At 46.7% G+C, this 144,179-nt stretch overlaps 1 non-coding gene across 1 annotated transcript; it reads right to left on the bottom strand.

The window, feature by feature from the left end:
* Positions 1-123,863: 123,863 nt before the first annotated feature.
* trnag-ucc lies at positions 123,864-123,935 on the bottom strand. Its single transcript has one exon. It is a non-coding gene; the product is annotated as a tRNA-Gly (tRNA).
* Positions 123,936-144,179: the final 20,244 nt, after the last annotated feature.

Genomic DNA, 144,179 nt, shown 5'->3' with positions numbered 1-144,179 from the left:
GAATCAAGAGAATATAAGTGGTGTTGGGATGTACAGAATTCAGCACGGTAGCACGGTAGCACAATGGTTAGCATTGTGGCTTCACAGCAGCAGGGTCCCAGGTTCGATTCCCTGCTGGGTCACTGTCTGTGCGGAGTCTGCACGTTCTTCCCGTGTCTGCGTGGGTTTCCTCCGGGTGCTCCGGTTTCCTCCCACAGTCCAAAGACGTGCAGGTTAGGTGGATTGGCCATGATAAATTGCCCTTAGTACCCAAAAAAAGGTTGAGAGGGGTTATTGGGGTAAGGGGATAGGATTGAGGTGAGGGCTTAAGTGGGTCGGTGCAGACTCGATGGGCCAAATGGCCTCCTTCTGCACTGTATGTTCTATGTTCAATGCAATGGAAGGGGGTGGGTGCAGCATGCATAACCCGGGGCGGTGGAAAGATGCTTTCGGAAAAGGGGGTGATAAACTATCGCAGTAGATGGGGAGGGTCTGAGGAATGGAGAGAATGGGTGGTGAGGTGGAAAGAGAAGACACTTAGCACAGAGGTGGGAAGTCGGATAAAGGTATATGGTGAATATGGGGAAATGGATGGTAATAAAGGAAAGAGGGAAATTAGCAACAGATGGGAGCTGTGATTTAGACATGGGGATGAAGGAAGGTGTCTCCATGAATTGAAAGGGGCAGGAGAGCCAGCATGGGATTGGCAAAGAGTATATGGGGATGGGGAGGTGAGGTAGAGTACAAACATCACAGGGGAGAGTGGAAGAAGGATATTTTATGGGGAGATTTGGATTTGGATTTAGATTTATTGTCACGTACACCAAAGTACAGTTAAAGGTATTGTTCTGCATACAGTCCAGACAGATCACTCCATACATGAAAAACTAGGACATACGATAAATATACAATATAAATTCATAGACATGTTGGCATGGTTGTAATGTCATTGCTCCGGGGACATGGGTTCAAATCCCAATTTAAACTCAATTAATAAATCTGGAATTGAAAGTCAGTCTTAGTAATAGTCACCATAACAACTATCATCGATTGTTAAAAACCCATCTGGTTCACTAATACCCTTTAAGGGAAGGAAATCTGCCACCCTTACCGGATCTGGCCTACATATGATTCTAGATCCACGGCAATGTGGTTGACTCTTAATGAGGGCACTATGCAATGAACTAGCGAACCATTCAGTTGAAGGGCAAATAGGGATGGGCAACAAATGCTGCCAGTAATAGCTACATCCCCATGAAAGAATAAAGCCACACTAGGTCATGAGAAGAGTGCCAGGTTAAATTGGTGTGAGAGTGAGAGGAGGGGTTGGGAGATTCAGAATGAATTAGGAATGATGGAAAAGGGAAAGGCAACTTTCATCTTTTGACACCCAGGGCACAATTCAGTGGACTTAAAACTAAGACCTCTTTCAGTAGGTCAGACCAGGTAAGGATGGCAGATTTCCTTTCCTAAAGGACATTAATGAACCAAATGGGTTTTTATGACGGGTGTGTGTGGTCAGGTGATTTAGAATTTAGAATTTAGAACAGTACAGCACAGAACAGGCCCTTCGGCCCTCAATGTTGTGTCGAGCAATGATCACCCTACTCAAACTCACGTATCCACCCTATACCCGTAACCCAACAACTCCCCCTTAACCTAACTTTTTTTTTAGGACACTACGGGCAATTTAGCATGGCCAATCCACCTAACCCGCACATCTTTGGACTGTGGGAGGAAACCGGAGCACCCGGAGGAAACCCACGCACACACGGGGAGGATGTGCAGACTCCGCACAGACAGTGACCCAGCCGGGAACCGAACCTGGGACCCTGGAGCTGTGAAGCATTGATGCTAACCACTATGCTACCGTGCTGCCCTCAGATCCTCAGCATCTGATATTCAATGGCACTTTGTCCTTTATTTTGGCCTTGAGGAGGTTCTCACCACCATGGTTGCACTTAGAGACAGTTCCTGCTGATGAGCTGAGCTCACCAGCAGGAATGGCTGCTTGCAAATCGAGGCGCCATTTTGTTCGGCATCATCGATTTCCCCCATCCTCTTTCGCCCCCCCACCTCCCCCCCCTACTCACTGGACCCCCACCTCACCCTTCAAGCTTCCCGAGGCCCCTGGAAAACCCCTAACACCCCCACCTCCAATTGGTAAGGCCAACCCCTGGCAGTGCCAACCTGGCCCATGGGTATTCTGACACTGCCATGTGTACTACCAGGCTGGCAGTGCCATGATACCAGAGGGTGTACCAAGGTATCATCTTGCCCTGCCCTTGACCTCCGGGGATCTCCAATGACCAGCGAGAAAGCCCCCCCCTCCACTGCCAAGGTCCATTATGCCTGGTCCATGTTTGTGTGGACCAGTACTAAACCACACCCTGGCGAGGGCTCGCAGGTGCAACCGTTGAGCCCTGGGCACTGGGTGAATCCGGCGTCTGGGTATTTAAATGAGCCCAGCAAGGGGGGATCCAGATCGTGCCGGCCAGAGTGAGTCAGATGACTCACGATCAGCCCGCCGCCCGGCGCAGGGCCCAATTTGGGCCTCTCGACTTGCCCGATGCGCCCAGATCTGGGCCAGGCACAATGTGTTGCTGAATCACACCCGTCTATAGAACAGGAATGCTCCGAGTGAGGTTAGACAATCTGGGGGTTACTGGCTTTGGTTTGGGGCCCATTGTATGTGCCTGGTGAGCCAGATTGAATGGCTGTAAGTCTCATTTGAAACAGGTGGGAGCTTCATTAGGCTAATGAAAACTTAGCAATTTGTTACACGCAAGTGGGCAATGCTGGCAGAGCAATGTTCCTTGTCCCATCATTAGTTGTCTTAAGCGTATTAAGCAAGGCATGTAGCATGAGGACTGTTGTCACGAGGTTACGCCACTTTATTTTTGAAATATGATTATTCAGATTTCAACTAACTGGAAATTTTGGAATTTGAAATGAGACGGAGCATACTTAAAAAGGAAGGCCAACTTCCAAGATGAAGGTGTAAAACCAACACGTCACCCTCAGAGGAGTGTGAAAGGGTAGACGTCTCCTGTCATTCCAAGACCCATTGAAACTTGTTACTCATTTAAGGAAGACACATTAAAATGAAAAGTACTGGACATGGAAGAAAGGCTGCAATAGACTGATCCACCCAAAACCCCTTGTAAATACATAATGGCTGAAGTATACATAGCGAAGTGGCAACCACTGCAGAGATTGGAAGAAAGCTTTCAGCAGAGGAAACAGACTGAAAGCTGGGTTTTCTCTTCCCCCTCTCTCTCTTTCTCTCATTTGGAACACGTGTATTGCCTGGTTTGGGGCCAATGTTATTAGAAATTTACCAGCAAACCAAGATCTCATAAAAATTGCAAAGTCTTCCACATCTGACTACATCCAGACAACCAATAAAACCAAATTGGCTGCAAATTAGGAAATTCTATGCTTCAAGGACAATCAAAGGACATTTAACTGTAAATTCTTCAAACCCGAAATACCCTCAAGGACGCTAACTTACCTTGGGCGGAATTATCTGATAATGGGGCTGTGTCCCACACCTACAAGAAAATTGGCGCGAATCACTCTGGACATACCTGGAGAAAGTCCGGAGTGATTCTCCATTTTGTAAGGGACTTGCAGGGCCCCAGAGTAGTCCTCGCAGCTCCGGCTGCTGAAACGGGGCTCTGCACTTCCGGCCGGAGGTCTCCTGCTGTGGTGGCGGCCCCTCGCAACATGGCGGACCCACACAGCGAACCGGCCCCGGCAATATAGGCCCCCCCCCCCCCAAGATCGCATGCGCCGCCGATCGTGAGTGAACCACGCCGGCGGGAACATAGGCAGTTGCCAAAGGAGAATTGCCGCGGGGCCTCTTTAAATAGCCCCCGACCGGCACCGCGGGAGCAGCGTCGGACCCGATTGCGGGTCTGACGGCCATTCTCCGCCTCCTCGCCAAGTGCGATTGCGGCGCGGAAGCTCGGAGAATCGCGGCCCTTATCTCTGATATATGTGTATGAGTGTGTGTGTGAAAGTGAATATGTGTGTGTGTTCTTGTGGGTACCTGTGTGGGTGTGCATGTGTGTGGGTGTGTGTGTGCTTGTGGGTACGTGTTTGGGTGTGGGCCTATGTGGGTGCATATGTGTGTGTGTGTGTGGAGTGGTGTGTGTGTTTGTGGAGGAATGTGTGTTTATGTCTGGTGTGCGTGTCTGGGTCTATGTGGGTGCATATGTCTGTGTATGAAGGAGTGTGTGTGGAGGGATGTGTGTGCTTCTGGACGGTATGTGTTTCTGTGTGTTTGATGTGTGTGTTTGCGGAGGAGTGTTTGTGTGAGTTTTGTGTTGTGTGTGGAGGTTTTATGTGTGTGTGGGTGCGTGCGGGTGGAGATGTCTGTGTGTGTGTTGAGGTGGATGTGTGTGTGATGGTGTGTGTGTTATGGAGGTGTGTGTGGAGGTGTGGTGGTATGTGTGCGGAGGTGTGTGTATGTGGAGGTGCGTGTGCATCGATGTATGTGTGGAGATGCGTGGGGGTGTGGGGAGGTGTGTGTGGTGGTGTGTGTTTATGGAGGTGTGTGTGGAGGTGTGGCGGTGTGTGTACGGAGGTGTGTGTGTGGAGTTGTGGAGATTGTGTATGTGGAGGTTTGGGTGCGCGGAGGAATGTGTGTGTGTGGAGGTGTGTGTGTTTGTGTGTAGAGCTTTGTGTGTGTGTGTGTAGGTCTGGAGGTGTGTGTGGAGGTTTGGGTGTGTGTGGAGGTGTGTGTATTTATGGAGGTGTGTGTGGAGGCATGGCGGTGTGGTGGTGTGTGTGTGTTAGGTGTGGGTGTGGAGGTGTGTATGTCTGTGTGTGAGTGGAGGTATATGTGTGTGGGTGTGTGCGGAGGTGTGGATGTGTGTGTGTTTAGGTGAGTGTGTGCGTGGTGAGTGTGTGTGTGCGGAGGTGTGTGTGTCTGTGTGTGAGTGGAGGTATATGTGTGTGTGTGCGTGTGGAGGTGGGTGTGTGTGCGGAGGTGTGGATGTGTGTGTGCGTGGTGAGTGTGTGTGTGTGTGCGTGGTGAGGGTGTGTGTGCGTGTGTGTGGAGGTGTGTGTGTGCGTGTGGTGAGTGTGTTGTGGATGTGCTCTTCCTTTAACTCAAGAAAACTTTGTTTGATTGATTCCTTATTGCTCACCAGAAAAAAATTAATATATTTGGATTCAGAAAAGGCATATATATACTCGTGAAGAAAAAACAGAAACTTGTTCTGTGACCAAGCGAGGAGGCTGAATAGAGCGGATCCTGTTCCTCCATTCTCACCTGGCCAAAACACTACCTTTTCAGCAGCTTTCATTGTCATTGTCTTCTTTTTCTGCCATTAATTATTACATTCATGTTAGAAGGAACTGGATTGTGTTATACCTGTTATATTTAGCAGCAGTCCCAAACTGGAAATGGGTGTTTGGAATAACATATCCATTGGGCTTATTTTTGAGACATCCCAGGTTTCTGCTGTAAACAGGCACTGCCTTAGGGTCAACAATGGCTCAGTTGTTAGTGTCTTCAGAGTTACCAGGTTCTGGTTTAAAGACCCCTTCAGGGCTGAAGCCCAAAACTCAAGGGTAACATACCTGTGCAGTGCTGAGGGAGTGCTGCAGTATCTTTCAGATGAGACATTAAACCAAGGACCTACCCCCCACACCCCTCCCTGACCGCCACGATCACTTTGCAGTGAACAATCCCATGGCACTCTCTTAAAAACGAACAAGGGAGTTTCCTCCAGTGCCTTGGCCAATATTTATCCCTGAAACAATATCGCACCACACAAGTCATTATCACATTGCTGTTTGTGTGAGCTTGCTGTCTGCAAATTGACTCCTGTGTTTCCTAAATTGCAACAATGGCTACAATTCAAAAGTTTTTAATTGTTGTAAAGTGCTTTGGGGTGTCCCAAGATCATGAGAGGTGCTATATAAATGCAAGCCTTTTATTCATTTTCTCTCAGAAGTGATATTTAACGACACAGCCCACCCATACCTTAGAACTTTGACTTCATTGTACCTGAATTTCAGGTGGGCCTGTCTGAAGGTTCTTTGAGGGACGTTTGACGGATCAGTGTCCTGACCACCAATATTGGCTGGGGTCGAAGGTATAAGGTAGCTTTCCTCTGATAATAAACTGGGCGTGGAGGGGGAGTGGGAGGGGAGTCTCTTGCTTGTTTCCAGATTCCTCTGGGAAGTTGTGTTGCCCTGGGTGGGCCAGGTTCCAGGGCTGCTGGAGAGGGGTGGTGAGAGCTGGCAGAATCCACTGGGATGGCTGTGGGAGTTGGACAGAAAGGAGATTTGGCAACATTAGCCCCAGCACGAGTGCGCTGGGCGGAAATGACCACGCGAGAGCGAGATGGGGCAATTGGGGCTTCTGCTTGTAATGAGGCCGCGCCAGTGCCTCCATGAGCTGGCCACAGCAAGCTGCGGGCGTCTCAACTTTGAGAAGTTGAGGTTTGCAGTGATGGTTGAAGCTCTCTGCACGGCACTAATGGAGCACTTACTAGATGATCCCACAAATAAATCAAAGAAGGAATTAGCTGGAGTTACTCCAGCACCTTGCCTCAGGCTCGAGCTAATCCAAACCTGAGAGAAATTATTGCGGTTAAGCACTTAATGGCCAGAGTCAGTGTGATTATGGAAGCCTGCCCACAGCTAACTGATGACAGTGAGACACTTCTGCCTTGAAATGGAACTGGATCAGCAGCTGAGGGAATAATCCTTCTCACACATACACACACACACTCACAAAGGCAACATTAATTCACTGTGTAAATACTCCCTCCACTCACTTACAAGCTGTTTCTACACAAATCAATGAAAGTGCTGGAGGTTCACTTGCATTTTTTTTCAGTGTCTGAACCTGCACTTCGCTGATACACACTGTTAATCTTAATCCTGCTTTTTTTACAATCGACGTCCCATTTAACTCACTCCAACTACCAGACACGCATTTGTGGGAAAACGCAGCTCCTGCTAAGTGACCAAACTTTTTGTAACAGACCAGAGTTGACCACTTAAGAACCTGCATCACAACCTTGGCAGCAATCCTGCTTTTTGAACTGTTAACGTGGCTTGAGTTTGAAAGCACATTTTCACTGGTCCCAGTTTAAGCAGCCTGTAAGACATCCTCTGGTGTCAAATCCTTCTTTTCCTTCAACCACTCACCACACTCACCAAAGCTCCAATTGGCACAGAGTTTAAAAGCTGCTCCTGTATCTGGAGAGCCCCTTATGGGGCACTATTCCCAAATGTGGCAAAGGATACAACAGCCTTGCTCTCAACCTCTTTACCTCTTCTGTCCAACTTTCCTTTAATTGTTTCCCTTTTCTAATAAACAGCCTTTTGGATTAGGAATTCCACCGACTTCCCATCAGCCTTCTCAAATGGGACATATACCCAGTTCTTCTTCAAGTGGTGCTATCTCCCCACTATTGGGGCTGCACAATGGCGCAGTGGTTAGCACTGCTGCCTCACGGCGCCAAGGACCTGGGTTCGAACCTGGCCTCGGGTCACTGTCTGTGGTGTTTGCACATTCTCCCTGTGTCTGCATGGGTTTCACTCCCACAACGCAAAGATGTGCAGGGTAGGTGAATTAGCCATGCTAAATTGCCCCTTAATTGGAAACAAAATGAATTGGGTACTCTAAATTAAAAAAAACCTCCCCACTGTGAGGGCTGATATTTATCTCTCAACCAATACATATCAGTGATGTTCTCAGTTTCATGTTGTTTGTAGAAACTTGCTGTGGCCAAAATAGCTGCTGCATTTTCCGACAATATTGCAATGACTATACTTCGAAAACAATTCAATGGTTATAATATGCTTTCGAACAACGAACTGTACAGCACAGGAATAGGCCCTTTGACCCTTCAACCATGCGCCGATCATGATGCTGGCCTAAAGTAAAACCTTCTGCACTTCTGGTATCCGTATCCCTCTAGTCCCATCCTATTCATGTACTCATCAAGTTGACTCTTAAATTTCGCTATCGTATTTGCTTCCACCACCTCCCCCGGCAGCACGTTCCAGGCACCCTCGCACACCTCCCCTTGCACCTTAAACCTATGGTTGTCCTAAGATGATGAAAGGTGCTATTAGATGCACTTCTTTTCAATGACTGATGCGCGATCAATAACCACAGAAATGAAGGAGTAGTCCGAATCGAAGGCTTTAATCTACAAGACGTTTCCCCAGCAGCTTGAGTACAGAAAGAACGATGGGTGCTGGGAAACACGGGTTCTTATACTCCGCTTCATGGGCGGAGCTACCTTCGTCTTGACCAATGGGAAAGCAACACTTCGGCCAATGGGCAGCGAGCCTTCTCCACCAATAGCAGCTCACACTCCCAGGTACCGTAGTACCTCTAGTCATACTACCACAATGACCACTGGCTTTTATAATGTAACATACATATGAATTGGCCCTTGGGCCTGCTCTGCCTGTTCATTCAAGAAGACAATGGCTGAACAACTTCTGGTGTAGATGTAGGTGGAGGTCACATGTTGGGTGGCTGCCAGTAGAGTTCTAGTTTTTTGGCTCTGTCCCCCAGTTTGGCCCTTTCCCCCAGCAGGGGGGAAAACAAAAACAAGATGAATGTTTTTGCTGCCGTTTTAATTTTCATTCCAATGTTTATCGGTCTTCTTGCCAAAAGCGTTTTGTGTGGGGGCGGAACAGTTGATTTAGTTGTGTTTCTGGGCAGGTAATGCAGCGAGAATTCATAAAACGGTTCTTCAAAGAGGGCAACAGTCAGGGTGTTTGGCTCTGCCAAATCTGCTGTATTATTATTGGGCGGCGAATGCCGAGAAGGTGTGGGTGATGAAAATGAAGGATTTATTCCTGGAAGGGCAGTTTGCAGGCTTGGAGGAGTTGACGGAGACGTTTGGGATCGACGGAGAGAGGACTTTAGGTATGTACTGGTGTGGGATTTTGCAAGGAAGGTTTTCCCAATGTTTCCGGTGACACTACCCTCCTCTTGTTGGGGCTGGGGGGGGGGGGGGGGGGGGGGTCACCTTAACGATTTATGGGAGAATTCTGGAGGAGGCTATGGCATTGTTGGAGGGGGGGGGGTGCTGTCAGTGTTGGGGCTGGGGGGGGGGGGGGGGTCATCTCAGCGATTTATGGGAGACTTCTAGCGGAGTCTGTGGCATTGTTGGAGGGGGTCAAGGCCAAGTGGAAGAAAAGTTAGGGGTGGCGCCGGAGGAGGAGTTGTGGTGTGAGGAGTTGAGATGGGTGAATGCCTCAACTTTGTATGCAAGACTGGGGTTAATATAGTTAAAGGTGGTGCACAGGTTGCACCTGATGAGGTCAAGGGTGAGCCGGTTGTTTGAGGGGGTAGAGGATACTTGGGAGCGGTATGGGCGACATCCAGCCAACCATGTCCATATATTCTGGTCCCGCCCAAAGTTGGAGAAATTTTGGAGGTCTTTTTTCAGCACCAAGTCGGCGATTTTGCACTTGAACTTGGAGCCCAGTCCACTGGAGTCCATATTTGGGATGTCAGGCCTGTTGCAGCTGCAGACGAGTAGAGAGTGGATGTTTTAGCCTTCGCCTCTCTGATTGCTTGCAGGCGGGTCCTGATGGGGTGAAGGTCAGCTTTTCTGCCCTGTGCCTCATTGTGGCTGGGGGACTGATGGAGTCCCTGAATCTTGAGAAGGTGAAGTTCACCTTGAGGGGGGAACGGGTACGATTGATGAGTTCCATAAGAGGTGGGGATTATTTATTCTTCATTTTAAAGAATTTATTCCCGTCAACTGCTCAGGGAGGGGGGGGGGGAAGGGGCGTGTCCATGAGGGAACCTCCACCTTAAAAATATTCAAAGACTGCTTCCACTGCCTTTTGAGGAAGTGACTTAAGACTCTCAGAAAGAAACAAAATTTTCCCCATCTCTGTCTTAAATGGGTGACCTCATATATTGAAACAGTGACCCCTAGTTCTGGGTCCTCCCACAGGAGCAAATATCCACTCCACATCCACCCTGTCAATACCGATCAGGATCTTAAAGGTTTCAATCAAGTAACCTCCTACTCTTTCAAACTTAGCAGCAGATAAACAGCAGATAAAGCAGAAAAACAAGATGGCGTCCGAGCGAGGCGAGCTCTGCAAGCTCTCCCCAACAGATCCACTTTTTACTTAACTCATACTCGTTCTATTCTTTTAAAAATTAATTCTAAAGCTAACATTATTATCTTGTGTTGCCTTATTATGTATTTTCTTGAATTTTGTTTAATTCCCTTTTCTTCCCATGTACTTAATGATCTGTTGAGCTGCTTGCAGAAAAATACTTTTCACTGTACCTCGGTACACGTGACAATAAACAAATCCAATCCAATCCAATCCAATATAAGCCTAGCCTATCCAACTTCTCATAAAACAACCTGCTCATTCCAGGTATTAGTCTAGAAAACTTACTCTGAAATGCTTCCAATTGAACTGCTTGCAATGCATCTAAATCTAAATACAGGTTATCCACTGCTTCCCCTTTATCCACAATGCTATTTAGCTATTTAGTGGCCATGTCCCACCAGAATCGAGACGAGATGCGGCCTTTCCCAGGATTCCCAATGGATGTTATGCCTTGCAAGATCTAACAAGATCTCATGGGATGTTGTGATCCGGATCCCGTCCACAATGGACGGGACCCAGACTCGCAGAGGTAAGTGAGTTTAACGGCTCACTTAACTCTCCCTACGCCAGGTTGAACTGGCTTCCAGGATCTACCGGCCTTGCCGAGGAGACCCCAGCCGGGCGACGATTAGTACAGGTCCCCACAGGCGGGTACCAGATGTACCGGCACTTGACGGGTGGCTCCCAGGCAGACACAGACCCCCAGGTGGTTGAAATCTTGGAAGGGTGGCACACTGGCACTGCTGAAGCCACGCAAGCACATTTGGCACTGCCAGCCTGGTACCTTGGCATTGCCACCTGGGCACTCTGGCAGTGCCACACTTCCAGGATTCCCAGGTGGAACTGCCAGGCTGGCAGGGGCACTGTTAGGATGTCAGGTTGGCAGTGCCAAATATTTTGCTCGTGCTGGGAATTGGGACCGGGGTGCCCTGCTCATGTAACGTGGGGTGCGGGGGCAGGGCACCCCCCAAGAGGTGAGTTGGGGCATTGGGGTGTCCTAGGGTTGCCTTGGGTCGAGAGATCAGGGCGCCATTTGTATTGAGGAGCTCTGTTCATCAGAGCTCCTCAATGCAGGAAATGTAGCAAAGTGTGGTCTCGGCAGGGACAATCCCCTTCAAGCTCCGAGAAAAAAAGTGGCGTTAGATAGCAGGGTCGTTCCTGGCGCTACAATTGTCGCTCCCACTCAGAACAGACAGCCTCTACTCCCACTCAGAACAGACAGCCTCTACTCCCACTCAGAACAGACAGTCTCTACTCCCACTCAGAACAGACAGTCTCTACTCCCACTCAGAACAGACAGTCTCTACTCCCACTCAGAACAGACAGTCTCTACTCCCACTCAGAACAGACAGTCTCTACTCCCACTCAGAACAGACAGCCTCTACTCCCACTCAGAACAGACAGTCTCTACTCCCACTCAGAACAGACTCTGGGTTTTTTTCGGTTAGATCCCACCCCTTACTTCTTCAAAGAACAACAATAAATTGAATTAAAATAATTTGCCTATCACAAAATCTTCCTGATTACCTCGCATTTATCTAAGTGCCCTGCTACAACATCTTTAATAACGGCTTCTAACATTTTCCCTGTGACAGACGTTAACCTAAGTGGCTTGTAGTTTTCTGCTTTCTTTCTCCCTCCCTTTCTAAATACAGGAGATAGGTTTGCTATTTTCCAATCTAATGGATCCTTCCCCGAATCTGGGGGATTTTGGAAAATTAAACTAACCCATCAACTATTTCACTCGCCACTGATTTTAAGATCCGAGTCCACACCATGTCATCGTCTCCGGCAACGGCCTCGCCCGATGGAAATTTGCAAGCCGACATAGACGACATTATCATGCAGTACCACAGCGTATTCGATGGAATGGGCATGCTCTCGTACCGATATAAAATCCTGCTCAAGCCGAACGTCACCCCTGTAATTCATGCACCACGCCGGGTGCCGGTGCCCCTCAAGAATCGTCTGAAAAAGCAACTACAGGACGTCCGAGACCAGGGCATCATCTCGAAGGTCACAGTGCCAGCATATTGGGTCAGCTCCATGGTCTGCATAAAGAAGCCATCTTCGGAGCTCCGCATTTGGATTGATCCCGAGGATCTAAACCGCAACATCATGCAGGAGCATTACCGGATCCCGAAACGTGAAGAGTTGACCAGTGACATGGCTCATGCCAAATTCTTCCCTAAGCTGGAAGCCTCCCGGGGCTTTTGGCAAATACAGCTGGACGCGTCCAGTCGCAAGCTGTGCACGTTCAACACCCGTTTGGTTGCTACTGCTACAACCGCATGCCTTTCGGCATCACATCTGCCTCCGAAGTGTTTCACCGCATCATGGAGCAGATGATGGAGGGCATCGAGGGGGTGCGAGTATACGTGGATGACGTGATTATCTGGTCCACAACGCCCCCGGACACATCGCTCGCCTCAAGCAGGTCTTCCAGCGAATTAATGAACATGGTCTCCAGCTCAACAGGGCCAAGTGCTCATTTGGTCAATTGGATATTAAGTTTCTAGGTGACCACATCTCGCAGCAGGGTGTGCGGCCAGACGCAAACAAGGTCTTGGCGATCAACGCCATGAAGATCCCGGAGGACAAGAAGGCGGTCCTCCGCTTCCTCGGGACGGTCTACTTCCTCGGGAAATTCATTCCCAATATGGCATCCCACACCACGGCCCTCCACCATCTCGTCAAGAAGTCAACGAAATTCCAGTGGCTACCCACACATGAAGCGGAATGGCGTGAGCTGAAGGCAAAGCTCACCACAGCCCCAGTTCTAGCGTTCTTCGACCCAACCAAGGAAACCAGGATATCAACTGATGCAAGCCAGGACGGCATTGGGGCGGTGCTCCTCCAGCAAGATGACTCCTCGTCCTGGGCTCCAGTGGCATATGCCTCCAGGGCCATGACGCCCATTGAGCAACGGTATGCCCAGATCGAAAAGGAGTGTCTGGGTCTCCTGACAGGAATAGTCAAGTTTCATGACTACGTTTACAGCCTGCTGAAATTCACAGTGGAAACGGACCATAGGCCTCTAGTCCACATAATCCAGAAGGATTTAAATGACATGGCACCTCGGTTACAGCGAATTCTTCTTCGACTCCGCCGCTATGAATTCGAACTTGTCTACACGCCAGGCAAAGAGCTGATCATTGCAGATGCCCTATCCCCGTCCATCACCACACCGTGTGAACAAGGTGACTTCATCTGCCACATAGAAGCACAAGTGCAATTGTGTGCCACCAACCTCCCAGCCTCTGACAATTCGTGGGGAAACAGCCAAGGATCCTCTACTGCAGCATATGATGCAGCACCTTACCCATGGCTGGCAGAAGAGACAATGTCCCCAATTCTTTAACGTGAAAGACAAGCTGACGGTTATGGAGGGAATCCTTCTGAAACTCGACAGGATCGTTATTCCTCAGAGCATGCAGGCTATGGTGCTGGGTCAACTCCATGAGGGTCACCTTGGAGTCGAGAAATGCCGACGCAGAGCTTGGGAGGCGGTTTATTGGCCAGACATTAACCAGGACATTGCTAACACGGTCCTCAACTGCCCCACCTGTCAGAAGTTTCAACCGGCTCAACCCAAGGAAACACTGCAACAGCACATGATCATGACCTTTTCCACGCCAAGGGACATGACTACGTACTCCTGGTCGACTACGTCTCCAGTTACCCAGAAGTGGTGAAACTGTCCGACCTCACATCGAAGGCGGTCATCAAAGCCTGTAAAGAAACGTTCACCAGGCACGGGATACCGCTCACGATAATGAGCGACAATGGTCCATGCTTTTACAACCAGAATGGTCTGATTTTGCACAGTCCTGCAACTTCCGTCACGTTACTTCCAGTTCCCACTACCCAAAATCAAACGGGAAGGCCGAGAAAGGGGTCCATATTGTCAAGCGGTTGCTGTGCAAAGCTGCAGACTCAGGCACCGACTTCAACCTGGCAATGCTGGCATACAGGGCAACCCCACTGTCCACTGGGTTGTCTCCAGCGCAGATGCTCATGAATCGCACTCTGGGGACCACAGTTCCAGCCATCCATGTTCCAGACCTTGACCACCTCACGGTTTTACAAAAAATGCAGCAGTCCTGGGCCCAACAGAAGGCCACATATGATGCTCATGCCACGGATCTACCCGAGCTGGCTCCAGCCGATCATGTCCGCGTCCAGTTGCCTGAGGGCGGCTGGTCAGCCACAGCTGTTGTTGTCAAACAAGTTGCCCCAAGGTCTTTCCTTGTCCGCATGGCTGATGGCTCCCTGCTATGGCGCAACAGACGGGCATTGCGAAGAGTTCCACGCCCACCACCTGACCGCAGTGCTCCGCCGGCCATCATACTTCCTCCGGACATACCCTGCCACGAGGCCACCGATCTGCCAGCGATCCTGCCGGCCCACGCGGCCACCGCGATGGCAGCGATCCCGCCTATCCACGTGCAGGCGGCTCCTGATCCACCTCTGCGGCGATCGACAAGAACTCATCGCCCACCACAAAGACTGAGTCTGTAGACTGAACTTTTGTAAATTTTGTGACTGAAATCATCAATTTAACCTTTGTAAATATCGCTTTGTTTGCCATGTATCTTCGACACCTTCCCATGTATATACGTTTGTTCAATCACCGTTTGTATATAGTCAGGCATATATATATATCTATATATACGCATACATACCTCAGTATTTATTTAACCAAATAAAAAGGGGGAGATGTCATAATATCCACTCATGTATATAATGAGATGCAGACAGGCAGTGATTGACACATAGGATGACCAGTAAGCATACAACACAGTACAGCCAATCACCAGACGACACTACCACTATAAAGACAGGGAGCACTAGGTTTCCCGCGCTCTCGGGACTCAGCTACTGAGACAGAGTCCACGAGCTAGCAAGTGCAAACACCATGCGGTAGCTAGTAAATCTGGTGAGGCTACTACAAGGTCTCCAGTCAGATCAGTATAGTGTCGACCCACAGCTGAATATGTATCGAAGTTCTATAGTTGAATAAAACAGTGTTGGATCTTCTCCAGTCTTAGACGTCTGTTTCTAACCTCCCTGCATCGAGTGCAGTCCACATCGAACCAACCTGCCTAACACATCAAGTATTGGTGCCAGTGTCCCCCGAACTAGAACCCACTTCTCCCACACCAGTCTTTGAGCCACCCATTCATCTCTTTAACTTTATTGATCCCATGCCAATTTACACATGGCTCGGGTAATAATCCAAAGATTATTTCCACTGAGGTTCTGCTCTTTAATTTAGTATCTAGCTCCTCATACTGTGTATTCAGAACCATTTTTCCTAGTTCTACCCATGTCTTTGGTACCTCCACGACCCATGATGACTGAATCTTCACCCTCCCACTCACCAGTCCTGAGCAGATATCCTGAACCCTGGTACCAGGCAGTCAACATTGGTCGCTCTCGGCTGCAGAGAACAGTGCCTAACCCCTTGGCTATACTGCCCCCTAATGCCGCTTGAACAGGTTCTTGTGCCTTGGTTCCATGACCATCCACCCTGATGACCTTACTTTTGTCCACACAGGTTGCAAGCACCTTAAACCTGTTTGACAATTGCAAAATCTAAGGCTCCTCCACTGCTGTCTTCTTGGTCCCTTTACTTGCCTCACTCATGGTCACATCCTCCTGTGCCTCACCGCTGACCAAAGCAGATGACCATATTCTAAGTGTAATGACCATCTTGGGGTAGAAAGTGTCCAAGTATCTGTCCCCCACCTCTCTGATGTTTTGCAGTGTGTGCAGTTCAGTTTCCAGATCAATAATGCGGATTCAGAATTCCTCTAGCTGCTTACACATTCTGTAGATGCGTTTGTCTTGGGTTGCACTGGCGTCCAGGCACTCCCAAATTCCACAGCTGCAACGCAACATCTGTACTGCCATTGTTAGTTACGTAATTCAGTCAATTAAAATTAATTACTTTCTTAATTTAGAATAATTAAGGGTGCCACAGTGGCACAGTGGTTAGCTCGACTGCCTCACATCGGCAGGGTTCGATTCCGACCTCTGGTGACTATGTGGAGTTTCCACTTTCTCCCCCTGTCTGTGTGGTGCTCCGGTTTCCTCCCACAGTCCAAAGATGCGCAGGTTAGATGGATTGGTCATGCTAAATTGCCCCTTAGGGTTGGGTTGCAGGAATAGGGCAGGCGAGTGGGCCATGGTAGGGTGGCCTTACAAAGGGTCGGTGCAGACTCGATGGGCCGAATGCCCTCCTTCTGCACAGTAGGGATTCTATGATTCTATGAATTGCTATGTATGATACAATTTACTGTGCTTATTAAATGCTAGTGCCACCTACAACTAAGAGTTATATATTTCTTAATTACGATAACTGAGTTATCTATTTCTTAATTCCTAATTGCCTTACCAGTTACTCACAAACCAGCCCTCTGAACCGAAGTAAGAAAACAATAGAAAAAAAGTGGAACTGCTCCACCGACCTACGCATTCACCAAACTCACATCAGTTCACTCTGCTTACAATATGCATACCATTTGCAAAGCTGCACCTCAACCTCAATATTTATAATTTCTGGAGTTGGGACTGCAACAACTTATCATAGAATTTACAGTGCAGAAGGAGGCCATTCGGCCCATCGAGTCTGCACCGGCTCTTAGAAAGAGCACCCTACCCGAGGTCAACACCTCCACCCTATCCCCATAACCCAGCAACCTCACCCAACACTAAGGGCAATTTTGGACACTAAGGGCAATTTATCATGGCCAATCCACCTAACCTGCACATCTTTGGATTGTGGGAGGAAACCGGAGCACCTGGAAGAAACCCACGCACACACGGGGAGGATGTGCAGACTCCGCACAGACAGTGACCCAAGCCTGAATTGAACCTGGGACCCTGGAGCTGTGAAGCAATTGTGCTATCCACAATGCTACCGTGCTGCCCATACTTGATTGGCCTAGTTAGTCAATTAACTAATCAGCTTCTCTCGAGTAGAGCTTTTTTTTATCCCTGCATCAGGCTGGAAGAAACTTACTTTAATTTATTAACTTACTTTAGTTTATTAACTTCCTTTAAGTAAAATACCATTAAATGCGAACTGCAGACCAGGTTTTTAGAAAGATATCAATACTTCAAATTCCCCACTTACCAAACTCATTTTAACTCAATGTGCTTACAATCTGTACACCGTTTTGTTCCCCTCAGTTCTAGATGTGACATCCTACTCAATATTCTACTCTTTATCCTCTTTTTGTTGAAAACAGGCCTCCTTGCTCCACATCCTAGTCGAACTCAATTCTTCCTGGAGCAATCTAAGCTCAGTACTTAGAGCTCAGCCATGATTCGATTGATATGCGGAGTAGGCTCGAAGGCAGAATTGCCTACTTCTGCTCTTAATTCCTATGTTCCTATGAATACTGACTCTCATTTATCTCCATCTGCCCTCTCCGATGGATGCAAAAGATCCCAGGGCACCATTTCAACAAAGAGCAGATAAATTCTTCCCGGTGCCCTGGCTAATATTGTGCTCAGCCAACATCGCTGAAAAAAGCCAATTTATCTTGTCGTGATCTCATTGTTACTTGTGAGATCTTTCTGTGTGCACATTGGCTGCTGTGGTTCCTGCATTACAACAATAACCAGACTTCAAAACTACTTCATTGGCTGTAAAGTGCTTTGAGATGCCCCACGGTTAAATGCAAGTCTTTCATTTTAGGTCCCCCATTTTAATCTTAATCTTATCCCTGTGGGTTTCAGATTGGAGTTCTGGATTATTGCTGGATGATGAAGCACAAGTTATAACAATCATAGATTTCACACTGGGGTCAACATCCACTGACAATGATAAATGTACAGGGCGAGATCCTCGGTCCTCCAATAGCATGTCACTCAGCAGCATCGTTCGCTGACGACAGGGTTCTGTACTCCCACCGCTTGTCAATGGAATTTCCCAGTGAAGCCACCCCATGGCACCAGGAGACCCGTGCGTGGGGTTGCATTCCCGACAAGAGAATCCCAATGGCCGGAGAATTCTGGCCATATTCCAATATAATTAAGGGAAAAGCAGGTATTTCTCTGAATGACCTTTATTTCAGTTCTTCTTCAGAGGATTTGGAATGTTATTAATCATAGATTCATGGGCGGCACGTGGCGCAGTGATTAGCACTGCTGCCTATGGCATTGAAGATCTGGGTTCGATTGTAGCCCTGGGTCACTGTCTGTGTGGAGTTTGCACACTCTCCAAGTGTATGCGTGGGTTTCACCCCCACAATCCAAAGATGTGCAGGGTCGGTGGATTGGCCACGCTAAATTGCCCCTTAATTGGAAAAAAAATAATTGGGTACTCTAAACGTTTATTAAAAGGAAATTAATTATAGATTCATCCAGATTAGGAGGACATTCTGATCAGTACGTTGTTGCTGACTTGTTGGAAGAGCTGCCCAATTAGTCCAATGCATTCCCCAAAGCCATGCAAATCCAATAGCCTTTTAAAAGTTAGGAGATAATCTGTATCCATCACTGTTGAGGCTGAGTTTGCTACACAAAATAACTTATATTTTACGGTGACAGAATGTTCCACCCTACATGAAATGATCCAATGTTTTCAAGGATCTAGTTATGTTTAAAAATATCTCGGGGGATAAATTCCTGCTCCATCGATATCGCAAGAAGACATTCACGCTTCCTTTAATTATGCTGTGTTGTACTGAACAACATTCTGGACAACATTCAGGGTTGTGCTGATAAATGATGAGGAACATTCCTACCACACAAATGCTGGTCACAAGTGAGCCTCTAGACATCGCTCCTTTGGCATTACCATGGATAAAACCTGCACCATCAATATCCTGGGTGGGGGGGGGGGGGGGGGGGTTACCATCAGCTGAAACCTTAATTGGACCAGCCAGGCAAATAGAATGAATACAAGAGCAGGCAAGATTCTTTTAAATTCCTTCATGAGATGTGGGCATTGTTGGACCATCCCTAATTGTCCTTGAGAGGACGGTGGTGAGCCACCTTTTTGAATTGCTGCAGTCTGTGTGGTGTAGGTACACCCACAGTGCTGTTAGGGAGGGAGTCCCAGGATTTTGATCAGTGAAAATGAAGGAATGGTGATATATTTCCAAGTCTGGATGATGAGTGACTTGGAGGGGCACTTGCCGGTTATGGTGTTTGCATGCATCTGCTGCTTGTGTCCCTCTAAGTGGTAGAGGTTGGAAGGTGCTGTCAAAGCAGCTTAAGTGAGTTTCTGCAATGCATCTTGTAGATGTTACATGGCTGCCATTGTGTATTGGTGGTGGAGAAAGTGAATATTGAAGGTGATAGGGTGCCAGACAAGTGGGCTGCTTTGTTCTGGATGACTAATTATATTCTTTTGCAGGATGTGGATGTCACTGGCTTGTCCAGTTCAGTTTCTGGTCAATGGTAATCCCAGGATGTTGATAATAGTAGATTCAGCAAATGTAATGCCATTGAATATCAAGGGAAAATGGTTGGGTTCTCTCTTGTTAGAGATGGTCACCGCATGGCAATTGTGTGGTGCAAATGTTACTTGCCACTTATCAGCCCAAATCGGAATATTGTCCAGGTCCTGCTGTGTATGGACATGGACTGTTTCATTATCTGAGAAGTTGTGAAAGGTGCTGGACATTGCGCAATCATTCGTAAACATTCACAATTCTGACCTTTAGATGGAGGAAAGGTCATGAAGGTCATTGATGAAGCAGCTGAAGATGGTTGGGCCTAGTACACGTCCCTGAGGACCTCCTGCAGTGATGTCCCAGACTGAGATGACTGACTTCTAACAACCACAACCATCTTCCTTTGTGCTAAGCATTACTCCAGTAGAAAGTTTTCCCATCCTGATTCCCATTGATCCTTGTTTTGCTTGGGCTCATTGATGTCACACTCAGTTAAATGCTGCCTTGATGTCAAGGGCAGTCACTCTCACCTCACCTCTGGAGTTCAGCTCATTTGTCCGTGTTTGAACCAAGGCCGTAATGAGATCAGGAGCTGAGTGGCCCTGGCAGAACCCAAATGAGCGTCAGTGAGCAGGTTAGTGTTGAGTAAATGTGCTTGATCGCACTGTTGATGACACCTTCCATCACTTTGTTGATGATAGAGAGTATGCCAATTGGACGATAATTGGCAGGGTTGGATTTTCCCTGCTTTTTGTGAGCAGTTCATACTTGGGTAATTTTCCACATTGCTGGGTAGATGTCAGTGTTGTAGCTACACTGTGACAGCTTGGCTAGGGGCACAGATAGCCTGGAGCACAAGTCTTCATGACTACTTTTGAATCACCTTTATTTCTGTTCTTCCTCAGAGCCCGCTGGAATATTGTCAGAGCCCGTAACCTTTGCAGTATCCAATCATTTCAGCTAATTATTGACATCAGGTGGAGTTAATCGAATTGTCAAAAGACTGTCGATAATGGTGCAGGACAACCCTGGAGGAGGCTGAGATCCATTCAGTACTTCTGGCTGAAGATTGTTGCAAATGCTTCAGATTTGTCTTTTGCACTGATGTGCTGGGATCCCCCTTCATTGAGGGTGGGAATATTTGTGAAGGTTCCTCCTCCAGTTATTTGGTTACTAGGCAACCACCATTCATGCTGGATGTGGCAGGACTGCAGAGCTTAGAGCAGATCCTTTATCGCCACAAGGTCTGTGCGGTGGCCACTCCCACCGATACTGTCATGGACAATGCATCTGTGGCAAGCAGGCTGGTGAGGAAGTGGACAAGTAGGTTTTCCCTATTGTTGGTTCCCTCACCACCTGCTGCAGACCCAGTCTAGTCGCTACGTCCATGAGGACACGGCCAGCTCGGGTAGTAGTGGTGTTGCTGAGTCACTCATGATGGACCATGCAGTCCCCACCAGAGTACATTCTGTGTCCTTGCCAACTTCGGTGCTTTCTCCAAATGGTGTTAATCAGGGAGAAGCACTGATTAATCAGCTGAGGCAACTGAGGTCGGTGGTAATGGATGTTGAGCACTCCTCGGGCAACTCCCTTCTGACTATACAATTGTGTCACCACCACTGGTAGGTCTGCCCTGCCAGGGATGGTACATACCCAGGGATGGTGCTGGTGGTGTCTGAGACATTATCTCTAAGGTATAATTCCTTGAGTATGACTATGTCAGGCTGTTGCTTGACTCGTCTGTGAGACTGACCCAATTTTGGCACAAGCCCCTAAATGTTCGTAAGAAGGATTTTGTAGGGCACAGGACTAAATATAGATTGGTAGAAATGCAATGGCAAGTAACTGTCCCCACAGGCTGCCCATCTACAAGGCAATGGATAGTGAATCACCTCTGATTTGCGCTCCCAGCACCAGCGCATATCAGAGGCGATTCATCTCTAGCGGGACATTGACTTCCAAATGGAGAATTCCGGCCTATGTGTACCATCTACAAGATGCGTTGCAGCAATGTACCAAGGCTCCTTCAAAATCAATGACACCTCCACCTAGAAAACCAAGGGCAGCAAATAGGAGACCACCCACCCACAAGCTTCATTCAAAAACACACTACACCCTGATTTTAAATTATGTCGCTGTTCCTTCATTATTGCTGGGTCAAAATCCAGGAACTCATTTCCTGCACCACGTTGTCCATAACAGGTCAAGAAGGCCGTTCACCACCATCATGTGTTCATGGACAATTATCAGTGGGCAATAAATTTGGGCCTGACCATTGACACTCATATCACCTAATCAAAGTAAAGAAAACTGAATACGGTTGGTGCTGTGTTAAATAAATTGCCTGTTAGTTTATAGCTTAAGTTTCAGTCTGATAGTTATATCCTCAATCCATCTACTACATGCTGGAACCATCAATTCACTAGACACGTGCTTTAAGATATGAACAGTGGTTTTAATCTACTTACAACAGAGCCAGCCTGTTCCGCATTGAACTCTCGATGAACTGAACGACTGGCTCTGAGCATTGGTATTTATACAGCAGTCCAGGGGGAGGTGTCGTGGGTGGAGCCAAGGGTGGAGCCCTGTACAAACTCCTAAACATTCCCAGCGCTACTCCCCCTAGTGGTCGGGCAACGCAACTGCGCTTACAAATGCATGGTCTCATGTATATACAATACAGTGTGAATTACGGAGTTACATTCACCACATTCACCCCCTACAAAAAACATCAAGTCCGGCGGGGGTGGTGGTTCATAAATTGAGTCTGTCCGGTGGTCGGACTATCTGCTGCGATCTGCAGAGCACCGGGGTTGCAGCCTCTTGCAGTGGCTGGACGGGTGTTGTGGGTTGGGGTACGATGGCGGACTCCAGGGAAGATCTCGTCCGAGCTCCATACCCGTCTGGTTCGACTGGGCACTGAGGGCGCTGGGGGTTAGCCGGTGCGGGTAAGCGGAACAGGTGGAGCGAGCTAGTGGGCTCAGTGGGCTCGGGAGCGCGAGGGGGCGGCTGGGTTGCGCGGAACCGATGCAGCGAACTGGTGGGCTCGGGAGCCCGAGGGGGCGGCAGGATGGGGTGTAGGGTGAGGGGTGCATCTGTAGTGATAGAGGGGATGTTGGACCCGGCGGGTGCAAGGTCCCGGAGGGATACGGTGTCCTGACGGACGTCAGGGAACTCGACGAAGGCGTACTGGGGGTTGGAGTGGAGCAGGCGCACCTTCTCAACAAGGGGGCCGGTTTTGTACACCCTGACGTGTTTCCTCAGGAGTACAGGGCCCGGTGTCCTCAGCCATGCCGGAAGTGAGACCCCCGTGGAAAAACTGAAGAGCCTCTCGTGAGGGGTCTGAGTGGTCACTGTGCATAAGAGGGACCTGCTAGCGTGGAGCGCGTCTGGGAGTACTTCCTGCCAATTGGAGACTTGGAGATTCCTGGACCGGAGGGTCAGTAGGACGGTCTTCCAGACCGTTGCATTCTCCCTCTCCACCGGCCCGTTCCCCCTGGGGTTGTAGCTGGTAGTCCTGCTCGAGGCAATGCCTTTGTCGAGCAGGTACTGAGGCAGCTCGTCGCTCATGAAGGACGAACCCCGGTCGCTGTGCATGTAGCTGGGGAAACCAAACAGGGTGAAGATACTATGCAGGGCCCTAATGACTGTGTGGGAGGTCATATCGGGGCACGGGATAGCAAATGGGAAGCAGGAGAACTCATCTATGATGTTTAAGAAGTGAACGTTTACTGTTAGTTGAGGGGAGTGGCCCTTTGAAATTGATCGCGAGGCGTTCAAAGGGCCTAAACGCCTTGACCAGGTGGGCCCTGTCTGGTCTATAGAAGTGCGGTTTGCACTCCGCACAGATCGGGCAGTCTCTGGTGACGGCTTTTACCTCCTCAGTGGAGAAAGGCAGATTTTGGGCTTTGATGTAGTGGGCGAGCCGGGTGACCCCCGGGTGGCAGAGGTCGTTGTGGATGACTTTCAGGCGGTCGATCTGCACGCTGGCGCATGTCCCGCGGGGTAGGGCATCTGGGGGCTCGTTGAGCTTCCACGGTCGATACTTAATATCGTAGCTATAGGTGGAGAGTTCGATCCTCCACCGCAGGGTTTTATCGTTTTAATTTTGCCCCTTTGCGAGTTGTCAAACATAAAGGCAACCGTTCGTTGGTCGGTGATGAGGGTGAACCTCCTACCTGCGAGGTAGTGCCTCCAGTAACGAATAGCCTCCACAATGGCTTGTGCTTCTTTTTCGACTGCCGAGTGTCGGAGTTCCGAAGCGGAGAGGGTACGGGAGAAAAATGTAACCGGCCTTCCTGCCTGATTTAAGGTGGCTGCTAGAGCTACCTCTGAGGCGTTGCTCTCAACCTGAAATGGAGTGGATTCATCCACCGCCCGCATGGCCGCCTTGACGATGTCCTCCTTGATGCAGTTGAAGGCCTGGCGCGCCTCAGCTGACGGGAAATAGTGTGGCCTTAAAGAGTGGGCGGGCTTTGTCCGCATATTGAGGGACCCACTGGGCGTAGTAGGAAAAGAAACCCAAGCACCGTTTGAGGGCCTTGGGACAATGAGGGAGGGGGAGTTCTAAGAGTCCGTCCGGGTCTGGGCCCAGGACTCCGTTTTCCATGACACAGCTGAGGATGGCTAGTCTGGTTGTGCGGAAAACGCATTTCTCCTTGTTATAAGTGAGGTTTAATTTCTGAGCCGTCTGGAGAAAACGGTGGAGGTTGGCGTCGTGGTCCTGCTGGTCATAGCCGCAGGTGGTGACATTGTCCAAGCACGGAAACGTGGCCCGCAGCCCGTACTGGTCCACCATTTGGTCCATTGCTCATTGGAACACCGAAACCCCATTAGTGACGCCGAAGGGGACCCGGAGGAAATGGAAGAGGCGGCCATCAGCCTCGAATGCCGTGTAGTGACGGTCCTCCAGGCGGATTGGGAGCTGGTGGTATGCAGACTTCAGATCCACAGTGGAAAAGAGCCGATACTGGGCGATCTGATTTACCATGTCTGCAATCCTGGGGAGGGGATACGCGTCAAGGAGCGTAAATCTATTTATGGTCTGACTATAGTCGACAACCATACGGAATTTTTCCCCGGTCTTCACGACCACCACCTGAGCTCTCCAGGGACTGTTGCTGGCCTCTATAATCCCCTCACTGACAAGCCTTCGGACCTCCGATCTGATGAACACCCTATCCTGCAGGCTGTACTGCCTGCTGCGAGTGGCTACGGGTCTACAGTCCTGTGTGAGATTGGCAAAGAGAGGAAGGGGGAATTCGCAGCGTGGCGAGGCTGCAGATAATGAGTGGGGGCAGGGGCCCGCCGAAGCTGAGGGTGAGGCTCTTAAGGTTACATTGAAAATCTAGGCCTAATAAGAGTGGCGCACAGAGTTTGGGCAAGACGTAGAGTTGAAATTTTGCATAGCTAGCGCCTCGGATTGTGAGTGTCGCGGCGGTGCGCCCCTGGATCTGGACAGAGTGGGAGCCTGAAGCGAGAGAGATAGTTTGCCGCACGGGGAAAATGGGGAGCGAACAGCGTCTTACCAGATCTGGGTGTATGAAGCTCTCAGTACTCCCGGAGTCGAAAAGGCATGGCGTGCTGTACCCGTTGATTTGGACCTCTGTCATCGAGTTTCGCAGATGCTTCGGGCGTGATTGGTCCAGAGTGACTGCGCTGAGTGGCGGGTAGTCAGCGGCTCGATCAGCTGTGCTGGACTGCCCTCTGAGTTCGTAGTCGTCGAGGTGAGTTTCAAAGTTTGAAGGGGATTGGTCCCAAGATGGCCGCCCCATGAGTCGCACATGGCCGGCCGCATGGAGGTGGATTGCCAAGATGGCTGCCCCCATGAGTCGCACATGTCGGGTGGGGGCGGAATCGGCATACAGGCTGCAGCATTTCGGGGCCTGCGGGCCTGTGAATTCAGGGAACGAGTGCTTTGAGCCGTGGGAGGGTTAGAGGCTGGGGCTTTCTTCGCCAGACACACTCTGGCATAGTGTCCTTTTCGTCCGCAGCTGCTGCAGGTCGCGTTGCGGGCCGGGCAGTGCTGCCGCGAGTGCTGATTCTGGCCGCAAAAGTGGCAGGCTGGGGCAGCATTATGGCTGGGCGGCCGCCCGGCGCAGGCCTAGGGGAGTCGCTGGTCGGGGGCCCATGATGGGGTCGCGGGATCCGCGGGGAACAAGGTGAGGCTGCGGAAGGAGACCTCCATAGTGGTAGCAAGTTCAACAGTCGCTTCAAGATTTAGGGCCCCCTTTTCCAGCAGTCGCTGGCGCACGTAATTTGACCTAAGGCCCACAACAAAGGCATCGCGTACAGCAAGTTCTCTGTGTTCTGCCGCGGTAACCGCCTGGTAATTACAGTCACTAGATAAAGTTTTAAGCTCTCTCAGGAATTCTGCGAGCGATTCCGTAGGCCGCTGGCGGCGAGTAGTGAACACGTGTCGTGCATAGACTTCATTAACAGGCCTCACATACATTTTGTCGAGTAGCGCGAGGGATTCAGTATACGAACCGGCGCAGTTTAGTTGAGTAGAGATTCTGTGGCTCACCCTCGCGTGCAGTAGGCTCAGTTTCTGCTCCTCTGTTGTTTCGGCTGTGCTTGCTTCCGCCAGGTAGGCTTTAAAACACCGCAGCCAATGAGAAAAAATTTATTTTGCCTCTGCATCCTGCGGGTTGAGTTCCAGTCACTCAGGCTTGAGGGCTGATTCCATGATTGAGCCTGACTGTTTCTTAAGTAGATTAAATTGATGGAACCATCAATTCACTAGACACGTGCTTTAAGATATGAACAGTGGTTTTAATCTACTTACAACAGAGCCAGCCTGTTCCGCGTTGAACTCTCGATGAACTGAACGACTGGCTCTGAGCATTAGTATTTATACAGCAGTCCAGGGGGAGGAGTTGTGGGCGGAGCCAAGGGTGGAGCCCTGTACAAACTCCTAAGCATTCCCAGCGCTACTCCCCCTAGTGGTCGGGCAACGCAACTGCGCTTACAAATGCATGGTCTCATGTATATACAATACAGTGTGAATTACGGAGTTACATTCACCACACTACAGATGAAAGGAGACATGGAATAGATTCCAGTAAACTAGTGAACAGTGGTGAGTGTTAACTATTCAATCGCTGAGTCTCAATAACAAATTGGATCACTAATGAAATTCTTCAGAGCGGCCTACGGAATCGCTCGCAGAATTCCTGAGAGAGCTTAAAACGTTATCTGTAATGACTGTAATTACCAGGCGGTTACCGCGGCAGAACATAGAGAACTTGCTGTACACGATGCCTTTGTTGCGGGCCTTAGGTCAAATTACGTGCGCCAGCGACTGCTGGAAAAGGGGGCCCCCAATTGTGAGAGTAGTCAGTGCCACTGGCCACAGCACTTCCAGTAACTATGGTAGCTCAGGATGCAGAAACAATCCAGCCACTATCTGGAAGTCAGCGTTGAGCTACATGGCTTCTCTTCATCTTCATTAGCATCCCTCCATTCAGCCCATCGGGTCTGCATCGACCCTCAGAAAGAGCATCTTACCTGGCCCTGTTCCCCACCCTATCCCTGTGACCCCACCTAACCTTTGGACAATAAGAGGCAATTTTAGCATGGCCAATCCACCTAACCTGCACAACTTTGGTCTGTGGGAGGAAACCGGAGCACCCAGAGGAAACCCACACAGAAACGGGGAGAAAGTGCAAACTCCACACAGTCACCCAAGGCTAGAATCAAACCAGGGTCCCTGGTACTGTGAGGCAGCAGTGCTAACCACTCTGCCGCCGTGCCCACCCTGTGAAGAACAGGTAGAGAACTGGTCATGTAACCTCCCAGGACAACAGCCTGGAATTCCCAGAGTTGGCACTCCCAGTCTGTCATTGAGGAAGAGGTCTCTGGAGCCTCAGATGAATCACTGTGAACAGCCATTTGCACTATTTCTGACTGAAATTCACAGGTTTCCCACCGAAAATACATTGAGGAATCAAGACACTCACACGATTAAGGGCCACCGCCTTAAAATGTGACTTAGAGCATCGTGAACATCCAAACCTGAGTGTGTGCATCAATGTGAACAAATGTTTCATTCACTGATGCCATGTGGGCGTTGTTAACAGAGCAGCATTCATTGTCCTTGAGAAGGTGATGGTGAGTTGTCTTCTTGAACCATCACAGTCTGTGTTGTGTAGATACACCCACAGTGCTGTTAGGGTGTTCCAGAACTTGGACACCGTATGCACTGTTTATGTGTGTACATGCGGAAAGATTAGTATATACCTTTTGTATGGAGTATATATGTATGTGTCTATGTATTAGCTGACACACAGGTGTACATGTCTTTATATGGATAGGTATTTGTATTTTTGTGTGTGTGCAACTACGTGTTTGTGTATTTTGGTACATGGCATTTGTAATGATATGTATATAGGCATGTCACTGATGGATTAATTATTACACCTCAGTGTAATTCAAACACTAGAGGGCACCACCAGTTCTCAGTATAAATATCAGACCTCAGGGAATCCTGGGCCATTAGCTAAGGAGAGAGACTGATCACAGCACGAGGAGTAGTTTAGATTAGAGAGAGTTAACACAAGGATATCATTAGTGACTACTAGATCATTGCTTACTGCAAACAGATTCAATATTACTTTATTATTAGTTATAGCTCAGTAGTGTGTGTGAACTTCATTTAATTAATCATTATCCAATAAATTAGTTTTGATTCAATCTAAAGATTGATGGTTTCTTTGTCGTCAACTCAACAGACTTTTCTGGATAAAAAGGCAAAGAACAATGACATATTACCACCAAAGGTAATAGAACAGCATTTGCAGTACGCATTTACCTGTGTAACTGCTTTTTATGTGCACTTGTCATTGCAAATGTATGTACATATTTGTCTTTTGATGCCCAAGGAGATGGTTTTCATTCTAGAGTTGTGCCTGTAGGTAGTTCTGTGTTTGAACTTGCTAATGGCACCTAGCAGTGCTGTCTCCGGCCAAATCACAGAGACTCCTCAACATTCAGACAGCAGGATATGGAGAAGTATCCAGATTTACCACAACCTGGTACTGTGACGGCGGTTGCGAAGACGGTGCTGGGGTGGGGGCGAGCAGAAAGTGGAGAAGGAATGATGTCGCTTGTTACCAAACAATATGCACCTAATGGTTGGTACATGGAGCTGAAGATGAAAGGCAGAGAACTGTAGTCTGTGATTGTGCCTCTGGGTTTATTCGACACTCAGTCTGTCCACACAGCTTCATGTTGATACCTTTCCTCCAGCTGATAGCTCCAACTGACCTTTTAAACATATCCCTATTTGCCTTCAGGGCAATCATAGACCACAGCAGCCCAAACGCAAACACATAATCGGCTTGTAGATTCGACCCTTGTACCCACATTATCTCACTAATAAGCTGATCCAGATCTCACTTCTCAGCTCGCAAGGAATAGAAAAGGAGAGTGGTTAAGCGGCTGATTTCAGCTGGGAATCTAGTTCTGGCAGGAGAGTAACTCATTCTCTCTGATAGCCTGATTGTCCAGGAGATAGGGAAAGGAGTCCAAAATGAAACATTTGGGTATATTCTGTATATAATACGTGTCGGCTTTTGCCATATGAAGCATTCTTTGTTCCTTTTCAGCGCTGCTGGATCTGTACCACATGCTCAGAAAATTAGTTTTCCATTACACACATCCCAAGAAAGGATGATTTGCAATGATATATCACCTTTCATGACCTCAGGATACCCCCAAAGTGCTTCACAGTCAATAAAGCATTATTTTGAGGTGATTCACTGTTGTAATCTAGGAAATGTGACAGCTAATTTGTATGCAGCAATCTCCCACAAATAGAAATGTGATAATAGCTGAATCGTTCGCTTTTCTTTTCGCTAGTTTTGTTGGCTAAGGGATAAATAATGGCTTGGACCTGAGGAGAACTCCCCTGTAGTCAAAATGGTGATGATGAGCCATACAGATTAGAAGGGTTCCAAGGTTCAATCCCTGCTCAGTACTGAATTAGTTGGGGTAGAACAACCAGCTTCTCCCTGCCTGGGTACAGAGAAGACATCATAATGTGTTGTCCTTTAAAGTGTGTGATGAATGTAGAAATTGCAATAGATTATAGTTCATATTTGTGGCAGTAATATTATTTTAAAAACCCTTATTTTAAAATGCATACAGGCAGTGCGTCTACTAAAGCTGTAATTAACGTGTTGTAAAAGATGTGTATTATTGATTTTAATCACTTGTTTACAGTGAGATGGCTAATGGGATATTGTTTTGATTGCTGGAGATTCCTTGTGGAGTAGATAATTTGAGGGATTGTATTTAATCCTAGCTAAGCAGCAGATCGGACATCTAGTGGGATATAGATGATGTAGTTTATAGGAGGGGCCAGGTGTGTCTGTAGTTTGCAGTTTTGCCAAATGTGGCTAGGTTGAGCAGAAGAGATTGACAAGAAATAAGGATTTTCTGCTTTGACAAAGTGTCATTGGACTCGAAACATTCGCTCTTTTCTCTCCCTACAGAGGCTGCCAGAACTGCTGAGATTTTCCAGCATTTTCTCTTTTGTTTCAGATTCCAGCATTTGCAGTAATTTACTTTTATAGAAGGATTTTCTGGTTGTTTCTGGAAAGCTCTGCACAGATAAGCAAGTAAACTGTTTTGTTAACTTGATTTATAAATAGCATTTGAACTGTATTGGGTTGCTTAATTGTACTTAATGGCAGGTGTAGATAGTAAGCTAAGGTTTTTCCTTTTATTTAAGAACTGTTTAACTGTTAAATGTAAAGCACAGTAGCACAGTGGTTAGCACAGTTGTTTCACAGCTCCAGGGTCCCAGGTTCAATTCCTGGCTTCGGTCACTATCTGTGTGGAGTTTGCACATTCTCCCCCTGTCTGCGTGGGTTTCTTCCGGGTGCTCCGGTTTTCTCCCACAGTCCAAAGGTGGGCAGGTTAGGTGGATTGGCCATGATATATTGCCCTTCGTGACCAAAAAGGTTAGCTGGGATTACTGGGTTACGGGGTTAGGGTGCTCTTTCCAAGGGCTGATACAGACTCGATGGGCCGAATGGCCTCCTTCTGCACTGTAAATTCTATGATTCTATGAAAGCTATTTATTTGCTGTTAATGTGGTTAATTCTGTGTTTACATTAGTCTGCCTTAACATTTGGTCATCATTCCTGGGGTGAAGTATCCTTTCCTCCTTTCTCACAGTTTTATAAATTGAAAAATTATTTGGGGTCGTCGTCTGGTATCCTTTTTTTTTCTTTCTTTTTAAATATAAATTTAGAGTATGTAATTTTTTTTCCAATTAAGGAGCACTTTGGCGTGGCTAATTAACTTACCCTGCACATCTCTTTGGGTTGTGGGGGCGAGACTCACGCAGACACGGGGAGAATGTGCAAACTCCATATGGACAGTAACCCAGGGCCGGGATCGAACCTGGGTCCTCAGCGCCGTGAGGCAGCAGTGGTAACCACTGCACCACCGTGTTGCCCTATCATCTGGTATCCTAACAACAGTTGGGGTCCGGCCCAGTATCCAAACAAAATTGGATGCTCTTTATCAGGATCAAAAGTTTAATTTCTGAATTACAGACAGTAAGTATGAGGGGCTGGTGTTTTCCTTCAGGTGTTGATAGTGTTGTCAGTTTAAATAGGGAGTGGCTGGTAAAATGGTTCTTTCAGTGGCAAAGAGATTCCTGCATGCTAAGAGACCACTCTGGGCGGTTTACATAGGGTGATTAAAACAAAGCTTTTGGACTTTACCTGAAGGAGTGAGGAAGGTGAAGATAATTCAGTTGATAGCTCAGCATTTAAATTTGCAAGTCTGAATCATTGGAATTAGCTAACATTCAATTACAATTGAAACAGTTGCAACATAATTAAAAACTGAAAAGCAAAGGAAAAAGAGCACAGAGTGAGCAAAAGAAAAAGGATAGAGAGCGAGAGAGCGCAATAGCAGAAGGGAAGAACATGGAGAGAATGCCAATGGGGGAAGCAAAAGAAAAAGAGAGAGAATTTGAACTTCAGAAAATGGAACTGCAAAGAGATTGTAAACTTAAAAGGTTGCAGTTAGATGCAGATGTTGAGGTAAGTCTAGAGGAAGGAGTAATCCCTCTTAGTCAAAAGCTTAGTGGGGTTTGATAGGTGGATAAGAACATTAAAAATAAACCTAACGTATGAAGCTCTTCGGGAAATGGTTATTCTGGAGGAATTTAAAGATTCACTTCCCGCAGCAGTGAAATCTCTTGTGGGAAAGCAAAGGGTTAAAACTGCTAGACTGGCAGCTGATATGGCAGATGATTTTGAATTAGTTCATAAATCAAGGTTTGATATTCAACATCAATCTCAATTTGTGATGGGTAGAAGCTGGGGAAATGTGCCATCCACTGCTGGTCAAGGCAGATTAGGCCAATTTGGAGATATTAAAGAGATTTTGCCTCAAGTTAAAAAGGAAACTTATGAGGGTTGAAGAAAGATAAAAACTGAAATGTTTTCATTGTAATAAAGTCGGACACACGGAGTCACAGTGTTGGTGGCTTAAGAAAGATATTGGGAAGATAGACTTTTTAAAAGAGGATAAGCCAGTGGATTTTATTTAATTGGTTGGTTGATAAGAAGATGGCAGATATTTTTACAGATGTTATTGGTGAGGATAAAGTTTACTCGTGTACAAGGTGGCGAAGGTAAGGATGTTAGGATATTATTGAGAGATAAAGAGACATGTAGTTCAGAGACAGTGATAATATGTGGGACTACTGGTGAAGTGAGAAGCATCCCATTATGCAAGGTAAGGTTAGGGAGTCCGATGAAAAGTGGTGAAGTGGCGGTAGGAGTAATAGAGAAATTGGCCGGGATTGTCCGGTATCCTGCGGGCTACTCCGGCGTCGGGCCGCCCGGAAGTTGCAGAATCCTCTGCACCTTCGGGGGTGAGGCTGGCGCTGGAGTGGTTGGCGCCGTGCCAAACGGCGCCGAAGGGCCTCCGACAGTTGGCACATGTGCACGAGCGCCAACGTGTTCCCAGAACCGCTGGCATGACCCCTGCGCATGCACAGGGGGTTTCTTCTCTGCCGGCCATGGTGGAGCGTAACACAGGCCGGTGCGGAGGGAAAGAGTGCCCCCACGGCACAGGCCCGCCTGCAGATCGGTGGGCCCCGATCGCGGGCCAGGCCACCATGGGGGTCCCCCCCGGGGCCGGATCCCCCCCGCGTGCCCCCGAGGACTCCGCAGGCCACCCTCAGAGCCAGGTCCCGCCGGTACGGACCTGGTCTAGTCCACGCTGGCGGGACTGGTCGAAAACGGGTGGCCGCTCAGCCCATCGGGGACTGGAGAATCGCCGGGGTGCCACTGCCAATGACCCCCAACTGGCGCGTCGCGCTTCCCCCCCCCCCCCCCCCCCCCCGCCAAAAACCAGTGCCGGAAAATTCGGCAGCTGGCGTCGGCGGGGCGGGATTCACGCCGCCCCCCAGGTCGGCGGGGCGGGATTCACACCGCCCCCCAGCGATTCTCCGACCCGGCCGGGGGGGGGGTCGGAGAATCCCGCCATTATCTTTTTTGAGGGTACAGTTTATCCTGGGTAATGATATAGCCGAATTACAGGTAGGAGTGATGCCTACTGTGGTTGAAAAATCAATGGAAAAATCAATGGAAACTGCGGTGTTGTAGGAAAGCATATCCTGGAGTGTTTCCATGTTGTGTGGTAACAAGATCACACAGCCACAGGTTGAGACAAGAAGAGGGGAAATGAAGGAGCAAAGAGAGGGCAGTTGAAGTTCAGTTATCAGAAACAACCTTTGACCAGATGGTTGATAAAAAACCAGAGAAGGTGGAGGATGAAACGAATATCTTTAGTTCAGGAAAATTAATAGAATTACAACAGAAGGATTCAGATTCATGCCTTTGTTCAGAAATCATATACAGAAATAGAATTTCAGTGTATACTGGAGTGTTATTACATTAGAAATAATGCACTATTGAGTAGGTGGAAACCTTTACATATTAAGGCAGATGAGAAATGGGCAGAAGTTCATCAAGTTGTATTATCGGTGTGTTATAGAAAGAAGGTTTTGAAGGTAGCATAGGAGTTTCCAATAGGGGTCTTTTAGGAGTAAGGAAAACTCAAGTGAACATACAAAATAATTTTTATTGGCTTCGACTGCATAAGGATGTAGATGAATTTTGCCATACCTGCCAAACACGTCAGGTGATAGGAAAACCTCACCTGGTAATCAAACCACCACCATGAATACCCATTCTGGCATTTGAGGAACCTTTCACTTGTGTCCTCATTGATTATGTGGGACTCCTTTCGAAGATGTAAAGTTGTTTGGCCACGTTGTTGACCATGAAGGATGTAGATTTCCGGAGGTCACTCCATTACAAAATATGACAACTCAAGAGGGTTGTGGAGGAGTTAACTAATTTTTCTTTAAACCAGATTCAGACTACCAAAAGAAATCCAATCAGATCAGGGATCCAATATTATGTCAAAGTTATTCAGGGAAGTTATAGATGGCCTAGGAGTATAGTAATTGAAATCATTTATGTATCATCCAAAATCACAAGAAAGGTGACATCAAACTTTAAAGATCATGTTGAAGGCATATAATCAGGATTATCCAGAGGATTGGGATAAAGGAATTCCATTTGTACTACTTGTAATTAGGGATGAACCAAATGAATCAACTAAATTCAGTCTATTCAAATTGATTTTTGGTCATGAGGTAAGAGGACCACTTACATTGATTAAGGAGAAATTGGTGAGTCAGCGTTCGGAGACTACATTACAGGACTATGTGTCAAACGTTAGGGAGCGATTAAATAGGACTGGTGAGTTGGCTCGAAAGCGCCATGAGAAACACCATCTGGGCTGGCCAGCAGCGCTGTACAAAACTGCGCTACCTCCTCAGTGCGGCCAGGATGAGTAGGCAGCATTGTGCCCGTGGAACTAACCCCGTCCCACATACCCGTAAGCCAGCACCCCCACCACCCCACCTGGAGGGTGAGCGAACCCCCACTCTGCACCACATGTCAGCATCCATACCAGCCGCCATTGCTGGGTGCCCTGGCCACTAGCTACCCACCCCCTGGGCTGCATGCATCGGACTGTCTAACACTATCATATTCTGTCCCGTCCCCCCCTCCTCCCTGCACCGCTCCATCCCCACCAGGTGAAGGCCGTCCATAACTGCCGGGAGCAGGAGAAAACAGACGGGGTTCCGACGGACCTGCGGCTCCTCGCTGTGGCTGAGCACACGGCCTTGACGTGGTCAGTGGCATAGAGGAAAGGGAGGTTGCCGGGTTAGAGATTGGCTGCGTGTAAAGAAGTGAGACCCTGCTGAGTTGTGGTTCCCCGTGACACATGCATCAACTCCCACCCCCCCCGGCAACACTACCCACACCCTCACCCCACCACCCCTACTCGCCCCCCCGGCCATTAATCATGTGTCTTGTCTTCTGTCTTGCAGGAGCTGCCAGTGTTGGGGTGGATCCATCTTGCGCCCTCCACCCCCAGCCAGTACCACAGCCGGACCTCCCCCATGTGCCGAGCAATGATGAGGAGAGCAGTCCAGACGGGAGCCATATTCCTGTGACCCAAGACAGCTCGGAGCTCGAGTCCGAGGATGACACACATTTCCCATCACAGCTATCTCCAACACCCTCCACCATCGCAGAGACACTCACCTCGGCTGGCCCTTTAGTGAAGAGGCTCCAGGGTCAATCTCTAGTGTTCACCACAGAGCTGATCCGGTAAATCAGGTGGAGGTAGGAACACCTGAGGGGGAGGGGGGACGGGGAGTGGCGGTCGGAGGGCAGGCTGAGCCCTGGTACTAGCTGCCATCCAGATGGGTTTCAAGCTTCTGGACGGACAGTCCCATCGATTGTGGGGATGCTGTTGCAGAGCTGGGGACGACATGAGGGGTATCAGCAGGCGCAGTTGGAGGAGTACAAACATGTTCAGCGGCAAGAAGTGGTGCCGACCATGTGTGCCACCCGGGCCGGCACCACATGGGTGGCGTCCGCGGTGGAAGCCTTGGAGGTGAAGGTTTTGGTGATGGATCAGCATGTCCAAGGCCTGGTGAAACCTGTGCAGGTGCCAGCTGAAGCCCAGGCCAGGGCTGCCCTCTCACAGGCAGCTATATGTGAGAGCCGCCTGGAAATTGAGGCGGCCCTTCTGAGTGTGTCCAAGTCACAGTGGGCCATGGCTGGGAACATTGGCGGCATTGCCCACATTTTCCATCACAGCTGTCTCTAACACCCACCACCATCGCAGAGACACTCACCTCAGTTGGGCACTTTACGCATCACATCCTGTACAGCAGGTGGAGGTAGGAACAACTAAGGGGGGGGGGGTGCGGTCAGAGGGAATCCCCCACGGCTGCGGCGACTAGCAGAAAGGCCACCATTGCTGGTGGAATTCCAATATCCATTGTCTGCAGTGGTTAAATGGCCAACATGTTAGCATGGTGCGTAACCCTGTGCCCAACCAGGTCCAAATGGGCTTCATAGTGGCCCCGGTTGGCACCGTGCATCTGCGTGTTCCTCATGTTTCAGCTTTTTCCTTGCTCCCAGACTAAACTGCTCTGCTTTAAATATTTTCATAGAATCATAGTATCGCTACAGTACAGAAGGAGGCCATTCAGCCCATTGAATCTGCACTGATCCTCTGAAAGACCACCCTACCCTAGCCCAATCCTCCGCCCTACTCCTGCAACCTCACCTTAAGGGACAATTTAGAATGGCCAATCCACCTAACCTGCACATCTTTGGACTGTGGGAGGAAACCGGAGCACCCAGAGGAAACCCATGCAGACAAGGGGAGAATGTGCAAACTCCACACAGTCAACCGAAGTCAGAATCGAACCTGGTTCCCTGAAAAAAATGAAAATCGCTTATTGTCACGAGTAGGCTTCAAATGAAGTTACTGTGAAAAGTCCCTAGTCGCCACATTCCGGCGCCTGTTCGGGGAGGCTGTTACGGGAGTCGAACTGTGCTGCTGGCCTGCTTGCAAAGCCAATGATTTAGCCCTGTGCTAAACAGCCCCTGAGGCTGTGAGTCAGCAGTGCTAACCACTGTGGAATTGTGCTAATGATCCTACTGTCAGAGATCTGTGGACTCAGTGTCAGACAGATCAGACTTCAACTCCTCTCTTTCCAAAGCCTTCTCAAAACTGACTCTCTGCATTACTTGGCTTCACCCGGCAATGGTATAATCTCCCCAACCTGAAAAACAAGTTAACTATGTAGACTGAAAGTACATTAACTCCCCAGGGACTTCCCCGGTCAAACCTCAGTGCATTAACCCAGACTGAAAACCACATTCCTTTGGTCAATTTCACCTTCTGACCCCTAGATGTTCCCAGGCCTTTTCAAAACAAAATTCTTCTTTCAAAACATGACTACTGCAGTCAAACACACTTTAATCCCAGGCTTTTAACCCTTAAATTCTCCCAATATCTAAAAGCCAATATTCCTAAAATCCTCCATTAGTCACAACATTATACCATGGGCTGTGCTTTTCTCCAGTCCCACATGAACCCGTGTTCTGCCTTGCACCTTACATGACAGTGTCATGCAGACACTACAACAGGTTGCATTTACTTCATTGCCCTCCCGTGACATGTGTAGGTACAAGTTAAGATACAATCGGTCTAGGTTGTGATACCCTTCATCTATCAATGCTCCCTTCCTATTTAGCCATAATAGCTATTTAGGTAAGATGTCAGATGACTGTTGAACTTGACCTCAGAAACAGCCAGAGCTGATAGGCTAGGGTATGAAACCATCAGGGCTTCAAGGATACCATCAAATTGTCCCACTGACACTTGAGTGGCACATGTTGTGGTGTAATATTTGGCAACTTCTGTCTGGGGCAAGATTACCTTCAGCTTGGCGAGAGTGTATAGTCGGCGGGACTGGAAGATCCAGAAGACATGAACAGCTGGAAGATCTCACCCTAAATCTCCACACTCACACCCCTCTGCCATCCTGTTGAGGTGATTTATGAAAGAATCGATAGATTCCCCAAAAAGGTTTCATTTTTGAAAGAGGGGACACTGTTGGGATGGTGTTGATGACAGAATGTGCCCATTAAATAAGTCTTTGGTGGGCGGCACGGTAGTACAGTGGTTAGCACTGTTGCTTCACAGCACCAGGGTCCCAGGTTCGATACCCGACTTGGGTCACTGTCTGTGTGGAGTCTGCACATTCTCCCCGTGTCTGCGTGGGATTCCTCCGGGTGCTCCGGTTTCCTCCCACAAGTCCCGAAAGATGTGCTATTAGGTAATTTCGACATTCTGAATTCACCCTCTGTGTACCCGAACAGGATCCGGAGTGTGGCGAGTAGGGGATTTTCACAGTAACTTCATTGCAGTGTTAATGTAAGCCTACTTGTGACAAAAAAGATTATCATATTGTATTATATATATTATTATACGTATGTTAGCAGCAAGTTGTTAGTAACTACTTGCACCTATATACATATAGATAGTGAAGGCGTAGGTATGGAGCTATCTCCATCCTCCCTCTTAACATCTCTCCGGACAACACCACACTGTCCCTGGATCTAGGTCAAGCGCTTTCACGTGGCAACTCCATGTTGGGGTGGGTGGGGAGGGGGGGGGGGGGGGGGGGGGGGGGGGGGGAATAAAATTCTTCTTCCCAGCTCAACTTCAGAATACTTATCCCACCGTCTCAATGGCTTCTCCTCCTCCTTACCTGGGTCACTTCGCTGAAGCCTGTGCATCATATCCAAATAACTAGTGCGATTGCAGTTAATAGGGAGCCAAACAGCAGGCAATAAATAAAGAACCTTTGCATTTAGCTGTGAACTGGTTTCCTATTAAGTATCTATCGCCACAGGCGAATCTTTCTTCTTCCCAGACTTTTCTCGAGATTGCTCTGACAGGTCGAGGTTCTGTGGAGTGGTATCCGGGACAATTACAAGGTCTCCATTAAAGCATTTGTGGCGATGGTAACTGTTGATAAGGTTGAGAATAATGGCGAAGGAGGCAAGTTATAATGGGCTGTTGAATGGACGGAATGGAGTATCATTGCTGAGTGCCTCCTGACAGATGGTGCAGGTAATTCAAGGTATTTCCTCTATCTCCCTTTGCATTAAAAAATATTCTACAGTTGCATTTTCAAGGTATGATATTTTTATTTTGGGTTAATAAATGATATTGTGATTCTGGATTTCCAGAAAGGGAGAGAGAGAGGGAGAGAGAGAAGTGAAAGGAAGAATATGCCTGACTTTGTGTTCCAGGAACTTGAAGGACCTTGAACTACAGTTAGAGAGGGAAAGAAAATAATCAGATTTGAATGCAATTTTTCTCTCAGCCTGACCAACCCTCACTCAGTTGATCGAACCAGATTCAAGCCGATAGCACTTAACACATTCCGTGTGGCAAATTCTAAATCCCAACCTGATTTATTGCCCTCACTCCAGAACAAGGTGTTCCATTCATACGGCACCTTACGGGATATCAGGACATATCAAAGCACTTTATAGCCAGTCAAGTATTTTTGTGGGCGGTGTGGTGGCGAGTGGTTAGCACTGTTGCCTCATGGCGCTGCCGACCCCGGGTCAAAATCCGTGTGGAGTTTGCACGTACGCCCCGTGTCTGCATGGGTTTCGCCCCCACAACCCAAAGATGTGAAGGTTCGGTTGATTGGCCACACTAAATTGCCCCTAAATTGGAAAAATAATTGGGTACTCTAAATTTATTTATTTTAAAACATCAAGTAATTTTGAAGTGTAATAACTGCTGTAATGTGGCAACTAATTTGTGCACAGCAAGCTCCCACAAATAGCAATGTGATAAACAAACGGACCATCTTTTTTTTGCGTGGCGGCTGAGGCATGAATGTTGGCCAGGAGACTGGTCAGACATCCCCTGCTCTTCTTCATAATAGTGCGATGGAATCTTTTGCACTCAGCTGCGAGGGAAGACAGACAGGACTTTGTTTAATGTCACCGTCCTAATGATGATATCTCTGATAAGTGCACCAGTGTCAGAATACACAGGGAAAAAACACACACAACGAGCTGTGTCCAACCATTCTTTCCCTTTCTTTGGACAAAAGAACTGTAAATAGGGGCTGGTTTAGCTCACAAGGCTAAATCGCTGGCTTTTAAAGCAGACCAAGCAGGCCAGCAGCACGGTTCGATTCCCGTACCAGCCTCCCCGAATAGGTGCCGGAATGTGGCGATTAGGGGCTTTTCACAGTAACTTCATTGAAGCCTACTTGTGACAATAAGCGATTTTCATTTTCAAATATGGCACCAAGGTAGCAAACAGTCTGGTACATTTAGGGGAAGGGATGGAGCCGGTAGCGAGGGAATGCAATTTGGAGTGGGGACGAATGGAGTCAATTTCTGCTCATTCTGTTGTGGATGTCAAAAAAGCAGTCCAAAAATTCAGAGGAAGTGGAGGCGTCGACAGAGGCATCGGTGATGTAGAGCTGGGCGTAGTCAGGTGACATTGTGTTTTTTGGATGATGTCCCCAAAGAGCAACATGTAGCTGAGAAATAGGAGGGAGCTAAGGATAGATCCTTTGGGGACACCAGAGCTAATGGTCCAGGAAAATAGGTGACAAGCCATTGTAGGTGATTCTCTGACTGAACTCTGAAAGGTGCTGATGTTGTGACATTTAGTTTTGACATTCATTCCTTGATGTGGGCATTGCAGATAAGGCCAGCATTTATTACCCATCCCTAATTGTCCTTGAAAATGTTTCAGGATTTTGATCCAGTGAGATGAAGGAATGACAATGGCCTGAATGTTCAAGACACATCCCACCAACTCCAGCAGCCCCGGTGTGTTTTTGATTGAACACAGTTGGGACTTCAGCACTGCACTCGGGAGGGAGTCCCACCTTGGAGAGCTGCCGGCCATTCAGATTGCCTGGCTGCTCTCCAGTCCCTTCCAGCACAGCACTGCAGTGGCTGGAAGAGGCATTGCGGGGGCTGTCTGGCACTGAATCCCTGGAACTGTCTGGCATTGGGTATTGGGAATCAGAAGACAGGGTAAAGTGGCAGGGGTCCCAGGGCTAGATGGGTAGGGAAGGCCTGGGATTGGGGAGGGTAGCGGGGGGGGGAGGTAGGTAGTGGGAATTGCGAGAGAGGTGATCAGGTTTTGGTGGATAGGCCAGTGCAGGGAGGGAGGTCTCGAGATCAATGGACCTTAAGGAAAGGCTGCCCCCAATCTGATGGGTGCCCTCCATCCCATTTCCCAGCCAAGATCCAACTAACGTTATTTACGCACTCCCCCCACCCCATGAGCTATCTGCACACCAGTCTAAAAAATGCGGCTGTGCGGGAAACGGCCAATAAATGTTTTCAGCTGGGTGGGGGTAAGTTTAATAAGGTCCAGAAAGGGATGCACACAGAGCCAAACAGATTGAGTCAAAGGAAAATGATTTCATGCAACAGAACAAGAGTACAGAGTAGTTACTCCACTGCAGGAGCCAGTTCATGGCCCTCTGGTTTTATACAGGATGTAGAAGGGTGCACCCCCCCTCTCAGTGGGGCAGTGTGTATACCCCCATGGTCCTTTGGAAATATCAATCCTCCAGTCTCGTAAGTGTGTCATGACCTGCTGAAGGTTTCATTAGTGTCCCATGGCCTGCTCGACCCCAGGTTATGACAGTAAGCTATTTTAAAAGATTAGGACGCGGGATTCTCCATTGCCTGACGCCGATATCGTAATCGGCGATTGGGCGCAGAATTCAGTCCGACGCTCAAAACGGGCTGGCGCCGGTTTAACGCCAGTCAGCCATGCTCCACGGAAGTGGTGTAAGCGCATCGTGTGCCACATGCCGTTGGAACGGCATTGGCGTGTCATTGGAAGACCTTCCCATGATGCTGCGCCCCTGACGAGTTCCTGACCATGTGGATGACCTGTACTCTGAGCGATCGGGGATCCGGCGAGGCGGCTGCGCACAGTGTCCAGCTCCACCACATTCGGCCGGGATCCATGCTGCTGGCCCGGGAGGCTTCTGCAAGGGCTGGGGGGACTGGTGGGGGGGGCGGCCAAGGGCCTATGAGGGGGTCGTGGATGGCGGTTTGGGTCCACGCAACGGCCGACGCCATGTTGAACGGCGTGACCTCTGCAGGCCGTCGCCGCGCACTTGCACGGCCACGGACCCTGTCATTCTCCAGCCATTAGGTGCCGCTAAAACAGAGAATCCAGCCATGGAGTATCTTACAGTTAATAGGAGTATCAGCAGCTCAGGCCAAAACTAGTCATGAAGTGGCCGGATGGAGTCCTTAAGGGGGCAAGGTCAGGCTTCCCGCCTAAGACTCTGCCCACCCACCAGCAAAAAATCACTACCTGGTCAGGTCAGACAGAAATCCCAAGGGAATACATGCAAATTCAACTCCCGTGATTGACACTTGGGAGGCTGACAAGCTGCAGCCGCATAAACACATTACACTCCCCACACGCACTCATCCCAGCCAACATTATGGCAGTGGTTGCGCTGGAGCATGTCTATCCCACTGATGGGTAATCTAGGGCTAGATGGCACCTGGGGGTCGGGGGGGGGGGGGGGGTAGCCTGCAGGGACACCCATATGACCCGTGGCTCTAAGTTTAGTGGCCAGTCATCGGCATGCGCAGCTGCATGGCGGCCTTTCAAGCTACAGCAATGGTGTTCAATGCCCACCCGCCCCACAGCCCACCTCTTGGCCACCCCCCACTGTGGTGATATGCATCACTGTAAATACACAAGGGGTTAATGTAAATACACGCAGACTAGATAGACACTAGAGGGAGCACCAGAGACATGACACAGACATTCAACCAAAAGGTCAGTAAGATAGGACACGACCAATGGGCATTCACAATACACACAGAGGTGACACTACCATAGGAGGGCATTACACCAAGCCATATAAAAGGACACAGCACACATGATCTTCCTCTTTCCAGTGCAGACTCTCAGTGAGTACACAGGGTTAATTTGGAACACATCACACCCACCACGTGGATTGTAGCAGACTGGTTCGTCTGAGTAGCTATAACAGGATTAACAGGATAGTCGAATCCAAGTAGGAGAATTGTTAACAGTTTCATAAACATGTTAAAGCTATCTCCAAGTCTGAACCTTCCTTTGCCAGAGTGCACATCAAGCAAGCAGCTTATGCTACGTCAAGAGCATAACAAAACACCCACTACTCCCCCCAAGCCTAGCAGAAGCCCCCCGGCCAGTGGCACAACTGTCAGCGAACTATGGTGATGTTTACTACTTTCCGTACCCCCTCTCTCTCTCTCTCAGAAGCCAGAGTGCGGGTTTCACGGGTTTTAAAGCACAAGTGAACCTCGCCGTTGGGAATTCACCCCAATGGAGGCGGAGAATCACGGAAGCCCCGGAGAATACTGGGCCAGGCCCACTAATGATATTCCAACAGCGCCTACTGTACATGTGTATCAGAACACACTGACGCCGCTGTCGAGGCACCGAGAATTAAGATTTGGCATGAAACCAGCGCCAGTCAGGATTTCTGCGTCAAAACCGATTATCCGCCCAATTGCGTTTCGCGATTCCGCCGTTGGCCGACGGAGAATCCCACCCAGGATGTGTGAGGAATTGATGCTTTCCTTCACATGTTGATGCACTTGGCAGTTTAAATCGGGAGTGACAGGTAAAATGTATTTTTCAGTGGCTATGAGGTTCCATGGTGTTGATGGGGTCACTCTGGTTGATTTACAAAGGGTAGTTAGAACAAAGCTTTTGGATTCAGCGGTTAAGCTGCAGTTGACTTTACCTGAAGGGGGGAGGAAGGTGGAGATGTTACAAGCGATAGCTCACCATTTCAATTTCCAGAGACACATTCTAAATTATTGGGCTCAGTTAAAACTAAATTACATGTCAAACAGTTGCAACATGATAAAGAACTGAGACTGCTTGAATTGGAATTAAAGAAAAATGATAAGGAGAGCGAGGAAAAAAAGGAGTGCGCAACAAGGGCAGTGGTAAAAGGAAAATAAACAAATTCTCAAATGGCAATTGAAATGAGGAAATTTGAGGTGGAAATGGAAAGATTAGCAAGGGAAGTAAAGGATTAGAAGAGAGAGAGAGAGAACATGAACTTCAAAAGTTGGCGTCAAAGGTAGCAGTTGAGGAAAGTTTAGAGGGAGGAGTAACGCCTCTTCATCAAAAGCCTTGTGGGGTTTGTTTGAATATATTCAAGCACTGCCAAAGTTTGACGAGAAATTGTGGAAGCCCCGCTTTCCGGTGCGGCGCGTCCCCGCCAGCAGCCGGATTCTCCATTCCCGCAGCCGGCCAATGGGGTTTCATTTGCGGACGCCTCACGCTGTCGGGAAACCCACGCCGTGGATGCCCTGCCGGCAGACCGAAGGATGCCACTGATGGAGAATTCCACTATTTATTTGTGAGTGTTTACTCATGTCTAAAGGTGGAGTAGGCAAGGAGGTTTAAATCTTCAGGGACACATCAGCGAGTTAATCTTTAATGGTGAGAGATAAGGAGATATGGGGTGGAATTCTCCGCTCCCCACGCGGCCTGGGAGAATCATGGGAGGGCCCCCCGACATTTTTTACGCCCCCCTGCGATTCTCCCCCCCCCCCCCCCCCCGGGGGCTCGGAAAAATCAGCGCTAGCCGTTTTTCACGGCGAACGGCGATTCTCCGAGCCCGATGGGCCGAGCGGCCGGCCCTTCACGCCCGTTTCAACACGACAGCAACCACACCTGGTGGCTGCATTCGTGAAACAGGCACCAGATGCCCGTTTGGGGCATCTTGGGGCCTGATTGGGATGGGAGCACCACGACTGTGCTCGGGAGGGGACAGGCCCGCGATCGGTGCCCACCGATCATCGGGCTAGCGTCCAAAACGGACGCACTCTTTCCCCTCCGCCGCCCGGCAAGATCAAGCCGCCACGTCTTGCCGGGCAGTTGAGGAGAAAGACGGCCACCGCGCATACACGGGTTTGTGCCGTCTGCGCGATGAAGTCATCCGCGCATGCGCGGGTTGGAACCGGCAACCCGCGCATGCGCGGATGACTTCACAAATGCACCGGACGCGCGTCATTCTCGGCGCGACGAGGTCACTGCCGAGAAAGATGGAGGCCCGCTCCTAGCCCCCCGGGTGGGGGTGAATTAGGTGCGGGGAGCGGGCTTCGAGGCCGTCGTGAACCTCGGCCGAGTTCACGACGGCCTTCACAAATTCGGCCCCTGCAGAGAATTCCGCCCATGGAGTTCAAAAGGAGTATTGCCAGAAAAGGTGGGAAAATGTAGAAAAACTGGTACAGTGGATAGCATTCCATTATGTAAGGTGAGGTTAGAGAGTCTGGTGAAAAGCAAAGTGGTGGTAGGAGTAGTAGAGAAATTACATTTTTCAGGGGTACAGTTTATCCTGGGTAATGACATAGCCGGATCACAGGAGGGAGTGATGCCTACTGGGTCTCCTCAGCTGCCCGGCAAGACGTGGCGGCTTGATCTTGCCGGGCGGCGGAGGGGAAAGAGTGCGTCCGTTTTGGACGCTGGCCCGACGATCGGTGGGCACCGATCGCGGGCCTGTCCCCTCCCGAGCACAGTCGTGGTGCTCCCGTCCCAATCAGGCCCCAAGATGCCCCAAACGGGCATCTGGCGCCTGTTTCATGAATGCAGCGACCAGGTGTGGTTGCTGCCGTGTTGAAACGGGCGTGAAGGGCCGGCCGCTCGGCCCATCGGGCTCGGAGAATCGCCGTTTGCCGTGATGCCTAGGGGCTGGTTTAGCTCACTTGGCTAAATCGCTGGCTTTTAAAGCAGGCCAGCAGCACGGTTCGATTCCCGTACCAGCCTCCCCGGACAGGCGCCAGAATGTGGCGACTAGGGGATTTTCACAGTAACTTCATTGAAGCCTACTCGTGACAATAAACGATTTTCATTTTTTTTTTCATTTTTCATACTGTGGTTGAAAAGCCGGTGGAAAGTCAAACAACTGAGGTGTTGGAAGAGACATATCCTGGGGTGTTTTCAGATTATGCTGCAACAAGATCACAAAGCCACAGATTGAGACAGGAGGAAAAGAAATCAAGGAGCAAAGGTGGGGAGGTTGAGGTTCAGTCATCAGAAACAATCTTCGACCAGATGGTTGATAAAGAAGCTGGAGGGTGAAGCTGATATCTTTACTTCAGGAAAACTGGTCTTCACTGTCAGGATGCCAGGCCTATCTACACCTGTCACTAATTCCAATTCAACAATCCAATACAGTTCACATGCCACATCTAAGTAGAGTTAGGAAAACATGTTAACTGCTTAGCTGTGCAGAGATTTTTGGAGAGAGTTCCTTTCAAGAGCAGATCTAGAACACTTTTGCTCAACCTAACAGCATTTGGCAAATATGATGTTCAACGTAAAATCCTATTACAGACTGCAAAACTACAGACAGGTCTGTCTCCTACCATTAATTACATCATTTGTATCCCAGTAATATCCATGACCTGCTTAGCTAGGACTTAGTACAATCCCTCACAAATTAGAGTCATAGTGGTCTGCAACACAGAAAAGGACTTCGGCCCATCGCAGTTGCGCCAGTCACCTAAGTATTTAAATCCCATTTTCCAGCATTTGGCCATAGCCCTGCATGCTTTGGCATTGCTGATGCACATCTAAATACTCTGTATATGTTGTGTGGGTCTCTGCCTCCATCACCATTTCAGGCACTGAGTTTCACACTCCCACACATCTGCTTGTGAAAAGGTTTTTCCTCACATCCCCTCTCAACCTCCTGACCCTTACTGTAAATCTCTGTCCCCTGGTCATTGATCCCTCCACCAAGACAGAAAAGTTTCTTCCTGTCCACTCTCTATCTATGCCCCACATAATTTTATTCAACTCAATCATGACCCCCTCAGTCTCCTCTGCTCCAAGGAAACCAACCCCAGTCTATCAAATCTTTCTTCATAGCTAAAACTCTCCAGCCCAGGCAACATTCTGGTAAATCTCCTCTGCACCCTTTCCAGTGCTATCACATCCCTCCTCTCGTGTAGATTCCAGAACTGCACACAATACTCCAGCTGCAGTCCAACCAATGTTTTATATATTCCCAGCATAGCCTCCCTGCTCTTAAACTTTCTGCCTTGGCTAATAAAGGCAAATAGACTATATGCCGTCTTAGCCACTGTATCTACCTGTCCTGCTACTTTAAGGGATCAGGGGACATGCATAGCAAGGTCCCTCTGATCCTCGGTGCTTCCAAGGGTCCTGCCATTCATCATGTATTCCCTCACCTTATTTTTCCTGCCATGTGCCTCACCTCATACTTAACCAGATTGAATTCCATTTGCCACTGATCAGCCCATCTGACCAGCTTGTGTATAACCTCCTGTAATCTATCCTCCTCACTCGTTACCACCCACCAATTTTATTATCACCCGCGAACTTGATAATCAAGCCTCCTACATCCAAGTCTAAATCATTTCTATAAACCACAAATGGTAAAAATCCACTGCGGGACCCCGTTGGACATAGGTTTCCAGTCAGAAAAACACCCCTCAACCATCACCTCTGATTCCTGCCACTCAGCCAATTCGGGATCCAATTTGTCTCCGATGTGGGAACTTATCAAAAGCTGAAGTCCAAGTAGACTACGTCAAATGTATTGCCCTCATCTACACATCTGGTCACCTCTTCAAAAAATTCAATCAAGTTGCTCAGACATGACTTCCCCTTAACATAACCATGCTGACTGTTCTCGATTAATCCCTGCCACTCCAAATGCAAATTAATCCTATCTCTCAGAATTGCTTGCTATAGTTTCCCCATCACTGAGGTTAGACTGACTGGTTTGTAGTTTTCTGGTTTATCCCTCCCTCCCTTCTTGAATAATGGTACCACATTGGTTATCCTCCAGTCCTCTGGCACCTCTCCTGTTGCCAGAGAGGAATTGAAAATTATTGCCAGTACTCCTGCTATTTCCTCCTTTGCCTCACTCAATAGCCTGGGATACATTTCATCTGGCCCTGGAGATTTATCTACTTTTAAGCCTGCCCGACCACTCAGAAAATCCTCTCTGTCTATGTTAATTTATTTAATTTTACCATGATTCTTGTCCCTGATTTCTATATCCACACCGGCTCTCTCACTAGTAAGCACTGACACAAAGCATTGATTTAGAACCCTACTGAACAAGGACACCATTCTCAGACTGCTTCACTGTGATGCCAACTGCAAGGACACCATTCCCAGACTGCTTCACTGTGATACTGACTGCAAGGACACCATTCCCAAACCCCTTCACCATGACTCTGACTGTGAGGGCACCTTTCCCAGACTGCTTCACTGTGATGCTGACTGCAAGGACACCGTTCCCAAACCCCTTCACTGCGACTCTGACTGTGAGGGCACCTTTCCCAGACTGCTTCACTGTGATACTGACTGCAAGGACACCGTTCCCAAACCCCTTCACTGCGACTCTGACTGTGAGGGCACCTTTCCCAGACTGCTTCACTGTGATGGTGACTGCAAGGACACCGTTCCCAAACCCCTTCACCGCTACTCTGACTGTGAGGGCACCTTTCCCAGACTGCTTCACTCTGATGCTAACTGCAAGGACACCGTTCCCAAACCCCTTCACCACGACTCTGACTGTGAGGGCACCTTTCCCAGACTGCTTCACTGTGATGCTGACTGCAAGGACACCGTTCCCAAACCCCTTCACCGCTACTCTGACTGTGAGGGCACCTTTCCCAGACTGCTTCACTGTGATGCTGACTGCAAGGACACCGTTCCCAAACCCCTTCACCGTGACTCTGACTGTGAGGGCACCTTTCCCAGACTGCTTCACTCTGATGCTAACTGCAAGGACACCATTCTCAGACTGATACTGACTGCAAGGACACCGTTCCTGACTGCTTCACTGTGAGAACTCCATTCCCAGACTACTTCACTGCGATGCTGAATGATTGATTGATATTTATTGTCACATGTACCAAAGTACAGTGAAAAGTATTTTTTTGCAGCCAAGGGAACGTACACAGTACGTACGTAGTAGACAAAAGAATGATTGACAGAGTACATTGACAAATGGTACATAAACAAATTGGACTCCGTTTCTAGACTGCTTCACTGCTGACTGTGAGGACACCGTTCCTATCTACATTCCAAAGAACCATCCAAAATAAACCATATTCCATCAGCCATCTATCTGTAACCAAGTACGTTGTTGGAATGAATGATCACCCCACTTTTTTATGACACCTATTAGACCTTTAGCAGACATACTCCTGGTATGTATTTTAAACCAGGGTTTTTGATAACATTACTGCCACAAATATGAAATATATCAGTTTCTAACATTCATCACATCGCTCCTGGGCTGAAGTATCCTTTCCTCACAATTTTACAAGTAGAAAAATTGTTTGGGGTTCTTGTCCCGTATTCGAACAGAAGTTGGCACCTGGTCCTGTATCCTAACTGAATAGAGTGTCAGCCAAGAGGGCTGCTTTGAGCTGCATGTTGTTGCATGGAGCAAGGAGCTGTTGGGTGGGATTCTCCGAGCCCGCTCTGGGTTCACGGGGTCCAAGCCCATGATCAGGGGCATCCGATCTGCAGGCGGGCGTGATCTGGAGGGGGCCTATCTCCTTCCACGCGGCCTGCTGTAAAGTTCCCTGTTGCTCTGCGCCGGCACGGAGATGACAACCACATGCAGCTCTCCGTCGCCATGCTAGCTCCATGAACAGCAGTGAATTGCTGGGCCAGGAGGCCGTTGACACCACTCCGGTGTTTACGCCGGCGTCAACACGTGGCTGGTGAATCCCGGCCGTGATGTCTGACTTGTGCCTTTGCCTTGTTAGCTGTTTTCAGTCAGCGCATTCCTATTGTTCCGTGAGCAGAGAGATCCCCAAAGATCAGCTCGGATTTCCACCCCTGAGCTCTCTTCACCCACTCCTGTTTCAATGAGTGCCAGTCTGGATAACCTGACATCAGGGCCAAAGACAGTGCTGGCCTCTACCCTGCGGCACTCTCTGACCTCCTCCTGACACTCACGATCTAACACGTGAAGAACACACACTACTTAGAATAGAATCCCGACAGTGCCATTCGGCCCATCGGATCTGCACCAACCCTTTAAAAGAGCACGCCGCCTTGGCCCTTCTCTGCACTATCCCTGTAACCCCACCCGACCTTTGGACACTTAAGGGGCAATTTAGATTGGTCAATCCACCATACCAGCACATTTTTGGACTGTGGGAGGAAACCGGAGAACCCTGAGGGAACCCACGCAGACACGGAGAGAATGAGCAAACTCGACACAGTCACCCGAGGTCAGAATAAAACGTGGGTCCCTGGTGTTGTGAGAAAGCAGCGCTAACCACCATGCCACTATGCCGAATGTGGTACTGGAGGCTATCGGCACACATGAAACTGGAGCACACTGTAAGCTAGATCCGGAAGAAGGCGAAGGGAAAAACACACGTAAAAAGCCTTACCTGTTTTGAAAATTATCTCGGTCAAGAATGAAGATTAAATTTGTGGTGTGGAGGGTGGGGTTGTGTAGAGGAATCTCTAAGCCCACTATATCTCTCACTAGGTTCCTGTCTCCATCACATTGTTTTGTTTCAAAAGTGGAATTAAACTGACACTGTTAAACTGCATCTCTTCTCATGTATGAGTAAATCCCACACTGTTGTACGAGATGTCTGGGATTTGGCCTCTTGCCAAGACCAATGTCAATTCCTCCTCTGATTATAACCTTTTGTTTTCTTTCCCCCCTCTCTGCTGAAAGGAAATAATGGAACGTAGAATGAGAACAAGACGCGTGAGACAGCAGACACAGGCTAGGCCGCAGTTCTGTTGTCACACACATGCATAGGGTCAGAGGTCACCCTTGCCTCTTGTTAAATTATTCTGCAAGAGACATCTTTAGGCATTGAAATATAAAAGAAAATAAACCAGGCTGCACTGACCCAGGCTTTGGGCGGTTCTGCAACCTGCGTCTGAGCACACACAGTGGATATTGCAGAGCTGTTTAACCATGTAGGGCATCATAATCTAGCCTGACCCTCTTAACATTTGACACTTTTACTCGTCGACCTCCCAAATGTGTCACTGGACACCCGAGAGGGTGAGGAACTTCATTTTTCCAGAGCACTGAGGTACTGAGAACCTCAACAGCTGCCCCAAGTGAGATATGATACCTGAACGCGCACCACAGATCAAACTTGGTAATCATTCTGTATCAGTGACTTTACCCAGAAACGCAACCAGGAGTTCAACACCAATGAAGTGACGGGTGCCTGAGGGTAATGAAGAAAAGCACATTTGCACAGTGAAGCCAATACAGTGTGTTTTATATCTCAGCATTGGAGTGGCCACCACTATCATTCCCGATGCAAGACAACATAACACAGATTTCTGTCAGTCGGGAAAGTTAGTGGCCGTCTGGGTCAATTAGTCCTTGTCCATTCAACTGAGGTACTTAGAAAGAAGACAGTTAAGATTTGGGATTACACAGTGTACTTCAAAATGGCAGTAAAATCAAACAAACATCAAGGTCTAGTTTCCGATGGGTTTCCGATCACAATAATGAACACTCAACATCATGAGACATTGAACACTCACTTTCACTGGAATCCATAGCATCGCTTCAGTGTAGAAGGAGACTTTCTGCCCATCGAGTCTGCACTGACCCTCCGAAAGAGCACTCAATCTAGGCCCTCACCCATGCCCTATCCACATTATCCCATGCATTGATAGGGGCTAACCAACCTGCACATCTTTGTCTCTAAGGGGCAATTAAGCATGGCCAAACCACCGAAACTGCCATCAGAGATAATTGCATCAGTTGTCTGTGCAAGAAAACGGCAGTCTAAAATCATAGCCTGTATTGTTACCATCTCCTAAATAAAGCACTACGTTATGGTTGAACCTCCAAGGCCTACAGACTCACTCTTCAATCCAACACAACAATATCACTAGAAATTGAACATTCATCATCACTGGGTATTGTACACTCACTAACACTGGTCATGGAACACTATCACTGTATATTGAACACTCACCATCACTGGGCATTGAACACTCACCATCACTGGGCATTGAACACTCACCATCACTGGACAATGAACACTCACCATCACTGGATATTGAACACTCATTATCACTGGACATTAAACACTCACCATCACTGTATATTAAACACTCACCATCACTGGGCATTGAACACTCACCATCACTGGAGAATGAACACTCACCATCACTGGATATTGAACACTCACCATCACTGGACATTAAACACTCACCATCACTGGACATTAAACACTCACCATCACTGGACATTAAACACTCACTATCACTGGACATTAAACACTCACCATCACTGGACATTAAACACTCACCATCACTGGACATTAAACACTCACTATCACTGGACATTAAACACTCACCATCACTGGACATTGAACACTCACCATCACTGGACAATGAACACTCACCATCACTGGACATTAAACACTCACCATCACTGGACATTAAACACTCACTATCATTGAGTTTTCTTCTGGTTAGAAGGAGGGCTATTGCAGGTGATCAGCTGATTCCCCATCCTCCTCGCCCACCGATGTTCACATTGAACCTTTTTCCAGCCACGTTTCTCTGGACTGTAATCAAGTTGACTTCTGCACTCCTGATCCAAGGGAAAATGGGAGCCACATGGGACACAGGCCCCTGAAATTTGTCACCATTATTCAAGACTATCCCCCATACACCCCCCTCCACAACAAGTTAAAATGTGAATCTGGGACCTTCTAGCCAGTATGACTCAAGTATTGAACTGATGAACATTTAACACTAAACCTCTCAAATTGTTATGATTCACTCTTTCATCAATATGTTCAATGACATGCATTAACATTAAGAGTCACAGCACCACAGGCTGGCTTTATATGTATTTGTTTTCTTGTATTCAGTGTTCACAAGTTGATGAATAAATTCTACAATACTTTCGAAATTGATCTTTCACTGTTGGACCCGTGTTTGATATCAGCCCACATTGTTCATGGTCGTTTGCACAGACCCCCAGAACAATTGTCTCCAATTTGATATCAATTAATACTGTTACTGAAAAAAGACATAATATGGTCACACAATACTAAAAACGCATTACAGATGGAACAGTAAAGAGTAACAAGGCTGTAAGCTTTGAGGGAAGTATGGAAAAGTTTAAATAATATAATCCAGAATTAGGTTAGGAAGGAACCCCATCAAAGTATTTGAAATGGAAGAATAATGATAGATTATTGCATTAATATAAATCAGTGGAGATCAATTGCAATTCTGATCAAATTCATTTGAAACATGTAAAAGAGGAGCGAATGTACCCAAAGGGTAACAAATGTTTGGAATAATGTTCCAGACAAATGTCATGGGAAGGATGATCAGCTGGATGCCAAAGTAAAGTGTTGAGATGAGAGTGATGCACTTTGCTAAGAGAATTAGGGTAATGTTGGAGAGGTATCCATTGGAGAGTTTCGGTACCAGAAGATTGGATTGGATTGGGTTGGATTTGTTTATTGTCACGTGTACCGAGGTACAGTGAAAAGTATTTTTCTGCAAGCAGCTCAACAGATCATTCAGTACATGGAAGAAAAGGGAATTAAACAAAATTCAAGAAAATACATGAGAATACATAATAGGGCAACACAAGATATACAATGTAACTACATAAGCATTGGCATCAGTTGAAGCATACCGGGTGTAGTGTTAATGAGGTCAGTCAATAAGAGGGTCATTTAGGAGTCTGGTGACAGTGGGGAAGAAGCTGATTTTGAGTCTGTTCGTGCGCGTTCTCAGACTTCTGTATCTCCTGCCCGATGGAAGAAGTTGGAAAAGTGAGTAAGCCGGATGGGAGGGATCCTTGATTATGCTGCCTGCTTTCCCCCGGCAGCGGGAGGTGTAGATGGAGTCCATGGATGGGAGGCAGGTTTGTGTGATGGAGTGGGCGGTATTCACGACTCTCTGAAGTTCCTTGCGGTCCTGGGCCAAGCAGTTGCCATACCAGGCTGTGATGCAGCCCGATAGGATGCTTTCTATAGTGCATCTGTAAGAGTTGGTAAGGGTTAATGTGGACATGTTGAATTTCTAGAGTATCCTGAGGAAGTATAGGCGCTGTTGTGCTTTCTTGGTGATTGCGTCGACATGAGTGGACCAGGACAGATTTTTGGTGATGTGCACCCCTAGGAATTTGAAACTGCTAACCATCTCCACCTCGGCCCCGTTGATGCTGACAGGGGTGTGTACAGTACTTTGCTTCCTGAAGTCGATGACCAGCTCTTTAGTTTTGCTGGCATTGAGGGAGAGATTGTTGTCGTTACACCACTCCACTAGGTTCTCTATCTCCCTCCTGTATTCGGACTTGTCATTATTCGAGATCCGGCCCACTATGGTCGTATTGTCAGCAGACTTGTAGATGGAGTTGTAGACCAAGTTTTGCCACGCAGTCGTGTGTGTACAGGGAGTAGAGTAGGGGGCTAAGTACGCAGCCTTGCGGGGCACCGGTATTGAGGACTATTGTGGAGGAGGTGTTGGTGTTCATTCTTACTGATTGTGGTCTGTTGGTCAGAAAGTCAAGGATCCAGTTGCAGAGTGGAGAGGCAAGTCCTAGGTTTTGGAGCTTTGATATGAGCTTGGCTGGGATTGTGGTGTTGAAGGCGGAGCTGTAGTCAATGGGGCTTGATGAGAAAGTTAGGATACAGTGTGGGCTTCAATTGGAGTAGTCATAGAATCATAGAATTTACAGTGCAGAAGGAGGCCATTCTGCCCAGCGAGTCTGCACCGGCCCTCAGAAAGATCACCCTACGTAAGCCCACATCTCCACCCTATCCCCTCACGCCCACCCTATCCCCATAACCCCACCTAACCCAATCTTTTTTTTGGACACTAAGGGCAATTTAGCATAGCCAATCCACCTAACCTGCACATCTTTGGACTGTGGGAGGAAACCGGAGCACCCGGAGGAAACCCATGCAGACACGAGGAGAACGTGCAGACTCCGCACAGACAATGACCCAAGCCGGGAATCAAACCTGGGACCCTGGAGTTATGAAACAACTGTACTAACCACTGTGCTACCGTGCTACCCTAATGGTTGAGCTTTAGAAGATTTATGCCTATTGTTGAATAGATTTCACATGAGTCTTATGTGCTTAGCACTAAGGCATATTGTTGGGGCAAAGTGGAGGAAACTTTACTTTGCACCTAACTTTGCTATACTGGACCTCACTCATTGTGATGTGCTTAAAATTCACAAAAAAAAATGAAGTAAAAGAAGTACAAAAATGAGACATTTAATAACTCTCAACAAAGATTTAAAGAATGATTCTTTGAGAAGTATATCTCACCCAAAGCTGAATAAAGAAATTGAAAGAGACACTGTACTAATATGCAAGTATAAGTGGTAGATCAGAAGATCGGGAGATTTTGATAACCAGTAAAAATGACTAAAAAAATAATAGAGGGAGGAAGATGAGTATGAGAAAAAGCTAGTTAGCTTGATACAAACAAACAATAAGAGTTTTTCCAAGCAGTTAAATAGAAAATGAATAACTAAATCAAATGTTGGTCCTCTGGAGAGTGAATCAGAGGAATTGATCATGGAAAACAAGATGGCGGAAGCATTGAAAGGGTATTTTGTGTCTGACTTCATTGGGCAAGAGTTTTAAAATTTTCCAAATGAAAAATTTCTAAATGTACTTGACAATCAAGAGGTGAATGGGAGGGAGGAACCTAAAGCAATTGCCGTCACCATGAAAAAGGTGCTGGGAAAGGCTGATGAGTCACCAGGGCCTGATCGCCTGCATGCTGGAAACAGGAAGCGGGAACAGCGCTGCAATCCACCATGCACTCCCGGCAGTATGTCACCACCCATGATCAAGGTGGTAAATGTTCACTGAATGGGCATCGCCTTTCTTTGTGAGTCTGATTCTGATTCGGCAAAACGGTTTTGGTTTTTGCACGAGACTGCTCCAGATTTGTTTTAAATCCTGGTTTGAAAGACAAGCAGACACTCTGGCTACAGAAAGGATAATTAAAGCATTGTAAAAGTAAGATCATAATTCATTCCAACCATGTATATTGTTTACTGAAGTAGGGCTGATGGAATTTTGTTAATAGAAAGAAGGTTCCCTGGAGAGTTGATGGTTAGAATCATTGTGCCTAGCTGTAGATAGAGATAATGTAGTTAATGGGAGGAGCCAGGGGCTGAAGCAGTCAGGTGTTAAGTTTCAGTTTAGATATTGCTGTGAACAGAACAGGAGCATTTTGCCAAATGCTGGGAAATTAAATGCTGGGTAGTTTGATACAGGCAAGAATCTATAGGCTGTTTCCTGAATTATCTCTCTCTCCCAAAGCAGTTTATCCAAAACATCTCTATACAGCAAGTATTCCTGTGTTTGCTAACTATATTTAAAAGTGGGTTTTGATCTGAGATGGGTTTTGCATGATTGTAGTAAAAAGATCCAGGATGCGATTCTCCGACCTCCACGCCGGGTGAGAGAATCGCAGGAGTGCCGGGCAAATCACGCCACGCCCACCTGGCACCCGCACGCGATTCTCCCACCCCACTCCCAAAATGGCTCCTCGCGTTTTGTGACAGGCCGCTCGGGGAATCGCCGCTCGATTCTCTGGCCCGGATGGGCCGAGCGGCATGCCGAACCCGACTGGTTCACGCCGGCACCAACTACACCTGGTCATTGCCAGCGTGAACATCGCGCGACCGCTGCATGTGGGGCCTGTGCGGGGCGGAGGGAGGATTGAGCACCAGGGGCATGCTCAGGAGGGGTCTAGCCCGCGATCGGTGCCCACCGATCGTCGGGCCGGCATCTCTAAAAGACGCGCTCTTTTCCCTCCGCCGTCCCGCAAGATCAATCCTCCATGTCTTGCGGGGCAGCGGAGGGGAAGACGGCAACCGCGCATGCGCGGGTTGGCGCCGGCCAACCTGCGATTGCGTGGATGACGTCATTTAGGCGCCGCCGGCCACGTCATTCAGGCCGCGCCGCTTTGACGCAAGCGTCAAGGCCCAGCGCTTGGGATTGACGCGATGACGCTCCTAGCCCCCCCCGGGGGGGGGGGGGGGGGGGGAGAATAGGGGGCGAGGAGCGGCCTCCGACGCCGGAGTGAAACACTCCGGGTTTCACTCTGGCATCGGAAGTTTGTCTCCCTTTGGGAGAATTTCGCCCACAGTGTTTCATTTTATTGTTAAGCATTGTTTAACTAGGACGGCACGATAGCGCAGTGGTTAGCATTGCTGCCTTAAGGAGCTGAGGACCCGAGTTTGAACCCGGCCCCCAGTCACTGTCTGTGTGGAGTTTGCACATACTCCTCGTGTCTGCATGGATTTCACCCCCACAACCCAAAAAGATGTGCAGGGGAGGTGAATTGGCCACACTAAATTGCCCCTTAATTAGAATTGGGTACGCTAAATTTCTTTTTAAATGCATTGTACAACTTATTTCTTGCATGATGTTAAAGTTAGTTTAAGACGGTGTTCGTAATGAAGTTTGTTTCCTATTTGTGCATGGAATCACTCCTGGAGCGGGGTAACCTTTCCTCATAGTCCTACAAATTAACTGGAATATTTGGGTTTCTATCCGGTACCTTAGCAATGTTGGGGTCTGGTCCGGGATGGTAATACTGGGATGGAGAAACGTTGAACAGGTTGGGCCTTTAAAAGAATGAGAGATGATCTTACTGTAAAAAGGACGATCCTGAAAGGACGGGACAGAGTAGATACTGGGGGAATGTTTATCCTTGTGGCGGAGACTGTGTAAGAGTAAGAGTCCTCCCTTTTAAGGTGGAGGTGAGGGTATATTTTCTCTCTCTCAGAGGATGGTTGGTCTGTGGAATTCTCTTCCCCAGAGAACAGTGGAGGCTGCGTCATTGAATTTATTCAAAGCTGGGTTAGACAGATTTCTGAGAGACGGGGGGGCGGGGGGGAGGGGGGGGGGGTGGGGGCAAGGATTATCGGGGTGTGAGGGGAGGGTGGGGGCCGCAGACAGGGAAATGGACTTGACACCACAACCAGAGCAGCCATGATCTTGTTGAACGGCAGGGCAGGCTCGAAGGGCCGAATGGCCTACTCCTGCTCCTACGTTCTATGTTGCTATGTTCCTGGGAAAAAAAACTAGATAATATCTGACCATTACAGCCCTTCATTCCAATGGAAAGCATCACAGAAATTCTCTGTCAAGTTCCACAAATTGATAGTCTAGTACCGAGTCTCTATTAATTGAATATCCACAATCAGTGTGCGCAACGTTATGTCAAGCAGGTCTTTCATTTAACATTAGCCTCCCGTGTTGTGAGGTGCTAATGAATTGTCAGCCTGCGTTCTCGAGAATAATTCAGTATTTACTGAGTTAATAGGATTCCAGATAGAAATCATGTGTTGAACAAACCTTGTGCGTGCATCTGCTTGTAGTAGCTGTATTTCATACATAAAAATGTTCTCTGGGTGATAGATAGGATTCTTATCTATGGATAGTAGCAGACAAATTCAGTCCGATGTGCTACATGCAATTGTTTGTTGAGACAGATATTACGAGGCTCTCAGAGATGAACACCCGATTGAATCTATCTGTCAGTGGACATGGGGTTCTGGGTATAAAACACAAATGTCAGAGTGTGATTTATAATGCAAATAGTGAAACCTTTACGGCGCCACAATCGCTCGCAGATATATCATGCAGTCCTTCCTCTCCAATCTTCTCCCCTTTCCTTCCCTGCCTTGTGGCTTTCCCAGGCATCAACTCCGCTTTCAAAAACCCATGACCAATTGGCCACATGTGAGTCTGGGTGCTAACTGTCAGCCTCTTATTCTCGCGGATGGACAGTCGCTGCCTCCCTTCAACCCTCATCGGGACTGTTTCATCCATTCATCACTCGGATGAAAGGTGAAAACGTGACCCCCTTTCTGCTTTCTCAGCTGGATGTAAAAGATCTTATGATAATAATAATCTTTATTGTCACAAGTAGGCTTACACTAACACTGCTAATAAGTTACTGTGAAAATCCCCTAGACGCCACACCTCGGCGCCTGTTTGGGTACACGGAGGGAGTATTCAGAATGTCCAATTCACTTAACAAGCACGTCTTTCGGGACTTAGAACATAGAACATAGAACAGTACAGCACAGAACAGGCCCTTCGGCCCTCGATGTTGTGCCGAGCAATGATCACCCTACTCAAACCCACGTATCCACCCCATACCCGTAACCCAACAACTCCCCTTCCCCCTTAACCTTACTATTAGGACACTACGGGCAATTTAGCATGGCCAATCCACCTAACCCACACATCTTTGGACTGTGGGAGGAAACCGGAGCACCCGGAGGAAGCCCACGCACACACGGGGAGGACGTGCAGACTCCAAACAGACAGTGACCCAGCCGGGAATCGAACATGGGACCCTGGAGCTGTGAAGCATTTATGCTAACCACCATGCTACCGTGCTGCCCTAACTTGTGGGCAGAAAGCGGAGCACCCGGAGGAAACCCACGCAGACACGGAGAGAACATGCAGACTCCGCACAGACAGTGACCCAAGCCAGGAATCGAACCCATGTCCCTGGCGCTGTGAAGCAACAGTGCTAACCACTGTGCTACCGTGCCGCCCACCACTGTGTTGAAGAAGAGCAGGGGCGTTCTCCCTGATAACCTGTCCCTGTCAGCCCAACATCACAAATACAGATTATCTGATCATTATCATGATGCTTTTTTGCTTAAGCTTATAAACTGATGGCCAAATTTCCCTTGCTGCTTTAGTATCCGAACTTGGAAAGTATTGCCATAAAGCACTTTGGGATGTTCCATTGTGAAGGCTTTAAGCAAATACAAGTTCTTTCTTACTTTATCATTAGGGGGGACTCATTAGCAATCACAAGGTTGGACCCGAGGTATATTTTACCCCTTCACAGCCCCCAGAACACTGACTGCCACAAACAGTAGTGAGTAAACATTTCAATGGCTGTTTTCTTTTTTCTGGTCATGAAAAACGTACACTTCATCCGTGATATGGAAGGAGATGTTATAAATAAGTACATATGGCATAGCTAGTGCTCATCAGGGATAATGGTTTGGAGACCAGTGTGCCTCCATCTCATCTTCTATTCATTATTCTTGAAAATCGGCCTGACTCCCATGCAGTTTCCCGTGATATGAAACTTGTTCAAAAAGAAAGACGCACATTTTCGAAAGCATCTTTCACAACCTCAGGATGTCACGATTTACACCACAAAAATCAAATACATTTGACGTATAGCTATTGTTCTAATTTGCATAGAGCAAGGCCCAACAAACAGCATTGTGATAATAACTGGGAAATTCTCATTTAATGCCATTTGCTAATTGCCAAATATTGGCAATGACTTTCTTGTACTTTGAGATCTTTTCTTCCCAACTGAGGGAGCAGACCAGGCCTCAAATCACCTTTGAAAGAGCAACACCCCCTCCATACGCATCACCCTCTGGAGGTGAGGCTTAAACCCATAAGCTTCTTCAGCCTCAGAGACGAAAGTGCCACGGTTAACCTTTCATCCAGGACACAGCCCCAAGGGAGACTAAGTAAGGGAAATTATCGTCTTCTTCATGGATGGGCAACAAAAGATGGAAAAAGCTCATGACAAGACAAAGATGTAATTAACACAATTGACGAAGGCCTCCCTTGAGGTGTCCAGCTGGAGTGTGTCCCAGACCTGTATCTGAACAAATGCACACTTGTGCAAACTACTGCGCTTCAGGTCCTCAAAATGAGAAAAGGAGTTAAGGGCGGACAGCTGGACCAGAAAAAGCAGCTTGACTCCCATGCCAAGCTCAACTCTGCGAATTTGTTCTTCCATTCCTGAGACTAGGAATTCTGTTTCAAATTTCAACTCAGCTCCCTTATGGTGGAGAGGGCAGGGGGGGATGAGAGGACACGAGGGTTCCACTGTAGAAACAGGGGAGGGATTCTGCGGGAACCGGCGGGGCGGGCACCTCCGGCGCGAAGGAGTGGCGTGAACCACTCCGGCGTCGGGCCGCCCCGAAAGTGCGGAATCCTCCGCTCCTTCAGGGGCTAGGCCGGCGCCGGAGTGGTTTGCGCCTCGCCGGCCGGCGTGGAAGGGGCTTGGCGCCACGCCAACCGGCGGCGAAGGGCCTCCACCGGCTGGCGTGAGTTAGCGCATGCGCGGGAGCGCCAGCGTGTGCTGGCGTCATCCCAACGCATGCGCGGGGGTTTCATCTCCGCGTGAGCCATCGCGGAGGCTGGCATCAGCCGACGCAGAGGAATAGAGTGTCCCCACCGCACAGGCCCGCCCGCGGATTGGTGGGCCCCGACCGCAGGCCAAGCCACCGTGGGGGAACCCCCCCCGGGGCCAGATTTCCCCCCGCGCCCCCCGAGGACCCCAGAGGCTGCCCACGGAGCCAGTCCCGCCGGTAAGTACCTACTCTTAATTTACAACGGTGGGACCCGCTGAAAACGGGTGGCCACTCGGCCCATCATGGGGCAGAGAATCGCTGGGGGGGGGGGGGAGCGCTGCTAGCCCCCGTCAAATCCCTGGCATCGGAGAATTTGGCAGCCGGCAGGGGCCGGATTCACGCCCCCCCCCCCCCCCCCAGCGATTCTCCGACCCGGCGGGGGGGGGGTCGGAAAAATCCCGTGCCAGGTGTTTCAGCTGAACCAGTCCACGTTGATGTTTGCCCTCAAAATGAGTCAATTTCTCTCACTACATTGACCTACCCTGGTCCCATAATCCCTTCAGGCCCCTTTTCCTTCCTCCTCCTATTCAATCTAATCTTCAATGTTGATATGATTTCCACCTGGGCCATGAACCAAAGAAGACACAGGGAGGTATACTGTTTTCTTTCATAAATTTAGAGTACCCAATTATTTTGTTCCAATTAAGGGGCAATTTATCGTGGCCAATCCACCTACTCTGCACATCTTTGGGTTGTGGGGGTGAGACCCACGCAGACATGGGAGAATGTGCAAACCCCACACAGACAGTGACCCGTGGCCGGAATCGAACCCGGCTCCTCGGCGCTGTGAGGCAACAGTGCTAACCACTGAGCCACCATGCCGCCCGGAGTGGTATTCTATGAGCTAGATTATCCAAGACCTGGCCTGAAACAGGCCATCGAGTTTCCCACAATCTATCTCCAGCCTATTTCCCACACATGGCATTAACATATTCATCATCATCAAGGTCATTCAACATGGTCAATTTGAGAGTTCACCTGCGTTGTGCCATTTCTGCAAGGGAGTTTTCCTCCCTAGCTTGATCAATATTTATACCATAAGACTATAAGAAATAAGAGCAGGAGGAGGCCATTCAGCCCTTCGAGCCTGTTCCATCATTTAATAAGATCATTGCTCATATAGCACTCACTTTCCTGCCTTCTCTCCATAATCCTTAATTCTCCAACTGATTAAAAATCTCTCAATCTCAGCCTTGAAAATGTTCAAGGACAGCCTCTGCAGCTTCCTGGGGTAAAGAATTCCAAAGACTCGCCACTCTTTGAGAAAATAAATTCTTCCTCAAATCTGCCTTAAATGAGCACACCCTTATTCTGTGACTGTGCCCTCTTGTCCTGCACTCTCTCATGAGTGGAGACAACCTCCCAACATTTACCCTGTCTAACCCCCTAAGAATCTTATATGTTTCAATCATATCACCTCTCATTCTTCTGAACTCCGAGGAGTACCGACCTAACTTGTATACTCTTTCCTCATATGACATTCATATGACTCATATGACATTCATGTAAAAAGCCCCTAGTCGGCACATTCTGGCGCCTTCCTGTACCAGCCTTCCCGTACCAGCCTCCCCAAACAGGCGGCGGAATGTGGCGACTAGGGGCTTTTCACAGTAACTTCATTTGAAGCCTACTTGTGACAATAAGCGATTTATTTCATTTCGTTTCATTCCCTCCACACCCGGAATCATCCTAGTAAACCTCTTCTGTACTGCCCCCAATTATAATATATCTTTCCTTAAATAAGGGGACCAAAACTGTACACAGTATTCTAAATAACGCCGCACTCATACCTGGTACAGTTGCAGCAACACCTCTTTACTTTTATACCCCAGCACCTTTAAAATAAAAGCCAGCATTCATAGAATCATAGAATTTACAGTGCCATTCAGCCCATCAAGTCTGCACCAGCCCTTAAAAAGAGCACCCTACCCAAGCCCACACCTCCACCCTCCCTATAACCCAGTAACCCCACCCTACCTTTTGGAACACTAAAGGCAATTTAGTATGGCCAATCCACCTAACCGGCACATCTTTGGACTGTGGGAGGAAACCGGAGCACCCGGAGGAAACCCACGCAGACATGGGGAGAACATGCAGACTCCGCACAGACGGTGGCCCAAGCCGGGCATCGAACCTGGGACCCTGCAGCTTTGAAGCAACTGTGCTAACCACTATGCTACCATGCTGCCCATTTGCCTTTCCTATTACATTCTGCACCTGTATTATGCAAGCTTTCTGGGTTTCATTCCCCTTTGTGCTACAGTTTTCTGCAGTCTCTCTCTCCATTTAAATATTAATACGCCTTCTCATCCTTCCTTCCAAAATGAACAATCTCATTTCCCTACATTGGATTCCATTTGTCAATTTTCTGTCCACTGAACCTGTCAATATCTCTTATGTAAACCATTTATAAACTAAACTCAAGTTGGCATAGTCTCAGATGACCATAGGTTGCTTTCCATTTTGAGGGGGAGAGCTGACTGATGGTGATCTAACCTGAGGATCACCACATCTCAGGTGAAGGACAAAGCTGAATTGTATAGGAATTGAACCTGCGCTGTTGGCCTCGCTCTGCATCATGAACCAGCTGTCCAGTCAAATGTGAAATAAACCGGCCCCTATTTATATTTTGCCTCCTTCCCTTTTTGAATAAGAGTATCACATTGGCAGCTTCCCAATCCTTTGGCACAGTTCAAGAATACAAAGATTTTTGGAAGAATTTTTCCTCAACCAATACCTGAAAGAAATGTTCTGGCCATTATCACATTGTTGTTTTGGGAGTTGGTTGAGCAGATTGGCTGCCGCGTTTCCTACTTTACAACAGAGTCTATACTTCGAAATATACTTTATTGGGATGTCCTGAGGTTGTGAAAGGCCTTGTGCCAGTACAACTCTTTATTTCTGCACTCAATGAATTCTTCAAGTTCGTCAACCCAAATTCTACTTGAAACATGGAAACATAGAAAATAGAAGCAGGAGGCGGCCATTTGGCCCATCAAGCCTGCTCCGCCATTAATTATGATCATGGATGGTCACCAATACTCTGATCCCACCTTCTCCCCATATTGCTTAATCCCTTTGGCCCCAAGAGCTATATCTAATTCCTTCTTGAAATTACACAACGCTTTGGCCTCAACTTCTTTCTGTGGTAGCCAATTCCACAGATTCACCACTGCCTGGGTGAAGAAATTTCTCCTCACCTCAGTTCTAAAAGGTTTACACCTTATCCTCAAACGATGACCCCTAATTTGGACTCCCCCACCATAGGGAACTTTCTTTCTGAATCAACCCTGTCTAATCCTGTTCGAATTTTGTAAGTCTCTGTGAGATCCTCTCTCACTTTTCTAAACTCCAATGAAAATAATGCTAATCAACGAATTCTCTCCTCATAGACAGTCCTGCCATCCCAGGAATCATGCTGGGAAACCTTTGCTGCACTCCCTCCATAGCAAGAACACTTTTCCTCAGATAAGGACACCAAAACTGCACACAATACTCCAGGTGTTGCCTCACCAATGCCCTCTACAATTGCAGTAAAACATCTCTAATCCTATACTCAAATCCTCTCGCTATGAAGGCGAACATTCCATTTGCATTCTTTACTGCCTGTTGTACCTGTGTGCTTACTTTCAGCGACTGATGCACAAGGACACCAAGGTCTCGCTGAGTATCAACACCCCCCCCCCCCCTCCCCCCCCCCACACACACAACTCTGCATCATCTGCAAATTTGGAGGTCTTAGCTGGATTCTCCGTTTCTGAGACGAAGTGCTGACGTCGATGTGGAAACAGTGGTGTTTTACGACAGGAATAATGGCCCAACAGCTGCACCGATTCAGCAACTCTAAATGGGCTGGCACCATCACCACATGGAACACAACCGGTTCCATGATTGGCGCACATGAGGCTCACATGCCGCAGCTGTCATAATATCCACTCATGTATATAATGAGATGCAGACAGGCAGTGATTGACACACAGGATGACCAATGAACACACAACACAGAACAACCAAACACCAGACAGGACACCACCACTGTAAAGCCCACAGGGCATTAAGACTCTCTCTCTCTCTCTCTCTCTCTCTCAGGACCCAGCTACTGAGACAGTCAGAGTGCACAAGCTAGTGAGCACTATCACCATGCAGTAGCTAGTAAGTCTGGTCAAGCCAGTAAGAGGTTATCAGTTAGATTAGTAGAGTGTCAGCCCACAGCTGAACGTGTACAGCAGTCCACTAGTTAAATAAAACAGTGTTGGATCATCTGTGTCAGACATCTGTTTCTAGCTTCCCTGCATCTAGTTGCAGTCAACGTCGAACCAACCTGCCCAACACATCAGCAGCCGCACTTAAACGATCAATCCCGCCATACACACCGTCTCAGCCAACATGATAGCTGGAAGGAGAGCAGCACCACGGTTCAGGGACACTCAGCTGGACACCATCATGGATGCCGTGGAGGAGAGAAGGCCTGGGAGGAAGGCCACCAGACACCATGGTTCGGCGCGGATGGAAGCCGCGGTCAGCGCCGTGGGCAACGTCGTCCGGATGGTCAGTAGCCACACACCCATCCTACACACCCATAACCCGAACCCCCCCTTCCTCCCTGGGGGAACGGCTGAACCCCCACCCTGCCCCACATGCCAGCACCCATGCCAGCCACAATGGCTGGGTGCCCCGGCCACTGAAGCCATCACCTACCCAACCCTTGGGTTGCATGCGTCGGGAGATGTTCGGAGGGGGTCCACCAGACCTGTGGCCCCTCACCATGCCCAACGTGGTCGGTGGCCCAGAGGAAAGGAAGGCCACTGAGGTGGAGGTCGGCAGCAGGCGAGCAAGTGAGACCTTGCGTAGTTATGCATCCCCATGACACATGTGTGGACAGCACCCCCCCCCCAAACCCTCCTCGACCCACACTCACCTCACCCTCATCACCCCTGGCCTGTTATCTACCGGTGTCCCTGGTCCCGGCGCCTGTACCTGCTGCCAGGGGCCCTGTTGGCTGCTGCTGCCCTCGCTGGGTGTGGCCCTGAGTGGTCCCTGGTGGGTGGTTTCAGCAAGATGGCGGTCAGTGCCTGGGCACTGCCCCAGTCCCGTGGGGGGGGGGGGGCACCCCAGCTGCTCGGTCCCTCATCTTCCCACACCCCGAAACCCTCCCCCGGCTCTGGCAGGACCCCCTCCCCCTGCCACGACCAGCACAGCCGGTGTCCGGGCCAGCAGCCCGCAGTCCCGATTTGGAGTGAAACCGGCGCCGACCGCGATTTTGGGGCCGGCAGGTGTTCTCCACCCAATCGCGTTTCTTGATTTCGGCGTCGGCAAACGGAGAATCCCGCCCCATATATTTAGTTCCCTCATCCAAGGGGAGGTAGAACTTTCTGAACTTGTGTAGATGACTTATCAGAACCAAAGCCACAAAGGTAAGGGACAGCACCCCCTGATTCTCCCGAGTGGGCAGCGAGCCAAAAAGATCCACCTTGGTCCCATTGGAAAAACATTGTCTCCTGCAGATCCCTCCAGCTGGTGACATAGTGACCACCCCCTGTCAAACATGTCGCCCTTGGATCAGAGGTTGCTGTGTTGTTAGTGTCAGGGACGTCCAGCACTTCTGTTAACTGGCTTCATCCTCAACTCATTCAGCCACACCATGAACTCTAACCCAGCTGTGAAACTGCGCATAAAAGATTTGGAAACTATTCTTTGTGAATAAGAGGCTCCAAATAGGGCTTCCACCGTATTATTCAACCACAAGATCCAGGGCAAAGGACAGATTTTCGGTGAGTTTTCTCACTGCATGTTTGAAGAAGGCTGTTATTTCCTCCAATTCCTGATAACTGCTGTTGAAAAAGCGTCCACACGCAAAGACACATATATATTGGACATGCAAAAATGCCCCACTCTAGCCTGCCCCACATAGTTGTGATTCCTCATGGTTCAAAACACAAATAACACCCCCACCCCAGCTCCCCTCTAGCCATGGAAACTTCTGGGAGATGTGGAAAGCCATATAAATGGGTGTCAACATGGTGCCCCGTTGCTGGCAGGGTGATGTCAACATGGTACCCCGTTGCTGGCAGGGTGATGTCAACATGGTGCCCCGTTGCTGGCAGGGTGACATGCGTGCCATCAATGGGCCTGGGGCATCCCGGCGATGGCAGCAAATCCTGCAGCCTGTGCATCTTGGTGGGCCTGGTCCAGGTCCCTCCAGGTGATACAGTCAGATGCCCGGGCAAACAGAGCATCCGTCAACTCCCAGATCCCCGTGGTGGGTTTAAGATTGGGAAACGCCACACGGGTCCCCCGCTTGAGCCCTGGAGTGATCTGTCGGTGTCAACATTTAGTGGTGCAGTGACCTTCACGGCCACCGGGAGCGGGTGTCTTCCTCCTGCGCTGGATGCTATGTCCATGAGGGCATGGTACAGGATCTGCACTGTCTCTCTGTTGAGATGCAGTCTTCTGTGGCATATGCTGTCCGTCGGACCAATGGCTCTTGGGCCGTCTGCTTCCCTCCTCAGCCAGATGGGCGGCAGGTCTTCAGGGTGTGCTGCGGCCCCCTGAACATGTGGCAGGTCTTCAGGGTGTGCTGCGGCCCCCTGAACATGTGGCAGGTCTTCAGGGTGTGCTGCGGCCCCCTGAACATGTGGCAGGACTTCAGGGTGTGCTGCGGCCCCCTGAACATGTGGTGCCACCTCCAGTCTGCATTTGCCTTGCTGCCGCCTTTGGAGTCTGCCTACCCTCGGCAGTTGCAAGCACAGTGAGTGTAGACTCTTCGGGATGTACACCAGCAAGGTGAAGGAATTTGGGAATTGAAGGAATTGGGGATGGAGAGGGACCAATAATCAGTTCGGACTTCCATCCCGGGACCCTGAAATCCCCCAGGCCTCCCCCACCCTTACCATGACTGTCCCTCCTTCTCTCAGAATGCCATCCAGCGAGCCAGTCGTGCTGGCAAACTTCGCTCTGCACACTCACTGCGGGAAGGTCAGGAACCCCTAAACCCCTGCAAGCAACATTAGGGAGGCCATACTCAGTCGCCCTCTGCTCATCCACACACTTACCCTTTAGCCCTGAGAGGGTCCTTGGTGCTGAAGCCCTGCTCTTTAGTATTTGATTGTTGAAAGCTGCCTCTGTGGTGTTAATACTCCTGGAGTACAGGCACCTTGTTCAGACATCAACGGTTGCAGGGCATCCAGTCCACTAATATTTCTCTCAGACATGGCACCTGTTTCTTTGAGGAGGCACTTGAGAGTTCAGGAGCGTGAAGGGCTCTCACAATTAAGGCTAATCTCTCGTTTGAAATATCCTTCAGCTGTGAAGCTAGAGGCTGCTCACAGTCAAAGGGAGTGTAATTGACTTTCAGGAGAGAAGCTGCAGCAGAGCTCTGTCCTGGGAGAGTTTGGAAGGACGGACAGGCTGCAGTTGCGGTTGCTCCTGGTGTGAGTCTCCGCAATATTTAAAGATGGCTTGAAGGCCTCACAGATACAAAGCCACTCCCCGCACCCAGCCCCTCCCCCCCCCCCCCCCCCCCCCGTCCCCGTCCCAGCGCAGGGGTGACCCTCAACCTGGTCACCTCCAGCCACCCCCAATCAACCCCGACGCCCTTGAAAAGGCCGCCTCGCCTCTCCTGAGCACTGGGGCAGCAGGATCACTGTCCTTGAGCTGAGTGCCGGTAAATGGAAATGGCTATTCACCTCCTCAGTCCCCTCTGCAGCCACAGCAGCAGCTTCACGTTTTTAAAAGGGAGTATGAAATGACGCTCGGGTGACTTCTCACTGGAGAGTTGGGTGACTCCCCGGAGATCATTGGGGAGCGGGCTGGGTGAATCGCAAAATGGTTCACACTCAGCGCGAATCTCGATCTTGGCCTTTCCCGCTATCCACACAGTATGCCCGGATCCATGCCGGGCGCAATGCAGTGGCTGAATCATGCCCATTAGCTCTGTTCTCTCTCCACAGATGCTGGCAGATGAGCTGAGCTGTATCAACAATTTCTGACAGAATCCCAGCAACGTGGAGCAGGTTATGGCTGGAACTCAAAATCCAGCTAAAAGCATGAGACTGATCTCTGTCCTCCAAATGTGCAAGGAGCTCCTTCATTGGGTGTGATATAGATAGGAATGCACTGCATTTTTCACGGCGGCGACAATGGGGTGTGTTTGGATTTGTCCATCACAACACAACACCCATTACAGTCACCGCATTCCAAGATCATGAGGCAGCAGTGCAGATAATGAGTATGCCCCTTTGTAAATTAACACTGTGCAGCCTTGAGGGGCGAGTAGACGAATCTGAGATTGGACTAATCTCCGCCGATATTCTGGACCCAAATCCGTCATGTTGTGCATCTCTGCTACTCCCGTACATCAAGGTTGGAATTAAATAACACAATAACCTGCTTCAGTGGTTAATGGTTGATGACCTATCAGGTTGCGCATGCCAGCATCTGATTCATTGGCAAGTCATGCATTGTCTTAAATCCATATCAAACCATCTGAACATACCTGAGCTTGGTGGCTCCAGCGCTGTTTGTTTTCTAGTGTTCAGTATGCATCTGAACAATAATGGAACTGATTGAAGGCCACAACATGAGGGCTCAGAAGATGTAATCTGCCTCTTTCTTTTGTGCTATATTTGACATTCTGCTAGTCACTTCCAGGAGTCATAGCAATAGCATGGGTCGTTTAGGTGGGGATAATCTTTAGATAGGAGAATGCCTCATGGAGACGCAGGCCCGAGTAAGTGGTTCCTCGGTGCATGGCCACTCTCTTGTACCTGATCCAAGAGGCTAATCTTTACATCAATCATGGGCAGGGGAGAAGAGATTTTACAGCCCCTCTCGCCAGCCGGATGTTGTGGTCCAGTCGGCAGCGAACTCCCACCACGGGTTTGCCGGCGGTGGGAGAGGTGGGGGAGAGGTTAATGGGAAATTAATTCCCCCATTATCCGGGCCGGCAGCCCGCAATCACTCCACTCTGTGTCTTACCACCTCTCTCTCTCGCTCAGCAGCCACCACGTCACACCCGGAGGTGGTGAATCTCAAAGGCCCCAGAGAATAAGGGGGCAGGCCCGCTAATGATATGCCAATGGTACTTAAACGGCGCGCAGTGAGCGACGCATTTTCGGGGTGCCGGAGCATTCCGATTTTGTCATCGGAGGCTATTCTCTGCCCAATCGCGTTTTGCAATTTTGGCATCGGCAGACGGAGAATCCGTTCCATAGTCTCAGAAACGGAGAATCCAGCCCAAGGACACCCAGTCCCTTTAAATATTAACACATCTCAATCTCTCACCATTTAAGGAATACTCTGCACCTTTGTTCCTCCTACCAAAGTGGATAACTTCATACTTATCCACATGATATTCCATCTGCCATGTTCTTGCCAATTCACTGTCAAATCCCTTCAAGCCTCTTTGCATCGTTCTCACAACACACGTTACCACCTGGTTTTTTGTCATCTGCAAACTTGGAAATGTTACATTTGGTTCCCACATCCACATAATTGATGAAGATTGTGAACAGCTTGGACCCAACCATCTTTCCTTGCAGCACCCCACCAGTTACAGAGTGCCGTCCCTGAGAATTATCTGCTTATTCCTACTCTCTGTTTTCTGTTCTTTAACCAATCCTCAATCCATGCCAGGATATTACCACATATCCTATGCGCTCTAATTTTGATTCTTAAGCTTGTGTGTGCGATCTTATCAAAAGCCTAAATACACAACATCCACTGCTTCCCCTTTATCTATTTTGCTAGCATCACCGAATCACAGAAGGAGGCCACTCGGCCCATTGTGTTCACAGTGGCTCTCCAAATGAGCTTTATGACTCAGTGCCTTTCCTCCTGCCTTTTCCCCATACCTATGTACATTGTTTATATTCAAGAAATTACCGAGTGCCCTCTTGAATGCTTCGATTGAATCTACCTCCACCAAACCTCCAGGTAGGGCAATCCAGGCTTGAGCCACAATTACATCCTCAGAAAACTCCAACTGGTTTGCCACACGCGATTTGCCACTCATAAATCCCTGTTGGAACTGCCAGTTGGATCATTATTCTCTATGCGTCAAGTTATCATATGCTAGCTAATAGATTTTAGTTTCTATCTCTGACTGCTGTTATCAGGTTAATGCCCCTGTAGGTCCCTATTTACTCTCCCTCCCCAATGGGGTGACATTCGCTTCTTTCCAATCTGCAGGAACTATTCCAGAATCTATAGAAATTTGCAAAGTAACCACCAATGCATCCATTATCTTTGCAGCCGCGTCTTTCAACATTTTGGACTGCAGATCATCAGGTCCAGAGGATTTATCAACTTTCAATCCTATTAATTCATCTGATTCTACATTCTCACTAATTCCTTGTTTTTCTATTATTTCTGCCAGATTTCTTGTAACTTCCTCTGTGAATACAGACACAAAGGTTGCAATTTTCCCAAACTTGCACAGTGTGGGATCAGGTGAGAAAAGCTGTGTGAAACTTGCTGACTTCCCAGACACGTGTGGGTAGGATTCTCTGACCCCCCGCCGGGTTGGAGAATCGCTGGGGGGGCGTCATGAATCCCACCCCGCCGCCCTGACGCCGGCTGCCGAATTCTCCGGCACCGGGGTTTTGACGGGCCGGGAATCGCAACGCGCCGGTCGATTCTCTGCCCCGTGATGGGCCGAGCGGCCACCCGTTTTTGGCCAGTCCCAACGGCGTAAATCACAACAGGTCTTTACCGGTGGGACCTGGCTCTGCGGGCGGCCTGCGGTGTCCTCGGGGGGGATCTGGTCCTGGGGGGGTGCCCCCACGGTGGCCTGGCCCGCGATCGGGGCCCACCGATCCGCAGGCGGGCATGTGACGTGGGGGCACCCATTCCCTCTGTGCTGGCCGCTGTGAACCTCCGCAATGGCCGGCACAGAGAAGAAACCCACTGCGCATGCGCTGGGATCACACCAGCGGTTCGGTGCGCCAGAACACATTGGCTTCCCGCGCATGCGCCAACCCACGCCGGCCGGCGGAGGACCTTCGGCGCCGGTTGGCATGGCACCAACCACACCAGCGCCGGCCTCGCCCCCGAAGGTGCGGAGGATTCCGCACCTTCCGGGCGGCACGACGCCGGAGTGGTTCACGCCACTCTTTGACCCCGGTATGACCCGCCCCACCGGATACCGGAGAATCCCGGCCAATTTCTCACTCTGTGCAATTTCAGAGTGCTGCGAGGATCACACAGTCAGCTGGAGGGGAGGGGACTAAACATGGCGGAAACACTGGGGTTCTGAAATGGGGCAGCCTGATCTCAATGTTAAGGTCGTCCCCCCTGCTCACAGGTCTGCTCACAGATATCGGATGGACTTCTCCCCCCCCCCCCTCCGCCACTGAGAACCCCCCTCCCCTCCACAAATAACAGTGTAGCTCACTTTCCCCACCATAAAACAATGTTGGGGCGCCAAACCCCTCCTCACAGGCATCAGGGCTGACATATCACACCACCACCACCCCCTCCCACCTCCCCTCGTAGTCATCAGGGCTCTCCCACCCCCACTCGTAGACATCGGGGCTGGGAATCTCCCTTCTGGGAACTAAGACCCCACGCCGGCTGGAGAACAGGCGCCAACCACTCCGGCATCAACAGCCCCCGAAAGTGTGGAGAATTCCCCGCACTAGGTGGACGCCGGAGGGGTTGGCACCGCTCCAGCCGGTGCCGAAGTTCACGAATGCGCAGATCGGCCAGTGTATTTTGGCGCATGCACGAGGGGTTCTCTTCTCCGCGCCAGCCATGGCGGAGCCCTACAGGGGCCGGTGCAGAAGGATGAAGTGCCCCCACGGAACAGGCCCATCCGCAGATCGGTGGGCCCCCATCGCGGGCCAGGCAACCGTGGGGGCTCCCCTCAGGGTCGGATCCCCCCCCCCCCCCCGAGGACCGCCCCAGCCGACTTACCTGCCAGGTCCCGCCGGTACGTGAGCTGAGTGATTCACGCCGGCGGGGCTGGCCAAAAATGGACTGCCACTCGGCCCATCGGGGCCCTGAGAATTGCAGGGGGGGGGGGCTACCAACGGCCCCCGACTGACATGGCGTGAATCCCGCCCCCGCCTGAAAAACTGCGCCGGAAAATATTGGTCTCTCCCTCCAAATCCCACCACGGGCATCAGGGCTCACCCCTCTCCCCTCCTTCTCTCTCAGACATCAAAGCTCTCTCTGCCCTGCTTCCCCCGGGGCCCCCCAGTGCGGGGGATTCTGTTACTTCCGGGCGGCCCGACGCCGGAGTGGTTCACGCCGCTCTTGGCGCCGGCGTCGGGCCGTCCCGTCAATTGCGGGAGAATCCCGGCCTCATTCTCCCTTCCTTGGTCCTCCTTTGTTGAATTCCAAAATGCTCCAAATTCTCAGGCTTACTGTTTTTGGCAGCTTTATAAGCCTCTTCCTTTGAGCTGATGCAATGTTAACTCACTTTTCCTGTTGGTTCCTGTCTGCCGTCATAAGTTTTAAAGTGTTCTCCCAATCCACCACAGCCAGCATGTTCCTCATACCTTCATGATTTCCTTTTGTTCAGATTTAATACCCGTGTTTTGGATGGAACTACATTGTCTTCAAACGAAAAGGAAAATTCTGTTGTTCTATGGTTACTATCCCACAACAAGTTTATTAGTTTGCCCCTTCTCATTGCATAATACTAGGGGTGGGATTCTCCAGCTGCCCAGCTGCATGTTTCTCAGCGGCCACCGTTTGCTGGCAGCCGGATTCTCTCACCCCGCCAACATCAATGGGATTTCCCATTGAAGCCACTCCACGCTGCCGGGAAACCCATGGGCGGGGGTGCTCTATTAGCGGGACCAGAGAATCCCACTGCCAGCAAACGGTCGGGGAATTCCAGCCCAGATCTAAAATAGCCTGATCCCTAGTTGACTCCTCAAGATATTTCTCTGGAAAACAATCCTGTAAACCTTCCAGGAATTCACTAATTCAGCATTCGTGTTGATTGGATTTACCCAGTCCATGTGTCTCACTGGGCTAAATCGCTGGCTTTGAAAGCAGACCAAGGCAAGCCAGCAACACGGTTCGATTCCCGTAACAGCCTCCCCGAACAGGTGCCGGAATGTGGCGACTAGGGGCTTTTCACAGTAACTTCATTTGAAGTCTACTCGTGACAATAAGCGATTTTCATTTTTCATTTTCATAGATTGAAGTCTTCCAGGATTATGAGCATCACGGTAGCACAGTGGGTAGCACTGTTGCTTCATGGGTCCAGCGTCCCAGGTTCGATTTCCGGCTTGGGTCACTGTCTTTCTGGAGTTTGCATGTTCTCCCCATGCCTGCATGGGTTTCCTCCGGGTGCTCCGGGTTCCTCCCACAGTTAAAAGATGTGCAGGTTAGGTGGATTGGTCATGCTAAATTGCCCCTTAGTGTCCAAAAAAAAGGTGCGGTGGGGTTACAGGATATGGTGGAAGTGTGGGCTTAAGTAGGGTGCTCTTTCCAAAGGCTGATGCAGACTCGATGGGCTGAATGGTTTCCTTTTGCACTGTAAATTCTATGACCTATAATCTATGATTGCTGTATTACCTTTGTTCTGTGCACATCTAATTTCCTGATATATATTGTGATCTACAGTACCTGTGATCTATAGTAAACAGTTCCAACTAATGTTTGCTGCCCCTTGCTGTTTCCTAGCTCCATTCAAATTGATTCTACATTATATTCTTCTCGTCAACATCCTCTCTCACCAATGTGCTGATCTCATACCCTATTATTGACACTACCCCACCTCTTTATCCTTCTGCCTTGAATATACTTGAATATTCAGTTCCCAGCCTTGGTCACCCTGCAGCTTTTCTCCATAATGGCAAATAAATCATAATCATTTACTTCCATTAGTGCTATCAAGTTGCATACATTTAGGCAGAGCGCCATTAATTCTGCCATTTTAGCATTATTCTGCATTTTGATTGTATTTGATGCTGGCCTTTGTGTCCGCTTTTCCCTTTCTTTGACTACTTTTGTACTTCCAATTGATTTTGTTTTCTCCTATTTGGATTTCCTCTCAAATTCCCATTCCGCTGCCAAGCTAGCTCAAACCCTCCCTGACAGCGCGAGCAATTCTCCCCGTGACGAGGTATTTAGCCCTGGTCCTGCCCTTAGACATCTAGACAGGTATATGAACAGGCGGCAACAGAGGGAAGTAGACCTTGGAAAATAGGAGACAGGTTTAGATAAAGGATCTGGATCGGCGCAGGCTGTGAGGGCCGAAGGGCCTGTTCCTGTGCTGTAATTTTCTTTGTTCTAGAAGGGCAAGCGAAGCTGACGCATGGGATGAGCAACATCTCCAAGCTCGCCTCCAAACTACTCACCATCCCAACTTGGACATGCATGGCTGTTCCTTCATGGTTGCTGGGTCAAAATCCTGGGACGCTCTCCCTAATAGAATCATTAAGAGCACCTTCACCACGTGGATTCCAGTAATTCAAGAAGGAGACCCCATTACCATCTTCTCAACGGCAACTAGCAAAGGACAATAAATTCTGGCCTTGCCAGAGCTGCTGACATCTTGAGAATGGCTAAAAGAAATAAGCATTGGAAAGGAAAAGCAACACAATTTTCATGAAAAGTTTAAACTAAGAAAAAAAATCATGTTCAAGGACAGCATTTTATTCATAAATAACACATAATTATTTCATCATTATTATATTAGTTTAATAAACTGCGATGTATATTGTAAGTTTTCTATTGAGTTTGATTCATAGTCCTTTTTGCAAAATGGCAGTTTGTGCAAATAACCCTCCGTTAAGTAGAAAATTGGAAGGAATTCTTTCAATACATGTAAACTGGGGGAAAAGATGAATGTGCCTCACAATCACTTCCTTAGGTTATGAAAGAAAACATAATATAACGAATTTTTAAAAAGGAGTACGTTAAGCAGAGAGCAAATTACTTTTAGAGGTCAACATTTTTCATTTTGTTCTTTTCTCCAAAAAAAAACCCTCCATTTTTCTTTTTAATCTAAACTTTTGTTCGCAGCTTCTCCCAAAGAGCATTGTACTTGCTCTGAAAGGGTCAATGAATTTTTAGCATCCTCCTGTGCTATTGTGTAGAACTTTGGCCCTGAGATAAAAAGTCTCCAACGCTCTTTAATTAATGCTATTTAAATACAGAATGAGAGACCTCTATGTGTAATTATGATTCATCTGTGGAGCCAAGGTTAAACACATTTAAAGCTTGCCCTGGCTTTTTTCTTCTTTTTTTTGTAATGTTTCTGCAATAATGTATGCACTTATAAAAAATACAGTAGGGCAGGGCTCTTAATTCTTTTCCAGGGATTGCAATTTACCAGATTTCCTTGACTAAAAACACACAATAGTCATGGTAGATAGTCAGGTCAGATGGAGTCATTGTGTGGTGTATATTGGAAGCACTATTCCCATAAATCAACAACAGATTGGTTCTCAATGACTGCAAGTAAATCAGCAAACAGTTTCGAATGCAAGCTCTGTGATATCATGCCGCGCATTACCAAATGCAAACACAACCAAAAACAGCCTTCCAGGAATTGAAAGCTTGACAATCCATTTGTGTCAAAGTTGACCATTGCATACTCACATCTCGAAGGTGTGATGAGGAGTGATGGTGGGATCTTTGTTCCTGTGGGTTTGTCCCGTGATCCCTTGGTTAGAAGTGATGATTGGAGGCTGAGTGGTCACGTGATGAGGCGGCGTCAGAAAATGGTCACATGACGGAGGCACGGGAGTTCTCCCTGGATCGCAGGCAATGTACAAGCGTGGAGTAGCTGCTCAGCTAGTGAATAAAACATTGTTCCTTCCGAGTCCTTGTTGTCAGTGTTTGGGAACCTGCCACTTCTACATGGTATCAGGAATTGGAAATATTCCAGGGGCTGGTTTAGCACACTGGGCTAAATCGTTGGCTTTTAAAGCAGACCAAGGCAGGCCAGCAGCACGGTTCAATTCCCGTACCAGCCTCCCCGAACAGGCGCCGGAATGTGGCGACTAGGGGCTTTTCACAGTAACTTCACTTGAAGCCTACTTGTGACAATAAGCGATTTTCATTTTTAAAAAATTTTCAGAGACATCGTTACAATAGAGGTGCTGTCCTCTTGTAGAATTCAGGAACTCAAAGATGCCTTCCAAGTGGACATTATATGTAGTCAATTGGATGACATCATCATGAGGGGCTGGTCAGAATCCTCAAGGGAGCTTCCCCACAAGCTCCGCATATTCTTCACCATCAGAGATGAACAACCGTCCATCATGGACTGCTACTGCAAGGCCAGTGGTTCGTCAACCCTACGGCCCTCCAGAGGTATTACACCCAGAAACTTCACCAGGGGTACTCCTGGTTGGAAGCTACCAAATACAGGGCCAAGGAATCATTTTACTGGATCTCCACATGCAGACATGGAGAGGGAAGTTTCCAGATGTGCACCATGCAATGCACTAAAGTTGCATCAAGCAAAAGAACCATTGTACCTACATGAAGTTCTGGACCTCCCATGAGTCAACGCAGCTGACATCTTCGAATGGAATGGTAAACAGCATTTAGCCTTAGTCGATTTGTATTCCGAGTGGCTTGAACTTGATTACCTGCCAAAAGTGACGAGTAACACAGTCATCATCAAGCTCCAAAGACACTTTGCCACACATGGCATCCTTTAGAGACTCATGATAGACAACGCTTGCCAATTCATCACTGCTGAATTTTGAAACTTTGCACGCACATCGGACTGTGAGCATATCACGAGCAGCCCCTTATACCCGCAGTCAAGTCGTCTGGTGGAGCGGGCAGTTCACTCAGCTAAGCATCTTCCAGAGAAATGTGCCCGTGGTCACACAGATTACAATGCTGCATTCCTCAGCCTGCGATATCTACCATGACAGGGCCTGCCCTCGTCAGCATAATGACTATTCTCCACGTGCATCAGGACCATGATTCCTACAGACTCGGCCCTCAACACCTGCTCCAATGGTCAGGATCCAGACCGCGTGTATTCATGCCAAATTCGCAGCCATGCTCCGTAACCGAACAGTTACGTGGTAGCCTCAGACAGTGCCCACTATGTACACAACCGCCGTAACCTCCTACAGGCATTGGAGCCAGCACCAACAGATGCCACAACAATTCAGTCTCATCTGGACTACAACTCGGGGCCCGCTATATCAGTGGACATGCAGACTCCTCCAGAGGCCTATGCAGTGAGACCTGCATCCACTGGCTGCACTACTGGAATGCTCCAGTTCGCCCACACCGTGGGCACCAGCCTGAGAAAAGGTACAGCACCGCCAATTGGCATAGGCACATGCTCAGGGTGGGTAATCAAACCTAAAACAAGGCTCCAGGACTATGTCACCGCCTAGTCCATATCCAGCCTTCGAATGTCACCTTTGCATAACAGAAAGTGGGGGTGTGGGGGAAGAGAAGTGATAGGCTGTGCACCAGCTGCAACAGCTTAAACCATGTCTCACCATATGTAGTTATATATTGCTTGCCTTTTCAATCTGTCGGTTATAAAGTGGTTTGTATGCACTTTCTGTTTGCATACTGTTACATAAGAACATAAGAACATAAGAACTAGGAGCAGGAGTAGGCCATCTGGCCCCTCGAGCCTGCTCCGCCATTCAATTAGATCATGGCTGATCTTTTGTGGACTCAGCTCCACTTTCCGGCCCGAACACCATAACCCTTAATCCCTTTATTCTTCAAAAAACTATCTATCTTTACCTTAAAAACATGTAATGAAGGAGCCTCAACTGCTTCACTGGGCAAGGAATTCCATAGATTCACAACCCTTTGGGTGAAGAAGTTCCTCCTAAACTCAGTTCTAAATCTACTTCCCCTTATTTTGAGGCTATGCCCCCTAGTTCTGCTGTCACCCGCCAGTGGAAACAACCTGCCCGCATCTATCCTATCTATTCCCTTCATAATTTTAAATGTTTCTATAAGATCCCCCCTCATCCTTCTAAATTCCAACGAGTACAGTCCCAGTCTACTCAACCTCTCCTCATAATCCAACCCCTTCAACTCTGGGATTAACCTAGTGAATCTCCTCTGCACACCCTCCAGCGCCAGTACGTCCTTTCTCAAGTAAGGAGATCAAGTAAGGTTACATCTCAATATGCCCTGCTGTTCCAACTTAAAAATAGAAGATGTCGATTGAGTGGTCACGTCATGACACGGCTACAAAAAAGGTCACATGTCAAGAGCGCGGGAGCTCCCCCGGAGCATTGGCAGAGTAAATGCATGGAATAGCTGCTCAGCTAATGGATAAAGTATTGTTTGTTACCAGTCCTTTTTGTCAGTGTTTGGGAACCCAGCAGAGATCTTCAAATGCCTTCATGCCAAAATGCCTGTGACACGACTCATTATGCACATGCTCAGTAGCTACATTAGAGTTAGCCCTTCAAAGAATCTAATTTGTGGAATCCAAGTCTAATGATGGCCTCCGGCACCCCTGAGATCTTCGATTTCAACCTGATAAATCCATTTTAAGTTTGCTCATGCTCCACCTTTCCTGATTTCTTTCCCTCTTGCTATTTGTGTCACTGTGATTTGTAATATGTTTGGATGGGGTTTCCAGGACCCCATAGTGTATGTTCCTGGACGGAGGTGAGCCAGAATTGGCTGGCAGGACGATGTTCAAGTCCTGCAAATGGGTAAGGGGTTTTGCATGCCCCGCAATCTCGGCTGACGTGGGTTGTTGCCATCAGCAAAACCAGAAGATTTCCCAGGCAGGAATCGCCGGAAATATTCAACCCTTGTCTTTGTCTGTCTGTCTCTCTCAATATTTAATTTTCTCTTTTCTGAGTGAGTGCAGCTTCTGCAGGGGCATTCCATGCCAATGCCCAGAAATGAAGCAGCGTTCCTTTTAATAGCGGGGTCATTCTCAGCACTGCAAATTTTCTCTTAATTTTCATCTATGTGTTTCTTTTGTCTTAACTGCAGTTCTTTTTGTGCGGTGTGTGCTCGCAGATGCGTCTGCGTGCCTATGCATGTGTGTTTGCGCATGTGTGTGTGCATGCATGTGTCTGTCTGTGTGTGCATGCATGTGTTTGTGTGCCCATGCATGCATGTGTCCATGCATGTGTGTTTCTGTGCATGTGTGTGTGTCTATGAGTGTGTTTGCATGTGTGTGCATCTGTCTGTGTTTCTGTGCATGTTTGTGTGCATTTGTGTGCATCCATGTGTGTGTGTGTGTGAATGCAAGAACCCAAGACTTTGGAGCAGAACGAGACCATTCGGCCCATCGAGCCTGCTCGGCCATTCAATACGACCATGGCTGATCTCGGGCTATAATTCCATTTTCCCGCCCAGTCACAAATACCTTAATTCCCTGAAACCAAAAATCCCTTTGTCCCAGCCTTAAATATGGTCAATGGTGAAGATCCATATCCCTCGATGGCAGAGAATTTCAAAGAGTTAATAACCCTTTGAGTGAAGAAATTTCTTCTCCTCTCTGTCCCAAATAATCCAGCCCCTTATTCTGCAACTGTGCCCCCCATGTCCTAGATTTCCCAGCCAGTGGAAACAATCTTTCAGTGTGCATCGTGTCAATCTCGTTCAGAATATATTTTTTTCAATGAGATCACACCCTCACTCTTCTAATCTCCAGAGAATTTGGCCCAATTTACTCAGGCTCGCATCATCAGACAACCCAGGGACCAATCTAGTGAACCTTCACTGTTCAACCTCGAAGGCAAGATCAACCTTCCTTAAACATGGAGGCCAAAACTGCACATGATGGCCACAATGTACCAGCCTCTCAGCACCCGACTCGGGGCCTCTCTTGAGATTTACAGGCCTCGTCATGCCATCTCGCGAGGCATCGTGATCTGGATTCCACCCATTGAGGTCAGGATCCAGATCTGCATATTCAAGTGCGCAGTCAGGCTCACTTGAATATGCTCTCGTCAGAGTTACCCTAGGTGCGGGATCTAACCCCTGCATCTCAGGGACCCTAAGAGGCCCTTAGGTAATTGAACACTGGGCAAGGTGGTGGTACCCTGGCATCTCCGATGTCACTGGGGCACTGTTGGCTTGGCTCCCTGACAGGGGCGCTGCTAGGCTGGCAGTGTTAAGCTGCCCGGGTGGCATTTTTCCTGTGCTGGGAATCGGGCCCGGGGGTGCCCTGCTGTTATGAGGTGGGGGGCTTGAGGACCCTCTTATTGGTAAGTCGGGCATGGGGCGGGGCGGGGGGGGGGTGGTTTGGAGGCCATTATGGGGGGGTTCAAAATTTAAAAATGGTGCCCTGATCTCTTCCTGCACTGGCGAATGGAACCAGTTAGTGGAAATGGGAGTGAGTGCAGCCTCGGCAGGGGCATTCCATGCCAATGCCCAGAAATGAAGCAGCGTTCCTTTTATTAGCGGGGTCATTCTCAGCACTGCAAACACCTGGAAACACCTGGCTAAACGTACCCAACATGGGACTCTTTTCTTCCGTTATATCGCGCCCAATATTCCAGGTGTGTTCTTAACAAAGCCTTGAACAATTGCAGCAAGGCACCTTTATTCTAGTCTTTTTCTTATTCTTCCAAAGAATGTGGGCATCACTAGCAAGGAAAATATTTATTGCACATCCCAAATTTCCCGTGAAAAGGTGGTGATGAGCTACCTTCTTAAAGCACGACAGTCCATCTGGTGTAGGAACACGCACACTGTTGTCAGTAAGGATGTTCCTGAATTTCGATTCAATAAAGGAACGGTGATATATTTCCAAGTTGGGATGATGTATGGCTTGGAGGAGAACTTGCAAGTGGTGGACTATCCATGAATCTACTGCCCTTGTCATTCCAGGTTCTAGAGGTCACGGGTGTGAAGAGCCTTGGTGAGTTGCTGCGGTGCAGCTTGTATATAGTAAACACAGCTAGTGGTGTGAGAGAGTGAATGTTTAAGTTAGTGGGTGGGGTGCCAATCAAATGGACTGCTTTGTCCTGGATGGCGTTGAGTGTTGTTGGAGCTGCACTTATCCTGGTCAGTCAAAAGCATTCCATCACACTGCTGACTTGTGCTGAATGGTGGACAGGCTTTGGGGAGTCAAGAGATGAGTTACTGTCTGCAGAATTCCCAGTCTCTGACTTGCAATTCGAGCCCCATTATTTATATGGCTGGTCCATTTCAGTTTCTGGTCAATGGTAACCCCCAGGATGTTGACAGTGGGGGATGCAGTCATGGTAATGCCATTGAATGTTCAAGGGGTAATGGTTGGATTTCCTCTTGTTGGAGATGGCCATTGCCTGGCACTTGTGTGGTACGAATGTTACTTGCCACTGGTTAGCCCAAGCCTGGACATTGTCCAGGTCATGCTGCATTTGGACATAGATTCCTTCAGTATCTGAGAAGATGCAAATGGCACTGAAAATTGTCTAATTGTCGGTCAACATCCACGCTTCTGACTTTATGATGGAGGGAAGGTTATTGATGAGCAGCTGAAGGTGGTTGGGCCTGGGACATGAGCCTGAGGAACTCCTGCAGTGATGTCGTGGGACTGAGATAATTGACCTCCAACAACCACAACCGTCTTCCTTTCTGCCAGCTATGACTCCAACCAGTGGAGAGCTAATCACCTGATTCCCATTGACCTCAATTTTGCTCGGTCTCTTTGATGTTGCCCTCGGTTAAACACTACCTTGACGTCAACAGCAGTTGCTCTCACTCCTCGAGCCTGTGCAATAAAGGCCAACATACCTATTCCCTTACTAACTGCTTGCTTTACCTGCATGCTAGCTTTCCTTGTACAAGCAAACCCAAATCTCTCTGAATATCAGCATTCATAAGTTTCACAGCTTTTTTAAAAAGTTCTGCTTTTCTAGTCTTATACCCAAAATGAGTAACTACACACTTGCCCATGTTATACTCCATCTGCCACCTTGCTGCCCACTCATTTAACCTGCCCATATCTGTTTGCAACCACTCCGTGTCCTCCTCAAAACTTATATTTTCAACTGGTTTTGTATTATCAGCAAACTTAGATATATGCCTCTCTGGGCAGAACTTTATATCCCCATTCTGCTGGCAGGATTTTCTGGTCCAGTGGAAGTCAATGGACTTTTGAATGGTTTGCTATATCTTCCAGTGAGGCAGAACCGTATATTCCACCCTGTGGAATCAGACACAAAGGCTGTGTGAAACCCACCCACTTCCCAGATGGGCTTTTCTTGCATGATTTAGCAGCAGAGTGCTGGCAAGGATCACACAGCCAGCAGGATGGGGCCTACATGCGCCAGCTATGCCGGGATTCAGAGTTCGGCACGCCATTATTAAAGGGTGCCGTGGTCTCAAAGCTACGTGGCGATCGGACGCCCAGTGGATCAGGTGAACACCCCCCCCCCCAACACTCCCACTCCCTCCCCCCACACAAAGATCAGGGCACTCTACCCCCACACCACATAGGCATCAGAGTGACCCGGCCTGCATCCCCGCCACCCCCCCCCCCCCCCCCCCCCCCCCCACCGGCATTGAGCACTCTCTCCCCTCACTGGAACCAGTCCTGCTCCCTGTCACTGCTCCCAGCCCCCTCTCCACAGTCACGGGCACCCCAACCCAATGCATGCAAACCAGACATGCCCTTCGCCGGAGGATATACTTCCCCGTGCATCCCCACCATGGTCATTCGGACTGGTTCTTGATTTTGAAAACCAATAGAGATCAGTGCCGGGCGTGACATCACATCGACTGGGTAGGAGGATAAGGCCTGGGCGGACATCATGGCGTCAAGCCTGGGAAGTATATGTAAATACATATGTATATGTAAAAAACAAGCACTGGGGCACTCCCCCACCAAACAAGCACTGAGACCCTGCCCCCCCCCCCCAACAAGCACCAGGGCACTCCACACCCGCCCGCCCCCCCTCCCCACAACAAGCACTGAGACCCTGCCCCCCCCAACAAGCACCAGGGCACTCCACACCCGCCCCCCCCCCCCCCACAACAAGCACTGAGGCCCTGCCCTCCCCCAACAAGCACCAGGGCACTCCACACCCGCCCGCCCCCCCTCCCCACAACAAGCACTGAGGCCCTGCCCCCCCAACAAGCACCAGGGCACTCCACACCCGCCCGCCCCCCCTCCCCACAACAAGCACTGAGGCCCTGCCCCCCAACAAGCACCAGGGCACTCCACACCCGCCCGCCCCCCTCCCCACAACAAGCACTGAGGCCCTGCCCCCCAACAAGCTCCAGGGCACTCCACACCCGCCCGCCCCCCTCCCCACAACAAGCACTGAGGCCCTGCCCCCCCAACAAGCACCAGGGCACTCCACACCCGCCCGCCCCCCTCCCCACAACAAGCACTGAGGCCCTGCCCCCCCAACAAGCACCAGGGCACTCCACACCCGCCCGCCCCCCCTCCCCACAACAAGCACTGAGACCCTGCCCCCCCCCAACAAGCACCAGGGCACTCCACACCCGCCCGCCCCCCCTCCCCACAACAAGCACTGAGACCCTGCCCCCCCCAACAAGCACCAGGGCACTCCACACCCGGCCACCCCCCCACCCCAACAAGCATTGTGGCACTCCCCCCCCCAAAAAAAAGCACAGGGCCTCTCCACAACCCCCCCCCCCCATCAAGTATCAAGGCACTCCCCCCTCCAGCAACAAGCATCAAGGTGCATCCCCCCCCGCAACAAGCATTGGTGATTCCCCCCCCCCCCCCGCCCCCTACAACAAGAATTGAGGCACTCCTACCCCCCCCCCCACAACAAGCATTGAGTCACTTCTCTCCCCTCCCCCCCTCCAGCAACAAGCATCGAGGTGTTCCCCCCTCGCAACAAGCATTGGTGATTCCCCCCCCCCCCCACAACAAGCACCGAGTCACTTCTCCCCCCCCCCCCACAACAAGCATCGAGGCAATCTCCCCCCCCAACACGCATTGGTGCACTTCCGCCCCACCCCACAGCAAGCATCTGGGCACTCCTGGATGTGATTTAAATACAATGTGCATATTAAACAGCTGGGTATGATTTACGTACAGTGTGCATATTAAACAGCTGGGTATGATTTACGTACAGTGTGCATATTAAACAGCAGGCAGTGTTTTACATGCAGTATGCATATTAAACAGCAGGCAGTGTTTTACATACAGTGTGCATATTAAACAGCTGGTAGTGATACATACAGTGTGCATATTTAAGAGCAGTCAGTGATTTACATCTAGTTTGCATATCAAACAGCTGACAGTGATTTACATACAGTTTGCATATTAAACAGCGGGCAGTGATTTAATGCAGTTTACATAGTAAACAGCAGGCAGCGATTTACATACAGTGCATATTAAACAGCTGGCAGCGATTTACATACAGTTTGCATATTAAACAGTTGGCAGTAATTTGCATACACTGTGCATATTAAACAGCAGGCAGTGATTTACATACAGTGTGCATATTAAACAGCAGGCAGTGATTTACATACAGTTTGCATATCAAGCAGTTGGCAGTAATTTGCATACACTGTGCATATTAAACAGCAGGCAGTGATTTACATTTAGTGTGCATATTAAACAGCAGGCAGTGAATGACATACAGTGTGCATAATAAACAGCCGGCAGTGTTTTACATGCAGTGTGCATATTAAACATCAGGCAGTGAATGACATACAGTGCGCATGTTAAACTGCGGGCAGTGATGCATACAGTGTGCATATTTAAGAGCAGTCAGTGATTTACATCTAGTTTGCATATCAAACAGCTGACAGTGATTTACATAAGTTTGCATATCAAACAGCTGACAGTGATTTACATACAGTTTGCATATTCAACAGCAGGCAGTGATTTAATGCAGTTTGCATAGTAAACAGCAGGCAGTGATTTACATACAGTATGCATATTAAACAGTTGGCAGTAATTTACATACAGTATGCATATTAAACAGCTGGCAGTGATTTACATACAGTTTGCATATTAAATAGCTGGCAGTGATTTACACACAGTTTGCATATTAACATGATGGCAGTGATTTACATACCGGGTGCATATTAAACAGCAGGCAGTGATTTACATATAGTGTGCACGTTTAAGAGCAGTCAGTGATTTACGTACAGTATGCATATTAAACAGCAGGCAGTGATTTACATGCAGTGTGCATTTTAAACAGCAGACAGTGATTTACATACAGTGTGCATATTAAACAGCAGGCAGTAATTTACATACACTGTGCATATTAAACAGCAGGCAGTGATTTACATGCAGTTTGCATAGTAAACAGCAGGCAGTGATTTACATACAGTGTGCATATTAAAGAGTTGGCAGTAATTTACATATAGTATGCATATTAAACAGCTGGCAGTGATTTACATAGTTTGCAAATCAAACAGTTGGCAGTAATTTGCATACACTGTGCATATTAAACAGCAAGCAGTGATTTACATACAGTTTGTATATCAAACAGCAGGCAGCGATTTACATTTAGTGTGCATATTAAACAGCAGGCAGTGTTTTACATGCAGTGTGCATATTAAACAGCAGGCAGTGTTTTACATGCAGTGTGCATATTAAACAGCAGGCAGTGAATGACATACAGTGCGCATATTAAACAGCTGGCAGTGATGCATACAGTGTGCATATTTAAGAGCAGTCAGTGATTTACATCTAGTTTGCATATCAAACAGCTGACAGTGATTTACATACAGTTTGCATATCAAACAGCTGACAGTGATTTACATACAGTTTGCATATCAAACAGTTGGCAGTAATTTACACAACGTTTGCATATTAAACAGCAGGCAGTGATTTACATGCAGTTTGCATATTAAATAGCTGGCAGTGACTTACATACAGTTTGCATATTAAATAGCTGGCAGTGGTTTACATAGTGTGCATATTAAACAGGAGGCAATGATTTACATACAGTGTGTATATTAACCACCAGGCAGTGATTTACATACAGTGTGCATATTAAACAGCAGTCAGTGATTTACATGCAGTCTGCATATTAAACTGCAGGCAGTGATTTACACACAGTGTGCATATTAAACAGCAGGCAGTAATTTACATACACTATGCATATTAAACAGCAGGCAGTGACTTACATACAGTTTGCATATTAAATAGCTGGCAGTGGTTTACATAGTGTGCATATTAAACAGGAGGCAATGATTTACATACAGTGTGTATATTAAACACCAGGCAGTGATTTACATACAGTGTGCATATTAAACAGCTGGCAGTGATGCATACAGTGTGCATATTAAACAGCAGGCATGATTTACATATAGTGTGCATGTTTAAGAGCAGTCAGTGATTTACGTACAGTGTGCATATTATACAGCAGGCAGTGATTTACATACAGTATGCATATTAAACAGCAGCAGTAATTTACATACACTGTGCATATTAAACAGCAGGCAGTGATTTACATACAGTTTGCATATTAAATAGCTGACAGTTATTTACATGCAGTGTGCATATTAACCAGCAGGCAGTGATTTACACACAGTTTGCATATTAAATAGCTGGCAGTGGTTTACATACAGTGTGCATATTAAACAGCAGGCAGTGATTTACATGCAGTTTGCATATTAAACAGGAGGCAGTGATTTACATACAGTGTGCATATTAAACAGCAGGCAGTGAATGACAAACACTGTGCATATTAAACAGCAGGCAGTGATTTACATACAGTGTGCATATCAAACAGCAGGCAGTGATTTACATGCAGTTTGCATATTAAACAGCAGGCAGTGATTTACATGCAGTTTGCATATTAAATAGCTGGCAGTGATTTACATACAGTGTGCATATTAAACACCAGGCAGTGATTTACATACAGTTTGCATTTTAAATAGCTGCCAGTGGTTCACATACAGTGTGCATATTAAACAGCAGGCAATGATTTACATACAGTGTGCATATTAAATTGATGGCAGTGATTTACATACAGTGTGCATATTAAACAGCAGTCAGTGATTTACATGCAGTCTGCATATTAAACTGCAGGCAGTGATTTACATACAGTGTGCATATTAAACAGCAGGCAGTAATTTACATACACTATGCATATTAAACAGCAGGCAGTGACTTACATACAGTTTGCATATTAAATAGCTGGCAGTGATTTACATGCAGTGTGCATATTAACCAGCAGGCAGTGATTTACACACAGTTTGCATATTAAATAGCTGGCAGTGGTTTACATACAGTGTGCATATTAAACAGCAGGCAGTGCTTTAAATGCAGTTTGCATATTAAACAGGAGGCAGTGATTTACATACAGTGTGCATATTAAACAGCAGGCAGTGAATGACATACAGCATGCATATTAAACAGCAGGCAGTGAATGACATACAGTGTGCATATTAAACAGCTGGCAGTGATTTACATACAGTTTGCATATAAAACAGTTGCAGTAATTTACATACGGTATGCATATTAAACAGCAGGCAGTGATTTACATGCAATGTGCATATTAAACAGCAGACAGTGATTTACATACAGTTTGCATATAAAACAGATGGCAGTAATTTACATACGGTATGCATATTAAACAGCAGGCAGTGATTTACATGCAATGTGCATATTAAACACCAGGCCGTGATTTACATACAGTTTGCATATTAAATAGCTGGCAGTGGTTTACATACAGTGTGCATATTAAACAGCAGGCAGTGATTTACATGCAGTTTGCATATTATATTGATGGCAGTGATTTACATACAGTGTGCATATTAAACAGCAGGCAGTGAATTACATACAGTGTGCATGTTTAAGAGCAGTCAGTGATTTACATACAGTGTGCATATTAAGCAGCAGGCAGTGATTCACATGCAGTTTGCATTTTACAGCTGGTAGTGATTTACTTACATTGTGTGTATTAAACAGCTGGGTGTGATTTACATACAATGTGCATATTAAGCAGCAGTCAGTGATTTGCATACAGTGTGAATATTAAACAGCTGGATGTAGTTGACATACAGTGTGCATATTTAACAGCAGGCAACGATTTACATGTAATTTGCATATTAACAGCTGGCAGTGATTTACACACTGCATATTTAACAGCAGTCAGTGATTTACATGCAATTTGCATATTAACAGCTGGCAGTGATTTACTTACATTGTGCATAATAAACAGCTGGATGGGATTTACATACAGTGTGCATATTAAGCAGCAGTCAGTGGTTTGCATACAGTGTGCATATCAAACAGCTGGATCTGATTTACATACTGTGTGCATATTCAACAGCAGGCAGTGATTTATATACAGTGTGGAAGCTAAGCAGCTAGCAGTAATTTACATACAGTATGCATATTGAACAACTGGCAGTGATTTGCATACACAGTGTGCATAATAAACAGCTGGTTGTGATTTACATACAAAGTGCATATTAAACAGCAGGCAGTGATTTACATAGAGCGTGCATATCAAACAGCAGGCAGTGATTTACATAGAGTGTGCATAACAAACAGCAGGCAGTGGTTTACATAGAGTGTGCATATCAAACAGCAGGCAGTGATTTACATATTAAACAGATTGCACTGATTTATATAAAGTGTGAATATTAAATGTCAGACAGTGATTCATTTACAGTATGCATATAAAACAGCTGGCACTAATTTACATACAGTGTGCATATTAAACAGTAGTTAGTGTTTTACATACAGTATGCATATTAAACAATTGGCAGTGATTTACATACAGTGTGCATATTAAACAGTAGTTAGTGTTTTACATGCAGTATGCATATTAAACAGTTGGCAGTGATTTGCATACAGTGTGCATATTAAACAGTAGTCAGTGATTTGCATACAGTGTGCGTAATAAAAGCTGTCAGAGATTTACATACAGTGTGTTAAGTTATTATTAAGTTATTTACCTAAATTGCGCATATTAAACATCTGGAATTGATTTATGTACAGTATGCATATTAAGAAGCTGCCAGTCATTTGCACACAGTGTGAATATTAAACTGAAGGCAGTGATTTACAGAAAGACCAGTTAATCATGAGGTGTGAGTATCTCCATTCCTGCCCACCCCACTACAAATCCCACTGAGCCCTCTGCTGATGCAGAGACTAATGAGCTCAAAAGTGGAAGATCGCACTTGTTCAACTGCCCAATCGGCCAGCATATAGCTCACCTGCCACTGGACTTAGTCTGCAGAATAGAAAATTCAAGCCTTGATGTCTGACCTTGACCTCAATCTCCTCTCACCCCTAATCTGCAAGACTATATTCAACTTTGTATCCCCTCTCCCTTCAATCTCTCCTACAGGGATGTCATTGAATTTAAATTTCCTCTTCTTGTATCTCTAATGGGACTGTCGGTGCGTTATTTAACTAGGAAGGAATGGGGAAACCAGACCAATTTACCATTAGTTGCAGGGAGATTCCTGCAATCGATCATCAAGGACAAAGTGACAGATCATGCCAATGCGTGCGAGATGGTCAGTGTTTATCAGCATGGGCTCCTGATGGGTGGGTCACCTTTAACCAATCTAGCTGAATGGTTGGAGGGTACTAACATGGGGAATAGAGACGTGTGTATGGATGACATTTGTACAGATTGCAGAAGGCATTTAATGTGCTCCTGCAAAAGTCATTATTTGTAAAAAAGTGAAAATGGAGGAACCGTTGCGATTGGTTCGAAGGTTGTAAACAGAACTTAGGAGCAATGAGTATGTGGCAAGGGGTGTAGCTAGAGATCTGTACGAGCATCTTCACTTTGCACCATATTCAGTAATAACTTATATGAAGGAATATATGGCCATGTTTGCAGATAACACTAAGTTAGGAAAGACAGGGGGCGCAATTCTCCCAACGTGAGACTAAGTGCCGATGCCGGAGTGAAAACTGGAGTGTTTCACTCCGGCATTGGAGGTCGTTCCTCGCCCCCTATTCTCCCACCCCCAGGGGGCTAGGAGTGGCGCCGCGTCAATTACGCGCGCCGGGCCTTGGCGCCCTGCCAAAGCGTCGCCGCGTAAATGACACGGCCGGCGGCGCTTAAATGACATCACCCGCGCATGCGCAGGTTGGCCGGCGCCAGCCCGCGCATGCGCAGTTGCTGTCCTCCCCACGGGCGCCCCGCAAGACATGGAGGATTGACCTTGCGGGGCGGCGGAGGAAAAGAGTGAGTCCTTTAGAGATGCCAGCCTGCCGATCAGCAGCGTTCGCGCGCTGTTCACGCCGGCAGCAACAAGGTGTGGTTGGCGCCGGCGTGAACCCATCAGATTGGGCAGGCTGCTCGGCCCATCCAGGCTGGAGAATCGCCGCTCGCCATTTCTAACAGCGGCCTGTCGTGAAACGTGACACGCCGTTTGGGAGGAGGGGGGTGGAAGAATCGCGTGCGGGTGCCAGGGCAGCGTGGCGGGAATCGTCCGGCACTCCCGCGATTCTCCCACCCGGTGTGGGTGTCAGAGAATCGCGCCCAGGGGGCGAGACATTCCCGGAAATCGGCAAAGACCGATGGCAGGTGGGAAAAGCGGCATTTCTCCCCCAACGGCAATGGCAGCTTTTCACGCCATATTATGCGGCACTTAGTGCCATACATTTTCAGCTATGTTCCATTGGCAAGGTGGACTCTGATTGACTGCCCTGCCATCACCTCAGCGTTCCTAGGCACCAGATTTAAAGGACGCCCCAGCGCACATCAACCACACCTCATTGGTTGACAGCAAGTTGTGGCTGCACAGAGATCTGCACCCAAGTTCCTGGACATCTCCCTGGAGAGACTCCTGGGTGCAGTGGAGGCGCGACATAATGTTCTTCCGCGTTCAAGGAGGAACCCAGCCGGTAAGGGCACCGATCCAGTATGGTGGTCAGAACCGACTCCATGCAGAAGAGGACAGCCATCCAGTGCCACAATAAGTCACTCTTCTCATCACCCTCAACTCACACTCTCACACCGTATGATTTGATTCGGAACCTCATCAGCTCAGAGGCACCCGACTAAACGGTCTTTGACCAAATAGTGAAATTGTTTGGAGAACATTTCAATCCAAGGCTCTTGATTATCCTCCAACACTATAAGTTTAACTCTGCAGTGAGGAAGTTTGTCTCAGCCTTCATAGCCAGGCCTCGCCAGCTTGCTGAGCACTGAGAGTTTGGGACCGTGCTTAGTGATATGTTTTGCGATCAGCTGGTTTGTGGAATATATAACCTTAATACCTATAAAGATGCTTCTGGCGGAGGCCACAATTACGTTAGATAAAGCGATTGAGATAGCTCAGGTGATGGAGTGCATCGGGAAAGGTGCCACTGAGTTCTGAAGTATGGCTGATGGGGAGATCAACCAAGTAGGGGTAGTATGGCCGCGACGTCTACGGCGGGTTCAACAGGTACAGCGCAGCACAGGGACCTTAGCAGGAAGAAGTCAGGGCACCAGCCTGAGTTCAAGGTAGACTGCTATCATTGCAGAGGGGGACCATTACCAGGAGGCCTGCCATGTTCGGGAGTTCATGTGCTTCCGGTGCAGCCACAAGGGGCGCAGGGGCGGCACGGTAGCACAGTGGGTAGCACTGTGCTTCATAGCTCCAGGGTCCAGGTTCAATTCCCAGCTTGGAGCACTGTCTCTGCAGAGTCTGCACGTTCTCCCCGTGTCTGCGTGGGTTTCCTCCGGGTGCTCCGGTTTCCTCCCACAAGTCATGAAAGGCATGCAGGTTAGGTGGATTGGCCATGATAAATTGCCCTTAGTGTCCAAAAAAAAGGTTAGGAGGGGTTATTGTGTTCTGGGGATAGGGTGGAAGTGAGGGCTTGAGTGGGTCGGTGCAGACTCGATGGGCCGAATGGCCTCCTTCTGCACTGTATGTTCTATGTTCTACTCTAAGCTGGCGGGGAGCCTGCTTATTCAAATTGGACCTCAGTCACACCTATCTGCAACTAGAGTTGGATGAGGAGTCTCAGAGGTTTTCCACAATCAATACCCACAAAGGCCTTTTCCAGTACACCAGACTGCCGTTTGGCAATGCTGCAGCCAGCACTACCTTCCAACATACGATGGAACATCTCCTCCAGAGAGTTCCCAAGGTGACGGTATACCTTGATGGCATGCTAGTCACCGGCACTACACCAGAAGAACGCATGACCAGCCTAGAGGAGGTACTGAAGAGATTTTGTGGTACAGGGGTTTACTATTTACTATTCAGGCCCAGAGACGACATACCGAGGATTTTGCATTGATGCAACAGGGTTGCACTCCTTGGAAAAAAATGTCAAGGCCGGGATTCTCCAATCCCGTGCCGGGTTGGAGAATCGGTCGGAGGGGGGGGGGGGTGCACGAATCCTGCCATGCCACTCCGATGCCGTGCCTGCGCAGTCGCCATGGTACCGGTCGGGAGCTGTTGAAAGTGCCCCTCCCCCCCGCCCGGCGATTCTCCGCGCTCGACGGGCCGAGTGCCCGCCGAGTTCCACCGACGCGTTTGCGTATGGTCCTACCCGGCGGGACCTCGGCGTCCTGGTGGGGGAGGGGGGGGAGGGGGCGTGGGAGCCGAATCCGGGGGTGCCTCCACGGTGACCAGGCCCATGATCAGAGGCAACCGATTGGCGGGCGCCTCATTCTGGGGGCGGGGGGGGGGGGGGGCTATGTTCCTCTGCGCCGGGCCCCTGTAGGGCTCTGCCATGTTGCCCCCGGGCCGGCGCGGGGACGGCCGTGGCGTGCATGCATGGACCCACGCCGGCCGTGGCGCCCCAACTTTCGGCGCCGGAGGAGCGGGCAGCACTCAGGCGCCGTTCTAGCTCCCAAGGAAGGGGTGAATGCCTGGGCCTGGAGGCCCGTTGACGCCGGCGACGCTCGCGCCGGTTTTGACGCCAGCGTCAACACTTATCCGGGATTTCAGAGAATCCTGGCACAAAGCTATATGAGACGTCTTTGCACTCAAAAATGTCAGTGAGCTTAAATCCTTCCTCAGTATGGTCAATTATTATGGAAGGTTTATTTTGAATTTACCCACAACATTGGCACCATTATGCCAACTAAGGAAGAATCAGCGGTGGCAATGGAGAGAGGACCAAGAGGAAGCCTTCTGAGTCGTGAAACAAGTATTACAGTCTTTCAGCTCCTTGGCGCACATTGACCCAGGGAAAACAATCATGCTGACATGTGATCTGTCCCCTTATGGTATAGGGGTCATTTTATCCCAGAACATGGGGAATGGTTTGGAATGCTGTATCACCTTGTCTTTAAGACCCTTTCAGAAGCAGAGCAAAATTATGCCCAGACTGAGAATCGGCGGCCTGGCATCGGAGCGGCGTGGCGGGATTAGCGGATATACTCGTTGTGAAGAAATGTGTGTTGATCAACGGTTCGATGTAGTAACTGACCACAAGTCATTGCTTCGAAGGGAAGATAAGCCCATACTGCTAAAGTCTCAGTGAGGGAGCAGCGTTAGGCCTTGCTGATGACAGCTTACAACTATGCTTTTCAGTACCAGCCTAGGATGCCAATTGCTAAACCGGATGCATTATGTCACCTGCCCCTATCCAAGAATATTCTGCCATCTCCTGTAACCCAGGAAATCATTCTAGTTTTAGACTTCCTATACACTCTGCCAGTGTCCGCTGGGCACATCCAGAGCTGGACACAAAGAGGCACCCCAATCTTTCCAAGATCAAATGAATGTTACCGTCTGGCTGGCGTTACAAGAAGTCTGAACAGCTGAGGCCCTACTTCACCCATCAAGACGAGTTGACATGTGAAGACGGCTTGATTCTGTGGGGATTATGGGTGGTTGTTCTATCTCAGGCCAGGGGGCCCTTCCTTCAAGAGCTACCTAGCACCCACCCAGGGCAGACAAAGATGAAGATGCTGGTCTCCGCAGACCTCAGACACTTCGACCAGTTTATTATCTAAACGTTTTACCAGGTGGCTTTCTTTGCAAGATGAACAAAGGACAATTACAAGTGTATGATTCAGCCAAATTTATTTATCAAACAGCTAAAACAGTTACCCCTCTTAAATCATGCCCAAACTAAATGATCTCAGTATTCTTAATACTACCAGAGCCAAGTTGAGCTTCGGGTCCGATTCTCTGAGTCACGCTTCCTGAGGGTCTTCTTCCATGAAGATTGCTGCCTGTTGTCTCTGTTCGGTCATCCTATTTTATCTGCTACCTCTGCGAATCTTCGCTAGGGAGGGTCCTGGGTGGTCGATCTTTATACCCCTCTTCATGCCTTTCCAGAAAGTTCTCTAGCCCTCAGCCAATGAAGTCTCGGGGACTTCCAATGGAGTTGCCATTTGGAACTCTGCAGGATACCACTGGTCCGCCTCCAGGTGTATCTCTAGGTATATCTCTCCATACATGGTATCGGCAGGAAAACTGGGTGCCAGAATGTGAAGCTTTATATGGGCAACCCAAAAAAATCGATCCATATGAATAGGACCGATTATCTCATAATGGGTGATTGACAGGGCAGGTCCAGACATGTCCTGGCAGTTTGTCTGTGTTCAGTGTATTCGAACTTGGCCAAGTTCGAATTCCATCAGGTCAGTCCTGGAGCTGACTGTTGTTTCATTTTAAAATGTCAAATTCTTAATTTAAAATGTTCGATTTTATCGGACCTAAAATCCAGGCCGCTGTCCATTTTACCACAGGATCGATTGACTTTTTGATGGACTCTCTTTCCCCTGTTGTCCCTGTTAACATTTGTAACTTCTGTACGTAGCTTTTGGGGTTGTTGGAATAAGGGACGTAAGGGGGCGGAGGGATGTGGTAGCACGGCCCCTTTAAGGAGAGGGCGGCAACTTCCAAAGACTATATGACCAGCTTGGGGCCAATGGTATGGGAGCATGCGAACCCCGGCCATTAGCAAGTTTGGGCGGGGCCCTGGGAGCAGGACCCGGGCTGTGTGGACCAGGAGCCGAAGTGCTGAGACTGTTGTATAATGTTCTGTGCCTGTTACTTAACTGCCTTTGCCTTTCATCATTAAACCTTTGTTAACTACTGGAAGTATGTCTTGAGTCACCACGCAGAAAATACTGTGGCTACAGGAGCAGATCAGTAGATGGGTATTCTGACGTGTATAACTTATCTTCTGCCTTTCAACTATCTACAAGGCACAAGGTAGGAATATTCTCCCCTTATCCAGAAGAATGTAACTCCAGCAACACTCAGTAAGTTCAACATCTTCCAGAATAAAGCAGCCAGCTTGATTAATACCTTCCCAACATTCACGCCCTCGCCTGCAGTGCACCACGGCTGCAGGTTTGTGCCATCTTCAAGTTTCAATAAGAAACCATTAACCTCTAACACCAAGTAGCACTTCACATTCATGGGAACACCCATCACCTCCATGTTCCCCCACAAGTCACAAACTTGCACTTGGAAGTATATTGTCATTTCCTCACTGTTTCTGGATAGGGAACCAACTCCCTCCCCAAAAGCATTGTGGGTATCCCTACAACGCGAGGACTGCAGCAGTTCAAAAAGGTGACTCACCACGTCTACCCAGGGCAATTAGCGGTTGGTAATATACGTTGCCCTTGGCAGCATACACATTCTATGATTGAACTAAAAGACAATAGTTCATGTGGTAGCAGGTTCCACATTCTAACCATTAAGTGGTGTCTCCTGAAATACTTTATTGTGTTTATTAGTGAAACTATTTTATACAAATGGGATTTAATGTTCAGCTCCCCAAGAATGGAAACCTCTCATATCCTATAAAAACTGGATGGTGGGATTTTCCAGTCCCGCCTGCCACTAGTGTTATCCAGTCCCAGCCAGAATTCAAAGACAAATTTTCCGTCCGTTCCTGCCGGTGGAATCTTCCAGTTCTGCCGACAGTAACCCCACACCCCCGGCCATGGGTTTGCCCAGTGGCGGAGGGTGCGAAAAATGGGAAAACCCGTTGAAGCATAGGGACCGGAAGATTCCCCCCTCCCCTCAGCCAATTGCGGGCTTTCTCCGCCGCCACAAAACACACTGAGAAGGAAGCCTAAAATCCCGGCCCTGCATGATTTTTAAAAATCTGTTAGGTCAGCTCTCCGCCTTCTATTTTCCAGAGAAAGGAGAACTATCCTTTTCCGTCTTTCCTGATGGTATAACCTCTCAGTTCTGTATCATCGCTGTAAATCGTTTTTGCACTGTCTCCAGTGCCTTTTTGATCAATCTAAGCGCCGAGCATTTCAGCTGTCTGCACGAGATGTTACAACAGCCATCTTTATTGCTGATAATGTTGCAGTTGGTCCAACAAAAAGGAGACCCAATTAAGATTAAATATTTATGGTGATAATACGGGTCTCGGTAATCTTTACGGACACCTCGCTCTGTCGTAAAGATGACTGTGCACTGATGTGGTGTACAGAAGCAAATCATTACCCTGACCTGAGACTAATAAAGTGCTGAGACAACAAACTTAGCCTCACCTAACTGCTGTTGCTATCAGCAGGGCTATTAATTCCCAGAAAGATAGGAGAAAATGAAAAAAAGGCAAGCTTCCTCTATTTAATCGCCTTACCTTCAAATGCTGCCCAGGACTGAATGATGAGTGTGTGTAATAGTCATTCTACTCTTTAAAAAAAAGAATAGATATTTTACCTTCTGAGCTAACAGTTAATTAATTCTGAAAATATCTGTCCCGCTAAAATGAAGAAGGGGGAGTAAAGCTTGAGCTGGATAATACAATTTAGAGAAAGAAAAAAAAATGATGATTTTAGTGCTATCTGCTCGCAGTCTGGACCAAGCTCCTCAATGTCATTCAAAACACAAATAATTTTTCTTTTCAGAAATTGTTCTCATGAATGATTTATATATGTCTTGTTATCAGAAGTGATTTCAATGGACCCCTGTGCATTCACCAAGACATTTGCTGCATAATTGTTAATTTTAATGCCATAATAGCTTTAGATGGAGGAAGAGATTAGACATTTATTGCACAATTAAATGAAACATACTTCAGAATCACAAAGGTTCCATAATTATTTCAGGCCATTAATAAAATGGGCATTAAATTATATTGGACACAAAAGAGAGGGAAATAGATTTTCATTAAAGCAATAGGACTGAGGGAAGTAATAGATCCAGGCTGAATCCTCTCTGAAATTAATTGTTGCCCAGCCTATTTCACAGAGGAATGAATGAAAAACGTGTATTAAGGACCTTTGATGAAAGGCTTTTGTTTGACGGTCACAATGCCAATAATTCAAAGTGGTGCTTGTGATTTTCTCTCTCTCTCTCCCTCTCTTCAATGCGCCATGGCCTCTTGGGGGGCAAGGGCCCCTTTCTTTGCAAGAGGTCAAGGAATACAGGGCTTGACGAGTTCAAGAACTTCGGGAAATTAATGAGAAAAAAATTGAAAGTTTTTTTTTTGCGCCTGCAAAGAAAAGTAAAGCCATTTTTTTCCTTCTTTTGTTTCAGCGAGGTCAAGCAAGTGTTGTATGACAAACAAAACAGCAGATTGCAACTCCTTCTGCAGGCATTGCACACAAACCGACATGAAGGGCAGATTGTCACGCATTAGTCAGCAAACATGCCTGGAGAGCGAGCCTCTCTGTGTCAGATAGGAGATAAAGGGAGGAAAACATTCTTGCTTTGTAGATTTAGAATAAGATATGAAATTATAGAATAACATATTGATATTTTGAATATGAATAATGGATGGCACGGTGGCACAGTGGTTAGCACTGCTGCCTTACAGCAGAAGGGACCCGGCTTCGATTCCCGGCTTGAGTCACTGTCTATATGGAGTTTGCTCTTTTTCTCCAGGATCTGCGTGGGTCTCCTCTCGATACTCCGGTATCCTCCCAAAGTCCAAAGATGTGCAGCTTAGGTGGATTGTCCATACTAAATTGCCCCTTAGTGTCCAGGGATGTACAGGTTAGATGGGGTAACGGGGATAGGGAGTGGACCTGAGTAGGGGGCTCTTTCAGCGGGTCGGTGCAGACCTGATGGGCCAAATGGCCTCCATCTGCACCGTAGCGATTCTGGGCATGATTGTAAAATAGCGGGAGAGGCTGTACACATTAGACAGAAGTTGATTCGCTTTCTAACCGGCCCATTCCCAATGGTGTTCCGAATCCTGCCACAATAGCAAGAAAATCATTGAGACCAATTAAGACCAATCTCCCTCTCATGAGCAAGATCGCAGTCCAATCTAATGGCCTCCCAGGGACTAACCGGCTCCCCAGTGAAAGGTCACGCGGGAGTCGTTTAGCACTCTTGTTTAAAAAACCGGAACGCAGACTCAGTGGCTGCTGAGGTGATCTGAGGAGGTGAGTAGCAATTTCCATTCCCCAGCATGCAGCCCAGGCCCACTGGAGCTGCTGCCCCAGTGCTCGGAGGGAGGAGGGGCAGGGGGAGAATGGACCTTGTCGGGGGGGGGGGGGGGGGGGGGGGGCGCTCAAGGAACAGGAGGTGAGCGACTTGATGTCTTTGGGCCTAAAAGCCATCCTCTAATATTGTGTATACCCATAACAGGGGTGACTATATAGCTGCTGCCTGTCTGTCCTAGCAAATGCTTCCAGGACAGAGCCCCATTCTTGGCTATGTGGTGAAGGTCACTTTAACTCCCTTTGACTGTGAGCAGCCTCGAGCTGCACAGGAATTGCCACTGTTAGTTATCTGAGCACTTCACAGCTCCCAAATATATTCTCGTGCATATACATGCCATGTCTCACCACCAGTCTAGTGTTATTGCCCAGCATTCAAACCAACTGCAAGGCCTGGGCACTTTACCTGAACCCTGGGGCTGTCAACACCACAGCGGCAGAGGCTAACCATCAAATACCAAAGAGCTGGGCTGCAGCACTGGTGCCAGCCCTGCGACCGGAGGGTGAGTGTGCGGATCAGGGGATGGTGCCTGAACTCGGTTCCCCTAATGTTCCCGGCAAGGGTCTGGGGTCTAGGGTCCAGGGGTTTCTGCTGTGCCCATGGTTGAGTGTGCAGAGCGGGATTCTCCTGCGCAATCGGCCCGCTGGATGGCACCCTGTGAGAAGTCAGGATGCCTAAGGGGATATGAGGGTCATGGGCTGGAAGCCCTAACTGATTGTCGGTCTCTCTCCTTCTCTAATTCCTTACAGATAGCAGGATGGATGGTGTTGTTGTTGACCCTGCCGCAGCAGTCCTCACAGTGCTCGTGGCTGTCCAGGCGGCCAGATGCCACAGAAGGCAGCAGCAGCTTCAACGCAAGCTGTAGGTTGCACCCCTGCAGACCCAACCGCCCATCAGGCCGAGGAGTGACCCATAGGGGGACGCCAGCGATGGCCTAAGGTGTACAGGTATCGTTGGACATATGATGAGACGGAAACATGTCCCGTAGGAGGATCTGTCTCAACAGTGCAGCTGCTATTCCATGTCCTTGAGGCCTTGGCATCCCCTCGAAGAGGAGGACGGCCACTCCTGATGGCCATGAAGGTCACCGCAGCCCTGAACATTTATGCCACCGGATGATTTCGGTGAGGGGAGACATAGTGTGGCATTTCAGAACCTACAGCCCACAAGACTCAAAAATGGCGCCGGAGTGCGGAGACTCTCTGAGAGCTCTCTCCCACAGATCCTCTTCCTACATCTCATATAACCGTACTAACCTTTTAAAGCTTAATTGTAACACTAACATTATCTCCAACTTTTCTCATTTATGTGCACTTAAGCCCTGAAGATCCTTCGACGTCCGTGGGCAGCCCACATGCCCCGATCCCGGTAGCACAGTGGTTAGTACTGTTGTTTCACAGCTCCAGGGTCCCAGGTTCGATTCCCTGCTTGGGTGACTGTGCGGAGTCTGCACGTTCTCCCCGTGTCTGCGTGCATTTCCTCCGGGTGCTCCGGTTTCCTCCCACAGTCTAAAGATGTGCAGGTTAGGTGGATTGGCCACGATAATTGCCCTTAGTGTACAAAAGAAAGAAAGGTTATGTGGGGTAGCTGGGTTATGGGGATAGGGTGGAGGCATGGGCCTAGGTAGCGCGCTCTTTCCAAGGGCCGGTGCAGACCTCGAAGGGTTGAATGGCCTCCTTCTGTACTGTAAATTCTATGATCCCAACCTGGCAGGACTCCTCCAACGACCCAACCCTGGTGTCAACCTGGAAGTGGATCAGGCCCGACCCGGTAATTCGACTTCGACCTCATGTAGGAATACAGCCTCGTCTGAGGAGGGGATGAACCATGAGGGGCTGGAGGATGAACGCGGGGAAGACCCGTGGGAGCTGCTGGCGGATGGTGGACAGGCAGCGATGAGGTCCGGCATGCTTAGGGGACCAAGTAGACCCTCATCTTCGCCTGCTTCTCATAGGATGAGTTTTTGTCTCTAAGCTCATCCCCTCTCTCCCCACCAATCCCTCCTTCCTCCCATGCATCCCAGCCTCAATCTATATTCCCATCTAGTCCCTCCTTCGCCCCATCACACCCTCGCCCCCACCCATTTCTCTCCTTACCCCTTCCCCCGACCCCACTGTACCAACTCCCTCCATTCACCCCCTCCTCCAGTTGACCACCCCTACTATCATTCCCCAACTCTTCCACACACACACACACGTCCCCTCCACGATTCCCCTATTGCACCCTCCCAGAGCCTGTGGAACATCACTCCAGTCTGCTGGGCCTGTGTTGGCACTGCCAATGGGTCAGTATGGAAGCCAGGAGAGTGAGGATCGCTCGGTGTAAGGTAAACTCTGGTGCTCCTCAGTTTCTGCCATAATCTGACTCCTGTCCTGCTAACAGCACTCACACCCATCAACTGAACAGGGGTCTACATCGGGGGCCTCATGATCTTAGACCATTCTGCCCGGGTTGGGGAAGGGGTTGGGAGGTGCGGAGGGCAACAGCGGATGGTGGTGCAAGCAGGCTCGATGTGCAGAATAACAGAACAGAGACTTTGCTGGTGTTAGATGTTTAATGGTGAACATTTGAAACTTCCATTGTCCCTAGCTACAGGTAGTGACCCCCACCCAGTGTACTCTTGGTGAATACTCTATCTCCTTAATTGTCCGTGCTTTGCCATTATGTGTATGTGTGTCCCAGGATGCAATCAGAGGTAGGGGCAGCCTGCTGCTTATCGTGCCTTGTGATCTCCTTGGCGGACACCCCCTGGAGGGCCTGGAGCCAGAGGGCCCTGGCCGAATGACTGGCGTCTATAGCATCACCATGCCACCCTGTTCTGCCCATTAATCTTGAGATGCCCCGATGTCAGGAGGGGGTGTTCGGGTGAGGTGGAGACCATCGTTGTCTCACTGGTGGAAGGCATCGGGTTGCCCTCCAGCGTCTCCCTCCTCCCAGATGGTGCAAGCTAGGCCCTGGGGTTCTCCATGGGTGGAGGGGCAGCTGAAGTGAGTTCCAGAGGCCTCTGCATCATCTGGCTGTGCCGGTCCTGGTGCCTCCCCATTGTCTGCACCACAGTGTTGATGCCTTCAGCGATGTGCCTCAGTGATTGGGCACCCTCTGCAGTGCCTCGGCAGTGTCCACATGCGTCTGGGGTATGTCCCTCAGTGGCTGGGACATGATGCTGAGGCCCTCAGCTTTGGCATTCACAGACTGAGCCACGCCTCGGATACCACCACTCAAGGCGATGACGTTGTGCTCCAGGTTTTCCACTGCGATCGCCACCCTTGCAGGCTTGGCGTTGGTGCCACGCATTGCCGGCGTCATCTCCTGTGCCCATAGGCTTTGGGACTCCTCCAATTGGCTATGCACTCACTGTAGTGCCACTGACATCCCCTCCTGAATCTCACGGCTGCACCCTAGTGTAATCTGCATCAGCTCTGGGATAACCTTGCCCAGAGGCTCTGCATCTGATGGGATTTAGCTGAGCCCTGGGACCCAGCAGACCTCTGTTCACTGTCTCCCTTGGATGTTCCTGCCTCTACCTGATGTGCATCAACATCTGCATGGTGCTCACCAGGTTGTGGCCCCATCTGCCACTCTCCTGCCTGATTAAATGCCCTCCCACCACTAAACATGCCACAGAGGGAGGGCGTTAAATTTCACCCAATAACCATGTTCCTCTCTCCTCAGGTACTGCCAGACCTTTCATAGAAGCCCTACAGTGCCATTGGGCCCATTGAGTCTGAACCAACCCTATGAAAGTGCACCCTATCTCGGCCTACTCCCCCATCCTATCCCCATGACCCCACCTAACCTGCACATCTTTGGACTTCCTTGCCAGTCTCATGACTGGGCAGGATTGCCTTGATTAAAATGAAAGTATTGCAGAGGTTGCTATACTCCATGCAGATGTTGTCAATCTTGTTTCAGCTCGAGTTTTAAAGGAGTTTAAAGGAGAATGATCAGTTTGTTTAACTGGAATAGGAAGAAGCCTCATCTAAAGTTCGCCAAATTGCAGCTGCAAGGTTCCGGGGGGGGGGGGTTTGGGCGTCCCGAATATTAGATTATACCAACTGGCCTTTCATCTTAGATTTATCAGGGATTGAGTTAGCAAGGGCCCTACCTCCAGTTGGCTCAATATTGAGGAAGGTCAGTCGGTTTACTCTTTGCAAGTCTTGTTCCTTTATGGGAACAGGCTCTGCTTGGCGCGAAAATCCTATTATAGTTAATACTCTGAGCGTAAAGAATGGTTTTGGATTGCCACCTTGCTGTGGAGAGGCTAGAACAGTCCATTGATCCCGAGGGCAATGCCGTCGGAGTCTTAAGCTCCTGGCGGGGTCACCCATGTCGGTGTGTTTGGAGGGGAGGAACCAGACAAAGTGCCATCCAAAACAAGTCCGCAATGGCAGATCAGGAGGAAGATACTTGTAAGGTATCAACGGTTGCGATGGCGGATGAAGGCTGCAGCAGTAGGGAGACCCCCAGTTGTCAAGGTTCCCTGGCCACTGGAACTGGATCTACCCTCTGTCAAGGATCGTGTGTCTGCTGATGTGCAATGGCATAACAATGGCATACCAATAATTTTCACTGTAACTTCATTGCATTATTAATGTAAGCCTGTTTGTGACAATAAAGATTATTATTATTATACCCACTTAAAAGATGTGGCACCAGGTGCCTTCGTAGGCCTGCTACTTTTCTTGTTTTTTTGTTAAATTGGATTTCCAGCCTCCACAGCATTTTTCTTTTGAATATGATAATCTGCTAATGTTTATATGTAAATGCCCTATTGTCTCTCCCCCTCCTTGTTTAAGGCTTCCTGGATAAGTGAGAATGTTCACATTGTATAAGGTCCTTTTGTTGTGGCTTCCCCAGCTGAGTGCTGTTATCCAGAGCAAAACATTGGCTGCTTGTACCTTATCAAAAGATTCAAAACAGTGGATGTGTCAGGTTTCTCTTGGATAATTGAAGAGAAGTTCTCCCAATGTCCTGACTGACATTTATTTCATCAACCAACATGACTAAAAACAGATCAGTGATTCATTTATCTCAAATGCTGTTTCTGGGAAATTAGTGTAAAATTACTTTTTCATTCATTTTCAGGAGGTGGATATGGCCAACAAGGCCAGAAGTTATTTTCCACACTAGTTCTAGAATGCAACCCTGAGGACCGAAGGCTGCTCTCCCCTTTGAGAGCTGACTGGTGGTGATTTAACCTGAGGGTCACCACACCTCAGGCGCGGGACAAGGTTGAGAAGGCTCATGAATAACCTCAGTCGGTATGGGAATTGAACCCAGATTGTTGGAGTTGCACCGCATCACAAAATAGCTGTCCAGCTAACTGAGCTAATTGATCCCCAATCATAGAATAATACAGCAAAAAAGGAGGCCATTTAGCCCATTGAAGTACAGAATCCCTATGGTGCAGAAGGAGGCCATTTGCCCATCAGGTCTACATGGACCCTCTGAAACAGCAGCCACCCCAACCCAGGCCCATGCGCCCCCACACCCGTAACCCAGTAACCCCACCTATCCTTTTGGACACTAAAGGGCAACTTAGCATGGCTAATCCACATAGGCGGCACATCTTTGGACTGTGGGAGGAAACCAGAGCACCCGGAGGAAACCTACCAGACAAGGGGAGAAGGTGCAAACTCCACACAGACCATCATCACCCAAGGCTGAAATTGAACCCGGGCCCCTGGCACTGTGAGGCAGCAGCGCTAACCACCTTGCTGCCATGCCGCCCTAAATAAATAGTCTGCGTTGACTCTTTTGAAAAGCAATCCAGTCAGTCCGACTCAACTGCTCGTTTCCCATTTCCTTCCAAGTATTATCTAATCCCCTTTTGAAGGCTACCACTGAATCTCTGATGGGGGCGGGTGGGAGGGGGGGGGGGGGGGGGGGGGGGGGAGCGGCCTCTGATGGGTGTCTGATTCATCACCCTACCAGGCAGTGCATTCCAAATCCTAACCACTCATTCTCAAATGTCGCCTCTAGCTCTTTGTCAATCAATCTGTGCCCTCGCCATCATTAACCCTTCAACCCTTGGAAAGACTTTATTTTGCCTTTGTGATGGTTCTGGTGGGGCAGCTTTTCTTGAATTGCCGTAGTCCATGTGGGGAAGACACAGTCGCTTCAGATAGGGAGTTTCAGGATTCTGAAGACATGGGAATGCACTTCCAAGTCAGGATCGTGTGTGCGACTTCGAAGGGAGCACGCAAGTGCAACTGATAGATGATAGGCCATGGAGGTCACAGGTTCGAAAGGGGCTGCTGAAATTGATTACATCTCTCCACATAACTGAAGTCCCTGAATGCTGGTAACATTCCAGAAACTCTCTTCTGTACCGTTGACATCAAGAATTGAATACAATACTGCAGTGAAGACCTAATCAGCGCACAACTTCTTCCCATTGTACTCTATGACTCAATTAATAAAGCCAAGTATTCCATACACTTTTTCAATAGCCTTCTCAAATTGATTTGCCATCTTCAAAGATTTGTGTGTGTACACGCCCAGTTCTTTCTGTCCCTGGAACTCCTTTATAATTGTACAATGACGTTCATACTGCCTCTCCTCATTCTTCCGAACAAAATGTATAACTTTGCACATCTCTGCACTAAATGTCATCTGTCATGTGTCTGTCTTTGCATTCTTTTACAATCCTGCTCATTCTTTATTGCATTTCCAAGTTTCATGTTGTTTTCAAAATTTGAAATTGCACCCTACATAACCAGGGCCAGGGCCAGGATTCTCCCCTACCCGGCGGGGCGGAGGGGTCCCGGCGCGTTAGAACATAGAACATAGAACAGTACAGCACAGAACAGGCCCTTCGGCCCTCGATGTTGTGCCGAGCCATGATCACCCTACTCAAACCCACGTATCCACCCTATACCTGTAACCCAACAACCCTTACTTTTTAACCTTACTTTTTAGGACACTACGGGCAATTTAGCATGGCCAATCCACCTAACCCACACATCTTTGGACTGTGGGAGGAAACCGGAGCACCCGGAGGAAACCCACGCACACACGGGGAGGACGTGCATACTCCGCACAGACAGTGACCCAGCCGGGAATCGAACCTGGGACCCTGGAGCTGTGAAGCATTTATGCTAACCACCATGCTACCGTGCTGCCCCTACCGTGTTGGAGTGGTGTGAACCACTCCGGTGTCGGGCCGCCTCAAAGGTGCGGAGAATTCTCGGGGTCAGGTCGCCCTTTGCCCCCCCCCCAGGACCCCGGAGCCCACCGGTGCCGCCAATCCCGCCGGTCAGGTAGGGGATTAATCCACGCCGGCGGGAGCGGCCTGTCAGCGGCAGGAATTCGGCCCATCACGGCCGGAGAATTGCCGCGGGGGCCTGACGATCGCCGGGGTGGGCCTGCCGACTGGCGCGGCGCGATTCCCGCCCCCGCTGAATCTCGGGGGGGCGGAGAATTCGGGACACGGCAGGGGCGGTATTGAAGCCGGCCCCAGGCGATTCTCCGACCCGGCGGGGGGGTCGGAGAATCCCACCCCAGGTCATTAATATACATCAAATATGTGGTTCTAATATCAACCCAAAGGGAACATTACTGTATATCTCACTCCAGTCGGAAAAGTGGTTTAGAATTGCTCCATGCTGCCACTGTCCTTTAACCTCATGAGTTTTAATTTTACTAAGAAGTCTAATATACAAAACTATGCCAAAAGCTGAGTGAAATTTGAAATGTACAACCTCCACATAATCCTTATTAGCACTCATTCTTACTTCATAAAGCACTCAGCCAAGTTAGTGAAACACAATTTGTCTGGTGTGAATTTGTTGGCATGAATATTGCTGAAAAAGAGACATTCTGTCGAAACGTTTTGTGTTGCACTCATCAGGGCAGTTTGCAAGAACACCAACAAAGGGAGCAACAACTGATGCACGAGAAGAGGTTGCTGATTGGTTGGCAAGAGGGCTCTGATTGGTAGAGCGGTCACGCTGCAGAATGGACCAGGGAACAGTGAACTGCCAAGCTTTTTTCAAATTCAAACCGGGCAAGTCAACTCTGATTGGTCATGAGGAATGAACCAACGATTGACTCTCCTCCAAGCTTTATTTAATTGAAAAAGGCGCACTGCATGGAATTGTTCCTTCTGTCAGCAAGGCCTGGTGTGTGAATATATGTAGCTTCGAGCTAACATAAGTAGGTCACACTGGTGACATTCGATCTGCTGGTTTTAAATCTGAACAAAAGCATGTCCGTTAACTGCTCCCTGGTTAGTTCTCCATGACAATGATTCTACCAGCCGCAGTCCTCTTTTCAACCAATCAGCATACTTTTCTCATCCAGTACCACTTTACTATGATCATTCTTGCAAACTCTCCTGATGAGTGCAAGATGAAAAGCTTCAACTCTTTTTCCGACAATATTCAAATTCTGTACTACCAAATGACTAGACATACAGTGCAGAAGGAGGCCATTCAGCCCATCGAATCTGCACTGACCCACTTAAGCCCTCACTTCCACCCTATCCCCCTAACTCAATAACCCCTCCTAACCATTTTTGGTCACTAAGGGCAATTTATCATGGCCAATCCACCTAACCTGCATGTCTTTGGACTGTGGGAGGAAACCGGAGCACCCGGAGGAAACCCACGCAGACACGGGGAGAATGCGCAGACTCCGCAAAGACAGTGACCCAGCAGGGAATTGAACCTGGGACCCTGGCGCTGTGAAGCCACAGTGCTAACCACTTGTGCTACCGTGCTGCTCACAAGAGTAGTACTGTATGACTCTTTGAAGGTTTATGATATCGTCAATGTAAGACATTGTTTAAAACTCAATCAATCAATCATGAATTATGAGCAAATGAACAACTTAATATAGTCTTAAAATAACTAAGGGGTTTTTACCAGGATTACTGCTTTTGTTACATTATTATTTCAATGAGGTACAAGCAGCCAATGCTTTATTTTTGAGTAACAGCACCCAGTTGGGAAAGCACAATAAAAATAATATGTACAATGCCCACACTGTTAAACAGGAAACCTTCAACATGGAGAGGAACAACAATGGAACGTGTACATACAAGCAGCCAGATGCATTAACAGATTATCATGTTCAGAAGTAAAATAATATGATTGCTGGACTTCTGCAATAACACCAAAGGTGCTGGAACACACCCAGCAGGTCTGTGGACAGAGGAAAAGGGGTTTATTTTCAGATTGATGGCTTTCTGCAAGAATTGGAAGAAGTTGAGTCGTCTTTAAGCAAGTACACAGGCAGAAAAAGAAATGGGGAGGAGGAAGGGAGGAAAGAACAAAGCATAGGCATCTTATACGAAGTCAGGAGAGAGGCAAGAGGTATGACGGCGCATTGCAAAAGTGGGTGATAATGGAGCAAGGACCATTGTGGAGCAAGGGTTCAATTTCCAGCCTTGGGTCATGCCTGTGTGGAGTTTGCACATTCTCCCCGTGTCTGCGTGGGTTTCCTCCGGGTGCTCCGGTTTCCTCCCACCGTCCAAAGCTTTGCAGGTTAGGCGGATTGGCCATGCAAAGTTACCCCTTAGTGATCAAAAGGTTAGGTGGGGTTACGCGGACAGATTGGGGGGTGGGCTCAGAGGGGGTGCTCTTTCGGAGGGTCGGTGCAGACTTGATGGGTCAAATGGCCTCCTTTTGCATTGTCGGGATTCTATGATTCTAAGAAGAGAAACAAAAGAGGCCCTTGAGTGGCTGTAAATGACGAGCAGAACCATTACTATCATCAGCTATCCAAAATAATGAGGACATTGGTTATGATCTGAAACTGTTGAACTCAATGTTGAGTGAGGAAGGTTGTAAAGTGCTAATTGAAGATGCAATGCTTTAACAAACTTGCGGAGGATTCATTGGAATATTGTGAGAGGCTGAGGGAAGGGAAATCATATTCTTAAATGCATACTCTATACCTTAGAATCACAGAATTTTTTTTTAAAAATTCATATACAGGATGTGGGCATCATTGGTTAGGCCAGCATTTATTGCCCATCCCTAGTTGCCCTTCTGAAGGTGGTGGTGAGTTGCTTTCTTGAATCGCTGCAGTCCTTGATGTATAGGTGCACCCACTGTGCTGGTAGGGAAGGAGTGTCAGGATGTTGCCCCGGCGACAATGAAGGAGTGGCGATACATTTCCAACTCAGGGTGGTGAGTGACTTGGAAGTGGAACCTCCAGGTGGTGGGGTTCCGAGGTATCTGCTACTCGTGTCCTTCCAGATGGTAGTGGTTGGGGTTTGGAAGGTGGTGCCATTGAATGGTAATGCCATTGAAACTAAATTCAACTGTACACGTTGCTAAGCTTAAAGATTCAGTGAATACAGATTCAGAACATGGTGGTATGCCTATATTTTCATGATGCAGTGAAATGGCTTCCTTGAGTGGAACATTAGTGAATAGGCTTGCAATGTTGAATGAGCACATGGTATTGCTGCCGATATGCAGGCTGTGTATAGTCTTTGCAAAAGTGAAAGATTCCTTAATCATGTGCATGGAATATTCACTCAGATCTGTTTGACCAATTTATGTTGTTCCAAACCAGTCGTAGAGAAGATAGAGCATAATGAGACAGCACTTTTGTGTATCTTTGGCAGCCCGCATAGACTTGTGAACCATTAAGTTGAATCCTCTCGTATTCACCATAAGTCACCTTGTTGCTCTTACCCAAGTCTAACAAAAGTCTCTTTTCAGCACTATTTTTCTCTCTGCTGACTTTCCTCAGCTTGTCCCAACCCAGTTACGGGTTGAATCCTTGACTGTGACAATGAATTGATGGAAAATCGCACAAATTGTGGCCACGGTTTCCTCGGAATGGGCAGAGCTAACAAGTGCACACTCATAAATTCCACCATTAAAACAGAAAATGCTGTAAATACTGCTGGCTGGATCTGTAGTGAGAGACAAACAATGGGGCAGATTCTTCTCCAGCGGGATTCTCCGTTCCGCCAGCAGTGTACCCCACCCAGGGGTTTCCTGGCAACGTGTGTTGGCTACAATTGGAAATCCCATTGGCCAGTCGCTGGTACGGAGAAGCTGCCGGTGGCGGTGCACTGCCGAGAAAGCCGCGGCTGGGGAGGAGGAGAATTCACCCCAGTGTTTTCGGCTGATGAAGGAAGCAAAGAAAAACTGGGGCACGTACACAGTGCATTTTTACAACCACTGTGTGCATCAAAAAGCTTTGCATCCTGCTTTTTGTACTACATTTTGTAGTGTAGTCAATGTTGTAATTTAGGAAATGTGACATCTAGTTTGTGCACAGCAAGATCCCACGAAGATCAATGTCTTCATGGCCAGGGGCGGGTTTCTCTGTCCCGCGGTGTGGCACGCCGTCAGGATGCTCCGTTTCGCTGGATGGTCAATGGCGTTTCCCATTGTGAGGCAGCCTCACACCGTCGGGAGACCCCCGGGCTGCCGGCAAAACGGAAAACCCCAACGGCGGAGACTGCAGCCAAGATCTTTTACATCCACACCAGCAGGTAGAACATCTCATCTGAAAGGCAGAACCTCAAATACTACAGCAAAACGTTCAGTACCACACAGGGGCCTTCATTTTCATGCTCAAGACCTGTAAGTTGAACTCAAACCCTTTCAATTGGTGGCAAAAGTGCCACCAACTGAACCACACGGAGACAACATTCAGCAGTGAAACAAAATAGCGCAGGAGCTGGATATCTGAAATTAGGAAGTTAAAAAATAGAAAATGTTGGAAAAGTTCAGCGGGTCAGGTAGAATCTACGGAGCGAGAAAAGTGACTTCAATGCTTCAAGTCCATTGATCAGAATCAACAAAACGGGGGTAAAGGGGTGTGAAGAGGACTGGTGATTCGTTGAAAGACGAAAGATTAAAAGACAGAATCATCATAGTGTACGGACAAGAGGCAATAATGAGAGAAATTAGAGAAACAAAAGATGTATCAAAGACCCAGAGGGTGTGTGAATGGTTACAGCATTCCCTCATTGCTGCACTAAAGTCATATGCATGAAATAAATGTTAGTGCACCCGCAGTTGCACACAGGCACTTCAATAATGCATAATGATTCATGCAAAAATAAATGTAACTTTGAAAATGTAATTATAAAATATAATAGAGTCTCCTCAGAGAAATGATTATACATGTAAAAACTCAGCCACTGCCAAAACCTGCCAGAAAGGTGCAAAATATTGGACACGAACAGAGGAAACGTTGGAAATACTCATTCGGATCTGACGGAAAGTCATCACCCTGAATCATTAACTCTGTTTCTCTGTCCACAGCCATTTTTGGACCTGCTTGGTGATTCCAGCAGATTCACAGAAATACCGAAACGTACAGCACAGAGAAGCCCTTCAGCCCATATTGTCTGCACTGGGTTTCTGAAAGAGCAACCCTGCTTAGTCCCACATCCCCTGTAACCCACATTGTAACCCTCTAAAGTTCATCATCCTCAAGCACCTAATTTTTCAGGTAGAGAGTTTTGATCCCGGAAAAAGGGGACTGGGGAACTGTAAACATTACGAGTGCGATTTCCTGGCCTTTCCCACATTGTGAACTGTGAGGAGTATAATGATAGACTTCAAAAGTCGGGCCGATGAAATAGGCGGACAAGTCTGCTGAAATAGAATGCAGGGAAGTGAGAAAGGTTATATTGTGGAGGAAAGAATGAGGAGAGGCAACATCAAGTAATAAGCATGATGCTGAAGAGGATGCAGAAACATAGAGACCTGGGGGTATATATCTGTACAAGTCATTGAAGGAAGCACAACAAGTCGAGAAAGACTTTGGGGATTGCAGAATTTATAAATAGGGCTTAAAATACAAAAGCGAAGGAGTTACAATGAACCTTCATAAACCACTGGTTCAACCTCCACTGGATTATTGTGATTAGCTCCGGGTTTAGAGAAGATGCCTGGTACTGAGTCTGGCTCTGGGGCTCAGAAGGGAAGGGGGGAGAATAGAAAAGCAATAGTAATAGGAGATTCAATGGTTAGGGGAATAGATAGGAGATTCTGTGGTCGCGAGCGAGACTCCCGGAAGGTATGTTGCCTCCCGGGTGCCAGGGCCAGGAATGTCTCGGATCGTGTCTTCAGGATCCTGAAGTGGGAAGGTGAGCTGCCAGAAGTTGTGGTGCACATTGGTACCAACGACGTAGGTAGGAAAAGGGGTGTGGAGGTAATAAACAAGTTTAGGGAGTTAGGCTGGAAGTTAAAGGCCAGACAGAGTTGTCATCTCTGGTTTGTTGCCGGTGCCACGTGATAGCGAGGCTAGGAATAGGGAGAGAGTGCAGTTGAACACGTGGCTGCAGGAATGGTATAGGAGGGAGGGCTTCAGGTATTTGGATAATTGGAGCGCATTCTGGGGAAGGTGGGACCTGTACAAGCAGGACGTGTGCATCTGAACCAGAGGGGCACCGATATACTGGGAGGGAGGTTTTCTAGTAGTCTTCGGGAGGGTTTAAACTAATTTGGCAGGGGAATGGGAACCGGATTTGTAGTCCAGCAACTAAAGAAGCCGATATTCAGGATGCCAAAGCGTGTAGTGACACAGTGGGAAAGGTAACACTGACAAAGGAGAGTACTTTCAGGCAAGGAGATGGGTTGAAGTGTGTATACTTCACCGCAAGAAGCATCAGGAATAAGGTGGGTGAACTTAAGGCATGGATCGGTACTTGGGACTACGATGTTTTGGCCATCACGGAAACTTGGATAGAAGAGAGGCAGAAATGGTTGTTGGAGGTCCCTGGTTATAGATGTTTCAACAAGATTAGGGAGGATGGTAAAAGAGGTGGGGGGTGGCGTTGTTAATTAGAGATAGTATAACAGCTGCAGAAAGGCAGTTCGAGGAGGATCTGCCTACTGAGGTAGTATGGGTTGAAGTCAGAAATAGGAAAGGAGCAGTCACCTTGTTGGGAGTTTTCTACAGCCCCCCCCCCCCCCCCCCCCCCCAACAGCAGCAGAGATGTGGAGGAACAGATTGGGAAACAGATTTTGGAAAGGTGCAGAAGTCACAGGGTAGTAGTCATGGGTGACATCAACAGCACAAACATTGAGTGGAAACTATTTAGATCAAATAGTTTGGATGGGCTGGTGTTTGTGCAGTGTGTCCAGGAAGCTTTTCTAACACAGTATGTAGATTGTTCAACCAGAGGGGAGGCCATGTTGGATTTGGTACTTGGTAATGAACCAGGGCAAGTGATAGATTTGTTAGTGGGGGAGCATTTTGGAGGTAGTGACCACAATTCTGTGACTTTCACTTTAATCATGGAGAGGGATAGGTGCGTGCAACAGGGCAAGGTTTACAATTGGGTGATGGGTAAATACAATGCTGTCAGACAAAAATTGAATTGCATAAGTTGGGAAAATAGGCTGTCAGGGAAGGACACAAGTGAAATGTGGAACTTATTCAAGGAACAGGTACTATTTGTCTTTGATATGTATGTCCCTGTCAGGCAGGGAAGAGATGGTCAAGTGAGGGAACCATGGTTGACAAGAGAGGTTGAATGTCTTGTTAAGAGGAAGAAGGAGACTTATGTAAGGCTGAGGAAACAAGGTTCAGACAGGGCACTGGAGGGATACAAGATTGCCAGGAGGGAACTGAAGAAAGGGATTAGGAGAGCTAAGAGAGGGCATGAAAAATCTTTGGCAGGTACGATGAAGGAAAACCCCAAGGCCTTTTACACATATGTGAGAAATATGAGAATGACTAGAGCGAGGGTAGGTCTGATCAAGGACAGTAGCGGGAGATTGTGTATTGAGTCTGAAGAGATAGGAGAGGTCTTGAACGAGTACTTTTCTTCAGTATTTACAAACGAGAGGGGCCATATTGTTGGAGAGGACAGTGTGAAACAGACTGGTAAGCTCGAGGAGATACTTGTCAGGAAGGAAGATGTGTTGGGCGTTTTGAAAAACGAGGATAGACAAGTCCCCCGGGCCTGATGGGATATATCCAAGGATTCTATGGGAAGCAAGAAATGAAATTGCAGAGCCGTTGTCAATGATCTTTTCGTCCTCACTGTCAACAGGGTTGGTACCAGGGGATTGGAGAGTGGCGAATGTCTTGCCCCTGTTCAAAAAAGGGAATAGGGATAACCCTGGGAATGACAGGCCAGTTAGTCTTACTTCAGTGGTAGGCAAAGTAATGGAAAGGATACTGAGAGATAGGATTTCTGAGCATCTGGAAAGACACTGCTTGATTAGGGATAGTCAGCACGGATTTGTGAGGGGTAGGTCTTGCCTTACAAGTCTTATTGACTTATTTGAGGAGGTGACCAAGCACGTGGATGAAGGTAAAGCAGTGGATCTAGTGTACATGGATTTTAGTAAGGCATTTGATAAGGTTCCCCATAGTAGGCTTATGCAGAAAGTAAGGAGGCATGGGATAGTGGGAAATTTGGCCAGTTGGATAACGAACTGGCTAACCAATAGAAGTCAGAGAGTGGTGGTGGATGGCAAATATTCAGCCTGGAGCCCAGTTACCAGTGGCATACCGCAGGGATCAGTTCTGGGTCGTCTGCTGTTTGTGATTTTCAATAATGACTTGGATGAGGGAGTTGAGCCTCATTACGGGGTCTGCGGGCCTGTGAGTCCACGGGTCGGGCCTGAGGAGCTTTCGGCTTCTGGACTTTCGATCTGGCCAGACAGACTCTGGCGAAGTGACCCTTTTTGCCGCACTCGCTGCATGTCGCGGAGCGAGCTAGTCAATGCTGCCGGGGGTGTTGGCCCTGTCTGCAGAAGTAGCACGACGGTCCCCCGCTCTGGGCGGGCAGCGGCACTCCACAGGCCTGTGGCGTGGCCAGGTCTGGCATCATCCACTTCGACGGGGCCCACATGGGGCTCGCTGGGTCCACGGGGAACACGCTGAGGCTCTGGTAGGCCACCTCTAAGAGCGGGTCCCAGCCACATAGCTGTCCTGGATCCGCAGCTTCATGTGCTCCTCCGCCGTCACGTCTTGATAATTACAGTTTTGGCGAGTAGGATCAGGCTTTCCAGATATTCATCCAGAGAGTCTCCTGCACGCTGCCAGTGGGTAGTGAGCAGATGCCGCGTGAACACCTCGTTTACAGCCTTGATGAAGCGCTTCTTCAGAATCGCAACCACTTCCTCGTAACGTTGTTGTCTTTTCGATCAAAACTGAAATTCGATGGCTCACCCGGGTGTGGAGGAGGTGCAGCTTGCGAATTTCGGGGATAGGTGCTTCGGAGGAGCCGAGGTAGGCCTCGGAGCAGTCGGGCCAGTGAGAGAAGATCCCCTTGGCTTCTGGGGCACGGGCGTCTAAGTCGAGTTTTTCTGGCTTGAGAGTGGCGTCCATAGTGATGTTGTTTGTGTAATAAATTGATATACCATCAATTCACAGCGAGACCTACAAGTGAACGAAGGCTTTATTACACAAAGAACTAGCCTGCCAGTGACTTCTGTACAAATGAGCGCCACCCACTGGGCGCAGGATTATATACAGTCCCGGGGGGCAGAGCCACAGGCACCACATCTCCTGGTGTATACATTCACCACTCCAATGTATACAGGTTGGACACTCAGTGGGGTAATGTAGGAGGAGAATGAATACATGCAAGAACTGTGCCATAAAGAGCTATATTGCCAAGGCATGTTGGGCTCAGAAAACCTCTTCTACATCAAGAATGTGCAAGAAAAATAATCACATTTTAACAGACTATAAATTAGGAGACAAAGTTAAAAACCACTTAGAAGACAATGTATCCAAGCTATTGCAAGAGCAGAAGCTAGGTGTCTTGTCGATGCGGAACGATCAAGATTTTTGGGCATTTCTAAAACTCGAAGGTAACAAAACCAAAATCGAAGTGAATACGGGTGCAGTGTATTGTTAATAACTGAGACAAATTATAATCCAAATTTGGAGCCTTTAAAACCTTCCAATGTAATACAAAGGATGTACACTGAAGGATGTACAATTAAAAGGATGCAGAATGGTAAAAGTAGAATCAAATGGACAGAAGGCAAAGTTGTCTCTTCACATTGTCCATGAACATTTTCCTGTTTTATTTGGTAGCATGGTCGGCAAATATTAGGCTCTACTAATTAGGAAACAGCAAATCAACAAATGGATTCAAAACAACTTTTAAAAAAATATATTTTATTCAAGGTATTTTCATATGTAAAAATAAAAACAGAAGAACAGCCAAACAACATTATCAACAACCAACACCCACTTCCTCTCCGCGCCGCCAATACTGCCCCTTCTCCCAACCTGCCTTCCCCATTTTAACCCTCAAACCTCCCTAAAGAAATCAATAAACGGTTTCCACCTCCGAGTGAATCCCTCAAGACAAACATGATCGTCTCCAGCCTCAGGAATTCCACCAGGTCACTCATCCCGCTTTTGGTGGCTCCTGAGCCTGAGCAAGATCCATCTTCAGGCTAGTAAAGAGGCAAAGGCCAAAACATCGGCCTCTTTCGGCCCCTGGACTCCCGGGTCTTCCGACACCCCAAATGTCACCAACCCTGGACTTGGGATCACCTTCATCCTCAGCACATCGGACATTCCGCGAACCCCTGCTAGAACCCCTTCAACTTCGGACATCCCGAAAACATGTGGATGTGATTTGTGGGCCTCCCCGCTCACTATCCTCTTCCCCCTCAAAAAACTACTCATCCTTGCTACCGTCATATGTGCCCTATAAACTACTTTGAACTGAATGAGACTTAACCTCACACACGGCGAGGACGCATTCAATCTCCGCAGGGCTTATGCTCACATAACTTGCAACAACTTCTGTTAAAGAATAAGAAGGTGTTCAAAGATTCACTAGACTCAATGACTGGAGTTCAGGCATACTTAAAAGTCAAGCCAAATAGTATACCAAAATGTCTCATTGCTAGAACCATACCGTACGCTATTAGGCCAAAATTGAAGAAGAACTGGAAAGGCAAGTCCAAACATGAGTCACGGAACCAATTGTTGCAAGTAATTGGGCAACAACAATAGTTCCTGTATTGAAATGTGACAGCTCAGTGAGAATATGTGATTTAAAAACATTTATTAACCCAGTATTGTGCACTGATCATTATCGACTGCCACTGATTGAAGAATTATTTGCTGGACTTTTTGGAGGGCAAAAATTCAGTAAAATTGGTTTTCACAGGCATATCTGCAGTTGAATGTGGCTGCAGAATCACAGCCGCCACTCAGTATTGTGACGCACAAAGGTCTGTTTTGTTATAGAAGACTTCCATTTAGAATAACATCTGCTCCTGCTCTTTTTCAGAGACCCATGGATCAAATTCTTAGTGGGCTGAATGAGGTGCAATATTGTTTGGATGACAGGTTCAAGTGAAAAGCAGCAATTAAAGATTTTGGAAGGTACCCTGAAGCATTTCCAGAGCCACAACTTGAGAGTTAAGAAGGAAAAGTGTTACTTTTTCACGTCATATATTTCCTGGATCATATCATCGATAAAAATGGCTTACACAAGGAGCCAATGAAGACGGTTGCAATCTTAGAAGTACCATGAAGACTCCAACCCGCGCATGCGCGGATGACGTCATCGTGCATTTGCGCGAAACCCGCGCATGCGCGGGCCGGGATGCCCCTCAGCCGCCCCGCGAATTGATACAGCGGGGCGGCGGAAGGACAAAGAGTGCGCGGGCATCGGACCCGCTGCCCGCGATCGGTGGGCACCGATCGCGGGCCCATGGCACCCTTGGCACGGCCGTGGTACTGCCGTGCCAATCGGTGCCATGGTTTTAAAAATCGGGACTTTACGGCCGTTTTTATGAACGGCCAAACCAGGTGTATTTGCCGTTCGTAAAAACAGCCATAAAGGGCTGGGAACTCGGCCCATCGGACAGCTGAGAATCGCTGCTGGCCGTAAAAAAACGGCGGCAGCGATTCGTATCGGGAGTCGGGCGTGGGGGGGGGGGGGGAGAATAGCGGGAGGGCGTCGGGCCAGCGTGGCCGTAAAATTTTACGAGCCACGCTATTCTCCGCACCGTCGTGAGTGCGGAGAATTGCCTCAAAATGTCAGACAGAGACCAGCCACAGAGATAAATTCAGATCCTGTTCTGACTGACAGACACTGGAATAACTTCCGAGGAAGTACCATCTACTGAAGAGACTGAGAACACTTCCAAAGTCTCAAGTAGCCAGTTCCAGAATGTTGAATTGAACCCAAATGGAATAGATGTCCACCTGAGAGACTGTCTTTTTAAATTGTATATATTATATATATATATACACATGTGTAAAGATAATGTACCAGTGGATCTGCTGTAGAAATGTTCATCATTGTTCAACTAATAAAGTAATGGGGGAGGGGTGTTATGTATCAGAGAATACATCCCTGCAGGTAAAGTGACATGTGATGTGTCATGACTGCAGAAGAGTGCTTTGCACAGGTTTTGCAGTTCTCCGTCTTAGATTGTATGAGAAACACCCCTTAATAAAACCCCCATCTTGTTGGAAAGTATGTGGCACCCTGTACCCTTTCTTTTTACTGCTAACAAAGAAATATATGAGATGGTCACCAGGATATAGAAGTAGAAAAGAGGAATAAGCTGCATAAAGTTAGAATGCTGGGCAGTACTAGAGAAGGGAATAGTTTCACATTAGATAGGAGTGGATTACAAGGGAATAATAATTTATTAAGTGGGATCAGACTTTGAGAGAATGTAATAAAGTCTAAATTGGGGAAAATGTGCATGTATGTGAATGTGCGGAGTGTGATAAATAAGATTAGTGGGTTATAGTCACGGATTATTAAATATGGGGTTACAGGGGGGGTTTCAATAGCTTGCCCCCCCCCCCCACCTTTCTTCCCCCCCACCCCACCCTGCAGAGGAAAGTTGGCTGTAAGCGACTTGCCTCATGCCTCCTGCCCCACAGCAATAACAAGTTGTGGACAGGTTGAATTGGTGGAGAATTTCTCTTCCGTCCCTCACTGGGGAGTATGTCCCGACCTCGGGAGCTGCCGGCTAATTGGATTGGTCAGCAGATATAGTTGTTTCAGCAGTGCCAAGAGCTCAGTTGTGGCTGCTGCAGGAATTGCAACTACTCCCAAGAAGAAGTCCGGAGTAATAGATGAAATTGAGGGGAAGCAGTTTGACCAGTGTGTGTGTGTGGTGGGGGGGTGGGGGGGTTGGGGTGGGTTTAGTGACCAGGCAGGTAAGTAGAAAGGTGTGGTGGGTACTGTCTTAGGGGACTGTCTTGCGATGTGGAAAAGGCACACCATCCCCTTCCATCCCGCAATTCAAAAAACATTTGAACAAAAACAGCCTGGCCACTCCTGCCCGTCTACCCATGCCAGCCATATTATGGTGTGGGCAGACTATAATTAGGGTCAATTGGCTTTTCATCAATTTTCATGTCCGCCCATCTACCATGTTCTGGCAGTGAGCTCGGGGATGAGTGGGACGGTGATGGGAGGGCACCCGCTCAATTATGCGTGCCCGCCCCTCCCTTCTCCACCCCCACCGTGGCAAAAACATGCCCGAGGTGTGTAAAAGAGATCGTAGAGTATGTTCAAGAACATTTTCTTCAGCAGCACGTTTCCAGTCCAATGCGAATGGAGGTCCAACTCGACCTTGGAAATGGAGTGGGCCAAGTAGACCAGGTGTCGGCAGGAGAACACTTCAAGGACAATGGTCATTGTATCTTAAAGATCAGACCGGTTCTGGAAAAGGGCGAGGAGAATCGTGAATAAGAATAATTAACTGGGGGGGAAGACGACCTCAGTGGGATGAGACTGGATCCAGGTCAGGGAAAAACAATACCTGAACAATGGGGCTGCCATTAGAGAAGAGGTAGTTTGTGCACAGACGAGGTACATTCCCATGAAAGGGAAAGGCAGGGAAGATTCATGAGAATAGCCCCACTGTTACTTGGGTGGATTGGAGAAGCTGGGACGGTTTTCCTTGGAAAAGTGACGGTTGAGAGGCGATTTGATGGAGATATTGAAAAACCAGGAGGTGTCTGGATAGAGTAGGAGAAACTGTTCCCAATGGTGGAAGGGTCGAGAATCAGAGGACACCATTTAAGGTGACTGGAAAAAGAAGCAATGGCAACATGAGGTAAACCTTTTTCACACAGCGATTGGTTCAGGTCGGGAATGTGTTGCCTGAGAGTATGGTGGAGGTAGATTCCATCAAGGCATTCGACAGAGAATTGGATTGTTATTGGAAAAGGAAACATGTACAGGGCAATAGTGAGAAGGCAGGGGACTGACACGGGGTAGATTGCTCCCACAGAAAGATGGCACAGACACAACAAGCTGAAATAATTCTGTTTTTGTGCAATATAGATGATCATCAATCGATAATCAATATTATATTTAGGACTGAGTTTAGGAGGAACTTCTTCACCCAAAGGGTTGTTAATCTATGGAATTCCTTGCCCAGTGAAGCAGTTGAGGCTCCCTCATTAAATGTTTTTAAGGTAAAGATAGATAGTTTTTTGAAGAATAAAGGGATTAAGGGTTATGGTGTTCGGGCCGGAAAGTGGAGCTGAGTCCACAAAAGATCAGCCATGATCTCATTGAATGGCGGAGCAGGCTCGAGGGGCCAGATGGCCTACTCCTGCTCCTAGTTCTTATGTTCTTATATGTTGTTTCCATTTTTAAACATTAAGCTTCAGATACATGTTGGAATTGTGGTGTTGGCAGATTCAAGAAGAGACACTTCAGACCCTTCACAATTTCCTGACTAAACATTTTCTCTCATGTTTACTCCAAAGAGTGTAGTGTTTGAGTGCAGTGAATATGGTTCCCAACACCTGGGCCGAAAGCAGCACATCCAGATGCCTGGCCAAAACAATTTCACAGCAGTCGGTTGTGGTGGGGCAGGGGGGAGTGGGAGCATCTTGAAACACATCCCGTGCACACCAGCATTTCAGAGGTGAATAGTTGCCAACAATAGAATAAAATTCTTGAACCCATCCATGTTCACTGACGGATCATTGATAGAAAGAGAACCTTTCAAGACTACTGCTGACACTGGGACTGCAGAAATAAGACCATCAGGGTGATGGAGCCTGGATTTATCGCGAGCCTGCATAATTGCTTACAGACAGGAGAGAAGAAGGAGAAGATTGCAACTGTGGTGTCTGACTCACCAAAGGGAGGACCACAGCCCTCGAGACCAAAAGGTTGGAAACGCTCTCCAGATACAAAGGATAAGGCTCACAGAAACATTGTGCGTAGGTGGCTCGCAAGTCCGATGATGTGTTGAACTTGCTTGTCCTATCTGCAGAAGAATGAGGGGCAGTGTTGCCGATGCATGTCCGGAGATCTGGTGACTCACACTTGCCATGTTTTGCAGAAATTGGCACACTGTGGACTAGGAGGGCATCCATTCCCAGTGGCTCTAAAAGTAATGACCATATTGAACTTCCAGGCGAGTGGCTTCTCCCAGGACTCCACTTGGGACCTCTCCAGGATCTCTCAAATGTCCATGCAAAAATACAGACATGAGGTGACAGATGCCCTTTTGCCAATGCCAGGGATTACATCAACTTCAACGGAGATCAAGCAAGCAAGGATGCTCGAACGGGCTTTGATGAGATTTCTGAATTCCCACAGATCAGGGTGCCATGTTTCCATGAAAGCTCTCTGGCAACAAGCACTCTAATACATTAACATCAAGGCTGCCATTTGCTCAACGTACTGCTGGTCTGTGACTTAACATGAAGGTTTGAACCAGATTCTCAGGAAACATCCATGACTCTTACAGCTTTAACAGATCACAGATCTCAGACATCTCCGAAGGACCACACAAGATCCAGGTCTTGTTCCTTGGTGACAAAGTGTGCCCTCAAAGGGTGTAACTGATGACACCATTGGGCAGCCAGATATTCCTGCAGAGAATCTAAAATGAAGCTCGTGCCGCTACTGAAATATTGGTGGAATGGAACATAGGCATCTTAGTAATGCGATTCTAATGTATAGACAGATCTGGCAGAGCACTCCAGTACAGTCCTCAGAGGGTCTGATGGACCTTCGTGGCTTGTTGCCCGCTGTACAGCCTAATGCCACGAAGGGGGGAGGACTTGCCAGATGTTGACGTGGAGGAACTGCACATCTTATCCAATAAGGAGACATCAAGAGGGTTGAGGGTGAGGAGTTTGAGGAAACTGAGGCTGCAGAGCAAGAGGCCACAGCATGAGTTAAACAATGCATGAGAGGCCCTTACTGCCACTAGATTTCATGAGGAGGTTGCTGAGTTACAGTGAGTATCTTCTTGGACATGAGTCAACATGAACACAGTATTGCTATTCCTCTTATTTCACCAATCCACTTCAATACGAGAGTGAATAGTGTCAGGAAAATAAAGGAAATTTTAAGGGATTTATATTTTTCTTGGTAAACATTAGATGTAAGGTGTAGTTTGAAGTGGATTTAGTTTAATATTTCTGTGCCTGGAAAGGTAAATTTGAAAGTTAAATGCATGCTGGACAAAGCTGTGGAGGTGGAGGTGTGTGGAGGTTGGTTTCAATTCCAACTGTCCCTCTGTTGTGCTTAGAGAGGGTTACAGCATGAAGAATAAATAGAACCAGCAGGGATTGCTTAGCAACTGGAGACACTTGTAAGGGTTACAAATAGCTTTTAAGTTTCAATTTTTGCTGAATTTGCGGCAGTTGGAGACACGACATCGGGGAGTGAAAATCTCTCAACTCCACCAGAAGAAAAAGTGGACAGGATAAGAGCTGCAAAGAGTCAGTTACAAGGTACAGTTCAGATAACCAGGGAATTGGGGCAGAAAGAGTATATAAGACGACTGGAGTTAAATGAACAAAAGCCAATGTATTGTTCAGAAGAATTCAAGAAAAGGTAAATAATGTGTTTTTAGTAAAATTGCAGTAACCAGAATTAAAGTGGGGCAGCAGCCTTCAAAGGTAAATCAAACATCTGATGTGATTTTAATGCATTCTGGGAAACGAGAGGGAAAGCAATTGGAAGCAGGTACACGGCAGTTAGACAAAGAAATCCTAAAGGGCTTGTTGTAACATCCTGGACTATTTGCTGCTAGCATGTGGAACAGAACACAGGAATTAGGAGTATAAGTAGGCAATTCAGCCCTTTTGAGCCTGCTCCGCCACTCAATCAGATCATGGTTGATTGCTTCCAGGTCTCAAAGCCGCCTCCCTACTTGTTTCCCATATCCCTTTAACCCATTTTTAAATCAGAAATATATCTATCTCCCTTTGGAATTTATTTAATGATTCGGACTCCACCGCACTATGGGGCAGCAAGTTCCACAAATTCACCGCCCTCTGCAAGAGGTAGGGCCTCCTCATCTCAGTTTTAAATCTACCGCCTTTCAACCTATATAGAACATAGAACATAGAACAGTACAGCACAGAACAGGCCCTTCGGCCCTCGATGTTGTGTCGAGCAATGATCACCCTACTCAAACCCACGTATCCACCCTATACCCGTAACCCAATAACCCCCCGCCCCCCTTAACCTTACTTTTAAGGACACTACGGGCAAATTAGCATGGCCAATCCACCTAACACGCACATCTTTGGACTGTGGGAGGAAACCGGAGCACCCGGAGGAAACCCACGCACACACGGGGAGGACGTGCAGACTCCACACAGACAGTGACCCAGCCGGGAATCGAACCTGGGACCCTGGAGCTGTGAAGCATTTATGCTAACCACCATGCTACCGTGCTGCCCACTAATATCTGTGACCTCTCGATCTACATTGCCCCACAAAGGGGAACATTTGGTCTATGTTTATTTTATCAATCCCTTTTAGTATTTTATATATTTCGATTAGATCCCCCTCTCCTCCATCTAAACTCCAGCGAGTGTAAGCCAAACTGTTTAATCTCTCCTCTCACGTCAACCCCTTCATCCCCGGAATCAATCTGGTGAACCTCCTCTGAACTGCCTCCAATGTCACCACATCCTTCCTCAAATAAGGAGACCAAAACTATACACAAAATTCCAGATGTGGTCTCACCAACACCCTGTACAACTGTAACAATACTTCTCTACTTTTATATTCCAGTCCCTTTTGCAATAAATTCTGATCAAATTATTACTGCGATGGCCGGGAATCGAACCCGGGCCAACTGCTTGGAAGGCAGCTATGCTCACCACTATACCACCATCGCTTACTTGTTTTGCACTAAATGTTGACATTCCATTTGCCTTTTTAATTACATTCTGTACCTGCATCGCAACTTTCTCTGATTCATGAACAAGACACCCAGATCCCTCTGCCCAGACGCATTTTGAATCTGTTTACCATTTAGATAACAATTTGCCTTTCTATTTTCTCAGCCAAAATGGATAACCTCACACTTATCGACATTAAACTCCATCTGGCAAATTTTGGCTCAATCTCCTAACCTAACTATATCCGTCTGTAAAATCTGTATCTCCGCTTCACTGCCTGCTTTCCCACCTATTTTTCTCTCATCCGCAAATTTTGCTGTTACTCTCTGTCCCTGCTTGCAGATCATTTATATAGATTGTAAACAGTTGAGGTCCGAGGACTGAACTCTGCGGCACCCCACTTGTTACAGTTTGCCAGCCAGAGAAAGACTCATATGACACAACCCTCTGCTTTCTGCCAGTTAGCCGATCCTCAATCCAACCTCATATTCTACTGCAAACCTCTGCAATTTTACCTTCTGGATCAGTCTTGTATGCAACACCTTGTCATGTGCCTTCTGGAAGTCTAGATATCCCACATCCACAGGTTCCCCATTATCCACCTTGCAGGTTATCTCTTCAAAGAACTCAAGCAAGTTTGTTAAGCATGGCTTACCCTTCATAAAACTATGTTTTGTTTATAAGTATCATTTGGAAAACCTGGTTTGGATTTCAGAATACGAATCGTCAAGGGAACGCATAATTATGAGAGAAGACTTAAATCGTGTTTTGGGGAGTAGAGTTTGGAAGTTCTCACATGAAAATTATCTGGGGGGATTCCGAGGAGACATCCACTGACATTCACTTGGGGTTCCGAGAGGACAGTGTATTTTCCCACAGTCATCTTCTGTGCTCAAAAGGGACTTTTGGCGGGATTCTACGCGAACCGGCAGGGCTGGCCACTCCAGCACCGAGGTGTGGCGTGAACCACTCCGGCATTGGCCGCCCCGATGGTGCGGGTTCCTCCGCACCTTCAGGGGCTAGGCTGGCAGCGGAGTGTTTGGCGTTGCGTCAGCCGGCGCAGAAGGGCTTGGCGCCATGCCAACCAGCGCCGAAGAGCCTCCGCCGGCCGATGCGTGTTGGCGCATGCGCGGGAGCGGCAGCAAGTGCTGGCGTCATCCCAACGCCTACGTAGGGGGTTCTTCTCTGCACCGGCCATGGCGGAAGTTGACAGCAGCCGGTGCAGAGGGAAAGAGTTCCCCCACAGCACAGGTCCACCCGCGGATCGGTGGGCCCCGATCGCGGGCCAGGCCACCGTGGGGGCATCCCCCCGGGTCCAGATCCCCCCCCCCCCCCCCCGCACCCCCCCCCCTAACCCCGAGGACTCTGCAGGCCACCCGTAGAGCCAGGTCCCGCCGGTAAGGACCTGTTGTGATTTACGCCGGCGGGACCCGCCGAAAACAGACGGCTACTCGGCCCATCACGGGCCGGAGAATTGCCGGGGAATTATTCCCAGCAGGTGGTCGGAGAATCCCGCCCTTTGTGTTAATGAGCCCAATCTAGATTAAGATGTACATTGTAATCCATATTAATCCTAAAGCAGGTATGTAATTGCTCAGATAAGTACATATTGTATCATTGATTTTAAAAAAATTTTGTTAAAACTAATTAACAGTCCTGTCGCTCTGTTCCTCCATGTTTTATAATGAAAAGTAAAAGTCATCACGTGGGAGCTCCGGTCTGCCAGCTGGGTTTTCCTGGGTGGCGCACCCTCGCTGGCAGTGGGATTCTCCATTCCCACCACCTTCCAATGGGATTTCCCATTGTGGCTACCCCATGCCGCCAGGAAACCTGTGGGAGTGGATGCACTGCCGATGCAATGGAAAATCCCCACTGGAGAATTCAACCCATTGTCTTTTGAGCCAAGGTTCCAATCTGGGATCTTCCCGTCCAGTTATAACATCAACTGGGATCGTCACAATAGTTACACTTCAGATTTACGTTGCCCTGATCCTTTGGAGTATGGTGCAGCCTCGGCAGCACTGTGTCCTTGCTGAGATTAAATTATAACTGGAGAGGGCATCCCAGCATCAGACATCAGAAGATGGTGCCTCTTCAGTTCAACAGCATCCCAGTCACAGCGGCAGTCTATAAGACCATAAGGCCAGACATAGAAGCAGAATTAGGCCATTCAATCGTGGCTGAGATTTTTCTCATCCGCCTTCTCCTGCCTCCTCTATCAAGCCAAGAGCTCTTCCACTATCCTCAGTAGGCTCGTAGCTGTATCCCTTCAATCTGACAAAGCTCCACAGGTGTGAATCTGATCAGAGATGACTCAATTCTCTGTGTCACCTTCTTATCTAGCATATTAAAATCCAGCACTCTCGGTTAGAGATGCTGGCCTGCTTTTATCCTCACCTTACTCTGCATTTGGATCACCTGAGAATGATAATGTTTCACTCACTTGCATGTCGGACATTACAATGCCTCCTCTTAATAATAATCTTTTATTGTCACAAGTAGGCTTACATTAACGTACAATGAAGTTACTGTGAAAAGCCGTGGTTGCCACATTCCGGCGCCTGACCAGGTGCACAGAGGGAGGATTCAGAATTCTCAGCTGGTACGGGAATTGAACACGCCATGCTGGCCTTGTTTTGCATTACAAACCAGCTGTCTAGCTCACTGGGCTAAACCAGCCCCTGGATCTTTAAGATACACATTGTTTCGATACACATTGAACTCTCATGGCCTTGTGCATCACAAAGTTCTCAGACACCATGAAACCCTCAAGGTGATAAGTTGTTGCTAATAAGAGCACACTTCAGCTTCAGTGCATCCTCACTCTTATCCCATTTCTCCCCTCCACATCATCTTAAAGCTATGATGTGCACTTGCAGAGCACGCACAAAGACACTATTGATGGCCAAGGATCACCATTTGCAGTTAGATACTCATCTTGGCGAGTGTTGAGATGATGGGATGCACAGAACTGCATGCCAACATTGTGACTAAAGCCTTGTGGCAGAAATCTAGACATTTGTAGCTTGAGAAATGTTCAAGGTTCTTAAACCGAGTGCCAGGATAGTAATGTGGTTGAGAGGGGCAGAACTTTGGTACCTTGAGGTGGCATGTGCTCCCTCTTTCTGGTGAGCTGAACAGCTGTAGACTTGGCAATTGGGAAACAGGGATAGCAGAGCATGCAAGCACTGAGTATGGTCTCATAGCATGAAAACCTGGGGTCTGGTATCTTAACAAAATTGGGGGCTCGTCCGGGATCCTAACAAAATTGGAGGCTCTTCACCGGGATTAAAAAGTATAATTCTTTGTTTGGCTTGGGATTATTGAATTTACAGGCAGCAAATGTGAGGAACTGATGTTTTCTTTGAGGTGTTGATACTCTTGTCTGTTTAAATAGGGAGTGACTGGTGAGAAGTGGTGAAGTGGTGGTAGGAGTAAGAGAGAAATTGCCTTTTTCAGGGGTACACTTTATCCTGGGTAGTGATATAGCTGGATCACAAGTGGGGGTGATGCCTATCATTACTCAAAGGATACTGCCAAGTACCTTTATCAGAAAGAGTGAAGGAAGTTTCAGCTTTTGCCACGCCAAATGGTCTGTATCAGTTTAAAGTTATGCCGTTTGGAATGAAGAATGCACCAGCATCATTCCAACGACTAACCAACATGATTATTTCTGGACTAAACAATTGTGCAGTGTGCATAGACGATCTGGTGGTGTTCAGTCAAATGTGGAAAGAGCATTTGTCACATTTAAAGGAATTGTTCGATTGATTACACAACGCTGGTTTGGTGGTGAACGTGACTAAAAGTAAGTTTGCGAAAGTCACATTTTTAGGCCATACTGTTGGACACGGTCAGATGGCCCCAGAGATCGTGAAAACAATCAATGAGAAGAGAAGTTCTGAGATTGCCTGGGATGAGTGGTTTCGACAGAAAATTTGTGCCAAATTTCACCAGTGTCGTTGCTCCATTGACAGAACTTTTTTAAAAGCCCAGGAAATTACAGTGACTGTTAGAAAGCCAGGAGGCATTCGACAATCTGAAAACTGTGTTAACCATCAGACCAGGGTTGGTGACACCGAATTATGCCAAGCAATTTAAGGTGGCAATTGATGCGAGTGGTGTCGGTGTTGGTGCTGTATTGTTACAGGAAGACAATGAAGGTACAGAAAGACAGGCTGGTGATTTTTCCAGAAAACTAAATATTCATCAAAAGATGTATTTGACCATCAAGAAGGAGACATTGAGTTCGGTATTGGCGTTGCAACATTTTGACATATATGTTGCTAACAATTCATCAGAGTCAATGTTTTATACGGACTATAATGCATCAAAGTTTCTGCAGAAGTTTAAAGATTGAAATGCAAGACTGTTTAACCATTTAACCGCTGCAACCATTTAACTTAAACACTATACATGTAGTAGGAAAAGAAAACGTGATTACAGATGCTTTATCATAACTTAGAGGTGTAAGAATAATGGAATGTTCAAAGTTGGGAAAGAAAGACTGAAATAGGCTATACTGATGCTTAAATATGCAAACATAAATACGACAAGATGTGTATCATACAGTGTAATAGTAGTGTTCAGTAATGAGTAGCATTTGAAGTTGAAGAGGCTTTGGAAAATGAAGCTACCTTTTCATGTTGCTGGTTCATTTTGTTTAAGGGGCAGGTATGACGAATGTAGAAATTGTTACATATTATATTTTATGTCTGTTGCAGTCATGCTTTTAAAAGCCTCTTCAACTCTGTGTCTGCTAAAGCTGCAATTACATCACAAGACTGAGGTAATTATTGATTTTAACTACTTACTTGGTTACAGATAAAGGGCTCATGGATTTGTGCTTTGATTGCTGAGGATTCCCAAGAGTTTAGACCATTTATGCAGCGAGTCACTGTTCAGTTGTCGTTAAGAAGACTATGGAACTTAGTGGGATACAGTCTCCAGTCTGTCTGCAGTTTTGAGGTTTTCCATAGGATTTGAGTTTGACAAGACAGAAGTGTACTGGATCGGCTCTTGAAAGTGTCTCTCTCCAATAGTCTCTACACAGCTAAACAAGTAAACCTGTTTAGTTAACTTTATTTATAAGTGGCATTTGAACTGTTTGGGGTGCTTAATTGGAATCAGTAGCAGGTATAGATGGTAAGTTTAGGTTTTTTCTTGTGTTCAAGAACACTTTAACTGATAATTGTGAAGCAATTTCTTTGATATTAATGTGGAAAATTCTGAGTTTAAATTAAAGTTTGTTTTAACACATAAGATGCCTATTGGTCAGAGTCATCATTTCTGAGGTGAAGTAGTCTTTCCTCACAGTTTTACAAATAGAAAAATTGCTTGGGGTTCTCGTCTGGTATCCCAACAAATGCTCTGGTCTGAACGGGGATCCTAACACTACCATTATATATTTGTGCTTCCATGAAATCCACAGCAGAAGTAGAGGCAACCTGATGACTGCTACGCCCTGCTGTCTGTGATGACTTTGCAAGGATCCTCTGGAGGGCCGAGACATTGAGGGCCACAGTCTGCATTGGGTCTCCTGCTGTGGGTCGGTGTACCCCTTCTCAGCTTGTGGAACTGGAGGTGCTGGGTTCACAGGAAGAGGGAATTGGATCAGGCACACAGTCTCAGAGTCAACTAGCCGAATGGCTCTGGGGTGTGCGGGCCGATGGCCCAATTCCCTGTAAGTGCCCGAAGTCCCCTGACTGACTCCTTGAGGAGAAGGGTAGCTGGAGTGAGATATGGGTGTCCTGTCCCACCCCCTCCCATACAACCTGACGAAAGCCACCAATGGTAACAGCGATGGAGTGCTTTTATTGTAGCAATGCAGGACTAATGTCCTGGACCAATGTATTCATGGCAGATGCCAACCTACCAGTGTTGACCTCGGTGTGTTGGCATACTGGCGTTATCATTTCAGACTGAATGCAGTTGAAATCCCATCCGGATGTTCCCATGATTGTCGCTGCAGCTCCAGCAATTGGTTAGGAGTCGAGTCCAGAGGCTCACCATCTGAAATGGATACCACATTCCTGACCTCTAGCAGCCTTCCGAGTGCTGGTGACCTCGGATGTCCCATACCTCTGCCTGCCATGGCCCCGGAATGTGCGCCGTGTTCACTCGGCTGGTGTCCCAAAGCCTGCTCTCCAATTAGGTCCCACTGAGGTGCACGTCTCTGCCATGTTGGAGGGTGCGAGTGAACGCTGTGATAGATCTTCTACGATGCTCTCCATCAGTTCCTCATGCCAGGGGTCCTTGGGGCTGGAGATAGCGGTCTTTTGCGGATGCCGTCAGTAAAATTCCAGAGGTGCCAGTGAGAGAAAGGAGGGATAATTAGTGCCTGCCAAGAGACTGTAAAACAGGACAATGAATTTGCACCCTGGTTATCTGAGGAATGAGCTGGTGCAGAGATTCTCACTATGGTATGCACTGCCCACTTCAATGTTGCCACAGGCAGTCTACATCTTCTCTGGCCAGCTCGATGGCCCAATTCCCATTGTGAGCGAGGTCCTTGATTATGGATACTTCACACACACACACACACCCCCGCCCGGTCTGAGATCTCTTTCTTTGATTGTGTGCGAGCTTGTCCTGCGTAAAGACAAATGGAGAGTGTGTGAGCAGGACACATGCCAGGGCAGAAGATAAGGACGCCTGAGTGTGAGTGGTCAGTGCAGCCACGGACAGGATAGAGGCACAAGCTGCAAAGGAAATGAGGCCAGATGGAGATGTGAGAGAATGAGCGCTGATATCCCTTGAGCTGGCAATGTGTGAGATGCCTGTGAATGTGTGATGGGCTGGTGAGTGTGTGAGTTCAGAGTGATCAGATGATTGACTTCCCAGGGTGGCACGGATGAGATAATTTATCCTGCTTCTGCATTGGGTGGCTGAAATTCTGTATGGCGTTAGGACTGAACACTGCTGCCACCGCCTCCCAAACCAGAGTGCTGAGGTTGATGGACCCCCTTCGGACATCATGGGGGGTTAAACGACATCATGTTCGACCTTGACTGGGCCTAGCAGGTGTATCAAGAAGACATCACTGAAATTGGGTGCTATTGTCTTTACTTTTTGGGCCATCCCTGTCATCCCTGGCAACCCTGCGCTGCAGATGTTGAAAAAGCTGTTCACGGGAGCCGTATGTACATGGTGCGCAGAGTGGAGAAGTGCTGAGCTGACACTGGGGGGTGGGGGATGGTGAATCAGATGCCACTCACCCACAATCCTGTGTGTGCATAGTTACTGCAGTGGGAACGGACAATACAAAGCAAAAAACTGCCATAGCAGCTGTTGGGCAAAATTACATTTTTCCAGTTTGCACCACACATCGTGCAACGAGGCGACAATTCCAACCTTAAAGATATGCTGAGGGAGATATTCTATAATATTAATTGCCTGCGATATTTTATCATGTTCATTATCTGATATTCTATAGCAATCAGTGACTGATATGCAATAATCTTCATTGAGTGATATTCCATGGCAATCAATGACTAATGTTTGATCATCTTAATTGACTAATATTCTATCGCAATCAGTGACTGATATTCGATAATTTTCATTGAATGATATTCTACAGCATTCAGTGACTAATATTCAATAATCATCATTGACTGATATTCTAAAGCAATCAGTGACTAATATTCGATAATCATCATTGATATTCTATACCAATCATTGACTAATATTTGATAACCTTTATTGACTGATATTCTATAGCAATCAGTGACTAATATTCGATAATCTTCACTGACTGATATTCGACACCAATCAGTGACTAATATTCGATCATCTTTATTGACTGATACTTTGTAGCATTCAGTCACCAATACTTAATAATCTTCATTGATTAATTTCTATAGCAATCAGTAACTAATATTCGATTATCTTAGTTGAGTGATATCCTACAGCAATCAGTGACTAATATTCGATAACGTTCATTGTCTGATATTGTATAGAAATCAGTCACTAATATTCGATAATCTTCGTTGACTGATATTCTATAGCAATCAGTGACTGATATTCGAAAACTTTTCATTGACTGACTTTCTATAGCAATCAGTGACTAATAGGTGTTAATCATCATTTAGCGATATTCTATAGAAATCAGTGACTAATATTCGAAAATGATCATTGATATTCTATAGCAATCAGTGACTAATATTCGATAGCCTTCATTCACTAATATTCTATACCAATCAGTGACTAATATTCGATAATCGTCATTGACTGATATTCTATAGCATCAGTGACTAATATTCAATAATCATCATTGACTATATTCTATAGCAATCAGTGACTAATATTCAATAATCATCATTGACTATGTTCTATAGCAATCAGTGACCAATATTCGATAATCTTCATTGACTGATGTTCCACAGCAATCAGTGACCAATATTCGATAACCTTTATTGACTGATATCCAACAGCAATCAGTGACTAATATTAAATAACGTTCATTGTCTGATATTGAATAGAAATCAGTCACTAATATTTGATAATCTTCATTGACTGATATTCTATAGCAAACAGTGACCGATATTCGATAATTTTAATTGACTGACGTTCTGTAGCAATCAGCGACTAATAGGCGATAATCATAATCGACTGATATTCTATAGCAATCAGTGCCTAATATTTGATCATCTTCAATGACTGATATTCTGCAGCAATCAGTGACTAATGTTAGAAAATCTTCTTTGACTGATATTCTACAGCAATCAGTGACTAATATTCGATAACCTTCATTCACTGATATTCAATAGCAATCAGTGACTCATATTCGATCATTCTTAATGACTGATATTCAATAGCAATCAGTGACAAGTATTTGATAATCCTCATTGATATTCTATACCAATCAGTGACTAATATTCGATAATCTTCATTGATTGATATTCTATAGCATTAGTGACTGATATTCAATAATCATCGTTGACTATATTCTACAGCAATCAGTGACTAATATTCGACAATCTTGACTGATGTTCCACAGCAATCAGTGACCAATATTTGATAACCTTCATTGACTGATATTCTACAGCAATCAGTGACTAATGTTCAATAATCTTCATTGACTGATATTCTACACCAATCAGTGACTAATATTTGATAATCTTTGTTGACTGATACTTTGTAGCAATCAGTGACTAATATTTGATAATCTTCATTGACTGATATTCTATAGCAATCAGTGACTAATATTCAATTATCTTAATTGACTGATATCCTATAGCAATCAGTGACTAATATTCAATAACGTTCATTGTCTGATATTGTATAGAAATCAGTCACTAATATTCGATAATCTTTATTGACTGATATTCTATAGCAAACAGTGACTGATATTCGATAATTTTAATTGACTGATTTTCTGTAGCAATCAGTGTCTAATAAGAGATAATCATCATTGGCTAGATATTCTATAGAAATCAGTGAGTAATATTCAATAATCATCATTGACTGATATTCTGAAGCAATCAGTGACTAATAGGCGATAATCATCATTGACTGATATTCTATAGAAATCAGTGACTAATATTCGATAATCTTCATTGATATTCTATACCAATCAGTGACTAATATTCGATAATCTTCATTGACTGATATTCAATAGCAATAGTGACTGATATTTGATAGTTTTCATTGACTGACTTTCTATAGCAATCAGTGACTAATAGGCGATAATCATCTTTGACTGATATTCTATAGAAATCAGTGACTAATATTTGATAATCTTCAATGACTGATATTCTGCAGCAATCAGTGACTAGTATTTGAAAATCTTCAATGACTGATATTCTGCGGCAATCATTGACTAATGTTCGAAAATCTTCATTGACTGATATTCTACAGCAATCAGTGACTAGTTTTCGATAACCTTCATTTACTGATATTCTATAGCAATCAGTGACTCATATTCAATAATCTTCATTGACTGATATTCTGTAGCAATCAGTGACTAATATTCGATCATTTTTAATGACTGATATTCTATAGCAATCAGTGTCTGATATTCGATAATCTTCATTGACTGATATTCGACAGCAATCAGTGACTAATATTCAGTAATCACTAAAGACTATATTCAATAGCAAACAGTGACTAAATATTCGATAATCTTCATTGATTGATATTCTATAGCAATCAGTAACTAATATTCAATAACCTTCATTGACTCATATTCAATAGCAATCAGAGACTAATATTTGATAATCATCATTGATATTCTATACCAATCAGTGACTAATATTCGATATTCTTCATTGACTGATATTCTATAGCAATCAGTGACTGATATTTGATAATCTTCAATGACTGATATTCTATAGCATCAGTGACTAATATTCAATAATCATCATTGACTGATATTCTGCAGCAATCAGTGATTAATGTTTGAAAATCTTCATTGACTGATATTCTACAGCAATCAGTGACTAATGTTCGATAATCTTCATTGACTGATATTCTATACCAATCAGTGACTAATATTCGATAATCTTCATTGATTTATATTCTATAGCAATCAGTGACTAATATTCGATAATCTTCATTGACTGATGTTCCACAGCAATCAGTGACCAATATTCGATAACCTTCATTGACTGATATTTTACAGCAATCAGTGACTAATATTTGATAATTTTTATTGACTGATACTTTGTAGGAATCAGTGACTAATATTTGATCATCTTCATTGACTGATATTCTATAGCAATCAGTGACTAATATTCAATTATCTTAATTGACAGATTTCCTACAGCAATCAGTGACTAATATTCAATAACGCTCATTGTCTGATAGTGTATAGAAAACAGTCACTAATATTCGATAATCTTCATTGACTGATATTCTGTAGCAAACAGTGACTTATATTCAATAATTTTAATTGACTGATTTTCTATAGCAATCAGTGACTAATAAGAGATAATCATCATTGACTGATGTGCTATAGAAATCAGTGAGTAATATTCAATAATCATCATTGCCTGATATTCTGAAGCAATCAGTGACTAATATTTGATAGTTTTCATTTACTGACTTCTGTAGCAATCAGTGACAAATAGGCGATAATCATAATTGACTGATATTTTATAGAAACCAGTGACTAATATTTGATAATCTTCAATGACTGATATTCTGCATTAATCAATGTCTGATATTCGATAATCTTCATTGACTAATATTCGACAGCAATCAGTGACTAATGTTCAGTAATCACTAATGACTATATTCAATAGCAAACAGTGACTAAATATTTGATAATCTTCATTGACTGATATTCTATTGAAATCAGTGACTAATATTAGATAATCATCATTGACTATATTCAATAGCCATCAGTGACTAATATTCGATCATTTTCATTGACTGATATTCTATAGCAATCAGTAACTAATATTCGATAGCCTTCATTGACTGATATTCAATTGCAATCAGTGACTAATATTTGATAATCATCATTGATATTCTATACCAATCAGTGACTAATATTCGATAATCTTCATTGACTGATATTCTATAGCAATCAGTGACTGTTATTTTATAATCTTCATTGACTGATATTCTATAGCATCAGTGACTAATATTCAATAATCATCATTGACTATATTCTATAGCACTCAGTGACTAATATTTGATAATCTTCAATGACTGATATTCTGCAGCAATCAGTGACTAATGTTTGCAAATCTTCATTGACTGATGTTCTACAGCAATCAGTGACTAATGTTCGATAATCTTCATTCACTGATATTCTACAGGAATCAGTGACTAAATATTCGATGATCTTCATTCACTGATATTCTATAGCAGTGACTAATATAAAATAAAATTCATCGACTGATATTCAATAGCAATCAGTGACTAATATTCAATAATCATCATTGACTGATATTCTAAAGCAATCAGTGACTATTATTCGATAAACTTCATTGACTGATATTCTATAAAATCAGTGACTAATATTCGATAATCTTCATTGACAGATATTCTATACCAATCACTGACTAATATTCAACAACCTTCATTGACTATATTCTATAGCAATCAGTGACTAATATGCGATCATCTTCATTGACTGATGTTCTACAGCAATCAGTGACTAATATTCGATAACCTACATTGACTGATATTCTATAGCAATCAGTGACTGATATTCGATCATCTTTATTGACTGATATTTTGTAGCAATCAATGACTAATATTCAATAATCTTCACTGACAGATATTCTATAGCAAACAGTGACAAATATTCAATAATGTTCATTGACTGATATTTTGTAGCAATGAGTGACTAATATTCGATAACCTTCATTGACTAATATTCAATAGCAATCAGTGACTAATATTCGGTAATATTCATTGACTAATATTCTATTGCAATCAGAGACTAATATCCGGTACTCTTCGTTTACTGTTCACCATATATATTAATGATCTGGATGAAGGGACTGGGGGCATTCTAGCGAAGTTTGCCGATGATACGAAGTTAGGTGGTCAGGCAGGTAGTGCTGAGGAAGTGGGGAGGCTGCAGAAGGATCTAGACAGTTTGGGAGAGTGGTGCAGGAAATGGCTGATGCAATTCAACGTGAGAAAATGTGAGATCTTGCACTTTGGAAAAAAGAATCCAAGCATAGACTACTTTCTAAACGGTGAGAAAATTCATAATGCCAAAGTACAAAGGGATCTGGGAGTGCTAGTCGAGGATTCCCTAAAGGTAAACATGCAGGTTGAATCTGTGATTAAGAAAGCAAATGCAATGTTGTCATTTATCTCAAGAGGGTTGGAATATAAAAGCAGCGATGTGCTACTGAGCCTTTATAAGGCTCTGGTTAGGCCCCATTTGGAGTACTGTGTCCAGTTTTGGGCCCCACATCTCAGGAAGGACATACTGGCACTGGAGCGTGTCCAGCGGAGATTCACACGGATGATCCCTGGAATGGCGGGTCTAACATATGATGAACGGCTGAGGATCCTGGGATTGTATTCATTGGAGTTTAGAAGGTTAAGGGGAGATCTAATAGAAACTTACAAGATAATACATGGCTTAGAAAGGGTGGACGCAAAGAAACTGTTTCCGTTAGGCGAGGAGACGAGGACCCGTGGGCACTGCCTTAGAATTAGAGGGGGTAAATTCAGAACAGAAATGGGGAGACATTTCTTCAGCCAGAGAGTGGTGGGCCTGTGGAATTCATTGCCGCGGAGTGCAGTGGAGGCCGGGACGCTAAATGGCTTCAAGGCAGAGATAGATAAATTCTTGATGTCGCGAGGAATTAAGGGCAACGGGGAGAATGCTGGTAGGTGGAGTTGAAATGCACATCAGCCATGATTGAATGGCGGAGTGGACTCGATGGGCCGAATGGCCTTACTTCCACTCCTATGTCTTATGGTCTTATGGTCCTATGGACTGATATTCTACTGCAATCAGTGACTAATATTCGATAATATTCATTGACTGATATTCTACAGCAATCAGTGACTAGAATTCAATAATCATTAACTGATATTCTATACCAATCACTGACTAATGTTCGAAAATCTTCATTGACTGATATTCAATAGCAATCAGTGACATATATTGAATAATCATCATTGACTGATATTCTAAAGCAATCAGTGACTAATATTCGATAATCTTCATTGACTGATATTCTAAAAAATCAGTGACTAATATTCGATAATCTTCATTGACTGATATTCTATACCAATCACTGACTAATATTCAATAATCTTCATTGACTGTATTCTACAGCAATCAGTGACTAATATTCGATAACCTACATTGACAGATATTCTATAGCAATCAGTGACTGATATTCGATCATCTTTATTGACTGATATTTTGTAGCAATTAGTGACTAATATTCAATAATCATCACTGACGGATATTCTATAGCAATCAGTGACTAATATTCGATAATCTTCATTGACTGATATTTTGTAGCAATTAGTGACTAATATTCGATAATCTGCATTGACTGATATTCTATAGAAATCAGTGATTAATATTTGATATTCATCATTGACTAGACCCTACAGCAATCAGTCACTAAATATTCCATAGTCTTCATTAACTGATATTCTAATGAAATCAGTGATTAATATTCGATAACCTTCATTGCCTAATATTCTATGGCAATCAGTGACTAATATTCGATAATCTACTTTGACTGATATTTTATAGCAATTAGTGACTAATATTCAATAATCTTCATTGACTGATATTCTGTAGCAATCAGTGACTAATATTCGATAATCTTCATTCACTGATATTCTACAGCAATCAGTGACTAAATATTCGATTATCTTCATTGACTGATGTTCTATAGCAGTGACTAATATAAAATAAAATTAATCGATTGATATTCAATAGCAATCAGTGACTAATATTCAATAATCATCATTGACATATTCTAATGCAATCAGTGACTATTATTCGATAAACTTCATTGACTGATATTCTACAAAATCAGTGACTAATATTCGATAATCATCATTGACTGATATTCTATACCAATCACTGACTAATATTCAATGACCTTCATTGACTATATTCTACAGCAATCAGTGACTAATATGCGATCATCTTCATTGACTGATGTTCTACAACAATCATTGACACTAATATTCGATAACCTACATTGACTGATATTCTATAGCAATCAGTGACTAATATTCGATCATCTTTATTGACTGATATTTTGTAGCAATCAGTGACTAATATTCAATAATCTTCACTGACAGATATTCTAAAGCAATCAGTGACTAATATTCGATAATGTTCATTGACTGATAGTTTGTAGCAATCAGTGACTAATATTCGATAACCTTCATTGACTAATATTCAATAGCAATCAGTGACTAATATTCGGTAATCTTCAGTGACTAATATTCTATTGCAATCAGTGACTAATATCCGGTAATCGTTGACTGATATTCTACTGCAATCAGTGACTAATATTCGATAATCTTCATTGACTGATATTCTACAGTAATCAGTGAGTAGTATTCAATAATCTTCATTGACTGATATTCTATACCAGTCACTGACTAATGTTCAATAATCTTCATTGACTATATTCTATAGCAATCAGTGATTAATATTCAATTATCTTCATTGACTGATATTCTTTAGCAATGAGTGACTGATGTTTGATTGTTTTCATTGACTGACTTTCTATAGCAATCAGTGACTAATAGGTGATAATCATCATTAACTGATATTCTGCAGCAATCAGTAACTAATGTTCGAAAATCTTCATTGACTGATATTCAATAGCAATCAGTGACATATATTGAATAATCATCATTGACTGATATTCTAAAGCAATCAGTGACTAATATTCGATACTCTTCATTGACTGATATTCTAAAAAATCAGTGACTAATATTCGATAATCTTCATTGACTGATATTCTATACCAATCACTGACTAATATTCAATAATCTTCATTGACTGTATTCTATAGCAATCAGTGACTAATATGCAATCATCTTCATTGACTGACGTTCTACAGCAATCAGTGACTAATATTCGATAACCTACATTGACAGATATTCTATAGCAATCAGTGACTGATATTCGATCATCTTTATTGACTGATATTTTGTAGCAATTAGTGACTAATATTCAATAATCTTCACTGACGGATATTCTATAGCAATCAGTGACTAATATTCGATAATCTGCATTGACTGATATTCTACAGAAATCAGTGATTAATATTTGATATTCATCATTGACTATATTCTACAGCAATCAGTGACTAAATATTCCATAATTTTCATTAGTCTTAGGGGCAGCGCGGTAGCATGGTGGTTAGCATAAATGCTTCACAGCTCCAGGGTCCCAGGTACGATTCCTGGCTGGGTCACTGTCTGTGCGGAGTCTGCACGTCCTCCCCGTGTGTGCGTGGGTTTCCTCCGGGTGCTCCGGTTTCCTCCCACAGTCCAAAGATGTGCGGGTTAGGTGGATTGGCTATGCTAAATTGCCCGTAGTGTCCTAAAAAGTAAGGTTAAGGGGGGGTTATTGGGTTACGGGTATAGGGTGGATATGTGGGTTTGAGTACGGTGATCATTGCTCGGCACAACATCGAGGGCCGAAGGGCCTGTTCTGTGCTGTACTGTTCTATGTTCTATGTTCATTGACTGATATTCTATTGAAATCAGTGACTAATATTCAGTAATCATCATTGACTAATATTCTTTAGAAATCAGTGACTAATATTCGATAACCTTCATTGCCTGATATTCTATGGCAATCAGTGACTAATATTCGATAATCTACTTTTACTGATATTCTATAGAAATTAGTGGCTAATATTCGATAATCTGCATTGACTGATATTCTATAGAAATCAGTGATTAATATTTGATATTCATCATTGACTATACTCTACCGCAATCAGTGACTAATATTCGACAATCTTCATTGACTGATATTCGACAGCAATCGGTGACTAAATATTCCATAATCTTAATTGACAGATGTTCTACAGCAATCAGTGACTAATATTCAATAATTTCCACTGACTGATATTCTGCAGCAATCAGTGACTAATATTCAATAATCTTTATTAACTGCTATTCTATAGCAGTCAGTGATGAATATTCGATCATCTTCATTGACTGATGTTCTACAGCAATCAGTGAATAATATTCAATAACCTACATTGACTGATATTCTATAGCAGTCTGTGACTGATATTCGAATATCTTCATTGACTGATATTCTATAGCAATCAGTGACTAATATTCAATAATCTTCATTGACTATATTCTATAGCAATCAGTGATTAATATGCGATCATCTTCATTAACTGATGTTTTACAGAAATCAGTGACTAATATTCGATAACCTACATAGACTGATATTCTATAGCAATCAGTGACTAATACTCGATAATCTTCACTGACTGATATTTTGTAGCAATCAGTGACTAATATTCAATAACCTTCATTGACTAATATTCAATAGCAATCAGTGACTAATAATCGGTAATCATTGACTAATATTCTATAGCAATCAGTGACTAATATCCGGTAATCGTCATTGACTGATATTCTACTGCAATCAGTTACTATTTTTTGATAATCTTCATTGACTCATATTCTACAGCAATCAGTGACTAGTATTCGATAATCTTCATTGACTGATATTCTACAGCAGTCGATGACTAATATTCAATAATTTCCATTGACTGATATTCTGCAGCAATCAGTGTCTAATATTCGATAATCTTCATTGACTGATATTCTATTGAAATCAGTGGCTAATATTCGATAATCTTCATTGACTGATATTCTACAGCTATCGGTGACTAAATATTCCATAATCTTAATTGACTGATGTTCTACAGCAGTCGATGACTAATATTCAATAATTTCCATTGACTGATATTCTGCAGCAATCAGTGTCTAATATTCGATAATCTTCATTGACTGATATTCTATAGCAATCAGTGACTAATAACAATAGTCGTCATTGTCTGAGATTCTATAGCAATCAGTGACTAATATTCGACCATCTTTCTTGACTGCTATTTTGTAGCAATCAGTGACAAAATATTCGATAATCTTCATTGACTGATATTCTATTGAAATCAGAGACTAATATTTGATACTTATCTTTGACTAATATTCTATAGCAATCAGTGACTAATATTAGATCATTTTCATTGACTGACATTCTGCAGGAATCAGTGACTAATATTCGATAACCTACATTGACTGATATTCTATAGCAATCAGTGACTATTATTCGATAATCTTCATTGACTCATATTCTACAGCAATCAGTGACTAGTATTCGATAATCTTCATTGACTGATATTCTACAGCAATCAGTGAATAAATATTCCATAATCTTCATTGACTGATATTCTATTGAAATCAGTGGCTAATATTCGATAATCTTCATTGACTGATATTCTACAGCTATCGGTGACTAAATATTCCATAATCTTAATTGACTGATGTTCTACAGCAGTCGATGACTAATATTTCATAATTTCCATTGACTGATATTCTGCAGCAATCAGTGTCTAATATTCGATAATCTTCATTGACTGATATTCTATAGCAATCAGTGACTAATAACAATAGTCGTCATTGTCTGAGATTCTATAGCAATCAGTGACTAATATTCGACCATCTTTCTTGACTGCTATTTTGTAGCAATCAGTGACTAATATTTGATAATATTCATTAACTGATATTCAACAGCAATCAGTGACTAATAATCAGTAATCATCAATGCATATATTCTATAGCAATCAGTGACTAAATATTCGATAATCTTCATTGACTGATATTCTATTGAAATCAGAGACTAATATTCGATACTTATCTTTGACTAATATTCTATAGTAATCAGTGACTAATATTCGATCATTTTCATTGACTGACATTCTGCAGGAATCAGTGACTAATATTCAATAACCTACATTGACTGATATTCTATAGCAATCAGTGACTAATATTCGATAATCTTCATTGTCTGATATTTTGTAGCAATCAGTGACTAATATTCGATAACCTTCATTGACTAATATTCAATAGCAATCAGTGACTAATATTCCCTAATCATTGACTAATATTCTTTAGCAATCAGTGACTAATATCCGGTAATCGTCATTGACTGATATTCTACTGCAATCAGTTACTATTTTTCGATAATCTTCATTGACTGATATTCTACAGCAATCAGTGACTAGTATTCGATAATCTTCATTGACTGATATTCTACAGCAATCAGTGAATCAATATTCCATAATCTTCATTGACTGATATTCTATTGAAATCAGTGGCTAATATTCGATAATCTTGATTGACTGATATTCTACAGCAATCGGTGACTATATATTCCATAATCTTAATTGACTGATGTTCTACAGCAGTCGATGACTAATATTCAATAATTTCCATTGACTGATATTCTGCAGCAATCAGTGACTAATATTCAATAATCTTCATTGACTGATATTCTATAGCAATCAGTGACTAATATTCGATAACCTACATAGACTGATATTCTATAGCAATCAGTGACTAATACTCGATAATCTTCATTGACTGATATTTTGTAGCAATCAGTGACTAATATTCAATAACCTTCATTGACTGATATTCTACAGCAATCGGTGACTATATATTCCATAATCTTAATTGACTGATGTTCTACAGCAGTGATGACTAATATTCAATAATTTCCATTGACTGATATTCTGCAGCAATCAGTGACTAATATTCGATAATCTTCATTCACTGATATTCTTTAGCAATCAGTGATTAATACTCGATAACCTTCATTGCCTGATATTCTATAGCAATCAGTGACTAATATTCGATAATCTACATTGACTGATATTCTATTGAAATCAGTGACTAATATTCAGTAATCATCATTGACTAATATTCTTTAGCAATCAGGGACTAATACTCGATAACCTTCATTGCCTGATATTATATAGCAATCAGTGACTAATATTTGATAATCTACATTGATTGATGTTCTATAGCAATTAGTGACTAATAATCGATAATCTTCATTGACTGGTATTCTATAGAAATCAGTGATTAATATTAGATATTCATCATTGACTATACTCTACAGCAATCAGTGACTAATATTCAATAATCTTCATTCACTGATATTCCAAAGCAATCGGTGACTAAATATTCCATAATATTAATTGACTGATATTCTACAGCAATCAGTGACTAATATTCGATCATCCTCATTGACTGATATTCTATTGCAATCAGTGACTAATATTCAATAATCTTCTTTGACTGATATTCTATAGCAATTAGCGACTAATGTCCGATAATCTTCATTGACTGATATTCTATAGCAATCAGTGACGAATATTCAATAATCTTCATTGACTAATATTCTATAGCATTCAATGACTAATATTCAATAATCTACTTTGACTGATATTCAATAGCAATCAGTGAATCATATTCAATAATCTTCATTGACTGATATTCTGTAGCAATCAGTGACTAATATTCGATAATCTTCATTGACTGATATTCGATAGCAATCAGTGACTAATAGTCAGTAATCATCAATGACTATATTCTATAGCAATCAGTCACTAAATATTCGAAAATCTTCATGGACTGATATTCTATTGAAATCAGTGACTAATATTCGATAATCATCATTGACTAATATTCTTTACCAATCACTGACTAATATTCAATAATCTTCAATGACTATACTCAGT

This window comes from Scyliorhinus canicula, chromosome 13 (assembly GCF_902713615.1).
Source record: "Scyliorhinus canicula chromosome 13, sScyCan1.1, whole genome shotgun sequence".
NCBI classification, from domain to species: Eukaryota; Metazoa; Chordata; class Chondrichthyes; order Carcharhiniformes; family Scyliorhinidae; genus Scyliorhinus; species Scyliorhinus canicula.
Note: the sequence above shows the minus strand (reverse complement) of the source record. Positions and strands in the feature narration are given on the sequence as shown.